The following is a 140472-nucleotide window of genomic DNA, read 5'->3' on the forward strand; positions in this document are numbered from 1 at the left end:
GGGGTGGCTCATGCCTGTAATCCTAGCACTTTGGGGAGGCAGAGGCGGGAAGATTGCTTGAGTTCAGGAGTTCCAGACCAGCCTGGATAACATGGCAAAACCCCATTTCTTCCAAAATATACAAAAATTAGTGGGCCCAGGAGATGGAGATTACAGTGAGCTGAGATCTCACCTGGCACTATGGCCCGAGTGACAGCTAGACTGTTTATTTATTTTTTTAATTTATATTATTTATTTATTTATTGAGACAGAGTCTCACTCTATCGCCCAGGCTGAAGTGCAGTGGTGTGATCTCAGCTCACTGCAGCCTCCACCTCCCGGGTTCACAAGATTATTCTGCCTCAGACAACTGAGTAGCTAAGATTACAAGTGCCTGCCACCATGCCCAGCTAATTTTTGTAGTTTTAGTAGAAACGGGGGGGGGGGGTTCTCCATTTTGGCCAGGCGGGTCTTGAACTCTTGACCTCAGGTGATTCACCCTCCTCGGTTCCCAAAGTGCTGGGATTACAGGCGTGAGCCACTGCCACTGTGCCCAGCCCAGACCCTGTTAGAAAAAAAAATAAAAATTAGTCGGGCGTGGTGGCAGGTGCCTGTAATCCCAGCTACTCAGGCTGAGGCAGGAGAATCACTTAAACCCAGGAGGTGTGGTTGCAGTCAGCCGAGATCGCGCCATTGCACTCCACCTGGGCAACAAGAGTGAAACTATGTCTCAAAAAAAAAAAAAAAAAAAAAAAAGAAGGAAATGTATATGAAGTAGCTTTTTAGTTTTTTTTTTTTTTTTTTTTTTTTTTTTTTGGTAGAAATAAGGTCACCACATTGCCCAAGCTAGTCTTGAACTTCCTGCCTCAGCCTTCCCAAGTTCTGGGATTACATGTGTGAGCCACTGCACCCAGTACCTTTTCTATGTTTTGATATGTATAGATATCCAAATACCTACCTTTGTACCATCACAAAGAAGATGAAGGTAAAAACAACAGAACAAATACTTAGCATTGTGTTGCAATTGCCTGCAGTATTCAGATGGTTACACGCTGTGCAGGGACCCTGTTAGGGACCAGGCCACACAGCAGGAGGTGAGTGATGGGTGAGTATTACCTACCGCCTGAGCTCTGCCTCCTGTCAGATCAGCAACAGCATTAGATTCTCATAGCAGCTCAAACCCTATTGTGAACTATGCATGTGAGGGATTTAGGTTCCCCGTTCCTTATAAGAATCTAACTAATGCCTGATGATCCGAGGTGGAACAGTTTCATCCCAAAACCATCCACCCTCCTTACGTCCATGGAAAAACTGTCTTCCATCAGACAGGTCCCTGGTGCCAAAAAGGTTGGTGACTGCTGGGCTACACCACATAGCCTACATGTACACATGTAGCCTTCCTATATGTGTAGTAGCCATACCATGTAGGTTTTTTTTTTTTTTTTTTTTTTTTTTTTCTTTTTAGATGGAGTCTCACTCTGTTGCCCAGGCTGGAGTGCAATGGCAGGATCTCGACTCACTGCAACCTCCACCTCCCAGGTTCAAGTGATTCTCCTGCTTCAGCCTCCTAAGTAGCTGGGATTACAGGAGTGTACCACCATGCCCGGCTAATTTTTTTATTTTTAGTAGAGACTGGGTTTCACCATGTTCGCCAGGCTGGTCTCAAACCCATGACCTCATGATCCACCCGCCTTGGCCTCCCAAAGTGCTGGGAGTGAACCACCATGCCCAGACCCATCTAGGTTTATCTAAGTTCACCTGTCTAGGTCAGTTTGCATTGCTATAAAGGAATACCTGAATCTGAGTAATTTATAAAGAGGTTCATTTGGCTCACAGTTCTGCAGACTGTACCAGAAGCATGACACTAGCATTTGTTTCTGGGAGGGCCTCGGAAAGTTTCCAATCATAGTTGAAGGGGAAGGGGAAGGGGAGCAGGCATTCCATGGTGAGACAGGAAGGAAGCCAGACGGAGAGAGGACAGCGGTGCCGTGCTCTTTTAAACAATCAGGAATCTCATGAACTAATAGAGAGGGAGAACTCACTCTACCGTGGAAATGTCACTAAGGCATTTATGAGGGATCTGCCCTCATGATCAAAAAGACCTCCCACTAGGTCCCATATCCAACATTGTAGATCACCTGTCTGCCTTCCTTCCTTCCTTCGTTTTGTCTACCTTTTTTTTTTTTGAGGCAGAGTTTCACTCTTGTTACCCAGGTTGGAGTGCAATGGCACGATCTCGGCTCACCGCAACCTCCACCCCCTGGGTTGAAGTGATTCTCCTGCCTCAGCCTCCCAAGTAGCTGAGATTACAGTCATGCACCACCACACCCAGTTCATTTTTTTTTTTTTTTTTTTTTTTTTTTTTTTTGAGACGGAGTCTCGCTGCGTCGCCCAGGCTGGAGTGCAGTGGCACGATCTCGGCTCACTGCAAGCTCCGCCTCCCGGGTTCACGCCATTCTCCTGCCTCAGCCTCCCGAGTAGCTGGGACTACAGGCGCCCGCCACCACGCCCAGCTAGTTTTTTGTATTTTTAGTAGAGACGGGGTTTCACCGTGTTAGCCAGGATGGTCTCGATCTCCTGACCTCGTGATCCACCCGCCTCGGCCTCCCAAAGTGCTGGGATTACAGGCTTGAGCCACCGCGCCCGGCCCATTTTGTATTTTTTCTAGTAGAGACGGGGTTTCTCCATGTTGGTCAGGCTAGTCCTGAACTCCCGACCTCAGGTGATCCGCCTGCCTCGGCCTCCCAAAGTGCTGGGATTACAGGCATGAGCCACCGTGCCTGGCCCGCCTGCCCTCCCTCCCTCCCTTCCTTGTTCTCTTTCCTTCCTTCCTTCCTTCCTTCCTTCCTTCCTTCCTTCCTTCCTCCCTCCCTCCCTCTCTTCTTTCTCTTTCTTTCTTCTTTCTGTTTTATTCTTTTTCTCTTTTTCTTTTTTCTTTCTTTTTTCTTTCTGTTTTATTCTTTTTCTCTTTTTCTTTTTTCTTTCTTTCCATTACTTTTTTGTTTTTTTTTATTTTTATTTCTTTCTTTTCTTCTTTCTCTTTCTTTTGTTTCTTTCCTGCTTCTTCTTTCTTTCTTTTCCCTTTTTTTTTTTTTTTTTTTGAGACAGTCTTGCTCTGTCGCCTAGGCTGGAGTGCAGTGGCACGATCTCGGCTCACTGCAGCCTCGGCCTTCCGGGTTCAAGCGATTCTCCTGCCTCAGCCTCCTGAGTAGCTGGGATTACAGGCATGAGCCGCTGCGCCCGGCCTTTTTTTTTTTTTTTTTTTTTTAAATGAGTCTTGCTCTGTCACCCAGGCTAAAGTGCAGTGACCGACCTTGGCTTACTGCAAGCTCTGCCTCCTGAGTTCACGCCATTCTCCTGCCTCAGCCTCTGGAGTAGCTGGAACTACAGGCACCCACCAACACGCCCAGCTAGTTTTTTGTATTTTTAGTAGAGACGGGGTTTCACTGTGTCAGCCAGGATGGTCTCGATCTCCTGACCTTGTAATCTCCCCGCCTCGGCCTCCCAAAGTGCTGGGATTACAGGCGTGAGCCACCACGCCTAGCCTCTTTCCTCTTTTTTTTTTTTTTTTTTTTTTTTTTTTTAGAGACAGTCTCACTCTGTCGCCCAGGCTGGAGTGCAGTGGCACAAACGTGGCTCACTGCAGCCCCAACCGCCTGGGCTCAAGGAGGATCACATTTCAACATGAGATTTGGAGGGGACAAACATCCAAACTATATCAAACTCCATGACATTCATACAATGACAAGATTGCCTAAGGAGACATTTCTCAACATGTCCCTGTCATTATGTGACCCAATGACTGTAATTCTTGTAAAGTTGGGTGCAGTAACTGTTCAGTACGACTGTTTTTCTTTAGGACATTGTTTCTGTACTGGAAGGAAAGGAATTGGAGTGAAGCACAAGTGACTTCAGCCTTTTTTTTTTTTTTTTTGAGACAGAGTTTCGTTCTTGTTGCCCAGGCTGGAGTGCAATAGTATGACCTTGGCTCATCACAACCTCCGTCTCCTGGGTTCAAGTGATTCTCCTGCCTCAGCCTCCCCCGAATAGCTGGGATTACAGGCATATGCCACCACAGCCGGCTAATTTTCTATTTTTAGTAGAGACGGGATTTCTCCATGTTGGTCAGGCTGGTCTTGAACTCCCAACCTCAGGTGATCTGCCTGCCTCAGCCTCCCAAAGTGCTGGCATTACAGGCGTGAGCCTCCACACCCGGCCGTGACTTTGACTTTAATCACAATGTGTTATTTATTCATTTATCTTACAGACTGGGTCTCACTCTTTCACCCAGGTTGGAGTGCAGTGGTGCAATCATAGCTCACTGAAGACTCAAACTCCTGGGCTCGAGCAATCCTCCTGCCTCAGCCTCCCGAGTAGCTGGGAGTACAGGTATCAGCCACCATGCTTGGCTAATTTTTATTTTATTTTATTTTACTTTTTTGTAGAGATGAGGTCTCACTATGTTTATTTTATTTTATTTTATTTTATTTTTGAGACGGAGTCTCGCTCTGTCGCCCAGGCTGGAGTGCAGTGGCCGGATCTCAGCTCACTGCAAGCTCCGCCTCCGGGGTTCGCGCCATTCTCCTGCCTCAGCCTCCCGAGTAGCTGGGACTACAGGCGCCCGCCACTTCGCCCGGCTAGTTTTTTGTATTTTTTAGTAGAGATGGGGTTTCACCGTGTTAGCCAGGATGGTCTTGATCTCCTGACCTCGTGATCCGCCCGTCTCGGCCTCCCAAAGTGCTGGGATTACAGGCTTGAGCCACTGCGCCCAGCCGAGGTCTCACTATGTTGCCTAGGCTGGTCTTGAATTCCTGGCCTTAAGTGATCCTCCGGCCACAGCCTCCCAAGTGGGTGACATTACAGGGGCATGCCACTTTGCCAGAACTGCTTCTGCTCCTGCCCAGGCAACCTCCTCAAATAGACTCTATCACCATAGATTAATTTTTTCCCTTCTTGATTTTTTTTTTTTTTTTTTTTTTTTGAGATGGAGTCTTGCAAGCAAGACTCTTTTGTCCAGGCTGGAGTGCAGTGGGGAGTGGGGAGACCTCATTTCACTGTAACTTCCGCCTCCCAGGATCAAGTGATTCTCCTGCCTCAGCCTTCCCAGTAGCTGGGACTGCTGGCATCCACCACCACACCCAGCTGATTTTTGTATTTTTAGTAGAGACAGGGTTTCGCCATGTTGGCTAGTCTGGTCTCCAGCTCCTGACTCAGGTGATCCGCCTGCCTTGGCCTCTCAAAGTGCCATGATTAAAGACATGAACCACTGAGCCCAGCACGTATCAATAGTTTTTCTTCTTTTCTTTTCTTTTCTTTTTTTTTTTTTTGAGACGGAGTCTCACTCTGTTGCCCAGGCTGGAGTGCAGTGGCCGGATCTCAGCTCACTGCAAGCTCCGCCTCCCGGGTTTACGCCATTCTCCTGGCTCAGCCTCCCAAGTAGCTGGGACTACAGGCGTCCGCCACCTCGCCTGGCTAGTTTTTTGTATTTTTTTTTTTTTTAGTAGAGACAGGGTTTCACCGTGTTAGCCAGGATGGTCTCGATCTCCTGACCTCGTGATCCGCCCGTCTCGGCCTCCCAAAGTGCTGGGATTACAGGCTTGAGCCACCATGCCGGCCTTTTCTTTTCTTTTCTTTGAGACAGGGTCTCACTGTTCTTCAAGCTGAGTGCAGTAGGTGAGATCATGGCTCACTGCAGCCTCAGCCTTCCAGGCTCAAGTGATCCTCCTACCTCGGCCCTCTGAGTAGCTGTGACTACAGGCATGCACCACTATGCCTGGCTAATTTTTATTTATTTATTTTATTTTATTTTATTTTATTTTATTTTATTTTGAGACAGAGTCTCTCCCTGCTGTCCAGGCTGGAGCGCAGTGGCATGATCTCAGCTCACTACAACCTCCAACTCCCGGGTTCACGCCATTCTCCTGCCTCAGCCTCCCGAGTACCTGGGATTACAGGCATACACCACCATGCCCAGCTAATTTTTGTTTTTTGCAGAAACAGGGTTTCGCCATCTTGGCCAGAGTGGTCTAGAACTCCTGACCTCAGGTGATCCACCTGCCTCGGCCTCCCAAAGTCGTGGGATTACAGGCGTGAGCCACTGCGCCCGGCCAGTCTTTTGCTTTTTAGGCATTCAGATAAGCAAGCTTAAAATTTTTTTTATATATTTCAGGCCGGGCGCAGCAGCTCACACCTGTAATCCCAGCACTTTGAGAGGCCAAGGCAGGCGGATCACCTGAGGTCAGGAGTTTGAGACCAGCCTGACCAATGTGGCGAAAACCTGTCTTACTAAAAATGCAAAAAAAAAAAAAAAAAAAAAAAAAAAAAAAAAAAAAAAAAAAAAAAAAAAAAAAAAAAAAAAAATAGCCGCACATGGTGGCAGGCGCCTGTAATCCCAGCTACTCGGGAGGCTGAGGCAGGAGAATTGCATGAACCCGGGAGGCGGAGGTTGCAGTTAGCAGAGATGGTGCCACCATACTCCAGCCTGGGTGACAGAGTGAGATTCCATCTCAAAATAAATAAATAAATAAAGAATAAAAATAAAATTTTTATATCTTTCCATGTGCAGGAAAGAGCAAAAAAATAATAATTTTTAAAAAAATATCTTGGCTGGGCACGGTGGCTCAAGCCTGTAATCCCAGCACTTTGGGAGGCCGAGGCGGGTGGATCACGAGGTCAGGAGATCGAGACTATCCTGGCTAACATGGTGAAACCCCGTCTCTACTAAAAATACAAAAAACTAGCCGGGCGTGGTGGCGGGCGCCTGTAGTCTCAGCTACTTGGGAGGCTGAGGCCGGAGAATGGCGTGAACCCGGGAGGCGGAGCTTGCAGTGAGCCGAGATCACGCCACTGCACTCCAGCCTGGGAGACACAGCGAGACTCCGTCTCAAAAAAAAAAAAAACAAAACAAAACAAAAAAAATATCTTAAACGATTCTGAAGTGAATCAAGCCGATATGAAATATGTTAACATTTGTTAATCTTGGATTGTGGGTGTAAGTTAGGAGGCTCTGATCTGTTCTGCATTTAACATTTGTTTTTATTTTGTTGAAGAAGAAAACAGAAGCTCCTCCTGTCTGCATGGATGGTAGGTGAGCTGGGGATGTTTTCCTGTTTTCTCAGACCTCTCAACTGGACTTAACTGGGTTTGACAGTCTCTTCTATTTATTTATTTACTTTTGAGATGGAGTCTTGCTCTGTAGCCCAGCCTAGAGCGCGATGGCGCGCTTTCGGCTCGCTGCAACCTCTGCCCCCCAGGTTCAAGCAATTCTCCTGCCTCAGCCTCTCGAGTAGCTGAGATTACAGGTGCCTGCCACCATGCCTGGTTAATTTTTATATTTTTAGTAGAGACAGGACACATTGGCCAGGCTGGTCTCGAACTCCTGACCTCAAGTTATCTACCCTCCTCAGCCTCCCAAAGTGGTGGGATTACAGGCGTGAGCCATCGTGCCCAGCCTGACAGTCTCTTCTATTACTCAATACAGACGATCCATGATACTCCAAAATTGCCTCCACCTGCTTTGCTGGGGCATTTTTTTCTCTCCTTAGGGACTGGTTTTCCCCAGGTTTCCAAGTTGCCTGGCCTTGGTCTCTCTCTCCACCTTTGCACGGTGCATTCCAACAGTGGGAGATGGCCTGGGCTTGGATCCCTGCCAGCTGTGTGACCTTGGGCCTCAGATTAATGTGCTCTGAGCTTTACTTCACACACCTGGCCACGAATATGCTAATGCCCTCATGTCATCCGCTTCACTTAAGGATTAAATCTGTTTTTAATTTTAATATTATTTTATTTTATTTTATTTTTATTTTTATTTTTTGACATGGAGTCTCGCTCTGTCCCCCAGGCTGGAGTGCAGTGGTGTGATCTCAGCTCACTGCAAGCTCCGCCTCCCGGGTTCACGCCATTCTCCTGCCTCAGCCTCCTGAGTAGCTGGGACTACAGGCGCCCGCCACCTGCCCGGCTGATTTTTTGTACTTTTAGTAGAGACGGAGTTTCACCGTGGTCTTGATCTCCTGACCTTGTGATCCGCCCGCCTCGGCCTCCCAAAGTGCTGGGATTACAGGCGTGAGCCACCGCACCCGGCCTATTATTTTATTTTTGTATGTGTGAGACAGAGTCTCCTTCTGTTGCCCAGAAGCAGTGGCACAATCACAGCTCACTGTGGTCTTGAGCTCCTGGGCTCAAATAATCCATCCACCTCACCCTCCACCTCATCCTACTGAGTAGCTGGAACTACAGGTGTGCAACACCACACCTAGTTAATTTTTTCTTTTTCTTTCCTTTTTATTATTACTATTTTTTGAGATGGAGTTTTGCTCTTGTTGCCCAGGCTGGAGTGCAATGGCATGATCTCAGCTCACCTCAACCTCCACCTCCCGGGTTCAAGCGATTCTCCTGCCTCAGCCTCCTCCTGAGTAGCTGGGATTACAGGCATGCGCCACCATGCCCAACTAATTTTGTATTTTTAGTAGGGGTTTCTCCATGTTGATCAGATTGGTCTTGAACTCCCGACCTCAGGTGATCCACCTGCCTCGGCCTCCCAAAGTGCTGGGATTACAGGCACGAGTCACTGTGCCTGGCTTTTCATCTTTGAAACTGAGTCTCGCTCTGCCGCCCAGGGTGGAATGTAGTGGCGTGATCTTGGCTCACTGCAACCTCCACCTCCCAGGTTCAAGCGACTTTCCTGGCCCAGCTTCCAGAGTAGCTGGGATTACAGGCATGTGCCACCATGCCTGGCTAATTTTTTTTTTTTTTTTTTTGAGATGGGGTCTCACTCTGTTGCTTAGGCTGGAGTGCAAGGGTGCAATCTCGGCTCAGGGTAACCTCTGCCTACTGGGTTCAAGTGATTATCCTGCGTCAGCCTCCCGAGTAGCTGGGATTACAGGTGCCCGCCACCATGCCCAGCTAATTTTCTGTAGTTTTAGTAGAGACGGGGTTTCACTACATTGGCCATGCTGGTCTCTAACTCCTGACCTCAGGTGATCTGCCCACCTCGGCCTCTCAAAGTGCTGGGATTACAGGCATAAGTCACCGCGCTGGCCTTTGGTAGGAAAATTTAAGAGGGTGGCAAAAACTTAAGATACACAAAATGTTTGTACAATTTTTTTATCTTTTTATTTTTTATTTTTTGAGATAGGGTCTTGCTATGTTGCCCAAGGTGGTCTGGAATTCCTGGTCTCAAGCGATCTTTCTGCTTCAGCTTCCTGAGTAGCCCCAAATAGCCAATAGTTATTGTTGTTTTTTGTTTTGAGACGGAGTCTTGGCTCTGTCACCCAGGCAGGAGTGCAATGGCACAATCTCGGCTCACTGCAACCTCCACCTCCCGGGTTCAAGCATTTCTCCTGCCTCAGCCTCCCGAGTAGCTGGGATTACAGGTATGTGCCACCACGCCCGGCTACTTTTGCATTTTTAGTACAGACAGGGTTTCTCCATGTTGGTTAGGCTGGTCTCAAACTCCTGATCTCAAGTGAACCACCCTCCTTGGTCTCCCAAAGTCCTGGGATTATAGGCGGGAGCCATAGTACCTGGCTGATCCTTTTTTTTTTTTTTTTTTTTTTTTTTTTGAGACGGAGTCTTGCTCTGTCACCCAGGCTGGAGTGCAGTGGCTGGATCTCAGCTCACTGCAAGCTCCGCCTCCTGGGTTTACGCCATTCTCCTGCCTCAGCCTCCCGAGTAGCTGGGACTACAGGCGCCCGCCACCGGGCCCGGCTAGTTTTTTGTATTTTTAGTAGAGACGGGGTTTCACCGTGTTAGCCAGGATGGTCTCGATCTCCGGACCTCGTGATCCGCCCGCCTCGGCCTCCCAAAGTGCTGGGATTACAGGCTTGAGCCACCGCGCCCGGCCGTGATCCTTTCTTTACTTGGCATTTTCTTTTTTTTTTTTTTTGAGACAGAGTGTTGCTCTGTCACCCAGGCTGGAGTGCAGTGGCGCGATCTCGGCTCACTGCAAGCTCCGCCTCCCGGGTTCATGCCATTCTCAGCTTCCCAAGTAGCTGGGACTACAGGCGCCCGCCACCACGCCCGGCTAATTTTTGTGTTTTTAGTAGAGATGGGGTTTCACCATGTTGGCCAGGGTGGTCTTAAACTCCTGACCTCAGGTAATCCATCCACTTTGGCCCCCACAAAGTGCTGCAATTACAGGTGTCAGCCACCACGCTCGGCCTGCAAAACCCTACCTTCACAAAGTTTTTAAAAATTAGCTGGGCATGATAGGTAACAGAGTCACACCCTGAAGAAGGAAAGAGGAAAGTGGAGGGAGAGAGGCAGGAAGATAGGAAAATAAATCTGCCAGGGTCTAATGAAGCTCAGTGACGATGCCACCATGCTACTCCTAGGATCTAATGAAGCTCAGTGACAATGCCACCATGCTACTCCTAGGTATTTAAAAGAAATGAAAATTTATCTTCCCCAAAATACTCTTACAAGTTTATTAACAGTGGCCAAAGACCAGAAACAATCAATTAGCCAAGAACAGGTGGGTGAAACTATATTGGCTACATTACAGTATAGCCACACAATGAAATACCACTCAGCAATGAAAACGAGCTGTTGATATCCCCACAACACAGACAACTCTCAAAAACACTTTGTTGGGGCCAGGCAGAATGGCTGATGTAATCCTAGCACTTTGGGAGGCTGAGATGGGCAGATCACATGAGGCCAGGAGTTCGAGACCAGCCTGGCCAACATGGTGAAATCCCGTCTCTACTAAAAATATGAAAATTAGCCAGGTGTGGTGGCAGGCGCCTGCAGTCCCAGCTACTCAGGAGGCTGACGCAGGAGAATTGTTTGAACCCGAGAGGCGGAGGTTGCGGTAAGCACAGATCACGCCACTGCACTCCAGCCTGGGTGACAGAGCCAGACTCCGTCTCAAAAGAAAAAAAAAAAGTTTTGTTGAGCAAAAGTCAGACACAAAAGACAACCTATTGCATGCTTCTACTTATGTTAAATTCAAGGAGACAAAACTATCATGGAGTGATAGAAATCCAAATACTGCAAAATGTTCTCTCCACTCGAATCATTCCAAGATCCCTATTCTTTTTCAGAGCCTCCACTGTGGAGGACCCCAGGCCGCAGATTGATAGCAACTGGGATAGTTCCGGTTTCAGCGCCCAGCGCAGAAGCCACGCTTCGAAAGGGTGGGGCACACGCCAAAGGGCAACCATCTGGTCTTCAGTTATCAGTACTAAACATGGCGGCTCCCACCGAGCACCACACCCAGATCACGAGACCACGCGCTGCCGGCCCCAGTCTGTCGGCTCACTGGGGCGCGCCTACTTTTAGATTGACCAATGAACGCGAGGCGTAGGGCACGCCCTCTTTCTTCCCGTCTCCGCCAATAATCTCCCGCTCCCTTCCACAGGACCCAATCACTGCTTCAGCCTCTCTTGAATGAAAAGGCAGCGGTCCAGTGAGCAGCGCAGCAGCCCGACGCAAGAGGCAGGAAGCGCGGCAGCTCGTGTCTGAGCGCCCGGCGGAAAACCGAAGTCAGAAGGCTCTCTTAGCAGCACGCGGAGAAGAACGGGGAGCTAGGTGAGCGGCGGATCCCGGGCGCGGGGCAGCGGTGTGGGGACGTCTGACCTGAGAGCGAGAGGACTAGGGGAGACGTTGGGAGCTAAGGGGAGGAGGAGAAAGGGTCGCGAGACGAGGGGGGGCGGGGCGGTTGGTGTGTCAGAGCGCTGTGTGTTGGCCGTTGCGGACCGGGGCGCATGCGCTAGGGGTGGGCCGGCCGTTGGCGCGCGGGGCTCGGGGCCCGCTTCTGGGAGGGGCTGTCATGGCCGACGGCACTCCGAGTCCCACTTGGAGTCCGTCAGTCCGTCCGAATAGACCCCACGGCGGCCTGGGGCCATTTGGAGAGGGACGAGGGGGTGACGCCGGGGTCTGGGGCCTGGGTGGGAGAAGTCGGAGCTTCCAGTTTTCAGGGGTTTCTTTGGGTCCAAGGGACTTGACCCTTTTCCCAGTTTACTTTCTTCTTGGTCTACTTTTTACGGGATTCGGGGTTCTGAGATTTGGGGCACATAAGACTTTCTTTTGGAAGGCCGGGCGCGGTGGCTCTTGTAATCTCAGCACTTTGGGAGAGACCAAGGAGGGCAGATCCCTTGAGGTCAGGAGTTCGAGGCGAGCCTGGCCAACACGGTGAAACTCCGTCTCTACTTAAAAAAAAAAAAAAAAAAAAAAAAACAAAAAACCGAGCGTGGTGGCGGGCGCCTGTAGTCCTAGCTACGCGGGAGGCTGAGGCACGAGAATCGCTTGAACCCGGGAGGCAGAGGTTACAGTGAGCCGAGATGGCGACACTGCGCTCCAGCCTGGGTGACAGAGCGAGATTCTGCCTCAAAAAAAGAAAAAAAGACTTTGTTTTGGAAATAGGAGTCCCCAGGTGGGAATAAACTCCGGGGTGGAAAGCCTGCCAGGGGACACTTGAGGGTAAATGGGTATACGTGGCGTGTCTGGGTTGTGAGTTCCCTGCTGTCACCTTTCAAGTTCATCCGCTTCTAGCGCCTCGGCGGTCGTGGCCACCCACTTTGGGCGGGGAAAACCCCGCCGGATCCTGTTTTGAGTTTTCGATGCTGCCCAGCCCGGTTTCTCGAAAGTTTTGTGTGTTAACGGATTCAGATTGCCCCAATTTATGTTTCTCTGTCTCTCTCTCTCTCTTTTTTTTTTTTTTTTGAGACAGTCTCGCTCTGTCGCCCAGGCTGGAGTGCAGTGGCACTATCTCCGCTCACTGCAACCTCTGTCTCCTGGGTTCAAGCAAGCACATCCGGCTAATTTTTGTTTTTGTAGTAAAGACGGGGTTTCACCATATTGGCCAGGCTTGTCTCTTAATTCCTGACCTCAAGTGATACGCCCGCTTCGCCTCCCAAAGTGCTGGGATTACAAGTGTGAGCCACCACGCCCGGCCCCAATTTCTTTTTTTATGTTTATTTTTCTTGAGAAAGGGTCTCCCTCTGTCACCCAGGCTGGAATGCCGTGGCGCCATCACTGGCAGCCTCGATCTCCTGGCTCAAGCGATCCTCCCCGGCACAGCCTTCCAAGTAGCTGGGACTACAGGCCCATGCCACCAGACCCAGCTAATTTTTTTAAAAAATTGTTTTTGTATAGACGAGGTCTCAACTTATTGTCCAGGTTGGTCTCGAACTCCTGGGCTTAAGCCATCCGCCCACCCTGGCTTCTCAAAGTGCTGGGATTACAGAAGTGAGCACCATGCCCGGCCTGCCGCAAATTTCTTTCCCCACCAGCAAAACAACTTTGCTTTATTTCCTTAAAATACAGCATCTCTTGGCCACCTAGATGTGGAGCCCGGAATAGACTGTGGCTCTTCTCTACCCATGGATTGCTCAGGGGATGTTCCTGTCTTGTGGCATGTCCCACCCTTTCTTTCCTTACCTCATGCCCCTACCCTGGTTACTTCTCTTTCATTTGGTGACTGGTTTTCCCTGCTGCTGGTCTTAACCTCTCCCTTCATCTGTGGAGTAAATTACAGTACTCTTGGGCAGATCCTGATTGAGTGACTCAGCTCCAACCTAATTAGCAATTCCCTATTGCTTAGCAAGTACACATGCCCAGGCTGGGCGTGGTGGGTGGCTCATGCCTGTAATCCCAGCACTTTGGGAGGCAGAGGCAGGAGGTTTGCTTGAGTCCAGGAGTTCACGACCAGCCTGGGAAACATGGTGAAACCCTGTCTCTACTAAAAATACAAAAATTAGCCAGGCGTGGTGGCATGCACCTGTAGTCCCAGCTACACAGGAAGCTGAGGTGGGAGACTCACTGGGTGGGTCTGGGAGGTCGAAGCTCCAGTGAGCTATGATTGCACCACTGCACTCCACCCTGGGTGACAGAGCGAGACCCTGTCTCAAAAAAAAAAGGAAAAAAAAGAAAAAACATGCCCTGTGGCCGACCAGCTCTTCCAGCTTTCTCTTCTGCCCCGATGCCAGCCAGCTAGTCCTACTCTCCATACCCCAAAAGGCTCTGGTGCTTTTTGGACTGACCTTTCTTGGCTCATGTTTTCCCTGCTGCCTGGGAAGTGACCCCTTCAGATTGCCTGTTTGAAGGGTCAGATAAAGAAACCTGCTCAGCTCTGCCTGAACGCCTTTATTCCAGTTCCATTTATTCAGCCTATGCTATGGAGTGCTCATTAGCTATTCTCACAGGGCAGGGCTGACTGGAAGCGGTGCTGTTTTATTTGGGGCTGTAAGGAAATGCCTTTCTGGAGCAAAGGAGGCCCAAAAGAAGTGGGGGATTTGTGACTCAGACAGCAGGAACAGCAAGTGCAAAGGTGCTGAGGTGTGTTTGAGACACAGTAGCAAGGCCGGTGAGTGAGGGGCAATGGGGGAGATGAGGTCTGAGTATAGAGGAGTCAGATCAGGAGGGGCCTGGTAGGCTGGCTGTGTGGAAACTTGAGTTTTCTGAGCAGAGCAGTGATGTACTCAGGCTTTTTTTTTTTTAATTTTTTTTAAAATTTTTTGAGATAGCCTTGCTCTGTCGCCCAGGCCGGAGGGCAGTGGTGTGATCTTGGCTCACTGCAACCTCTACCTCCTAGGTTCAAGTGATTCTCCTGCCTCAGCCTCCCGGGTAGCTGGAATTACAGGTGCCCGCCACCACACCTGGCAAATTTTTGTTATTTTTAGTAGAGACGGGGTTTCACCATGTTGGTCAGGCTGGTCCTGGACTCCTGACCTTAGGTGATCCACCCGCCTCGGCCTCCCAAAGTGCTGGGATTACAAGCGTGAGCCACTGGGCCTGGCCGTGACTTAGTTTGATAGGATCTTTCTGGCTGCTCTGGGGAGGGGCTGGGGGATGGCAACAGGGAAACCAGGGAGGAGGCTGTTGGCTTAATTCAGCCAAGAGATGATGGCCTCTGCATGTCCAGCTGACAGTGGTTAAGCAAAATGTAGTATATTGATGAGAAGGAACATTAGGTGACCATGGAAAGAAATGAGGCCGGGTGTGGTGGCTCACACCTGTAATCCCAGCACTTTGGAAGGCCAAGGGGGGTGGATCGCCTGAGCCCAGAAGTTGGAGATCAGCCTGGGCAACATGGTGAAACCCCATCTCTGTTACAAATACAAAAATTAGTGGTGGTGGGTGCCTGTAGCTTCTGCTACTAGGGAGGCTGAGGTGGAAAGATCGCTTGATTGAGCCTAGGAGGCAGAGGTTGAAGTGAGCTTTGATTGGGCCGCTGTACTCCAGTCTGGGCAACAGAGCAAGACCTTGTCTCAAAGAGGGGGAAAAAAAAAGGGAGTGCTGATGATGTGCTGGAGCACATTGTGCTGAGTGAAGAAGCCAGACACAGAATGTCACAAATTGTAAGATTTCATTTATGTGAAATATCCACAACAACAAGCAAATCCATAGAAACAGAAAGCAGATTAGTGGTTGCCCGGGGCTGGGGTGGGGTATTTAGGGTATGGATGGGTAAAGGGTACAGGAGCTTTTATTTCAAGGTGATGAAGTATTCTAAAATTGCACGTGTGGTAGTGGTTGCACATGTTGGTTCTACACTAAAAACCACTGAATTGTCTGCTTTAAGTGGTGAGTTGTATAGCGTGTAAATATCTCTGTGAAGTTTTTTTTTTTTTTAGGCTGGAGTGAGGTGGCATGATTTTGGCTCATCACAACCTCCGCCTCCCGGGTTTAAGCGATTCTTCTGCAGCAGCTTCCCGAGTAGCTGGGATTATAGGCGCCTGCCACCACACCTGACTAAATTTTTGTATTTTTAGTAGAGATGGGGTTTCACCATGTTGGTCAGGCTGGTCTGGAACTCCTGACTTCAGGTGACCCGCCTGCCTTGGTCTCTCAAAGTGTTGAGATTACAGGCGTGAGCCCCCGCGCCTGGCCTGTAAAGCTGTTCTAATTAAAAATAATAATAACAAGGCCAGGCGCAGTGGGCGGATCACGAGGTCAGGAGTTCGAGACCAGCCTGACCAACATGGTGAAACCCTGTCTCTACTGAAAATACAAAAATTATCTGAGCGTGGTGGCAAGCACCTGTAATCCCAGCTACTCAGGAGGCTGAGGCAGGAGAATCTCTTGAACCCTGGAGGCGGAGGTTGCAGTGAGCCGAGGTGCCACTGCGCTGCAGCCTGGGTGACAGAGCAAGATTCCGTCTCAATAATAATAAAAAACAGGTGATAGCACATTGGGGCCAGCATGGTAGCATAGGTGAGAACTGGCCAGAGGGCCTTGATGGGATTCACTGCCTCATGGACAGGGATGTTGAGAGAGAAAAAACAGCCATTGAGAGAATGGAATTGCTGTTTCTGGGCTGGGATTGAGTGACAGTGGGGCCAGAAGTGGCTTAGGATCCTCAGCATCCAGCCTCAGGAAGAATTGTATCAGCTGCAGCCCTCTGCTCCACCCCCCACTGGAGTCTGGGGTAGGGGAGGAGGATGAAAGACAATTGTCCTCATGTTTGGGTCCCTTGCACCCAGCAGGCACTTGGTATGCATTAGATTAATAAAGCAAAGAGGTAGGCAGACTTTGTATTAATTCCATTTTCCATCTTCTCAGCTTTATTTTTATTGGCCCAGGCCCAATAGGAGGCCTTTCATGAGAGCACTTAATTATTCCCCTGTGCAGACCACAGAGAGCGGGAGAAGCTGGGGCTGGGCAGATACTGCTTGCTCTCTTGCAAACTTAGTTCCCGCCAGCATCCTGGCAGCCCTACCCCTGGGGTCTTTGGGCTCCTGCCCCATGAAAGCCCAGTGGGTTCCTTGCGGAGTGATAGGGAGGGGGCTTCTCTGGGCTAGGTAGCCCGAGGAGGTTCACTGGAGCTGAGGCTTGCGTGTGGAGAAGAAGGCATTTGTGCAGAGACCTGGGGGCCGAGCATTGCTGGTGGTGACAACCGGGTTCAAAGGCTTGGGGCAGGAGTTCCAGGGGTCTGAGCAGCTGAACAAGGCTGGGGGTGGTGTGGGATGAGGTGGGCAGGGGTCAAACCAAGGGGATTGCCTGACCTGTGGTGAGAGTTGGGATTTTAACTCTGCAAGCCATGGGAAGCCCTTGGAGGTGGAGGGTGTTCTGTCTGTGGGTGTGGCAAGTGGGGCATGGGGGAGAGAGAGGGTGGCTTGGGGGTGCGGAGGTGAAGACAGGGCGAAGCTACGAGATGCAGCCCAGGTGGAGCTGACAGGCTGGCTTATGGAAGGAGGTGGTAGAGAATGCCGTTTGAATGAAGCTTCATCATCCTTCTGTGCCCACTCGCGGGACCCTGCCTCTCTCTCTTCTCAGCATCATGGCAGAACAGGATGTGGAAAATGATCTTTTGGATTACGATGAAGAGGAAGAGCCCCAGGCTCCTCAAGAGAGCACACCGGCTCCCCCTAAGAAAGACATCAAGGGATCCTACGTTTCCATCCACAGCTCTGGCTTCCGGGACTTTCTGCTGAAGCCGGAGCTCCTGCGGGCCATCGTGGACTGTGGCTTTGAGCATCCGTCTGAGGGTACGCCTTCTGGGTGTCATCCTCTTGCCCAGGTCCTCACCAAGACAAGACCAGCCCTGCCCGCCCAGAGCGGTGCTGCCTCCAGTGTGCCGTGGGTGAGGGAGGGGCCTGCCCGCCCCTTGGATCAGTTGTGCCCAGCAGGGCCTATGGCTGCTCTCAGCACCGGGGTGCTCTGCTTTGACCAGGCAGATACCCTAGCCCTGCAGGTGTCTGTGGCCTTGTCCGGACTTGGCCTTTTCTGATTGCCCTCACTGTGGGCCCCCTGGTCAACTGGTGAGCAGCCTGCACGGGGGTGTGTCCAGGTTCTCGTCTCTCACGCTCTGCTTCTCCTGCAGTCCAGCACGAGTGCATTCCCCAGGCCATCCTGGGCATGGACGTCCTGTGCCAAGCCAAGTCTGGGATGGGCAAGACAGCGGTCTTCGTGCTGGCCACCCTACAGCAGATTGAGCCTGTTAACGGACAGGTGGGTGGGCTCCTCCCTTCCCAGCCCCACCCTACCTGTGGCGGCCGAAGTAGAGGGGCTGGATGAGGTGGCTCACACCTGTTAGCCCATCGCTTTGGGAAACCAAGGCTGGAGGATTGCTTGAGGCCAGGAAGTCGAGGCTGCAGTGTGCTATGATCCTACCACTGCACTCCAGCCTGGGTGACAGAGGGAGACTTAATCTCAAAATATAGAGTAATCAGTTATTACAAAAATCAGAAATTGCCAATAAGCCAAAATAACTGGAAAGTGCCTACAGTTTGCCCCTTGCCCCAGAGGTATTGCTGCTGTTTTGCTGTGCCACCTACCTAGAGAGTGTCCATCTATGAAGGTCGGGTTGCCCCGAATACAGCTGTCACTGCTGTCCTTGCTGTTAGGCCCTGGCTGTCTTCTCCCTTTATCTTGTGTGCCACTATCTTGGGGAGACACTTCAGTGAATTCTGGTGTCTTGCTCCTGAGTCAGGTCGGGTGCACATCTTTGGGCCTCATATTGGCGCCCGTGCGCTTGTTATCTCAGAGCACATCCTGATGGATGAAGGTGCCGTGGAGAGCTGTGGTGTGGTCCAGTGTCTGGTGGCATGGGTGGGAAGACCGGGGCTGGGGCCGCCTGAGTGCCGAGATTCAGGAAATCCTTAAAGAGCTGGGTCCCACGTCACCTGGGCAGGCCAGGTCTAACCATTATGCGGGCCATTTTCTGTTTCTCGTTGCGGGTCCTGGTGTTGGGAGACAAGTTTCAGTAGCTGTGGGAGGGTATAGGGAATGAGGGTTGGAGAAGGGCCGTGAGTAGGGGGAGGCATTTGGACCGGGTCTTCAAATGGCCTATGATGTTGGGTGCAGTATGTTGGGGGGACTGGGTTGGGTGGACTCTGGTGGGGGAGGGGTTTAGGATACTGCCTGAGGGCCCTTTTCTCGTGCGACTTCCCAGGTGACGGTCCTGGTCATGTGCCACACGAGGGAGCTGGCCTTCCAGATCAGCAAGGAGTATGAGCGCTTCTCCAAGTACATGCCCAGCGTCAAGGTGAGCCCCTCAGGTTGGACTTGGTCAGGCGCCGCTTGGTTTCTGCAGCTTTGTTAGCCTCGGCTCTGGCCCAGCCAGCATTTACCAAGCTTGGCAGGGGCAGCTGCCTTTGAGGTTTGCGGTGGTTTTTGCTCCTTAAAAGCCTGATGAATTATGCATGGCTCCCAGGGGCCTGTGCAGGTCCCAGCCTGGGGCTTTCTTTGAGTGGAGCCCCGGGAGGCTCTCAGGCCTGCCTTGGTCCCCTGAGGCCTCCTGTTCACAGGTGCTGGGGTTGGGTATTAGGTGCCCTCAGGGGCTGCTGGGGCCGAGCTGGTTGGGGCCTTGGGCCAGGTATCAGCATGGAGCAGCTTCCTCCTCCTCCCCATAGGTGTCTGTGTTCTTCGGGGGTCTCTCCATCAAGAAGGATGAAGAAGTGTTGAAGAAGAACTGTCCCCATGTCGTGGTGGGGACCCCGGGCCGCATCCTGGCGCTCGTGCGGAACAGGAGCTTCAGCCTAAAGAATGTGAAGCACTTTGTGCTGGACGAGTGTGACAAGATGCTGGAGCAGCTGGGTGAGTCATCTGCCCTTGCAGCCTCAGCTGGAGAGTCAGTGACTAGGCGGGCCCCATAGCAGGCGGAAGACTCTTGAGTGGGTCACATGGGTGGCTGGCAGGCGGGGCTCCTGTGGTGATCTTAGGGAAAGCTCTGCTGCTGGCAGAGGGACGTGCTGTTTCTGAGCCCGAGCCGAATGGGACCACGGGACCCAAATAAGCCCCCGTCCCTCCTGGACGTAAAGGCACGCGCACATACCTCTAGGAGTGTGAGACTTCTGCCACCTGTTGGGTTGGTTCTAGGCCCCACCTGCCCTCAGGGAGCCTCGACAGGGCCGGTGGGAGATGGGCTTGTGTCCTGGGAGGCAGCTGCAGCTCTCACCCCAGCGGCTGTCTCTGCCTCAGGCTCCCCTCCCTGAAGCGTGTCTCGAGGCGCACGGGCACGGCTGCTCCGCGCCAGCGCGTAAGTGGATTGCAGCTCCTCCCGCGCCTGCGCTCGCTGGCCACCCCCCAGCCCCTCAGGCACCAGGACTGGCCACTCCCGCGGCTCACTCTGCCCTCGTCACGGTGCCACTGGCTCCCTGGCACAGGTTGGGAGGGGTCTGGGTCTGGTCTGGGGTGGGGGTCCTGCATGGCAGACGCTCATGCCCACGCATGTCTTGCCCTCCCCACCCAGACATGCGGCGGGATGTGCAGGAGATCTTCCGCCTGACACCACACGAGAAGCAGTGCATGATGTTCAGCGCCACCCTGAGCAAGGACATCCGGCCTGTGTGCAGGAAGTTCATGCAGGATGTGAGTAAGGCGAGAGTGGCAGCTTCGGCCTTCCCCAGGGGCCTGGAGCCTGGGGCCCCAGGACACCCGCACAGCCCACATGCCTCGGAGGATGCTGGGATGCTGGGAGCCGGCGGAGCCTCCTTTCCTCCCCTCGGTCTTGTCAAACTGGGAGTCAAGCTTGGTCCACACCTGAGCCGGGCCAGAGCTTACATCCAGGTTTTGAGCGATGTTTACTGAGGTCTGGTGCAGGAGGCCCTCTGGGAAGCGTCGCACAAAGGAGTCGCCCACTGGAAGGTTCTGGGCAGGCGAGATGCCCAGAGGTGATCCCTGCCCGCCCCTCCCACCTCCCTTCCCACACAGCCCATGGAGGTGTTTGTGGACGACGAGACCAAGCTCACGCTGCACGGCCTGCAGCAGTACTACGTCAAACTCAAAGACAGTGAGAAGAACCGCAAGCTCTTTGATCTCCTGGACGTGCTGGAGTTTAACCAGGTGACACTTCCATCAGCCCGTCCTGGGGCTCTGGACCATCGGGAGGTCGCTGGGCCGCCGGACTGTGTGTCCCTGACCGCCACTCCTTCCTTCAGGTGATAATCTTCGTCAAGTCAGTGCAGCGCTGCATGGCCCTGGCCCAGCTCCTCGTGGAGCAGAACTTCCCGGCCATCGCCATCCACCGGGGCATGGCCCAGGAGGAGCGGTGAGTGCGAGCCACCCGCCAAGGCTGCAGGGAGCGCCACCCAGGAGCCCAGTGTCTGACGGCCTCCACTTGTTTCTCCTGCACCCCAGCCTGTCACGCTATCAGCAGTTCAAGGATTTCCAGCGGCGGATCCTGGTGGCCACCAATCTGTTTGGCCGGGGGATGGACATCGAGCGAGTCAACATCGTCTTTAACTATGACATGCCTGAGGACTCGGACACTTACTTGCACCGGGTGAGCGGCCTCACGGGCATGTCGCTTTCCCCTGGCGGTGGGGTGGGGCCCCAACCCTGCTTTTCCTCAAGTCCTGAGGTGTTATCTGTGGCCTGACCCTGATCCTGTCTGCCTGCAGGTGGCCCGGGCGGGTCGCTTTGGCACCAAAGGCCTAGCCATCACTTTTGTGTCTGACGAGAATGATGCCAAAATCCTCAATGACGTCCAGGACCGGTTTGAAGTTAATGTGGCAGAACTTCCAGAGGAAATTGACATATCCACATACAGTAAGTGCCTTGGGCAGGGCAGGGGGCTGAGGCAGAGGGTTCCTACCCCGGCCCTTCGGTTCACCGCTTCTTGTGTCTTACAGTTGAGCAGAGCCGGTAACCACCACGTGCCCCGCCAGTCCAGAGCCGCCCACCCGGAGCTGCCCACCTGGAGCCGCCCGCATGCAGCTTCACCTCCCCTTTCCAGGTGCCACTGTTGAGAAGCTAGAAATTGTGTGAGAATAAACTTGTTATTACGGAAACCTGGCTCCCACACCATCTGTTTCTTAGTCATCTCGGCCTTTGACGGACACCCTGGGCCTGGCGTCTGAATCACCACCAGCAGGCAAGGCCATCTTCTGTATGCATGTGTTTAATTTTAAGTGTCAACATTGAAAAGTTTGAACAGATAAAAACACATTACACAACATCCACAACCTTTACAACAGTGAGAACCTCCTGCCTGGGCAGGCAGGGCAGGCCTCTGTACCGTGAGCCTCAGGCAGTGGCCCCAAGGGGCTCTGCCATGGGGCCTCTGACATCAGTCTTCGCTTAAGAAGGAAGCTGAGCCCCAGCACCTAGTCTTTTCAGTTCTGCAGCAGACGTGAGAGGAAAAGTCCAGGCCGGGACGAGCCCTCAGTCTGTCCTGAGTACTAGCCCCAGGTGCCAAGGCAACATGCTGCAGCCCTGGGCCAGCCCCTGTACTTGCCCTGGGTCACAAGGTGGAGGAGAGAGGCAGCCAGCAGTAGGACCAGTGGCTCCGGCTCCACCCCACTGGGTGTCCTGGGCTTTGATGCCAGACTATAGCTGCCACTCCCTCCTGGTGGCACACACGGGGCTTAGGGAGGGAGGGTGGAGGGAGCAGAGCGGTGGACGAAGGGAAGATGGATGGTCTTCGTGTACAAAGCTGCTGCGGCCACAGGAGCTGCTGGACCGTCCAGAACCATGTGCTTTCATATGCCAGACTCTGACGCCCGGAGGGCCTGGAGAGGAGAGCCCAGTGAGACCTGAGCCCTGCCAGCCCTGGTGCCTTCCTGCCCACACACCCGCCCCAGGCGCAGCCCCTTACCCGGGTCTGATTGTGGCCAGTGCCAGACGTGGTAGAGGTGAATTCTGAGTACTTGCTCCCGCTGGCAACTAGGCAGGCCCACTTCCGGTATTCCTCCCGAACCTGCCGGCCCAGATACCCAGTCAGGGCAGGAGCAGGCCCTGGGACCGTGCGTGCTCCTCCCCATGCTCTGCCTTTAAGCCCCACCTTGGTGTTTTTGTGTGTGTGTGTTTTTTTTTTTTTTTTTTGAGATCGGGTCCCCCTGTCGCCCGGGCTAGAGTGCAGTGGCACTATCATAGTTTATTGCAACCTTGAACTCTTGGGCCCAGGTGATCCTCTTGTCCCAGCCTCCTGAGAAGCTGAGGTTATGGGTATTCACCACCATACCCGGCTATCTTTTTTTTTGAGATGAGTCTCACTGTCCCCCAGGCTGGAGTGCAATGGTGCCATCTTGGCCCACTGCAACTGCCGCCTCCCAGTTCAAGTGATTCTCCTGCCTGAGCCTCCCAAGTAGCTGGGACTACAGGCATGTGCCACTGTGCCCGGCTAATTTTTGTATTTTTAGTAGAGATGGGGTTTCACCACATTAGCCAAGGCTGGTCTTAAACTCCTGACCTCAGATGATCTGCTCACCTCGGCCTCCCAAAGTGTTGGGATTACCGGCGTGAGCCACCTCGTCTGGCCTCACCCTGGCTATCTTTGAATTTTTTGGTAAAGACAGCGTCTGGTTATGTTGCCCAGGCTGGTCTCGAACTTCTGGACTCAAGCAATCCTCCCCCCTCAGCCTCCCAAGTAGGTGGGAGGATGACAGGTGTGTGCCACCGTGCCCAGGCCCCCACCTTCTTGTTGAGCAGGCAGTGCAGCAGGTAGAGGAAGGCGCCCTGCAGGCAGTTGAGGATGGTGAACACATAGGTCAGCACCAAGCTCCGATCATCGAAGATGAACAGGCCAAAGACCCAGGTGCAGCCCAACAGGAAGAGCTGCGCGATGGCCGTGATGGTCAGCGCCCTGCGGGGAGGGGGGTTGCAGTGTGGGCCCCCACATCACCTCCAGCTTCATGCCCCTCACCCCGGCCCCGCCTCCAAGTCCTCCCAGCCCCTCCTCTCACCTCGCCTTCTTTAATTTCTTCATGTCTGGATTGATTTCAGAAAACTTCTGAGTGAGCTTCCAGACGGTAGTCACGAAAATGACAGCATTGCACTGGGCGGGGGAGCAGATTGTGGGTTAGAGGTCGAGAGCGATAGTCCAGGCGGGCCTGGGCCCATGGCGCTTGGGCTTTGATGGAGGGGGAGTGGAACTTACCAAAATGATAAAGGTCACAGGCCCCAGGAAGCTCCAGAGGAAACCCTGCTCAAAGTCCAGCCAGCAGCTGTGAGGTAAGGGAGGGGTCCCATCAGTGTCCCAGGAAGCCAGAAGCGGAACCGAGGGCAGCTGGACATCGTGCGTGGCACTGCTTGTGAGCCCCGGGCCTAGCACCCCGCCCTCCCCCTGCCCCACCTCCTTGCACTCACTATCTGGGGCGGCCGTAGCCCTTGCTGTAGACGGCAGCCGAGACGCCCACGATGAGCAGGGGCACGCCATAGCCGATCAGGCAGAGCCAGCGCGTACTCAGGCCCTGGCCCTGGAACACGCGCACCACAAGAAAGTAGAGCTCCAGGCCCTCGAGGCTCATCCAGCAGAAGGCGGCCAGGAAGCAGTAGTGCAGCAGCCCGGCCACCAGGCGGCAGCGCAGCCCCACCTGCGGGGCGGGGACGGAGGGGCGGGGCGACGTCAGCGCGGGGCGGGGCATGCGGCGCCAGGGCCCGAGAGTGGGCGGGACCACAGCCGAAGGGTGGGCGGGTCTGGAGCCGGGCCAGGCTCCCCTCCAGGGCCCATCCCCAACAACGCTCAGAAGCGAGCGGGGACTCGGGACATGGCCAGGCGGCTCCAAGGCCAGCGCCCTTTAAAGAGACAACCCGACCCCCCGGTGGGCGGGGCCAGATCCCGGGCAGGGGCGGGGCCTCATGCCTCCAGGGCCCGCCTACCCGACCGAGCCCCGGGAGTGGGCGGGGCTAACCCCTCCCAGGTCTCCCTGACCCCAGAGCTCAGGTGGGAGCCGGGCGGGACCTCACCTGGCCGCCTTCGTTCTCAATGCCGGCCAGGAAGATGGTGGAGCCCACGAAGAGGCAGATGCAGAGGTGCAGGTGTATGGTGGTGCGCGAGCCCTGGATGGGCCGCACCAGCAGGAAGGTGAGGATGCACAGCAGCAGGCAGAAGAGTGACAGCGCCAGTCCCACCCTGGTGATCAGGGACAGCTTCCAGTCCTAGGAGTGGCACCGGGTGCTCAGGGTTCCTTCAGGGCCTGAGGCCTTTCTGCCCTCTTTGTGGTCCCTTTTCCGCCAACACTCTGACGGACCCACCTCTCTGACCTCCTCCCTTGTCCCTCCTAGATCTGGCCACACTTACCAGCTGGCAGGGGAGTCTACGGATTTCACATTTTTGTGCTTGCTGGGCCTATGGCCTGGACCACAGGCGCTCCCTTTCTCTGCCTAATTGCAGTTTTCGACAAGGCCCAGCTTAACTATGGATTCTACTGAAGTCACATACAGAAAGTGGTGCTCCAGGCTGAGTGCAGTGGCTTACGCCTGTAATCCTAGCACTTTGAGAGGCTGAGGTGGGCGGATCACCTGAAGTCAGGAGTTCGAGACCAGCCTGCCCAACATGGTGAAACCCCGCCTCTACTAAAAATACAAAAATTAGCTGGGCATGGTGGCGTGCACCTGTAATCCCAGCTACTTGAGAGGCTGAGGCAGGAGAATCGCTTGAACACGGGAGGCAGAGGTTGCAGTGAGCCAAGATCACACCACTGCACTCCAGCCTGGGCGACAGAGCAAGACTCTGTCTCAAAAAAAAAATAAAAATAAAAATAAAAATTTTAAAAGGCCGGCATGGTGGCTCACACCTGTAATCACAGCACTTAGGGAGGCCAAGGCGGGTGGATCACCTGAGGTCAGGAGTTCAAGACTAGCCCGGGCAACATGGTGAAACCCTGTCTCTATTAAAAATACAAACATTACTCAGGCATGGTGGTGCACGCCTGTAATCTCAGCTACTCAGGAGGCTAAGGCAGGAGAATCCCTTGAACCTCACTAGCTGAGATTGCGTCACTGCACTCCAGCCTGGACGACAGAATGAGACTCCGTCTGAAATAAAAAAGGCAAGTGGTGCTCCCTTGGAATGCTCTACACGGGGAGCTTTTACTTGACATCTCACAATTGGTACAGGATGGACAGGCAGAGGAGCTACTGGCTGCACCCGATGTATAGTTTCTGGGTTGTAGAGAAGAGGCCAAAGGAAGAGGATGCGAGGGGTGTGATGTGGGGACACCTGGGCTGTGCAACCATGCAGACATATCTGAGCAACCAGCAGGGCTCCATGGAGAACTAGCTGCCTGTCTGGTTGCTGCTGGACCTTGTTACCTGTGGGCGCTTGAGGATGGCCCCAGCTGCTCACCTCCAGGTCATAATGAGCCATGAGGATCGCAAAGCTGCTCAGGTGGCTGCATTGGCAGGTGGTGCTACCGTTCTTGCTGCCCAGCACCCGGCAGCCCTCGGTGGCCCAGTGCCCTCCCCTGTTGCTGTCACTCTTCCAGAAGGCACAGATCAGCTCCTGCCGTGGCCCAGGCATCACGTCCTGTGGGCAGATGGGGGTGGTCAGAGAGGTTGGCCTGGAGCTCACTCTTAGGTCCTGGGCTTGCGCTGAGCCCAAGAGGGCTGCTTGTTTACTAGATGAGTATTGACTGAGCGCCTACTGAATGTAACAGTTTGGAGACACAGCAGTGAACGCCGCAGACACAAGCACCTACCCTTGTGAGGTTGACATAAGAGTGGGAGAGGAGGCCGGGCACAGTGGCTCATGCCTGTAATCCCAGCACTTTGGGAGGCCGAAGCGGGCAGATCACCTGAGGTCAGGAGTTTGAGACCAGCCTGGCCAACATGGCAAAACCCCATCTCTTACTAAAAAATACAAAAATTAGCTGCGCGTGGTGGCAAGCACCTGTAATCCCAGCTACTTGGGAGTCCCAGGCAGGAGAATCGCTTGAACCTGGGAGGTAGAGTTTGCGGTGAGCTGAGATTGAGCAACTGCACTCCAGCCTGGGTGGCAAGAGTGAAACTCCATTTCAAAAAAAAAAAAAAAAAAAAGTGGGAGAGGCAGATTATGTCATAAACCTAATGAATAAGTAACATACATAGTACATTAGAAGGTGGCCAGGCGTGGTGGCTCTCGCCTGTAAGTAATTCCAGCACTTTGGAAGGCCAAGGTGAGAGGATTGCTTGAGGCCAGGAGTTTGAGACCAGCTTTGGCAACATAGCAAGACCTCCATCTCCATTAAAAAAAAAATGTTTTGGCCGGGCGCGGTGGCTCAAGCCTGTAATCCCAGCACTTTGGGAGGCCGAGACGGGCGGATCACGAGGTCAGGAGATCGAGACCATCCTGGCTAACACAATGAAACCCCATCTCTACTAAAAATACAAAAAAATTAGCCGGGCGAGGTGGCGGGCGCCTGTAGTCCCAGCTACTCGGGAGGCTGAGGCAGGAGAATGGCGTAAACCCGGGAGGCGGAGCTTGCAGTGAGCCGAGATAGCGCCACTGCACTCCAGCCTGGGCGACAGAGCGAGACTCTGTCTCAAAAAAAAAAAAAAAAAAAAAAAAAAAAAAAAATGTTTTTTTTAATTAACTGGGCGTAGTGGAGCACACTTAGAGTCCCAGCTACTTAGGAGGCTGAGGCGGGAGGATCACTGGAACCCAGGAATTCTAGACCATCCTGGGAAACATAGTGAGATCCCTGTCTCTATCAAAAATAAAAAAGTTAACTGGGAGTGGTGGTACATGCCTGTAGCCTCAGCTACTCAAAACTCTGAGGCCAGAGGAATGGATGGGTCCAGGAGTTCGAGGTTGCAGTGAGCTATAATCGCGCCACTGCACTCCAGCCTGGGCCACAGAGTGAGACCCTCCTGTCTAAAAATATAGATAAGTAAGAAAAGAAAGGCCGGGCGCGGTGGCTCAAGCCTGTAATCCCAGCACTTTGGGAGGCCGAGACGGGTGGATCACGAGGTCAGGAGATCGAGACCATCCTGGCTAACACGGTGAAACCCCGTCTCTACTAAGAAATACAAAAAACTAGCCAGGCGAGGTGGCGGGCGCCTGTAGTCCCAGCTACTTGGGAGGCTGAGGCCGGAGAATGGCGTGAACCCGGGAGGCAGAGCTTGCATTGAGCTGAGATCCGGCCACTGCACTCCAGCCTGGGCTACAGAGCGAGACTCTGTGTCACCAAAAAAAAAAAAAAAGAAAACGGAGTCACATGGAGAAAGAGCTTTACAGGGAGGGGCCCAGCACATGCAAAGACCCTGGGTTATCTTTGAGGAAGGAGCAGAGTGAGCAGAGACCTTGGCAGGAGGATCTCTTCCCTCCTTCCCAGCGGAGGACTCAAGGTGGGAGAAGGCGAACAGGATGGGGAAGTTGAGTTCCTTGGTGTTGTTGTGGCTCAGAAAGACGGAGTTGACGGCCGACAGGCGTCTGAGTCGGACACCGCGGATGTTGCTTTCATAGATCTCCTCCAGCTCAGCTTGCTTCTTGGAATGCAGGTTCAAGGAGGCATTGGCCAGCAATGTCGTCATGTTCTGGATGGAGAGGATGCCCGCCACGGCGGGGCCTGGGGAACAGACACGCTTGCTGCCTACTCCTATTGTCCTCCTCCCATGCTGTATCCTCCCTCCCAAGATGGCCCAACTCAGGCTCAGCCAGCCCACCACGATGACGCCAGGAGCCCCTCCCGATGAGTCAGTTTCTAGCTGTTCCTTTATTTATTTATTTTTGAGACGGAGTTTCGCTCTTTCGCCCAGGCTGGAGTGCAGTGACGCAATCTCAGCTCACTGCAACCTCCACTCCCCAGGTTCAAGCGATTCTTCTGCCTCAGCCTCCCGAGTAGCTGGGATGAAAGGCGCCTGCCACCACACCCAGCTAATTTTTGTATTTTTAGTAGAGACGGGGTTTCACCATTTTGGCCAGGCTGGTCTCGGACTCCTGACCTCGGGTGATCCACCTGCCTCAGCCTCCCAAAGTGCTAGGACTACAGGCATGAGCCACTGCGCCTGGCTTTTTTTTTTTTTTTTTTTTTTTTTAAGACAGGGTCTCACTATGTCGCCCAGGCTGGAGTGCTTTGGCGTGATCATAGCTCATAGCAGCCTTAACTTCCCGGGCTCAACTGATCCTCTCACTTCAGCCTCCCGAGTAATTGGTACTACAGGCACAGGCCACCACACCCAGCTAATTTTTGTAATTTTTGTAGAGACCAGGTTTCACCATGTTGCCCAGGCTGGTCTTGAACTTCTGAGCTCAAGCGATCTACCCACTTCTGCCTCCCAAAATGCTGGGATTGCAGGCATGCCCGGTCAGTTGTTCCATATTCTGAACCTCACCCTGGCCCCATCCCAGCTCCTCCATCTCTTTCCCACGGGCTCCCGTTCCAGACGGCCACTGCTACCTGGGTCCTTGGCTCCAGCTGCCACAGCCCAATTCAGCTTCATGCGTGCATTGCTCTGACCCATAGTGACGTTCTTGTCCCCCTGCTTCTGGATCATCAGGGTCAGCTCTGAGGGGAGAGGGGCAGTAGTGATTAGGGACCCCGGGTACCAGGTGGGGCCCAGGGTTAGGGCAGGGCAGGCCAAGGTCTCACCTGTGTTCGAAGGGGAAAGGTAGGTGAAGGGGCCTTCAGGCAGGGTCTTGGCCAGGATCCTCAGGATGTCTTCAAGGTTTGAGAGCAGCTGGGTGGCTATGAGGTGCCGGACAGATGGGGCCAGGGCCTCTATGTCCCCAGGAGCTTCCATCAGTTCGTCTACCAATTTGATGAGGTTCTACGGGGTGGCGGGTGACAGAATCGCTGGAGCATGGGACCACAGGGGTTGCCTGAAGGACCTGGATCTCACCTCCCCCCCGCCCACCAGGGGACACCCTGGAGACCCACAGGCACAAGGGAATCACTGAGATCATGCAGTAACCAGAAAACAAGTGGCGGATTGAGTATATGCCTCCATGTATGTATGAATCACAGTGCTTAACACTGGTTGGGCACAGCCTGCCTGCCAGGCTCTGTATTGATTTTCTGTTCTTTTTTTTTCTTTTTCTGAGACAAGGTCTCGGTCTGTCTCCCAGGCTGGAGTGCAGTGGCATAATCATAGCTCACTGCAACCTCTGCCTCCCAGACTCAAGTGATCCTCCCACTTCAACTTTCTGAGTAGCTGGGACTACAGAAGCGTGCCACCACACCCGGCTAGTTTTTGTAATTTTTTTTTTTTTTTTTTTTTTGGAGATGGAGTTTCACTCCTGTCGCCCAGGCTGGAGTGTAATGGCGCGATCTTGGACCACTGCAACCTCCGCCTCCTGGGTTCAAGCAATTCTCCTGCCTCAGCCTCCTGAGTAGCTGGGATTACAAGTGTCCACTACCATGCCCAGCTAATTTTTAAATTTTTAATAGAGATGGGGTTTCACCATGTTGGCCAGGGTGGTCTCGAACTCCTGAACTCCTGACCCACCTCTGCCTCCCAAAGTGCTGGAAGTACAGGCATGAGCCACTGCGCCCGGCAATTTTTGTACTGTTTTGTAGAGATGGATTTCACAATGTTGCCCAGGCTGGTCTTGAACTCCTGGGGTCAAGAGATCTGCCCACCTTGGCCTCCCAAAGTGTTGGAATTACAGGCGTGAGCCACCGCACTCAACCTTTTATTTTATTTTTGAAGACGGGCTCTTGCTGTGTCACCCAGGCTGGAGTGCAGTGGGGCAATCCTAGCTCACTGGAGGCTCCCACTCCTGGGCTCAAGGAATCCTCCTGCCTCCCCAGTAGCTGGGATTACAGGTGGCCACCACCATCCCCGGCAGGCTCTGTTCTAACTCTGTCCGGCACTTTTAATGCATCTGAACCTGCTCTGAAGTGTAAAATACACAACAGATTTCAAAGACTTATTCTAAGAAAAAGAATACAAAATATCTCAGGGTTTAAAAAAAATAATTCCCGGCCAGGCTTGGTGGCTCACGCCTGTAATCCCAGCACTTTGGGAGGCCAAGGCGGGTGGATCACCTGAGCTCGGGAGTTCAAGACCGACCTGACCAACATGGAGAAACCCCGTCTCTCCTAAAAATACAAAATTAGCCGGGCATGGTAGTGCATGCCTGTAATTCCAGCTATTCAGGAGGCTGAGGCAGGAGACTTGCTTGAATCGGGAGGCGGAGGTTTCGGTGAGGCGAGATCATGCCATTGCACTCCAGCCTGGGCAACAAGAGCGAAACTCTGTCTCAAAACAAAACAAAGCAAAACAAAAACAATAACTTTGATCGGGCGCGGTGGCTCACACCTGTAATCCCAGCACTTGGGGAGGCTGAGGCGGGCAGATCACGAGGTCAGGAGATCGATACCATCCTGGCTAACATGGTGAAACCCCGTCTCTACTAAAAATACAAAAAAGTAGCAAGGCATGGTGGGCGGCGCCTGTAGTCCCAGCTACTTGGAAGGCTGAGGCAGGAGAATGGCATGAACCTTGGAGGCGGAGCTTGCAGTGAGCCGAGATGGTGCCACTGCACTCCAGCCTGGGCAACAGAGCGAAACTCCGTCTCAAAAACAAAACAAAACAAAACAAAACAAAAAATCATTCCATGTTAAAGTGGTTAATACATTGGATCTATTGGGTTAAATGTAATCTTAACTTTATTTATTTATTTATCTGAGACTGAGTCTCACTCTGTCTCCCAGGTTGGAGTGCAGTGGCACAATCTTGGCTCATTTCAACCTCCGACTCCCGGGTTCAAGTGATTCTCCTGCCTCAGTCGCCCTAGTAGCTGGGACTACAGGTCCCTGCCACCATGCCCGGCTAATTTTTTTGTTATTTTAGAAATGAGGTTTCACCATGTTGACCAGGCTGGTCTTGAACTCCTGACCTCAGGTGATCTGCCCACCTCAGCCTCCCAAAGTGCTGGGATTACAGACTTGAGCCACCATGCTTGGCCTGCAATCTTAACTTTAATTTAACTTTATTTTTACTTTATAAAGTGTAGTTATTGGACAACAGGCACAGTGGTGCACACCTGTACTTCCAGTACTTTCAGAGGCTGAGGTGGGAGGATCACTTGAATCCAGGAATTCAAGAACAGCTTGGGCAACATAGCAAGACCCTCATCTCTACAAAAAATAAAAAAATTAGGCACAGTGTCTCACACCTGTAGCCTCAGCTCTTAATACTTGGGAGACTGAGGCAGGAGGATCGCTTGAGCCCAGGAGGTTGAGAATGGAGTGAGCTGTCATTGTGCCACTGCACTCCAGCCTGGGTGACAAAGCAAGACCGTATCTCTAAAACTAACTAAATAAATAATCTAGCCACTGGAAAAGTTAAAATTATGTTAAGTGGCTCACATCATTTTTCTACGGTGCTAAACACATATGGGAAAACTTTTTTTTTTTTTTTTTTAAGACAAAGTCTTACTCTCGTTGCCCTGACTGGAGTGCAGTGGCGCAATCTCGGCTCACTGCAACTTCCGCCTCCCAGGTTTAAGCGAATCTCTTGCCTCAGCCTCCTGAGTAGCTGGGATTACAGGTACACACCACCACGCCCAGCTAATTTTTGTATTTTTGGTAGAGATGGGGTTTCGCCATGTTGGCCAGGCTGGTCTTTTTTTTTTTTTTTTTTTTTTTTTTTTGTTGAGACAGAGTCTCGCTTTGTCGCCCAGGCTGGGGTGCAGTGGCCAGATCTCAGCTCACTGCAAGCTCCGCCTCCCGGGTTTACGCCATTCTCCTGCCTCAGCCTCCCGAGTAGCTGGGACTACAGGTGCCCGCCACCTCGCCCGGCTAGTTTTTTGTATTTTTTAGTAGAGACGGGGTTTCACCGTGTTAGCCAGGATGGTCTTGATCTCCTGACCTCGTGATCCGCCCGTCTCGGCCTCCCAAAGTGCTGGGATTACAGGCTTGAGCCACCGCGCCCGGCCGGCCAGGCTGGTCTTAAACTCTTGACCTTTGGTGATCCGCCTGCCTCAGCCTCCCAAAGTGCTGGGATTACAGGCGGGAGCCACGGTGCTTGGCCAGGAAAGCCTTTCTATAAGGCTGATCATGTGTCAGGCACAGTTCTCTGAGTCTTACCACTATTAGTTTATTTACCCTTCACACTGACTATATGAAGGAGGCATTATTTTAATGCCTGTGTTGTAGATGAGGCCACGCACAGTGGCTCACGCCTGTGATCCCAGCACATTGGGAGGCCGAAGCAGAAGGATCACTTAAGCCCAGGGGTTCGAGACCAGCCTGGGCAACATATTAAGACCCCCATCTATAAATATATTAAATAAATAAATAATAAATAAATAAATTAGCCAGGCATGGTGGTGCGTGCCTTTGGTCCCAGCTACTTGGGAGGCTGAGGTGGGAGGGTCACTTGAGCCAGGGAGATTGAGGCTGCAGTGAGCCATGATCGTGTCACAGCCCTCCAGAATGGGCAACAGAGCCAGACCTTGTCTCCAAAAAAAAAACCACACACAAACAAAAACAAAAAAAACCCACCACAACCCCAAAAACAGATGAGGAAACCGAGGCCCAAAGAGGGCGGCTCACTTGCCTGAGATCACATAGCAAGAAGTGGCGCCGGGCGCGGTGGCTCAAGCCTGTAATCCCAGCACTTTGGGAGGCCGAGACGGGCGGATCACGAGGTCAGGAGATCGAGACCATCCTGGCTAACACGGTGAAACCCCGTCTCTACTAAAAATACAAAAAACTAGCCGGGCGAGGTGGCGGGCGCCTGTAGTCCCAGCTACTCGGGAGGCTGAGGCAGGAGAATGGCGTAAACCCAGGAGGCGGAGCTTGCAGTGAGCTGAGATCCGGCCACTGCACTCCAGCCTGGGCAACAGAGCGAGACTCCGCCTCCAAAAAAAAAAAAAAAGAAGTGGCAATGGGGGGATTTGAACTCCTGTGGCCCATCTCCAGGTTCTTAAGTGCTGCAGTCTGTTGCCATTATACCTGGTGTATGTGTGTGTGCGTGCGTCTTCACGTGTCCGAGTGTACATATGTTTGTGTACATACTGTATGTGGTATGTGTATCTTATGCGCATGTACATCTCTGACTAGAGGCCCCTGCTTGGGTTGGGCACTCTCTCTGGCCACATGGAAGCCTCCCCCAGCTGATTCTACACTGTCCTAGGGTCCCCCAGCATCCTGCCCTTACCTGGATGGTGACGTTGGCTGAGCTTGTCTTGAAGTCTCTGTCCAGGTCCTGGACTTTGTTGAAGAATTGGGAAAGCGTCTGCAGAGAGAGGAGATGTGGGGGTCAGAGAGCCTGGACGGTGGGTGGGAAGCTTAGGACAAGGAGACAGATGCGGTGCTGTGTGGATGGAGTTCCTGCCACCTCGTCCCTGCAGGGGCCACTCACCTGGCTGTGGACTCCAGGGGGCGGGGTCCAGGTGGGGAAATTCATCTCTGCAGGGAACAAGACAAGCGGCTCATTAGGCGGGAGAGTGTCTGTGTGTGTTGGGGGTTGGGGAGCTTCTAGGGTCAGGTCATACCTTTACAGACAGTGTCCTTTTGGTTATTCGGGATTCCGTGTTTGGGCTCCCAGCCTGGGCGGCAGCGGCAGGTGTACGAACCCACGGTGTTGAAGCAGACGGTGGAATTGTCACACTGATGCAGACCGGAGCTGCACTCGTCCACATCTGAGGACAGGAAGAAGGGAGTCAGGCCCTGTCCGAGCTCAGAGAAGGTCCTGTCTCCTGTCTGTGCCCCCAGCTCGTTCTTCCTGGCATTAGTGCCCCCCTTGGAGTGGCGGACGCTGGGTTATGGAAGCGTGGAGAGGCCTGGGCACAGCAGGTGTGCCCCGTGCAGATGTGCAGGTTACAAATATGGTGAAACGTCTTCCTCCCAGTGAGTCATCAGCTGTTGCCTGGGGTCCCCCTGAGCCTCCCCCCTCAGTACCCCAGCTCCTTCCCGGGGAGCCCTGCTCTTTTCTCATCTAGCCTCAGAAGAACGAGCGCCTGGCACAGCCGGGCGCCTCCAGCGTTCGTTCCGCTTGGTTCGTGGGGTGCCGTTGAACATGTGGTTAGATGTTTGTGGGTCTCTGGGAACGTGGGATCTGAGCTCTCGACCTTCACAGATGGTATTGTTTGGGCCATTGGGGGACCCCGGAATCGGTTGCCAGCCCGGGCGGCAGCGGCACTGATAGCTGCCCACGTTGTTGAGGCAGTGGGTGGAGCTGTGGCATGGGTTTTGTCCGGAGGTGCATTCATTCACATCTGAGGACAAAGCCAGAGGGTCAAACCCTGTCCCTGACCAGCCCAGGCCTGCCCTCCACTCACTGCACCCACTTCCCTGTCTTTTCATTGCCCCGGACTGAAGACCATTATTGCACGTGTCGCCACCTGGTGACCTTCAGCTTCACCTTCAAAGCATCTTATGATGGTCTTCCTACCAGAAGGGCACAGCAGGGACCATGGTCCCCAGTTTATAGGAGGTGAAAGCAAAAGGGAAACTGAGTCATGGGAGCCGGACTTCCATGACTAAAAACTAAAACCTCTCATCTGCTCCCTCCCTGGTCATGGTGGAGGTTCCCCTTCTCAGAACTGGAAGTGACACCTTCTTCCACTCACACGTGACAGACGAGGAAGGGGTGAGGTCTGGGGGCCCACAAGGGCACTCCAAGCCCCAGAGGCCCTGCTGCCTCCCTGCTGTGGCGGGACCTTCCTGGGAGGTGAATCCTTAGGCAGGGGCTTAGCAGGTCCTTGACCTTGTGGGAACCTGCGGATCTTCTCCCTTCTCCTCGGCTGCTTTGCAGGACCTGCCTCGGCTCCATCCCCAGCTCCCGTCCAGCCTCACAGCGTCTTCCCGGGGCCTCTACCTGTGCAGAGCTTCGGGTCCTCAGGTTTGAACTTGAAGCCAGGCAGACACTGGCAGGTGAAGCTGCCGAGGGTGTTGACACAGGTGCCGTAGCTTTTACAGAGCCTTGGGTTCTGCTGACATTCGTCCACGTCTGCAAGAGGAAGGAGAGGGTGAAGGATGCCCGTAGCTGTGAGCAGCTTTCAGGGCTGAGGGTCCGCCACGTTTCCCGGCACGGAAGCATCTGGAAGGCACCACTGTCTCCTCCCTTTTCCAATCCACACAGAGGCATCCTATGGTGAGGGTGGTGGCCCAGGCCCTCTGTTGTCCAGATGTGGCCGGAAGCAGCCAAGTCCTCCCTTCTGCTCTGCCTTTCTGGGCAGCTCCAAGCTGGTGTGTCCCAGCCATCTGTGTCCCAGCCTGTGGATTCCGGGCAAAGGCCAGGGTGGGGTCTTCCTGAGAACCAAATGCAAGGGACATGCTGTGCGCCTGGGCAGGACGTGTCTTGGCTCTCAATGGTGGCCCTGGGCCTGACTCCCCCAGGATGGCAGCTCGCTGGCCAAATTCTCAGAATCCTGGTGGCCCTGGCAGGACGGCGCTGTCCCATCCACACTAGCTCTGAGAGCCCAGCTTCATGGACATGGGCCAAGGCCCCTCCCTGAGCCAGGGCCCCCGTGATGCAGTGCAATGGCAGGGGTGGGGTGAACGAGCGATGGTGCGGGACAGGCTAGGGCTGCCTGGACAGTGGGCACCAGGCTGGGGTGGACAGTGGGGGCTGATGTCCAGCCAAGCAGCCCCGAGTCTACAAAGATGCTTTTTTCTGACCCCCAGGAAGGGATCTATGGGTAGGGAAATAGCAGGATGTGGTGAGAATCCATATCTGAGCAGAGCTGGCCGTGAGCGGGGGCTTGTGGCTGGAGAGGGCACCGGTGCCGATGGGTGAGGGGTGGCAGATGTATCTGTCCTCTCATCCCTTGTCATTCCACCAGGGATGGAGACCTGTGGGCCCTGCTGAATGGGGTTCAAGCTTCCATCTCTGTCCCCAAGTGCTCCAGACCAGGACTGGGCTCGGGAGAGGATCAGGCCTGGGGCGATGGTCCCCAGTGACACTCTCTCTTGCCATCTAGTCCAGGCTGGAGCCGCTTCCTTCATCCAATCCTCTGAGTGCCTGTTTTTTTTTTTTTTTTTTTTTTTTTTTTTTTGAGGCAGCGTCTCTCTCTGTCGCCCAGGCTGGAGTGCAGTGATGTGATCTCAGCTCACTACAACCTCCGCCTCGCGAGTTCAAGCAATTCCCCTGCCTCTGCCTCCCGAGTAGCTGGGATTACAGGTGCGCACCACTGCGCCCAGCTAATTTTTCTATTTTTAGTAGAGATAGGGTTGCACCATGTTGGTCAGGCTGCTCTCGAACTGCTGACCTCAAGTGATCCTTCCACCTTAGCCTCCCAAAGTGCTGGGATTCCAGGCATGAGTCACAGCGCCTGGCCCTCTGAATCCATTTGTGGGGTTCATGTCACCCTGACCACCCCTGGCCACAGCATCCTCCCAAGCTTTGGTCACTGGAGATGCATTTAGGCCCAGGAATTATCAGAGTGGGTGAGGGTGGAGCCTTGAATGGGGAAATGGATGAGGGCTAAATGGCCAGGAAGACGGTCAGGAGGCATCTTCTCCAAGCAAGGTTGTTGGCTGAGATTCCCTCCTCCTGAGATTCTGGACAGGGTTTTGGGGTTCATTATGGTAGGAGTGGGTGTCAGAGGGGTTCCAGGTGTGGCTGAGCTCATGTGAGCCCCAGTGGCAGCAAGTCTTATCCTGGTAGTCCCTGGCGATGGCGGAAAGGATGGATACTGTACTGGAATGCGCCACCACACGCCATGTCATGAGTCCATGAAATATCCTGAGTGCCAGCCCCCTTTTGTTTTATGCAAATAAGATGCCAGATGGGCAGGGGGATGTTCTGAGCTTCCGACGTGGCCCCCTGTGGAGGCTCCTGAGTCTCAGGGTTGGGACAAAGATGGGTGATCAGGTGTCTAGGATGGCCCTGAGACGCCTGGAGACAGTGGGGTGAGGAGTGGATGGAGCCGGATGTCAGAGGCCCCATGGGCTGTGACATTGGGTGCATGTGTCCTCAGGTGTAATAGTGAAGCCTGGAGTGCTGAGGTTAAAGGGAGGGGCCCAGGCCCCTCTGAGCTTCTCACCTCTGGTGATAGGTCCTGCTCCAAACCAGCAGGCTGCTGTCTCTATCACCTGCCTTGATGTCCATGGAGGTCCCTCTATCACCTCAGCCCTGCTGTCCACGTCTCTGCCCAGCTGCCTGACTGAGTCACCTTCTCTCAGCCCAGGCCTGTTTCTAACACAGCAGCACACCTCCTCCATAACCACAACCACCATCCCATGCAGAGGGCTCATAGCAGCGGGTGGGCAGCACCCCTAGCCGGGGCAACCTGGGAGGAAACCATGATCGCCAAGTACAGTTGTGCAGGTTGCTCACTGCACAAAAATATTGGGCCAGTGAGATGAGCAGGGGCTGAAAACCAGTCCACTCTTTGTTTGTCAAATGTGTCCACTGGGAGAGGGGGATCTTTTTCCAATTCATAGGAAGACTCTTTCCTCTGGCCAAGTCACATGCATGTGGGGCAACACCAAGTCCACTTGCAAGGGCCCCTGGGGACTAGCAGTGTGGTGGACAGAAGTCTCTTGCTGGGCTCCATGCAGGTTCATGTCCCAGGTACATGCATCTCTGTCTTGTCCCCCACCTTACCTCCCTCTTCGTCCCTCTGCACTCTGCCTGAATGCAGAGCAGGAGAGGTGGAGCTGGGAAGCTGGGATCTGGGCTGCGGGCCCTTTCTTCTCTCTGCAGTCTGAGTCTCATCACCTCCCACCTCCGCGCCACTCCTCTTCCTGATCTTGGTACCCTGCACTAACTCCCTCTCTTTGAATGAGTCGCTCTCAGCTGCCCACTGCTGGCTCCCATCTGCCCCTGTGGATCCTGGAAGCCCCTCCCTGCCCAAACAGCTTCCCTGAAAAAGAGGCAAAGCCTGGAGTTCCAGTTTCTCCTGGCCTGAGCTATGGCCTCAAGCAAGACCATAGCAAAAGCTGTGGCCTCTGTGCAGGGTTAGAGCTTTGCAGCTGCTCTCTGATCTCACACGCTACAGTACCCATCCTGGGGGTGCATCAGATCAGAATTACGATAAAATCCCCAATAGCCGTTGCTGATAGAGCACATTCTGCAAGCCAGGAGCTTTTAAGTGCTTTTTTTTTTTTTTTTCTTTTCAGACGGAGTCTCACTCTGTTGCCCAGGCTGGAGTGCAGTGGCAAAATATCAGCTCACTGCAACCTCCGCTCCTGGGTTCACGCCATTCTCTTGACTCAGCCTCCCGAGTAGCTGGGACTACAGGCGCCCGCTACCACACCCGGCTAATGTTTTGTATTTTTAGTAGAAACGGCGTTTCACTGTGTTAGCCAGGATGGTCTCAATCTCCTGACCTCGTGATCCACCCGCCTCGGCCTCTCAAAGTGCTGGGATTACAGGCTTGAGCCACCACGCCCAGTCTTCTTTTTTTTTGAAATGGAGTTTCGTTCTGTCACCTAAGCTGGAGTGCAGTGCTGTGACCTCCGCTCACTGCAACCTCTGCTTCTCAGGATCAAGCGACTCTCATGCCTTAGCCTCCTGAGTAGCTGGGACTACAGGCGCAGGCCACTATGCCTGGCTAATTAATTTTTTTTTTTTTTTTTTTGGTATTTTTTGTAAAGATAGGATTTCACCTGCTTGCCCATGCTGGTCTGGAACCCCTGGGCTCAAACAATCTACCTGCCTTGGTCTCCCCTTTAATAGGGGTGGGATCTTGTTATGTTGCTATGGGCTGGTCTTGAACTCCTGGCCTCAAGAGATCCTTCCGCCTCAGCCTCCCAAAGCACTGGAATTACAAGCATGATGTTATCACATCTCACATGTGGACAGAAGTTTCTGAATAAGTATTCTGGCCAATGTCATACACTTGGTTTTCAGGATTTGTCCCAGGCAGCTGGTCCCAGAGTCAGCCCTTAATCCTCACATCGCTCTGCCTCTCTGGGGTGGTGGGGTAGGTACATGCACACCTGTCCCATCTCACTGACCCTATAACCAAGGCCCTGCTCTCTGGATGCTGCCAGAATGGCTGTGGTGACCCCAAATCTCACGGATGGAGAGTCAGAGGACGTGGGGTGGTTCTTACCTTGACACGTGTTCTCGCTCTCATTCTTGAATGTTTTTGCCCCAGAAACAAGCTCATACCCCGGGTTGCACACGCAGTCGTAGCTCCCCTCTGTGTTCCTGCAGTCCGAGGATTTTCCGCAAGACACTTTTGACGGGGGCACACACTCATTGATGTCTGGAACACAACAGGACAGGGAGTCACCTCCCAAAGATGTGAGTTCCGTCAGGGCAGAGACCCCCATCCTGATTCCCCAACATGGGGCCTGCTGCTTAGTATCTTTTGGAAAGAATCCTAAGTTGCACTGCACAGGCTGTGCTGCAGCTGGAGCAAGCCATTCCTGAAGACCACACTTGATCTCAGTTCTCTGGCTGGCATCCTAGATTTGGACACAGTGAACAGAGCTGAGGTGGGGGATGAACAGGAAGCTCCACATCCCCATCCCCAGTCTTTTTGTAGAAATTTAAACCCCATGGCGGCCGGGTGCAGTGGCTCACGCCTATAATCTCAGCACTTTGGGAGGCTGACGTGGGTGGATCCCCTGAGGTCAGGAGTTCGAGACCAGCCTGGCCAACATGGCAAAACTCTGTCTCTACTAAAAATATAAAATTAGCCAGGCGTGGTGGTGCATGCCTGTAATCCCAACTACTCAGGAGGCTGAGCCAGGAGAATCGCTTGAACCTAGGAGGTGGAGGTTGCAGTGAGCCAAGATCGGGTCACTGCACTCCAGCCTGGGAGACAGAGTGAGACTCTGTCTCAAAAAAAAAAAAAAAAAAGGCAGAAAAAACTCATAGCCAGAATGTACCCCTCCCCAGTCTTAAGGGTAAACTGAGGCACAGACTCCAGATTCCTGAGCACCCAGCTTCTCTCTCCCTGGGAAGCCATGCCTATTCACTTCTTACTTCTCCTCCTTCATATTTTTCCCTTATTTTCCCCTTCATTCCTCCCTCCCTCCCTTTCTTTCCCTCCCTCCCTCCCTCTCTTTCCCTCCCTCCCTCCCTCTCTCTCTTTTTCTTTTCTTTCTCTTTTTTTTTTTTTTTTTTGAGACAGAGTTTCGTTCTTGTTGCCCAGGCTAGAGCACAATAGCGCGATCTTGGCTCACCGCAACTTCTGCCTCCCGGGTTCAAGCGACTCTCCTGCCTCAGCCCCCGAAGCAGTTGGGATTACAAGCATGAGCCCATGTGCCACCATGCCTGGCTAATTTTGTATTTTTAGTAGAGACGAGGTTTCTCCATGTTGGTCAGGCTGGTCTCAAACTCCCGACCTTCCCAACCTCAGGTGATCCACCCACCTTGGCCTCCCAAAGTACTGGGATTATAGGCATGAGCCACCCCGCCGGGCCTATCTCCCTCCCTCCCTTCCTTCCTTCCTTCCTGCCTGCCTGCCTGCCTCCTTTCCTCTCCCTTCCCCTCCCCGTACCCCTCCCCCTTCCCCTCTCCCTCTTCCTCATCCTCTCCCTCTCCTTCCCCTTTCCTTTCCCTAAGACAGGATCTCACTCTGTTGCCCAGGCTAGAGTGCAGTGGTGCAATCATAGCTCACTGTAGCCTCAAACCCTTGGGCTCAAACAATCCTCCCGCCTTAGTCTTCTAAGTAGCTGGGACTCCAGATGTGTGCCACCATGCCCGGTTATTTTGTGTATTTTTCGTATAGACAAGGTCTCGCCATGTTGCCCAGGCTGGTCTCAAACTCCTGACCTCAAAAAATCTGCCCACCTCAGCCTCCCAAAGTGCTGGGATTACAGGTGTGAGCCACCACGCCTGCCCTCGTTGTCTTTTCTCTGTCCATGATGATAGTCTGGAAAGTGATGCTGTGGCCCCTAACAACAACCTCTGTCCCCCACTGGCACTGGGCAAAGCCTCATAATCTCAGATGTACCCTGCACTGCCCTCAAGCCTCTGTACCGTCACAAATCTCCGTGGGGGAGGTGAAGATCTCAGATGAAGAGCTGAACCCTGGATTGCAGCGGCAGGCGGTGGCGTTGACACACGAGGAGTTCTCAGGGCACCACCGGGCACAGTCTGCAAGAGCAGGGAGCACGGTCAGAAGGTGAGGGGCAAGGGGACACACAAAAAGGGGGCACTGAGGGAGATGGGGCAGGGCGCTGAGTTTCCCGTGCACGAGGCCTCTCTTTCCCTGGGCTGAAGGGGGCTGGGCGGGGGTCCAGGGCCCTCCCCAGACTCTGGCTGTGGACTGTGCTTTCTGCTTCCCAGCAGACTCACCCCTGGAGTCCTGGGTTTCAGCTCCCAGCAGAGTCAGCCAGACACAGAATGCTGCAACAGAGAAAGGAAAGGGGGTCAGAGGGAATCCCAAGGTGGGAAAGGAGGCGTAAGGGGGATGCATTTTGGGGGAGGAGGATGCTGACCCCTCTCAGTCTGAGATCCTGCCTGTCGTTCAAACAGAGTGGGCAGATGTCACATCCCACTTGGATGCTCAAAGCCAAAGAGTCTGTCACCCTGTCCCCATAGGGGCTGTGTTTTTGTTTTTGTTTTTGACACAGGGTCTCACTTGGTCACCCAGGCTGGAGTGCAGTGGTGCAATCATAGCTCACTGCAGCCTCCAATTCCTAGGCTCAAGCAATCCTCCTGCCTCAGCCTCCCAAGTAGCTGGGACCACAAGTGTGCACTAAAAAAATTTTTTTTTTAAGACAGAATCTTGCTCTGTTGCCCAGGCTGAAGTGCAATAGTGTGATCTTGGCTCATTGCAATCTCTACCTCCTGGGTTCAAGTGATTCTCCTGCCTCAGCCTCCCAAGTAGCTGGGATTACAGGTGCCCGCCACCACACCCGGCCAACTTTTTGTATTTTTAATAGTGACAGGGTTTCACCATATTGGCCAGGCTGGTCTCGAACTCCTGACCTCAGGTGATCTGCCTGCCTCAGCCTCTCAAAGTGCTGGGATTACAGGCATGAGCCACATTTCCTGACTCAAAAATTTTAAAATAATTTATCATGCCAGGTCAAAAAATTAAAAATACTTTTTTTTTTTTTTTTTTTTGAGACAGAGTCTCACTGTCGCCCAGGCTGGAGTGCAGTGGCATGACCTCGGCTCACTGCAAGCTCCGCCTCCTGGGTTCACGCCATTCTCCTGCCTCAGCCTCCCAAGTAGCTGGGACTACAGGCGCCCGCCACCAGGCCTGGCTAAGTTTTTGTATTTTTAGTAGAGACGGGGTTTCACCATGTTAGCCAGGATGGTCTCGATCTCCTGACCTCGTGATCCGCCCACCCCGGCCTCCCAAAGTGCTGGGATTAGAGGCGTGAGCCACCGCTCCCGGCCAAAATATTTTTAAAATTATTTTTAGGCCAGGTGCGGTGGCTCCTGTAATCCCAGCACTTGGGAGGCCGGGGCGGGCGGATCACGAGGTCAGGAGATCGAGACCATCCTGGCTAACACGGTGAAGCCCCGTCTCTACTAAAAATAGAAAAAACTAGCCAGGCGTGGTGGCGGGCGCCTGTAGTCCCAGCTACTCGGGAGGCTGAGGCAGGAGAATGGCATGAACCCGGGAGGCGGAGCTTGCAGTGAGCCGGATCGCACTACTGCACTCCAGCCTGGGTGATAGAGCAAGACTCCATCTCAAAAAAAAAAAAAAAAAAAAAAAAAAAATTATTTTACAGACAGAGTCTTGCTCTGTTGCCCAGGCTGATCTTGAACTCCTGGCTTCAAGCAATCCTCCTGCCTCAGCCTCCCGAGCTCGGCTTGGGGGTGGAGTTTCAGGAACTGAGGAGCAGGGAAGGGCCATAAGCCTGGAGGGGGTCTCAGCTCCAGCTGTCGCTCTTCTGACCTGGGGTGTGTGGGGAGTGGCTAAGAAAACAGTTCAAATCCCAGACAGTGGGCCTCTCTGCCTCAGTTTCCCTCTGTAGAACAGGGATGATGATGACGCCCACTCCCCAGTGTAGTATGTGTGGGAATGAACCACATGACTGCTGTCTGGTGTGCCTGAGCATTTACTGCCATCTTCATTTCTTCTTCTTCTTCTTCTTCTTTTTTTGAGACAGAGTCTCTCTCTGTCTCCCAGGCTGGAGTGCGATGGCACAATCCTGGCTCACTGCAACCTCCACCTCCTGGGTTCAAGCAATTCTTCTGCCTCAGCCTCCAGAGTATCTGCGATTACAGGCACCCGCCACCAAGCCTGGCTAATTTTTTTGTATTTTTGTAGAGATGGTGTTTCACCATGTTGGCCAAGCTGGTCTTGAACTCCTGGCCTCAACTGATCCTCCTGCCTTGGCCTCTGAAAATGCTGGGATTACAGGTGTGAGCCACCGCGTCCGGCCTGCCATCTTCATTTCTTTTTTCTTTTTTTTTTGAGACAGAATCTTGCTCTGTTGCCCAGGCTGGAGTGCAGTGGCGGGAACTAGGCTCACTGCAAGCTCCGCCTCCCGGGTTCACACCATTCTCCTGTCTCAGCCTCCCGAGGAGCTGGGACTACAGGTGCCCGCCACCACGCCCGGCTAATTTTTTTGTATTTTCAGTACAGACGGGGTTTCACCGTGTTAGCCAGGATGGTCTCAATCTCCTGGCCTCGTGATCTGCTGGCCTCAGCCTCCCAAAGTGCTGGGATTATAGGCATGAGTCACCGCACCCGGCCTCTTTTTTTTTTTTTTTTTTTTAAGAAGGAGTCTCCTTCTGTCGCCCAGGCTGGAGTGCAGTGGCACGATCTCGGCTCACTGAAAGCTCCACCTTCCGGGTTCACGCCATTCTCCTGCCTCAGCCTCCGGAGTAGCTGGGACTCCTGGCGTCCGCCACCACGCCTGGCTCACTTTTTGTATTTTCAGTAGAGACAGGATTTCACCATGTTAACCAGGATGGTCTCGATCTCCTGACCTCGTAATCTGCCTGCCTCGGCCTCTCAAAGTGCTGGCATAAGCCACCACGCCCGGCCTGCCATCTTCATTTCTTTAGGTAAAAATGAAGACGTGGTTGGGCACGGTAGCTCAGGCCTGTAATCCCAGCACTTTGGGAGGCTGAGGCAGGCGGATCACTTGAGGTTGAGAGTTCAAGATTAGCCTGCCCAATATGGTGAAACCCCCTCTCTACTAAAAATACAAAAAATTAGCTGGGTGTGGTGGCAAGTGCCTGTTATCCCAGCTACTTGGAAGACCGAGGCATGAGAATCACTTGAACCCGGGAGGGAGAGGTTGCAGTGAGCTGACATCATGCCACTGCACTCAAGCCTGTATGACAGAGCAAGACTCTGTCTCAGAAAAAAAAAAAAAAAAAATGACGGTGTTGGATCCCCCAGGCTCTAAGATGCTCTGGACCTCCACGCTTCCTCCAGGGACACAGGTACATACACACCACACCCACAACCGCCACCAGCCCTGGCGGTCTGTCCTGGGACCCAGTGGTGATATTTCACACCCTGGGCGCCCCTCCCACAGGAAGACACTGTGGCCGCCTGTTGGGGTGCACATGGAGTGGCGGTTCCCAGCGCTCAGGGGGTTCCCCCTCCCAAGCCATGTCCTGGGGGACCCTCCTCAGATCACCAGGGGATTCAGAGATGGGGACCTAGGGATCTCCTTGCTGTTCACCAGAGAGAGAGAGTCCAAGAAGCAGGGGTGGAGAGAAAATAGAGATTAGAGAGAGAGAGAGACAGGAAGAGAGACAGACAGAGGGAGAGAGAGAGAAACAGACAGAGAAACAGAGAGAAAGAGTCAGAAAGAAAGAGAGACACAGAAAGAGAGAGAGAGAGAGAGAGAGGGCCGTGCATGGTGGTTCACGCCTGTAATCCCAGCACCTTGGGAGGCCGAGGTGGATGGATCACCTGAGGTCAGGAGTGTGAGACCAGCCTGGCCAACAGAGATACTGAAACCCCATCTCTACTAAAAATACAAAAAATTAGCCGGGCGTGGTGGCGCGCACCTGTAATCCCAGCTACTGGGGAGGTGGAGGCAGGAGAATCGCTTGAACACAGAAGGCAGAGGTTGCAGTGAGCTGAGATCCTGCCAGTGCACGCCAGCCTGGGCAACAGAGCGAGACTCTCAACAAAAAAAGAAAAAAGAAAAGAAAAAAGAGAGAGAGACAGAGAGACAGAGAGGAGAAAGGAGACAGAGCTGGAGAAAGAGAGAGAGGGAGACAGAGAGGAGAAAGGAGACAGCTAGAGAAAGAGAAGACAGAGAAGGAGGCAGAGACACGGAGAGATGGAGAGAGAGACACGGAGAGATGGAGAGAGACAGAAATTACATGGCGAAAGAGAGAGGTGGAGAAACAAGGGGCCCATAGAAAGCAGGAGAGGAAACAGGAGGAAATGGGACAGAGAGAACAGAGGGCCAGAGAGAGAAACAGCGAGGAAGAGAGAAAACCATGAGAAAGGAGGGTGGATGGAAACAGAAGGGGAAGGGCAGGGGAAGGGAGGGCGTTGGGATCTGAGCAGCAGGTGGGGCCTGGGGCGGGCTGGGAGGGGACGTCCAGTCCCTGCCGATCTGGGAATCCTGGGGACCCCAATAATCCGGGAGACCTGAAGGGGGGTGTCGGGCAGAGGGATGGGGACCAGGACAACGGCTGGGCGTGAGTCACTTCCTGGGCCTAAGGGAAGGAATGACTCACCACTCATTTGCCCCAATTCAACCCTGGAGGAGCTCCCAGGGGAATTTTAGGGTCTGTTGTTGTGAGCACAGCTTCAGAGGGCGGGTATTTGGGGTGCAGATTGGAGGTCCCCTGACCACTCAGCCCCTGTGTTCAAATTTCATACCCCTTAGGTGGGTGGAAGGCAGAGACCCCCACTCCCACCTCCACACTCCTTCCAGCTGGGTTAAACCCCGCTGCCCAAGCCCACGCTCCCTGCTTCTGTCAGGATTCTCCTCTTCCTCCTCTCTGGCCACAGGGCTTGGCTAGTTCCTCCCTCGGCCAGAACCCAGTTCCTCTTTGCAGAACAGACCACAAAATGACCTCCCCTGGCAGGACAGGATCTAGGCAGATTCATCTCCAACTCCCAAAGCCCCAGGTAACTCCTTTAAAGCTCAAAACCGCTCTAGGAGGCAGGGGCTGTGTTGATGCCCATTCTACAGATAGAGAAACTGAGGCTTAGAGCCCAGAAAAGGATGAGGAAGAATCCAATGAACAGAAGAGGCTGGGGAAGGAGGAATTGAGAGATTGAGGTTCCCAGGGCCCTGGGAAGGGTTCCTTTGTGCCCCATCCCCTCTGCATGGGCTGGGTTCTCTACTCCCACCGTGAGGCTACAGGGCCTGGCTGCCTCCATCTGGGGCCTTGGAAGTTGCCCAAACAGAAGCTGGGAGAGAAGCTGCTGTTCTGGTTTGAGTTTCATCTGGTTTGCATTCTCTGGGCTGAGCCCTAAGCAGTCAGTTTCCTGCATAAAGACCCTGGGGTGGGGGGCGGGGCAGTCACTCCTTCTTTAGGCTTCCTCCTAAGGACCCCCAGACAATTCCCCAGACCTACTAGCGTCTTACCAGAATTTAATAATCATCATAATTTATTATTTATTCATTTATTTTGAGATATGGTCTCACAGTCGCCCAGTCTGGAGTGTAGTGGCGTGATCTCGGCTCACTGCAACCTCCACCTCCCAGGTTCAAGTGACTCTCCTGCCTCAGCCTCCCGACTGGCTGGGATTATAGGTGCCTGCCACCATGCCCAGGTAATTTTTGTATTTTTAGTAAAGACAGAGTTTCACCATGTTGGCCAGGCTGGTCTCGAACTCCTGACCTCTGGTGATCTGCTGGCCTGGGCCTCCCAAAGTGTTGGGATTACAGGTGTGAGCCACTGCACCTGGCCTTATTATTTATTTATTTTTTTTGAGATAGGATCTTGCTCTGTCACCCAGGCTGAAATGCAGTGGTGCAAACATAGCTCACTGCAGCCTCAACCTCCTGGGCTCAAGGGGTCTGGGTCCTCCCACCTCAGCCTCCTGAGCCACTAGGGCTCACTAGGACAGGCACATGCCACCAAGCCTGACTAATTAAAAAACATTTTTTTTGGCTGGGCATGGTGGCTCATGCCTGTACTCCCAGCACTTTGGGAGGCCGAGGTGGGTGCATCACCTGAGGTCAGGAGTTTGAGACCAGCCTGGCCAACATGGTGAAACCCCGTCTCTACTAAAAATACATAACAATACAAAAACAACAACAACAACAAAAAACAACAACTAGCCAGGCATGGTGGCAGGTGCCTATAATCCCAGCTACTCGGGGTAGGGGCACGAGGCAGGAGAATCGCTCAAACCCAGGAGGCGGAGGTTGCAGTGAGCGGAGATTGCACCATTGCACTCCAGCCTGAGCGACAAGAGCAAGACTTTGTCTCAAAAAAAAAAAAAAAAAAAAAAATTTTTTTTTGGTAGAGACAACATCTCAATATGTTGCCCAGGCTGGTCTCCAACCCCTGGGCTCAAGAGATCCACCTACCTCGGCCTCTCAAAGTGCTGGGATTGCAGGCATGAGCCACCGTGCCCAGCCAACACTTTTAAAATGCTGTTTACCTAATTCTTACTGTGAACCAGGAATAGTTTGTGTCCTAACTCACTCAACCCTTAAAACAATCTAAGATGGAGACGGGTTGTGCTCCATTTTATAGATGAGAAAAGTGAGGCGCAGAGGCTCTGTGACTTGGCCCTGGTGACACAGACAACCAGGGCGTGGAACCACTGGGAAGCCAGGTCTTAGCAGCTGCCCCCACCAGGTGTGCCCCCAAGAACCCCAACGTGGGCTCTTGTCTCTCGCTTTCGAGCCCAGGGCGGGGTGCTGAGCTGACACCTGCCATCTGGGGCTGGCCCAGGGAAGCTGTGTCCCTGTGGTCCGGGAAGTTCTAGGTTTTGCCCCAAATGTCATTTCTTCACTCTCTTTGTTGCTCTGTTGCTTAGGCAACAAGTTACCCTGATAACCGTTACAGTCACCTTGGGTGGGGCGGGAAAGGGAGTCCCCGGGAAGTCACAACAAAAATCAAATTCAAACCCACAGCCAGCCAAAGTTCCTTTGATCCACAGCTGAGCCCCAGCCAGGTCTGCGGGGAGCAAGAACTGGGGACTCTGGTGCTGCCCCTGCTGCTGAGACTGCGAGGGACAAATTGGGGGTCCCCCGCAGTGGAGAAGTCCTGGCCTCTAGCTTCCCCACCCCCGCCCATGTCCGTCTATGCGTTACATTAAGCACGGCGGCGGCTCTCAGGGTCCCAGCACTCACTTTTTGCCCCTTTCCTTCCCCCGTGCCTCAGTTTCCCCTCTTAGGGAGCAGATGCCAAATTGGCTCCAGTAGAAAGCTTGAGGATACCTCCGGCAGAGTAGCAGGCTCCAAGAACACCCTGGAGTTCCTCCCGGGGTGTGGGGGTGTCCAAGCACAACCAGCTGCCTGCTTGACAATGTGGCTCCCTCCATCGCAGGCCCCACAGCCACCAGCGGCGCCTCCCGTTTCTCAGACGCAGCCAAAGGTACCGCTGGAGCTTCCTCGCCCCTCCCAGCGGGGCCCCGAAGTACTTACCGAGAAAGACGCGGCCTCCCATGGTTCGAGCTGCCGGCAGGAGCGGCAGGGGAAAGAGTGAGTGGGGCAGGTCTGCCCTGTCTCCCCAGGCTGGGCAGCTCTGCGGGCTGCCCCGTCTCAGGCTGGGCAGCTGTGCGGACTGTCCCGAGGCCAGGACTTTATGAAGGAGGTGGGGACTGACAGCCGCTGGCCCAGGGCCCTCCCCGGAACTGGCGGTGCAGCTGGAAACCAGCAGGAAAGTGCAATAAAAACACAGACCCAGGGGCGCTGCAAACACACACACACACACACAGACACACACACACACACACACACACACACACACACACACACGCGTGCACTCCCTCAGCAAGAATGAAGTGCAACCTGCTTTCAAAACCCTCTGCTGGAGTTTCCACCATGTGGCTCTGACGAACCCTCTGGCCTCCGTGTTCGGGCTGGCTGCTCTGGAGGGGAAGGTGTGGCACCGGGTTGGGCGGCAGGCCCCAAGCCTGGGGCCATTTGGCTCTTCCCTGGGCAGGCGCAAAGGAGCCTTGTCAGAAATAGCTCTGGGTGCCCACGCTGGTGGGGCTCGCCCTGTGCCCAGAGCTTTGGCATGTCAGAGTTGGCAGAGCCAGTGTCTCAGCTGGCAGAACCTTCCCCTGCCATTTTCCAGATGAGAAAACAGGCCAGGTGCAGAGGCTCACACCTGTGATCCCAGCACTCTGGGAGTCCGAGGCAGGAGGATCACTTGAGCTCAGGAGTTTGAGACCAGCCTGGGCAACATGGCGAAACTCTGTTTCTACAAAAAAAAAAAAAAATTATTCAGGCTGGTGGCAGACATCTGTGGTCCCAGCTACTACTACTCAGGAGGCTGTGGCAGGGAGGATCACCCAAGCTGGGGAGTTTGAGCTATGATGGTGCCACTGCAATCCAGGTTGGGTGATAGAGTGAGATCCTGTGTCAAAAACAAAAAGACAGAAAGAAAGAAAACTGAGGCATTACAGTGTCCACACAGGAGACCAGGAAGGAAGAAGGGGCCCCCTTCCGATGCCAGGCAGGTGCCAAGAAGAGAAGCTTCACTGCACGGAGCAGACCCCCCCCGGATCTTTCTGGTCTTTCTAAGTCAGTTTCCCCCTGTGGGAAACTTATATTTCAGAGGCCCCTGGGCACTTCGTTAATCAACAGAGAATCATGTGATAGGAGGGTTCTTTCCTTTTTGGATAAATCACATGATTAGCTTGTCTCTTGAGCTACCTAATAATTTTTTAAAATGTTATTTTTTGGCTGGGTGCGGTGGCTCATGCCCGTAATCCCAGCACTTTGGGAGGCTGAGGTGGGCGGATCACCTGAGGTCAGGAGTTCGAGACCAGCCTGACCAACATGGAGAGACCCCGTCTCTATTAAAAAAATACAAAAAAAAAAACTAGCCGGGCGAGGTGGCGGGCGCCTGTAGTCCCAGCTACTCGGGAGGCTGAGGCAGGAGAATGGCGTAGACCCGGGAGGCGGAGCTTGCAGTGAGCTGAGATCCGGCCACTGCACTCCAGCCTGGGCGACAGAGCGAGACTCCGTCTCCAAAAAAAAAAAAAAAAAATACAAAATTAGCCGGGTGTAGTGGCGCATGCCTGTAATCCCAGCTACTCGGGAGGCTGAGGCAGGAGGATTGATAGAACCTAGGAGGCGGAGGTTGTGGTGAGCTGAAATTGTGCCCTTGCACTCCAGCCTGGGCAACAAGAGCGAAAATGTCTAAAAACAAACAAACGCTATATATTTTTAAAGAGATCTTACTCTGTCACCCAGGCTGGAGTGCAGTGGGACTATCACAGCTCACTGCAGCCTCAAACTCCAGGGCTCAAAGGATCCTCCTGCCTCAGCCTCCTGAGGAGCTGGGACTACAGCTATGCGCCATCATGCCTGACTAGTTTTTTTCTTAAGTTTTTTTTTTTTTTTTTTTTTTTAGATGAGGTCTCGCTATGCTGCCAAGAAAATGCTATTATTTACAGAGCACTTAGTCTGCACCAGGCCTGGTCATAAGTTTTGTTGTTGTTTTTTAAAATCTATTTTAACTCATTTACTCCTCAAAACATCTGCAATGATGTCATTCCCATTTGACAGAGGAGGAAACTGAGGCACAAATGACTGACCCAGCTGAGAAGATCCACAGGCGGGCAGCGCAGCCCTGGAGTCCCTGCGATGCGCCCAGGAGAGAGTCTCTATGGGCGCTAACATGTCTTTGCACCTCCGTGGCCCTGAGGCTTAGCAGGCGTCTGTGTCCAGCCAGAATTCAAGGACTCGGTTTTCTGTTCCTTATATTCATATTTATTTTTAGGTTTCCCTACTATTTGGGGCAATGAGGAGGGATTTTCAATGAGGATGCCGAAATCAAGTCTCCTTGTTACACGAATAAATTCAAGATGCAGAAGTGATGAATGCTAAGGAAAATATAGTTCAATTGTTCAAAGGGGGAGATTGCAGCAACGGGGGAAAAAAAAAGTCACTAATGACTGAAGTCAGAGTACTATTGTCCTGGGAGTAACCAAACATCCCCAGTCCTAGAATTTACCCCTTCCTGTCCCGGACTCCTGTGGGGGTGGCCACGGGCTGTCGGGGAGGGGAATGAACATCAGCAGAAGCTGGAAGGAGAGAGGCCAGACCAGCTCTGGAGGGATTTTGCCTTTTTTTACTCAGAAAGCCAGAAACTCCAGCTAGAACCCCAGGGCTCAACGTCCCTTCTCTGCAGATCAGACGGGGAGGTCAGACAGCTGGCGTCTGCAGAATCTCAGGGAGGCAGGAGGCGCTTCCCGATGCCGGGGGTTGTCCCTACACCCCTTCATAGAGATCATCGACATTATTTTATTTTATTTTATTTTATTGTACTTTATGTTAGACACAGAGTCTGCTGTTGCCCAGGCTGGAGTGCAATGGCACAATCATAGCTCACTCCAGCCTCAAACTGCTGGGCTCCAGCGATCCTCCCACCTCAGCCTCCCGAGTAGCTGGGATTACAGTTGAGCATGACCAGGTCCTCATTTTTAAGTTTTTATTTATTTTTATTATTATTATTTTTTGAAACAGAGTCTCGCTCTGTAGCCCAGGCTGGAGTGCAGTGGCACGATCTTGGCTCACTGCAGCCTCCGCCTTCCAGCTTCAAGCGATTCTCCTGTCTCAGCCTCCCAAGTAGCTGGGGTTACAGGCATGTACCACCATGCCTGGATAGTTTTTTGTATTTTTAGTAGAGACGGAGTTTCATCATGTTGGCCAGGCTGGTCTCGAACTCCTGACCTCAAATGATCCACGCGCCTCAGCCTCCCAAAGCACTGGGATTACAGGCGTGAGTCACCATGCCCCGAGGCTTTCTTGAGTCTCTCCCGTACTTCTCACCATCTCTCTTCTTCCCTTGCAACCATCTGCCCTCGAGCCGCATTAGGCTCTCAGCCCCCTGAGTGACTTTTGTCTTGTTCTCTGCAGAGCACGAGCACAGAGCCTGTACTGAGCGGAGCCCCATATGGTAAACCATGCAAATTAGTACTCCTGCCCCTCCACTGCCGCCCAGCTAAGGGAAGCCTCCTTCAGCCTTGCTGATCCGGTCCCTGCCGGAGTGTCTGCCTATGTTTCTCCACTTTCTCTTTGTCCTGAAGTCTCAGTCCGGCTGACTTATTTTGCAGCTTCTGGACAACCTCATAACTTTTGTTCTGCAATGATGGGGGATGGGAACATGGTCCTCATCTGTCAAAAGGGGAACTGGCACCTGGGGGTTTTGGGCCACTGGCCCCAGGTTGCTCAGCTCAGAAGTAACCCAAGATTACCCGTAATCCCAGCTGCTTGGGCGGGCGAGGCAGGAGAATTGCTTGAGCCCAGGAGACATAGATTGCAGTGAGCTGAGATCGTGAGATTGCGCCACTGCACTCCAGCCCGGGCAACAGAGCAAGACTCCATCTAAAAAAAAAAAGTAACCCAAGATTATCCAACCAATAATAATAATATAATAATAATTATATAATATAATTATAATAATTATATTAGTATAATTTTTTTTTGAGACGGAGTTTCGCTTTTGTTGCCCAGGCTGGAGTCCAATGGCGCAATCTTGGCTCACCGCAACCTCCACCTCCCGGGTTCAAGCAATTCTTCTGCCTCAGCCTCCTGAGTAAGCTGGGATTACAGGCGCCTGCCACCGTATTGGGCTAATTTTTTTTTTTTTTTTTGTATTTTTAGTAGAGATGGGATTTCTCCATGTTGATCAGGCTGGTCTCGAACTCCCGACCTCAGGTGATCCGACTGCCTCGGCCTCCCAAATTGTTGGGATTACAGGCGTGAGCCACCGTGCTCGGCCTAATTTATTATTATTATTTTAGAGACAGGGCCCCTGTTGCCCAGGCTGGAACGCAGTGGCACAATTACGGCTTGAGGCAGCCTGCACCTCCTGGGCTCATGCCACCCTCCTGCCTCAGCCTCCCAAGTAGCTGGGACTACAGGCACATGCCGCCATGCCTGGCTAACTTTTTTTACTTTTTTTTTTGAGACGGGATTTCGCTCTTGTTGCCTAGGCTGGAGTGCAGTGCTCCATCTTGGCTCACTGCAACCTCCGCCTCCCGGGTTCAAGCGATTCTCCTGCCACAGCCTCCTGGGTAAGCTAGGATTACAGGTGCCTGCCACCGCACCAGGCTAATTTTTTTGTATTTTTAGTAGAGATGGGGTTTCACCATATTGGCCAGGCTGGTCTCAAACTCCTGACCTCAGGTGATGCAGCCTCCTCAGCCTCCCAAAGTGCTGGGATTACAGGCGTGAGCCACTACACCTGGAGCTCCCTTTTGGGTTGTGTGGTCTCAGGTAGGTGATGTGGCCTCTCTGGGCCTCAGTCTCCCCATCTGTGAAATGGTCAGAACTTCTCCAGGTGCCTGTGAGGACCATACTGGAGGGAACGAATTGCAGAAGTGCAGCTGAGTGTGGACCCTCAGTAAACAACAGGAGGGGTGGTTAGGATGATCTCCAAGCGGGGTGAACTCTTTGCTGTCCTCTGCAATGGGGAGGGAGACCAAGAGACCCCCAACGCCCCACTCCCCAGCTTCTTATGCCGCCAGCTCATGCCCAGCACCCGCACAAGCCTGGGCTGAGGCGGGGGGTCAGATGGGGTCTCCGGGTGGAGGGGGGCATAACAGGATGCCCCCTGGCTGGGAGACAATGGCAGAGGAAGGGGCCGGGCAGCCCCCACGCGGATGAGCCCCGCAGCTGGCTCCAGGAGGGCGGCGCAGCTATTGTGAGACCAGACGGCTGTCCCTGTGCCAGGAAGCCCCAGAGAACAGGGGAGAGGGTGGGAAGCCCGCTGGCCAACCCTGGTCCCCGACCCGGGGCAGGTCCCACTATGGTCTCTTTGTCTCCTCCAGCAGGCTGAACACCTGGGTTCCCTGGAGCCTGGCCCGTCAGTGTGCACCTGGCTCGGGGGGCCCTGACTGCAGACCCCATCTGACCCCACTGACATCTCCCTAACTCCTTGCTCCCTACCCATCCCAGCCTGACCTGGGGATTTTGGAGGCTGCACTGATCTGGGCTGTATTTATAGTTCCCTGGTGTTGCTGAGCCAGCTTCTAAATATAGAAGTCCAGCTATTTGGGGCCTCGGCCCTGGAGCAGAGCGGGGAGGAGCCAGTCCTGCACATGTGTGCCTCCCCTTGCCGCCGCCCTGCCATCCCAGAGACCACCCAGGCCTCTCAGTCTCCTGAGGTCCGGGCTGCAGGGGTCTCCGGTGCTGAAGGGAAGTCCAGGAGGAGCCCAAACATAATGAGGGCAGAAGCGAGAGGCTGCGATGGCTCAGAGGGACAAGGCAGCCAGGCCCCGTGCTCCGGGGCTGACGGGGAGTTCATGTGTTTGCACCTTGGGGTCTTAGCACCTGGTTCCTCTTCTTCCTCTTCGCCCCATGACCCGCTGCGGGAAGAAAGGGGGGTTGATCTGTCAGCTCAGTGTTCTCAGCTTCTAGGAAATGAAGCCCTTCAGGAAGCGGCAGAGGCACCCCCAAACCCCAAACAAACTCTAGCGCCTAGTAACCCACTTCCCCTTCCCCATGGGCACTGAGTTCACTGGTTGCCCTGGCAGGGGGCAGGTGACGTGGAGTGGGGGGGGGTGGGGTTATAAATAGACGGTATATAAGCAACTGTGGGGATAGCTGAGCAGAAGTGGCCGAAGCAGAAGTGGGGTCCTCATGGGCAGCTGGGCCCAAAAGTGTCCCCAGTCTTGGCCCCTCCCAGAGATCACCAAGATTTCGGGCAGTAAGGAGGAAGAGAGGGGTGAAATGTTTAAAAGGGCATCATTGGCCGGGCGCCGTGGCTCAAACCTGTAATCCCAGCACTTTGGGAGGCCGAGACGGGTGGATCACAAGGTCAGGAGATCGAGACCATCCTGGCGAACACGGTGAAACCCTGTCTCTACTAAAAAGTACAAAAAAACTAGCCGGGCGAGGTGGCAGGTGCCAGTAGTCCCAGCTACTCGGGAGGCTGAGGCAGGAGAATGGCGTGAACCTGGGAGGCGGAGCTTGCAGTGAGCCGAGATCCGGCCACTGCACTCCAGCCTGGGCGACAGAGCGAGACCCCGTCTCAAAAAAAAAAAAAAAAAAAAAAAAAAAAAGGGCATCATTAATCCTTCAAAGCAATCTATGAACATGATGGTCATTAAGTCATTAATAAAACCCTAGCACTTCCTCAGTGGTAACTTTATAAAGTACTTGGAATATTATACAGCTGTGAAAAAATAACTCCAGGGGTGTGCAATTTTTTGGGGGGGGATGGAGTCTTGCTCTGTTGCCCAAACTAGAGTGCAGTGGCGCCATCTGGGCTCACTGCAACCTCCGCCTCCTGGGTTCAAGCAATTCTCCTGCCTCAACCTCCCTAGAAGCTGGGATTACAGGCATGTGCCACCACGTTCAGCTAATTTTTGTATTTTTAGTAGGGATACGGTTTCACCATGTTGGCCAGGCTGGTCTCAATCTTCTGACCTTCAAGTGATCTGCCCACCTCAGCCTCCCAAAATGCTGGGATTACAGGTACACACCACCATGCCTAGCCACGCCCCTTTCTGAATGAAGTCGGGGGGAAGAAAAGTCTTAAATTGCAGTGTGACAGTTTCCATGGTAGAATCTTGAGCAGAAAAAGTCTCCAAAGTCCCACAGGAAAAAGCCACCTGGTGAAAAAGCTCAGACACAAAGATAATAAAATGGGATTTGGTTTCAGGATACAAACATATGCAAGAAGACTTTGAAAACTAAACAAGGAGGCTGGGCTCCGTGGCTCACTCCTGTAATCCCAGCACTTTGGGAGACTGAGGCGGGCAGATCACCTGAGGTCAGGAGTTCAAGACCAGCCTGGCCAACATGGTGAAACCCGGTCTCTACTAAAAGTACGAAAATCAGCCAGGTGTGGTGGGGGGCGCCTGTAATCCCAGCTACTTAGGAGGCTGAGGTGAGAAAATCACTTGAACCCGGGAGGCAGAGGTTGCAGTGAGCCGAGATTGTACCACTGCGCTCCAGCCTAGATGACAGAGCAAGACTCCATCTCAAAAAAAATAAAAATAGCCGAGTGTGGTGGCTCATGCGTGTAATCCCAGCATTTTGGGAGGCCGAGACGGGCGGATCACGAGGTCAGGAGATTGAGACCATCCTGGCTAACACGGTGAAACCCCATCTCTACTGAAAATACAAAAAAGTAGCCAGGTGTGGTGGTGGGCACCTGTAGTCCCAGCTACTCGGGAGGCTGAGGCAGGAGAATGGCGTGAATGCGGGAGGCGGAGCTTGCAGTGAGCTGAGATCGCGCCACTGCACTCCAGCCTGGGCGACAGAGCGAGACTCCATCTCAAAAATAAAAATAAAAATAAATAAATAAATAAATAAATAAATAAATAAATAAAAATAAACAAGGCTAGGCCAGGCGCAGTGGCTCATGCCTATAATCCCAACTACTTGGGGAGGCCAAGGTGGGAGGATCACTTGAACCCAGGAGTTCGAGACCATCCTGGGCAACATAGTGAGACCCCCATCTCTCCAAAAATACAAAAAAAAATTTGCCAGGCGTGGTGACTTGCACCTGTAGTCCCAGCTACTCAGGAGGCTGAAGTGGGAGGATGGCTTGAGGCCAGGAATTCGAGGCAGCAGTGAGCTGTGATCATGCCACTGCACTCCAGCCTGGGTGACAGAGCAAGACTCTGTCTAAAAAAAAAAAAAAATTAAGTAACTGAGCAAAGGAATAAGGGGCAAAGAATATTTGGAGTGGTGGTAATCAGCAAGATAAACATGGGAGCTGGGGACAAGGTCATGTCTCAGTTCTTGGTGACGAGGGAGGCTTGTGCATGTGCCTTCCTTCCCCTGTATTTTTAAATTTACATGTTTCGCAAAGTAAAATTCTTTTTTTTTTTTTTTTTTGAGACAGAGTCTCGCTCTGTCGCCCAGGCTGGAGTGAGTGGCACGATCTCAGCTCACTGCAAGCTCTGCCTCCCGGGTCCATGCCATTCTCCTGCCTCAGCCTCCCGAGTAGCTGGGACTACAGGCGCCGCGACCTCGCCCAGCTAGTTTTTTTGTATTTTTTAGTAGAGATGGGGTTTCACCGTGTTAGCCAGGATGGTCTCGATCTCCTGACCTCGTGATCTGCCCGTCTCGGCCTCCCAAAGTGCTGGGATTACAGGCGTGAGCCACCGCTCCCGGCCCAAAGTAAAATTCTTTATCCCCACAAATTGTGAACAACACACATAGAAGTTTCCACATGTAAATGTTTCCTAAAATGATGGCTGGTTTTTGTTTTTTTGTTTTTTTTTGAGACAGAGTCTCTCGCTCTGTCAACAGACTGGAGTGCAGTGGCACAATCTCGGCTCACTGCAACCTCCGCCCTCCAGGTTCAAGCCATTCTCCTGCCTCAGCTTTCCAAATAGCTGGGATTACAGGCACGCACCACCATGTCCAGGTAATTTTTTTTGTATTTTTTTTTTTTTTTTTTTTGAGACGGAGTCTCACTGTGTCTCCCAGGCTGGAGTGCAGTGGCGTGATCTCGGCTCACTGCAAGCTCCGCCTCCCGGGTTCACGCCATTCTCCCGCCTCAGCCTCCCAAGTAGCTGAGACTACAGGCGCCCGCCACGACGCCCGGCTAGTTTTTTGTATTTTTAGTAGAGACGGGGTTTCACCATGTTAGCCAGGATAGTCTCGATCTCCTGACCTCGTGATCCACCCGCCTCGGCCTCCCAAAGTGCTGGGATTACAGGCTTGAGCCACCGCGCCCGGCCTTTTTTTTGTATTTTTAGTAGAGACGGGCATGAATCACCGCGGCCAGTCAAAATGATGGCTGTTTAACATAATGTCATGTAACGCAGGTATGTGGTGTTTTGTGGTTATATGCAGATGTGATTTTATCAGAGGCCAAAGCAAAAACAAAGAGAATTCTGAAAAGAGTTTCTATCAAGGAAGATAAAATGGGCCAGGGAGAGTGGCTCATGCCTGCGATCTCAGCACTTTGGGAGGCCGAGGCGGGAGAATCCCTTGAGTCTGGGAGTTCGAGACCAGCCTAGACAACACGGTAAAACCCCATCTCTACCAAAAAAAAAAATGCAAAAATTAGCCAGGAGCGGTGGCGTGTGCCTGTAATTCCAGCTATTCAGGGGCCTGAGGTGGGAGAATCTCCTGAGCCTGGGAGTTTGAGGTTGCAGTGAGCTATGATCTCACCACTGCACTCCAGCCTGGGCCACAGAGTGAGACTCTGTCTCAGTAAATAAGTAAGTAAAATAAAGCTGACCATGGATAGACCGATGGTCCCAAGAATTACATTGTTTCATGGATTCTATAAACCTGAGGCTCTGTACAAATATTTAAAAAAGAATTTTAAAATGTTTAAAGGTTTTAAGGAGAAGCGTTTAGAGAAAGCAAAGGAGAGAGTAGGGTGGGGAGGGGAACAGCTCGGGGGGGAGGGGAACAGCTCGGGGCGAGGGGGCGGGTGGCTGTGGGGGTGGGGAACTGGTGGGAGCCAACAAAAAGCCCCGAGCTAGGAATGCTGTGTGACACTTGGTGGCATTTTTGTCACTTTCTTGCAGCTCTCAGTGTCTTCCCCATTTTGCAAAGGCTTCTGAGCTGGGTGGTGCCGATGTCCCGATAAGGATGGGGTCAGGCTTCTAGGGGGCACTGGGAGGACAGAGGTCTCAGAATCCTTCCCTTGACTTTGGATGGGTGGGGAAGGGCAGGGGAGGAAGGGGGCTTATTTAGGCTGGGTGCCCACCGGGGTCAACCCCTCCTCATGCCTCTGGGCCTCTTCTGTTGTGGGCTTGTGGGTTCCTGAGAAATAGGGCCATGGATGGCACTGCCGGTCCCAGCCAGTCCCGGAAAGAAGCGATGGGAAAGCGTTCGTGAGAATCAGTCCATCCCCAGGGCTCTGTGCCTCGGCTGGAGCTCTCCCTTTCACTTCTTTCCAAGCATAGAAAGCAGTTTGCAGCTCCTCAAAAAGTTACAAAGTAGAGTGACCCTGTGATCCAGCCATTCTGTTCCTGGGTATACACCTGAGCAAACTGAAGGCAGACACTCAAACGGATACTTACGTTTATTTTTATTTTTTGAGACAGAGTCTCACTTTTGTCCAGGCTGGAGTGCAGTGGCGCGAGCTCAGAGCTCATTGCAACCTCCACCTCCTGGGTTCAAGCGATTCTCCTGCCTTAGCCTCCCGAGTAGCTGGGATTACAGGCACCCACCACCATGCCCAGCTAATTTTTGTATTTAGTGGAGACAGGGTTGCACCATGTTGGTCAGACTGGTCTCAAACTACTGACCTCAAATGATCTGCCCGCCTCAGCCTCCCAAAGTGCTGGGATTCCAGGCATGAGCCACTGTGCCTGACCTCAAACAGATACTTGTACACCCATGTTCATAGCAGCAAGGTTCACAATTACCATAAAAAGTGATTTTTAATTCAACCATATAAAGGAATGAGGCTCTGATCCATGCTACAGTGTGGATGAACCTTGAAAACATGATACTGAGTGAGAGAAGCCAGACACAGAAGGTCACATAGGGCACAATTCCATTTATATGAAATGTCCAGAATAGGCAAATTCATAGCCAGAAAGCAGATTGGTAGTTGCCAGGGGCTGGGGAGGAGGAATGAGGAATGACTGGTAATGAGGACGGGGTTTCCTTTTGCGGTGTTGAAAACATTTTGGAACTAGATAGAGGCAATGGTTGCTCAATGCAGTGAATATACTAAATGGTGCTGAGCCATGTACTTTAAAAGGATCTATTTTATGTCATGTCAACCTCATCTCCATAAAAAAAAAAAAAAGAAGCCGGGCGCGGTGGCTCAAGCCTGTAATCCCAGCACTTTGGGAGGCCGAGATGGGCGGATCACGAGGTCAGGAGATCGAGACCATCCTGGCTAACACGGTGAAACCCCGTCTCTACTAAAAAATACAAAAAAAAAACTAGCCGGGCGAGGTGGCGGGCGCCTGTAGTCCCGGCTACTCGGGAGGCTGAGGCAGGAGAATGGCGGGAACCCAGGAGGCGGAGCTTGCACTCCAGCCTGGGCGCGACAGAGCGAGACTCCGTCTCAAAAAAAAAAAAAAAAAAAAAAAAAAAAAAAAAAAAAAAAAAAAAGAAACAGGCCGGGTGCAGTGGCTCATGCCTGTATTCCCAGCACTTTGGGAGACCGAGGCAGGCAGATTGCTTGAGTCCAGCAGTTCGAGACCAGCGTGGGCAACATATCGAGACCTCGTCTCTACAAAAACTCCAAAAATTAGCTGGGCATGGTAGTGTGCACCTGTAGTCTCAGCAACTTGGGAGGTAGAGGTGGAAGGATCGCTTGAGCCTGGGAGGCAGAGGTGGCAGTGAGCCGAAATCACACTGCACTGCAGCCAGGGTGACAGTGAGACTCTGTCTCAAAAAAATAAAATAAAATAAATACATAAATAAAATAGACCAGGCATGGTGGCTTATGCTTGTAATCCCAGCACTTTGGGAGGCTGAGGTAGGTGGATTACTTGAGGTCAGGCGTTCGAGACCAGTCTGGCCAACATGGTGAAACCCTGTCTCTACTAAAAATACAAAAATTAGCCGGGCGTGGTGGTGCATGCCTGTAATCCCAGCTACTCAAGAGGCTGAGGCAGGAGAATTGCTTGAACCTGGGAGGCAGAGAGGTTGCAGTGAGCCGAGACGGCGCAACTGCTCTCCAGCTTTGGCGACAGAGCGAAACCCTGTCTCAAAAAAAAAAAAAAGTCTGAGTTTTTCACAGCTATATCTCTGACACCTCTAAACACTTCAGTCGTCGCTTTTGGTTTTTAATTTCCTTCCTCACTTATTTTTCTTTACTTTTTTATAGAGACGGGTCTCATTGTGTTGCCCAGGCTGGTCTTGGACTCCTGAGCTCTAGCAATCCTACCGCCTCTGCGTCCCAAACTGTTGGGATTACAGACGTGAGCCACTGCACCTAGCCTATTTCTTTCCCTTTTTGTCTCTTTTCAATTTTTTTTTTAAACAAAAAGAGCAGTCTCTTTGATCCAGAGCTTCATGGGAGGGTGAGACTGTGGCTCCCAGGGTCCTGCGAGTGAGCGACTCATTACATTTTACACCTGGGCACCTCCCTCTCCCTACCCTAGTCCCAGCTCTGAGGCTTCAACCAGGCAACAGCAGGAAGCAAATTTAATTTCACCCCCACCCCTACCAATATAGGTCCTTTTGCTGTTGCTTTCTACTTATGGAAATGGCCCTGGTTTCCTTTTGTGGTGGTGGCATAAAAGTTCCTTCCCAAATAAATTTATTTAAGTTTTTTTTTTTTTTTTAAAGGAAAAGCAAGTTGATTGAAGGAAAAATCTGTGGTCCGGGGAGATGTTCCAAATCCTGGAGGTGGAGAGGAATGAATGACGTTTGTGGCTTGCAGATCAACTCCCCGCAGCGGGCGTGACGTCATTGCAGCCAAAATTGTCCTCCACGCACTGCTACGGTGAGTCAGGGGGAGAGGGGCCCCTCTGGGCAGATGGCAAAAGGCATTTTTGAGTGTACAAGGAAGCATTTTTCTGAGAGCATTTCCTGTTGGTACCCTCCTATGTAGGGGCAAAGGTGTCACTGGGGCTTTCTGGAGCCTTTGGTGTGGGCCTTAGTGACAAAGTTCAGTGGCAATCTGGCATTTCCCTAGTGGAGTTGTCACTCCCATGACAGCCTCTCATGCCCCGCTTCTGTCCAGCTGGAGGAGCCAGCTCTGGGCACCCCGAGGGCTTCCTGCCATCCACGAGGTCAGGCGGCCCTGACATTGGCAAGAAGATTGACACCCACGCTTTGTGCTTCCTTTGAAACAGAGTCGTTAAAATTCCAGGCCAGACAAATGGCCAATAGGCCTATGAAAAGATGCTCAAAGTCACCAATCATTAGGGAAATGCAAATCAAAACCACAGGCCAGGTGCGGTGGTTCACACCTGTAATTCCAGCACTTTGGGAGGCTGAGGTAGGAGGATCACTTGAGGCCAGGAGTTTGAGACCAGCCTGGGCAACATAGCAAGACTCCATTTCTATAAATAAATGAATAAACAAATAAAAACCACAGTGAGATAGTACCTAACACCCATTAGGATGCCTACTATCAAAAAACAACAACAACAAAAAAAAACAGAAAATAGGTTAGGAGTGGTGGCTAACAACTGTCATCCCAATGCTTTGGGAGGCCAAGGAGAGAGGATCACTTGGCCCAGGAGTTCAAGAGCAGCCTGGGCAACAAAGGAAGACTTCATTGCTAAAAATATTTAAAAATTAGCTGAGCATGGTGGCCCGCACCTGTAGTCCCAGCTACTTGGGAGGCCAAGGCAAGAGAATTGCTTGATCCCAGAAGGTCAAGGCTGCAGTGAGCTATGATCGTACCATTGCACTCCAGCCTGGGCAACAGAGAGAGACCCTGTCTCTAAAAGCAAAGCAATCCGGGCATGATGGCTCATTCCTGTAATCCCAGCATTTTGAGAGGCCGAGGCAGGAGGATCGCTTGAACTCAGGAATTCGAGACCTGCCTGGGCAACATGACAAAACCCTGTCTCTACAAAAAAATACAAAAAAATTAGGCCAGGTGCGGTGGCTCAAGCCTGTAATCCCAGCACTTTGGGAGGCCAAGACGGGCGGATCATGAGGTCAGGAGATGGAGACTATCCTGGCTAACACGGTGAAACCCCGTCTCTACTAAAAAATACAAAACACTAGCCAGGTGAGGTGGCGGGCGCCTATGGTCCCAACTACTCCGGAGGCTGAGGCAGGAGAATGGCATAAACTCAGGAGGTGGAGCTTGCAGTGAGCTGAGATCCGGCCACTGCACTCCAGCCTGGGCGACAGAGCGAGACTCTGTCTCAAAAAAAAAAAAAAAAAAATTAGCCAGGCATAGCAGTAAATGCCTGTAGTTCCAGCTACTCGGGAGGCTGAGGCAGGAGAACTGCTTGAGCCCAGGAGGTCGAAGCTGCAGTGAACTGTGATCTGTGATTGCACCACTGCACTCCAGCCTGGGCAACAGAGTGAGACCCTGTCAAAAAAAAAAAAAAAAAAAAAAAAAAAAAAAAGCAAAGCAAAACAAAACAAAACCCCTTAAAATTGAAACCGTTGTGGGCTGGTGGTGACAATGTAAAATGGTGCCGCCACTGTGGAAAACAGTATGGAGAGTCCTAAAAAATTTAAACATAGAGGCTAGGCGTGGTGGCTCACACTTGTAATCCCAGCACTTTGAGAGGCTGAGGTGGGTGGATCATTTGAGGTCAGGAGTTCCAGACCAGCCTGGCCAACATGGTGAAACCCCATCTCCACTAAAAATACAAAAATTAGCTGGGCGTGGTGGCGGGTGCCTGTAGTCCCAGCTGTTCGGGAGGCTGAGGCAGGAGAATCACTTGAACCCGGGAGGTGGAGGTTGCAGTGAGTGGAGATCGCGCCACTGCACTCCAGCCTGGGTGACAGAGCCAGACTCCATCTCAAAAAAATAAAAAATAAAAAATAATTAAACATAGAATTGTCATATGATCCATCAATTCTACTTCTGCGTATACACCCGAATTGAAAGCAAGATTCAAAGAAACATCTGTACACCTATGTTCGCAGCAGCATTAGTTACAATAGCCAAAAGTTGAAAGCAACCAGTTTCCATGACAGGTGAATGGGTAAACAAAATGGTCTATCTAGACAGTGGAGTATTACTCAGCCTTAAAGAAGAAGGAAATTCTAGTATATATAACATGAATGCACCTTGAGGTACTAAGTGAAATAAGCCTGCCCCAAAAGAACAAATACCGTATGATCACATTTACAGGAAGTAACTAAACTCATCAGATTCATGGAAACAGAAAGTAGAATTGTGGTTTCCAGGAACTGGAGGGAGGAGGAACAGGGAGTTGTTTTATGGATACACTTTTAGTTTTGAAAGATGAAAAAGTTCTGGAGATGGATGATGGTGTCGGTGGCAACTATGAGAATTTTTTTTTTCTGGTTTTTGTTTTGTTTTGAGACAGGGTCTCACTCTGTTGTCCAGGCTGCAGAGCAGTGGCACAATCTCGACTCACTGCAACCTCCGCCTCCCGGGTTCAAGTGATTCTTGTGCCTCAGCCTCCCAAGTAGCCGGGATTACAGGTGCGCACAACCACTCCTGGGTAATTTCTGTATTTTTAGTAGAGACAGGGTTTTACCATGTTGACCAGGCTGGTCTCAAACTCCTAATCTCAGATGATCTGCCCACCTCGGCCTCCCAAAGTGCTGGGATTACAGGTATGAGCCACTGTGCCTGGCTGAGAATTTTATTTTCTTTTTTTTTTGAGACGGAGTCTCGCTTTGTCACCCAGGCCGGAGTGCAGTGGCTCGATCTTGGCTCACTGCAACCTCCGTCTCCTGGGTTTAAGTGATTTTCCTGTCTCAGCCTCCCGAGTAGCTGGGACTACAGGCGCACACCACCATGCCTGGCCAATTTTTGTATTTCTAGGAGAGACGGAGTTTCACCATATTGGTCAGGCTGGTCTTGAACTCTTGACCTCAAGTAATCTGCCCACCTTGGCCTGCCAAAGTGCTGGGGTTACAGGCATGAACCACCACGCCCGGCCTGAGAATTTTCTTAATGTAACTGAACTGTACACTTAAAATGGTTAAGACAGAACATTTCATGTCATGTGCATTTCACTACAACTTTTATCCAGGCTGAAGGACAGGCACAGTGGCTCACTTTGGCAGACTGAGGCAGGAGGATCGCTTAAGGCCAGGAGTTCGAGACCAGCTAGGGCAACATAGCGAGACTGGCCGCCACCCCTGTCTCTACAAAAAATGTTTAAACATTACCCAGGCCTGATGGCACATGCCTATGGTCTCAGCTACTCAGAAGGCTGAGGCAGGAGGATTGCTTGAGCCCAGGAGGTTGAGGCTGCAGTGAACTATATGGTTATACCACTGTACTTGAGATCTTGTCTCAAAAAAAAAAAAAAAAAATCCAGGGCCAGAGGGCTCAGAGGAGACTGGGGCAGGAATCCCATCCTGTGGGTCCTGGCAGGTGATCCCCATGTCTCCTCCACAGTAGGGGGTGATCAGGCCCTCCAAGAAGTCAATACCAATTATATCCCAAAGCCTCTTACACGTCTCCACCTGGACCTCCCTGTCTACCTCCAGACATCCACCTGCCTCTGGACCTCACCCAGGGACGCTGCTATGATCACTGAGCCATTCACCAATATTCCAGCCCTTTCTCCCTCCAGGTACAAGGTAGGAAGGCATTGCTCCACCCACTTGTGTGGCCACATGACTTGTTCTGACCAATGGCATGTGAGCAGGTTTGACATGTGTCACTTCTGGGCAGAGGCTTGAAGAGCTGCTGCAGAGCATGCTATATGTTATTTTTCTTCTGCCTTGGCAACGGGCAACATGCCAGATGCTGGCTGAGCGAAAAGTGAAACCTCTGATGTTTTAAGCTCTTGAGATTTGGGGCTTAAAGTAGCTAGGACTACAGGTGTGTCCCACCACGCCTGGCTCATTTTTCCCCCGGCTTGTTACTGCAGCAGAACTGAGCCTTTCTTGAGTCCAATGTGGCAGCAGAATCTGTAGATGTCACTCATCCAGTCCTCTCCTGTGCACGATGATGGTCTCATATCATTAAGCTCTAGGGCTGGAATGAGGCAAGGTGGATGCTTGACTTGGGAACAAAATTTCAGGGGGTGTCAAAGAACTCAAGAACTTTGTCCTGAACTCATAAATATTATTTTATTGTGATATTTTGTAAAAGTCAAGATTAATGCAAAACCATGATGAATAAAATAGTAACACACACACACACACACACACACACACACACACACACACACACATCGGCCAGGCGCAGTGGTTCATGCCTGTAATCCCAGCACTTTGGGAAGCCAATGCAGGTGGACTGCTTGAGGCTAGGAGTTCGAGACCAGCCTGGCCAACATGGTGAAACCCTGTCTGTACTAAAAGTACAAAAAATTAGCCAGTTGTGATGCTGCATGCCTGTAATTCCAGCTACTTGGGAGGCTGAGGCACAAGAATCACTTGAACCTGGGAGGCAGAGGTTGGAGTGAGCTGAGATCACACCACTGCACTCTAGCCTGGGCAATAGAGTGAGACTCCATCTCAAAAAAAAAAAGTATACATATATATAAAAATATATATATATATGAATGTGTGTGTGTGTGTGTGTGTGTATATATATATATATATATATATATGAAAGAGACAAGGTCTCACTCTGTCACCCAGGCTGGAGTGCAGTGGCACAATCACAGCTTACTGCAGCCTTGACCTCCTGAGCACAAGCAACCTCCCACCTCAGCCTCCCGAGTAGCTGGAACTACAGGTGTGCACCACCATACCCGGCTAATGCTTTAATTTTTATAGAGATGGGATCTTGCTATGTTGGCCAAACTGGTCTCGACCTCCTGGGCTCATGTGATCCCTCTGTCTCAGCCTCCCAAAGTGCTGAGATTATGGGCATGAGTCACTGCTCCTGGCCTACACTGTCCTAGTCTATTGTTAGAAGCAAGTTATTGGGTCCAGCTCAGGAAATCACACAGCGTGCAGACATCAGGAGGTGGGAATCACGGAGGAGTCTTGGAGCCTGTTTGCCTCACCTTTTCTCCTCAATATTTCTAATTTTTCTTTCTTTTTTTTTTTTTTTTTTTTGAGATGGAGTTTTGCTCTTGTTGCCGACTGGAGTGCAATGGCAGGATCTCGGCTCGCTGCAACCTCTGCCTCCCGGGTCCAGGTGATTCTCCTGTCTCAGCCTCCCGAGTAGCTGGGATTACAGGCGCCCCCTACCACACCTGGCTAATTTTTGTATTTTTAGTAGAGACGGGGCTTCACCATTTTGGTCAGGCTGGTCTCAAACTCCTGACCTCAAATGATCCGCCTGTCTGGGCCTCCCAAAGTGCTGGGGTTACAGGTGTGATTCACCACACCTGGCCCCTTTGCTGATTTTCATCTGTACTTTTCACTGTAATAAACCACAACTGGGAGTAACACCACTTTTCTGAGATCTGTCAATCTCAGCAAATCATTGACCCTGAGGGTGGTCTCAGGGACCCCCCACACAAGCCCCATTTTCCAGCCACCATCTTTTGCAATCTTCATTGCCCTAGTCACCGAATGGCATATTCTTATCCATTTGCTATTTCCTGCCTCTCTCTTCTGGATCAAAGGCTCCGGAAGGTCAAAAACTCATCTGTCTTTCCCATGAGAGGCTGAAGAACAAAATGGTCAGGGGTCAAGTCCTGGCTCTGTCACTTTTTTGTTACTGCTGAGTCCCAGGCTGGAGTGCAGCAGTGCAGTCACAGCTCACTGCAGCCTTGAACTCCTGGGCTCAATCAGTCCTCCCACCTCAGCCTCCCTTGTAGCTGGAACTACAGGCACATGCCACCACACCCAGCTAATTTTTATTTGTTGCCCAGGCTGGAGTGCAGTGGCGCAATCTCAGCTCACTGCAATCTCCACCTCCCAGGTTCAAGCGATTCTCCTGCCTTAGCCTCCTCAGTAGCCGGGATTACAGGCACCTGCCACTACGCCCAGCTAATTGTTTGTATTTTCAGTAGAGACGCGCTTTCGCCTTGTTGACCAGGCTGGTCTTGAACTCCTGACCTCAAGTGATCCGTCCGTCTCAGCCTCCCAGAGTGCTGAAATTACCGGCGTGAGCCACCGCGCCCGGCCTGAAGGTTAACTTTTAAGTGTGTTGGTTAATTTATCTCCTCAGTAGCTAGAGCAGGGTCCAGGTGGCCAGGATTTAGTTAAAAGCAGTTGATTAAGGAGACTCCTCTCGGGACTTTGCGATGGAGAGGCAGGAGGGTCCACGAGCAGGGGTGGGGAAGAGGAGAGGGCACAGAGGCCAGCGGATGAGAGAGACACCAGCGAGCTTGGGATGCCTGCCCGAGGCTCTGGCCACGCCCATTCCCTGCCTGTCCCGCTAAGGTGAGCGGGTCCCTCTGTGATCTCCCGGGCAGGAGGCCTACAGGAGCTGCAGAGCTGAGTAGACAGGGAACGCGCCGGGGAGGCCAAGTCCCACGGGTCTGGGCTTCCAGGAGGAAACGTGTGGGAGGTTGCGGCGGGAGGCGTGGGGGCTGGTGGGGCGGGCAGGGCAGCTGGAGCCGGGGCTGTGGTCGGGCGCCGGCCAAGCCCCAAAGAAAGCGTGTGTTGGGCAGCGTCGGGTCTGGCCTCGCCTGGGAGGATGCTTCCCTGCTGCTGGGGCGCCCTGGAGATGCCGACTTTGCTCTGCACCCCCGGGAGGAATGTGACCCCCTCCCCACACAGAGCCTGGAGATTTTTCCACATAAGGCTTCGGGGGTGCTCATGCCGCATGAGTTCAGGACAAAGGAATCAAAAGCACATGGAGTGGATTCCCTAGGGAGGAGAAATTCTGGAAATAAGACCAAGAGGAGGACAAAGGGGCCCGGGGGCGGGGTGGGGGGTGGGGCGGGGATTGGGAGGCGGCGGGAGAAGGTGCCTGGCTCTGAGTGGCCTTAGACTGAGGACACATCTCCGCTGGGGATGAGGGCCACTGTGGCCCCGGACCGCCAGGGCAACTCCCTGGACCTCTCTGAGCCTTGTTTCCTTTCTATTGGCCCAGATGCTCGGGGCAAAATACTTGGGGTCCTCCATGTCTCTGTCTCTGTTTTCTTTCTTCTCTCTCTCTGTTTCCTTCCTTTTTTTTTTTTTTTTTTTTTTTTTTGAGACGGAGTCTCACTCTGTAGCCCAGGCTGGAGTGCAGTGGCCGGATCTCAGCTCACTGCAAGCTCCGCCTCCCGGGTTCACGCCATTCTCCGGCCTCAGCCTCCCAAGTAGCTGGGACTACAGGCGCCCGCCACCTCGCCCGGCTAGTTTTTTGTATTTTTAGTAGAGACGGGGTTTCACCGTGTTAGCCAGGATGGTCTCGATTTCCTGACCTCGTGATCCGCCCGTCTCGGCCTCCCAAAGTGCTGGGATTACAGGCTTGAGCCACCGTGCCCGGCCTCCTTCCTTCTTTCTTGTCTTTCTTTCTTCTTTCTCTATCTCTCCTTCCTTCCTTCCTTCCTTCCTTTCTCTTTCTTTTCTTTCTTTCTTTGCCATCCTTCTTTCTTTCCTCTCTCTCTCCTTCCTTCCTTTCTTTCTCCTTCCTCCCTTACCTCCCTCCCTCCTTTCTTTCTTCTCCATCCTTCTTTCTTTCTTTCCTCTATCTCTCTCTCTCCTTCTTTTCTTTCTCCTTCTTCCCTTCCCTCCCTCTCTTCCTTTCTTTCTTCCTCTCTTTCTTCTCCTTCTCAGGTCTCACTTTGTTGCCCAGGCTGCTCTTCAACTCCCAGGCTTCAGTGACCCTCCTGCCTCTGCCCCGCAAAGTACTGGGATTACAGGAGCGAACCACCATGCCTGGCCTCTATCTCTGCCCCTGTCCCTTTCTCTCTCTCTCTCTCTCTCTCGTATCAGCAAATCCCAAGGGCTCTGTTTTCAAAATCTATCCAGCATCTACCCACTTTTCACCTCCTCCACGGCCCCTACCTGGTCCGGCCCCATCAACTCCCCCTTGGCCCGGTGCAGGCTCCTCTGCCCTGGTCTCCTGGCTCCTGCCCTTGCTCGCCCCCTCCGTGCTTTTCTGTCAGGGCACGTCCCTCCTCTGCTCAAGGACGCTCCAGGGCTCCCACCTCACCCAGTGCAAAAGCCAAATTCCTCCTTGTGGCCCACAGGGTCCTGCAGGATCTGCTCAGCACTTATCTGCCCTCACCTCCTCCTCTTCCCTTTGCTCATTCCCTTCAGCCATGCCAGCTTCCTTGCCTTTGGGCAAGCTCCTACCTTAGGGGTTTGCAGGGCAGTTCTCTCTCCACTTGTGGCACCACCTCCTCCTCCAGATCCCCGCATGGCTTTCTCTCGCCCCCTTCAGGTCTTTTTTTTTTTTTTGAGACGGAGTCTCACTCTGTCACCCAGGCTGGAGTGCAGTGGCACAATCTCGGCTCACTGCAAACTCCACCTCTCGGTTTCCAGTGATTCTCCTGCCTCAGCCTCCCAAATAGCTGGGATTACAGGCACACACCACCACGCCCAGGTAATTTTTGTATTTTTAGTGGAGACGAGGTTTCACCATGTTGGCCAGGCTGGTCTCGAACTCCTGACCTCAGGTGATCTGCACACCTTGCCTCCCAAAGTGCTGGGATTACAGGTGTGAGCCACCGTGCTTGGCCCAAGTCTTTTATTTGTTTGTTTGCTTTTAAGGAGATGTAGATATTCGTTCTTTATTTCTCTTTTTTTCTTTTTCTTTTGAAACAGGGTCTTGCTCTGTTGCTCAGACTGGGGTGCAGTGGTGCAATCTCGGCTCACTGCAGCCTCAACCTCCTGGGTTCAAGTCATCCTCCTGCCTCAGCCTCCCGAGTAGCTGGGACTACAAGTGCACACCACCACACTTGGCTAATTTTGTTTATTTTATTTTTTGTAGAGATAGAGGTCTTGCTATATTGCCCAGACTGGTCACAAACTCCTGATCTCAAGCAATCTTCCTGCCTCAGCTTCCCAAAGTGCTGAGATTATAGGCCTGAGTCACCGTGCCTGACCACCCTGCTAGATTTCTTTTCTTTTTTTTTTTTTGAGATGGAGTCTCACTCTGTCACCAAACGAGTACAGTGGCGCAATCTTGGCTCACTGCAACCTCTGCCTTCTGGGTTCAAGCAATTCTCCTGCCTCAGCCTCCCAAGTAGCTGGGATTATAGGCATGAGCCACCACACTCAGCTAATTTTTGTATTTTTAGTAGAGATGGGGTTTCACCATGTTGGCCAGGCTGGTTATGAACTCCTGAGCTCAAGTGATCTGTCTGCCTCAGCCTCCCAAAGTGCTGCGATTACAGGCATGAGCACTGTACCCAGCCCACCCTGCTAGATTGTAATTTTTTTTTTTTTTTTTGAGGCAGAGTCTCGCTCTGCCGCCCAGGCTGGAGTGCAGTGGCGCGATCTCAGCTCACCGCAAGCTCCGCTTCCTGGGTTCAAGCGATTCTCCTGCCTCAGCCTCCCAAGTAGCTGGGACTACAGGTGCACGCCATCACGCCAGGCTAATTTTTGTATTTTTAGTAGAGACGGGGTTTCATCATGTTGGCCAGGCTGGTCTCGATTTCCTGACCTCAAGTGATCCACTCACCTCTGCCTCCCAAAGTGCTGGGATTACAGACGTGAGCCACCGCGCCCGGCTAGATTTTAATTCTTGATCTTGCTCCCTGTCTGTCCCCCCGTGAGAATGTCAGCCCCATTATTTTGTCCCCCATATTTTTGTTTTATTTCCTGCTGTGCCTCCAGGGCTCAGAAAAGGGTCAGGCACTGTAGGGACTTGTTGAGTTAATAGATTGGGTGGTGACAAACCCAGAGCTGAATTTTTAGGGGAACATTTTTATAGCCTTATTGAGGGATAACTTATATAGCCTAAACTCGCCCATTACAAACCTACAGTTAGATGACTTTTAGTAAACTCACCTAGTTGTGCAGGTATTACTACAATCCAGCGTTTGAGAACACTTTGATTACCCCCCAAATCCCCACATTCGTAATCCATCCTCACTCCCAGCCTCAGCCCCAGGTAACCACTGATCTGTTTTCTGTCTCTAGAGCTCTGCCCTTTCTAGAAATTTCATATAAATGGAATTGTACAATATGTAACATTTAGGGTCTGGCTTCTTTCACTCAGCATGATGTTTTTGAGGTTTATCCATGTTGCTGCGTTTATGAACAGTTTGTGGCTTTCTATTGCTAACTGGTGTTTCCTTGCATGGGAGGGACCGTAGTTGTTTGTCCATTCATCTGTTGATGGACACTTGAATTTGTCAACATAAAAAGAAAAGGCTGGGCTGGGCGCGGTGGCTCACGCCTGTAATCCCAGCACTTTGGGAGGCTGAGGCAGGCGGATCACAAGGTCAGGAGATGGAGACCGTCCTGGCTAACATGGTGAAACCCTGGCTCTACTAAAAATACAAAAAATTAGCCGGGCGTGGTGGCGGGCGCCTGTAGTCCCAGCTACTCGGGAGGCTGAGGCAGGAGAATGGCATGAACCCAGGAGGCGGAGCTTGCAGTGAGCCGAGATAGCGCCACTGCACTCCAGCCTGGGCGACAGAGCGAGACTCCATCTCAAAAAAAAAAAAAAGGAAAGAAAAAAGAAAAGGAAGAGGCTAAGCATAAAAGATGATTTAAAGTTTTACTTGGGGCCAGGTATGGTGGCTCATGCCTGTAATCCCAGTGCTCTGGGAGGCCGAGGCGGGAGGATAACCTGAGGTCAGAAGTTTGAGACTGGCCAGACCAACATGGAGAAATGCCTTCTCTACTAAAAATACAAAATTAGCCAGGCGTGGTGGCGCATGCCTGTAATCTCAGCTACTCAGGAGGCTGAGGCAGGAGAATCGCTTGAACCCAGGAGGCGGAGGTTGCAGTGAGCAGAGATCATGCCATTGCACTCCAGCCTGGGCAACAAGAGTGAAACTCCCTCTCAAAAAAAGAGTTCATTTGAGGCCAGGCACGGTGGCTCATGCCTGTAATCTCAGCACTTTGGGTGACTGAGGGAGGAGGATCACTTGAGCTCAGGAGTTCGAGACCAGCTTAGGCAACATGGCAAAACTCCATCTCTATAAAAAATCCAAAAAAATTCTCAGCACCTTGGGAGGCTGAGATGGGCGGATCACTTAAGGCCAGGAGTTCGCAACCAGCCTAGCCAACAGGGCAAAACCTAGTCTCTACTAAAAATAAAATTTAAAAAAAAGCTGGGTGTGGTGGCACATGCCTATAATCCCAGCTACTCTGTAGGCTGAGGCAGGAGGATCACTTGAACCCAGGAGGCGGAGGTTACAGTGAGCTGAGATTGTGCTACTGCATTCCAGCTGGGCAACAGAACGAGACTCTGTCTCAAACAAACAAAAAATTAATCGGGCATACTGGCGCATGCCTGTGGTTCCCAGCTACTTGGGAGGCTGAGGTGGAAGGATCACTTGATCCCAGGAATTCAAGGCTACAATGAGCTATGATTGCACCATCGCACTCCAGCCTGTGCGACAGAAATAGGCCCTGTCTCAAAAAAAAGAAACCCCAAAACCTAACTTAGCCAGGTGTGGTGGTGTCCACCTGTAGTCCTAGTGACTTGGGAGGCTAAGATGGGAGGATTGCTTGACCCAGGAGGTGGAGGCTGCAGTGAGCTATGATTGCGCCACTGCACTCCAGCCTGGGTGACAGAGTGAGACTCCATCTCAAAAATAAAAAATAAATCTTAGCTCTTCTAATAGATGTATGAAGTGGTATCTCCTTGCGGTTTTAATTTGCATTTCTGTAACAACTAATGATGTTGAGTGTCTTTTCATATGCATATTTGCCATCTAAATGTCCTCTTTGGTGAAGCATCTGTTCAAATCTTTTGCCCATTTTTAAACTGGGATTTTTTTTCCTTCTTATTGTTGAGTTCCGTATATATTCTTATATAAAGAGTTTTTATTTTAAGAGTTCTTTATATATTCTGGATACACATTCTTTCAGAAAAATGATTTGAAAATATTTCCTCCTAGTTGGCGGCTTGTCTTTTTATTTTCTTTATGTCTTTTGAAGAGCAAAAGTTTTCATTTTGATGAAGTCCAATTCGTTCATTATTTTTTTCTTTTATGGATTGTGGTTTTGGTGACATAGGTAAGAAACCTTTGCCTAAGCCATGGTCTCAAAGATTTCTTTTTCTGTTTTTACTCCTGAGATGGAGTCTTGCTCTGTTGCCCAGACTGGAGTGCAATGGTGTAATCTCGGCTCATTGCAACCTCTGCCTCCCTGGTTCAACTGATTCTCAGGTCTCAGCCTCCCGAGTAGCTGGGATCACAGGCATGAGCCACCACGCCTGGCTACTTTTAAAATATTTTTAGTAGAGACTGGGTTTTGCCATGTTGGCCAGGCTCGTCTCAAACTCTGGACCTCAGGTGATCCCCCCATCTGAGTCTCTCAAAGTGCTGGGATTACAGGCATGACCCACCGCGCCTGGCCTCATTTAGTTACTTTTTGTGTATAATTATGAGGTAATCATACACAAAAAGGTCTAAGTTTTTTTTTTTTTTTTTTTGAGATGGAGTCTCGCTCTTGTTGCCCAGGCTGGAGTGCAATGGCACGCAACCTTGGCTCACTGCAACCTCTGCCTCCTGGGTTCAAGTGATTCTCCCTCAGCCTCCCGAGTAGCTGGGATTATAGGTACCTGCCACCATGCCCGGCTAATTTTTTTTTTTTTTTTTTTTTTTTTTTTGAGATGGAGTCTTGCTCCCATCACGCAGGGTGGAGTGCAGTGGCTCAATCTTGGCTCACTGCAACCTTCGCCTCCCATGTTCAAGTGATTCTCCTTCCTCAGCCTTCCAAGTAGCTGGGATTACAGGCATGCGCCATCAAGCCTGGCTAATTTTTGTATTTTTAGTAGAGACAGGGTTTCGCCGTGTTGGCCAGGCTGGTCTTGAACTCCTGACCTCAGGTGATCTACCCGCCTCAGTCTCCCAAAGTGCTAGGATTACAGGCGTGAACCACCATGCCCGGCCTAATTTTTTGTATTTTTAGTAGAGATGGCGTTTCACCATGTTGGCCAGGTGGTCTCGAACTCCTGACCTCAGGTGATCCACCCACCTCAGCCTCGCAAAGTGCTGGGTTTATAGGCATAAGCCACCGTGCCTGGCCGGGTCTAAGTTCTTTAATTATTATTATTTTTTTTACATGTGTATATCCTATTCTTGGGAAAATTTAAAAGGGATTATTTCTGTTTCTGGTAACGCGAGTATTCAACATGTGCTCCCCTGCCTGTAATTCTCCCACTAGGGTCAGGGCAGGGCTGGAGAAGCGAAAACCGTAACTAGAAGAGACTTCCCAAACAGGATGTTGCCCAACCCTGGCCGGGCTGATATTCAGCCTCCAGGGTCCTTATCGGCAGTGCAATCACAGCTGTGACCGAACCAAGCCATCCACAGCCTGACGCCCCCACACCCTTGACTTTCTCCCTTTAGCTTCGGGCTTGAGCAGGGCTTTGATACTCAAAATAGAGAAAGGAGACAGCAAGACCCCTGTGACTTCTCAGAGGGGGCACCCCCTTCCCTGATGCCTTCACATGTCCTGCCTCTCCAGGACCCGGCTTCCCTCCTGGCCACCCCACCACCTCCCCAGCCACACCCCATTTCCACCCATCTAGAGAGGGCGAAACACAACACTCCTGGGACATGGTGGGGGTGGGGGCTCCCTGACTCCTGGGACGGGGAACTCTGGGGTGGCCTGTCCTCCCAGCTCCTCGCCCCACTGGTGCCTCTCCCCATGCGTCGTGGGAAAAGGCAACAGAACCAACCGCAGGGAGATATAAAGTCTCTTCCTGTATCTGTGACAGCTGTTTTGTTGGTGTGGCCATCTATTCTTCCTGTAAACACCTGAATCTGTTCAGACCAAGCTCTTCCTCTTCCCCAGAACCTTCTATGACTCCCACCTCCCCCAGTACAATCCAGTCTTCCCCAAGGCCCACAAGGCTTAGCTGTGTGATTTGCCCTGTCACCTCCAGCTCTCTTCCCCTCATTCACTTGGCTCCAGCCACACCAGCTTCCTCACTGTTACTCAAATAAATATGCCAGGCCCAGTCCAGCCTCAGGGCCTTTGCATGCGCTGTTCCCTCTGCCTGGAAAACCTTTCCCCAAGATTTTTTGTTTTGTTCTGTTTTTTTGATTTTTTTGAGACAGAGTCTTGCTCTGTCGCCCAGGCTGGAGTGCAGTGGCACAACCTCAGCTCACCACAGTCTCCGCCTCCTGGGTTGAAGCCATTCTCCTGCCTCAGCCTCCCGAGAAGCTGGGACTACAAGTGTGCATCACCACGCCCGGCTAATTTTTGTATTTTTAGTAGAGACGAGGTTTCACCATGTTGGCCAGGCTGGTCTCGAACTCCTGACCTCAACTGATCTGCCTGCCTCGGCCTCCCAAAGTGCTGGGATTACAGGTATGAGCCACTGTGCCTGGCTCCTCTCACTCTTTCATCTGCCCCACATATTTGCTCAGAGGTCACCTCCTCAGTGAGGCCTTCCCTGACGACCCCCGTATTTGAAATTTTAGCTTCCTTCCCCCAGTCCTTTTTAACCTTTCCCCTCTGTTTTATTTTTCTCTATAGCACATCACCTTCGAATATTTTAATTCATGAATTTACATAGAGTGTCAGTCACACGAGGGCAGGGGTTTTGCTGTCTTCTTCACCGCTGTATCCTCAGCCCCTAAAACAGGGCCAGGCACACCACAGGTGCTCAATTAATGTTTCTTGGCCAGGTGCAGTGGCTCAGGCCTGTAATCCCAGCACTTTGGGAGGCCAAGGCAGGTGGATCACCTGAGGTCAGGAGTTCGAGACCATCCTGGCCAACATGGTGAAACCCCTTCCCTACTAAAAATACAAAAATTACCCGGGTGTGTTGGTGCATGCCTGTAGTCCCAGCTACTCGGGAGGCTGAGGCAAGAGAATTGCGTGAACCTGGGAGACAGAGGTTGCAGTGAGCTGAGATTGTACCAGTGCACTCCAGCCTGGGCGACAGAGCAAGGCTCTGTCTCAGAAAAATAAAAACAAATAAATAAATGGTTTTTTTTTTTTTGAGACGGAGTCTCGCTCTGTCGCCCAGGCTGGAGTGCAGTGGCGCCATCTCTGCTCACTGCAAGCTCCGCCTCCCGGGTTCACGCCATTCTCCTGCCTCAGCCTCCTGAGTAGCTGGGACTACAGGCGCCGCCACCACGCCCGGCTAATTTTTTGTGTTTTCGGTAGAGACGGGGTTTCACCGAGTTAGCCAGGATGGTCTCGATCTCCTGACCTCGTGATCCGCCCACCTCGGCCTCCCAAAGTGCTGGGATTACAAGCGTGAGCCACTACACCAGGCCAATAAATGCTTTTTGAATAAATTGTCACTTTAGCTTTCATTCTTTGTCCACTGACGTCTGTAGGGCCAGCCCCACCCCCATTAACAGGAGTGGCTCATGAACTCAGGCTGTCCTTTCTAGCCACTGTGATTGGTTCCTAAATGACATGTGACCCCAGACTGTCCAATCAGAGGGAGCCTGGGAATTATTATTTTCTTTTTTTGAAGCAGGGCTTCACTTTGTCCCCGAGGTGTGAGTGCAGTGGCATGATCGTGTTCCCGGCCTCAGTTCCCAGGCTTGAGTGATCCTCCTTCCTTATTTTTTATTTATTATTATTTTTTTGAGATGGAGTTTCACTCTGTGAGGCTGCCAGTGGAGTCCAGGTCGGAGTCCAGTGGTGTATTCTTGGCTCACTGCAACCTCTGCCTCTTGAATTCAAGCGATTCTCCTGCCTTAGCCTCCCGAGTAGCTGGGACTACAGGCGCCCACCACCACGCCCCGCTAATTTTTTTTATTTTTTCAGTAGAGACGGGGTTTCACCATGTTAACCAGGATGGTCTCAATCTCCTGACCTCGTAATCCGCCCACCTCGGCCTCCCAAAGTGCTGGGATTATAGGCGTGAGCCACCACGCCCGGCCATTTTTAAAAATTTTTAATAGAGATGAGGTCTCACTATGTCGGCCGGGCTGGTCTCAAACTCCTGGGCTCAAGTGAGCCTCCTGCCTTGGACTCCCAAAGTGCTGGGATTACAGGCATGAGCCACGGCATGCGGCCAGATTACTTTGTTTGAGCTCGTGAATCCAGCTGTCCCTGAAGCCAACATATCTTTTTTTTTTTTTTTTTTTTTTAGACGGAGTCTCGCTGTGTCACCCAGGCTGGAGTGCAGTGGCCGGATCTCAGCTCACTGCAAGCTCTGCCTCCCGGGTTTTTACGCCATTCTCCTGCCTCAGCCTCCCGAGTAGCCGGGACTACAGGCGCCCGCCACCTCGCCCGGCTAGTTTTTTGTATTTTTTAGTAGAGACGGGGTTTCACCGTGTTAGCCAGGATGGTCTCGAACTCCTGACCTTGTGATCCGCCCGTCTCGGCCTCCCAAAGTGCTGGGATTACAGGCTTGAGCCACCGCGCCCGGCCAAAGCCAACATATCTTAAACTTTTCAGTGATACAAACCAATAAAGTATCATTATTTTTCCTTTAAGCCAGTTTGGGTTTGGATTTTTTACTTGCAAGTAGAATAATCCTCCCCAATTGACCACTTCTCCCTCCCTCCCTTGCTCACTCGCTTCCTTCTTCTCTCCCTCCCTCCTTCCTTCTTTCTCTCTTTTTTTTTTTTTTTTTTTTCAGGGCCGAGTCTCTCTGTCTCTCTGTCATCCAGGCTGGAGTGCAGTGGCATGATCTTGGCTCACTGCAACCTCTGCCTCCCCGGTTCAAGCAATTCTCCTGCCTCAGCCTCCCGAGTAGCTGGGATTACAGGCACCCACCACCACGCCTGGCTGATTTTTGTATTTTTAGTAGAGACGGAGTTTCGCCATGTTGGCCAGGCTGGTTTCAAACTCCTAACCTCAAGTGATCGGCCCACCTTAGCCTCCAAAAATGCTGAGATTACAGGCGTGAGCCACCGCGCCTGGCCTCTATCTCTAATTTAATGTCTACTCTATCTTGGCGGAGTCACCATCTCCTCCAACACAGCTGAGTCAAAACCGTATTTCACCTTTCTGCCAAACAGCTCTCCACCCATCACTCCCTCCCCCGCCTTCCCTGCCAACCCCTCCCCCACTCTGTGTGGGGGACTCTGCCCAATGTGGGAATGAATTATGGCTCCCCCACTAGAGGGCTGTGTGCCCTTGCTAAGTGACTTCACCTCTCTGGGCCTCACTTTCCCCATCTGTAAAAGGAGGTTATAGCAGTATACCCATTGTTCCCAAGTCTGCCTCCTCTCCAACCTCACCCTTTTTTTTTTTTTTTTTTTTTTTTTGAGACAGAGTCTCGTTCTGTCACCCAGGCTGGGGTGCAGTGGTGCGATCTTTGCTCACTGCAATCTCCACCTCCGGGGTTCATGCGATTCTTGTGCCTCAGCCTCCTGATTAGCTGGGACTACAGGCGCCTGCCACCTCGCCCAGCTAATTTCTTTTTCGTTTTGGAGTCCAGTGGCATAATCTAGGCTCACTGCAACCTCTGCCTCCCAGGTTCAAGCGATTCTCCTGCCTCAGCCTCCTGAGTAGCTGGGACTACAAGTGTATGCCACCATGCCCAGCTAATTTTTGTATTTTTAGTAGAGACAGGGTTTTACCACATTGGTCAGGATGGTCTAACTCCTGACCTCCTGATCCACCTACCTCGGCCTCCCACAGTACTAGGATTACAGGCGTGAGCCACTGCACCCAGCCTCTCATTTTCGTGTTTTTAATAGAGGCGGAGTTTCACCATGTTGCCCGGGCTGGTCTTGAACTCCTGACGTCAAGTGATCTGCCCGCCTCGGCCTCCCAAAGTGCTGGGATTACAGGCGTGAGCCACCATGTCAGTCCTCTAACCCCTTCTGACTGACCCATCACTTGAGCCTTGCTCACTTGCCATGCTCTGGCCTCTGTCCTCCTGTCCTAAAGCTTTGCCTAGAATCCCCCAAGTCCACTCCTTGGCCAGTAGAAGAAGGTCTTAACTCACCAGAACCCCATGGCCACCACAGTCAGGTCTGAAACTCCAAGGGGGCTGTTGTCATCACCCCCATTTCACAGATGAGGAAACTGGGCCCTTGTTTAGACCCAGCCAGGATCTCAACAAGGCAATTTACATAAGAGAGGTACAAGTGTGGCCAGGGGCAGTGGCTCATGCCTGTAATCCCAGCACTTTGGGAGGCAGAGGCAGAAGGATCTCTTGAGGCCAGAAGTTTGAGACCAGCCTGGGTAACATAACAAGACCCCATTGCTACAAAAAACTGTTTTTAAATTATCCGATGTGGTGGTGCATGCCTGTAGTCCCAGCTACTTGGGAGGATCGCCTGAGGCCAGGAGTTCAAGGCTCTAGTGAGCTATAAGCACACCACTGCACTCCAGCCTGGGCAACAGAGTGACACCCTGTCTCTAAAAACAGAGAGCGAGGGCCGGGCACGGTGGCTCAAGCCTGTAATCCCAGCACTTTGGGAGGCCGAGACGGGCGGATCACGAGGTCAGGAGATCGAGACCATCCTGGCTAACATGGTGAAACCCCGTCTCTACTAAGAAATACAAAAAACTAGCCAGGCGTGGTGGCAGCGCCTGTAGTCCCAGCTACTCGGGAGGCTGAGGCAGGAGAATGGCATAAACTCGGGAGGCAGAGCTTGCAGTGAGCTGAGATCCGGCCACTGCACTCCAGCCTGGGCGACAGAGCCAGACTCCGTCTAAAAAAAAAAAAAAGTGTGATAAGCTGGAGAATTCCCAGGAAGGAGTGGTTCAGGGGTCAGGGAATGCTCCCTGGAGGAGGTGACATTTCAGGACAAAAGCTTCTCAGACACAGCATCATCAGGGGGAAAGTAAGCCAGGCAGGGGGAACTCCAGGCTCTGAGTTGGGAACCAGTGCGGTTTGTTCAAAGCCCATCAAGGCAGTTAGGAGGAAGGCAGGGAGATGAGGGCTGGGAAGTGGGCGGGCCCTAATGCTTACATTACTACAAACCCAGGCAGAGGAGCAACAAGCTGGATGAGCAGCAGATGAGTGATGTCTCCTCAGTGACCACCAGGATTTCCTCTCCAGGGACAGCCTTCATTTCCTGCTCACTCTGCCTGGCGCATCGCAGCCTTGGCCCCATTTAACAGGTGAGGAAACTGAGACTCTAGGCAGCATTCCCATGCCTGGAACCATCAGCTCCAGCTTCCCCAGGCCCTGCTACCCTCTAGGTGGGAGAGAATTCTAGGAGCCCTTGGCCTACCTGGGAGGATGACTTGGGGTCCTGAAGACTTGGCCACCTCTTCCAGGAAGTCTTCCTGTCTTGAGCTGGCCGGGAACCTTTCTCCTCTGAATCCCGCTCTTGCTTGTGGCAGGCCTGGCAAGTGTGTTCTCCGAGGGGAGACTGGTGGTTTCCGATCCTCCAGACCCCCCCAGCCCACCGTGCCCCTCCTTGCAGGAAACTTAGAAAAAGCAAAAGGGAGGGGGCAGTTCTGGAAGGGAAAATATTTTGATTCTCTGAAGGCACAAAGATTGCCTGATTCCCAACCAATTAGGGGTAATTAACCCTTCACAAGGTAGTAATTAAGTCGGTGCCTCTGAAACCTTAATTACAAGCTCCAACAGGCTCTGCCCTCTCCCCAGTAGCCAGGCAGCCCCCAGAACTGAGGCCAGGCTGTGGAGACCGGGTGTACCCCTTCTGCACTAGCGGGGAGTTGGGGACAGGGCTCTGCTCCCCTCCTGGGGCTGAGCGAGACCCACAGCCTCTCTCGTGGCCACCCCCAGGCAGGGATCCCAAGAGCAATGTTCGAGAAACCAGATCTCTTCCCTGCATAGTCCCTTTTGGGGTTGTCAGGGCACACGGGGAGACTTTGCTTTTGAGGGTATGAAGGCAAAGGGGGCAGGCTCGGCTGGGGTTCATGTGTGGGGCTGGTAACAACCATTTTTTTTTTTTTTTTTTTTGAGACGGAGTTTCGCTCTTGTCGCCCAAGCTGGAGTGCAGTGGTGTAATGTCGGCTCACTGCAACCTCCACCTCCCAGGTTCAAGTGATTCTCCTGCCTCTGCCTCCCGATTAGCTGGGATTGCAAGCGCCCACCATTACGCCCAGCTAATTTTGTTTTTTGTATTTTTAGTAGAGCTGGGGCTTCATCATGTTGGCCAGGCTGGTCTCGAACTCCTGACCTCAAGGGATCTGCCCCCCTCGGACTCCCAAAGTGTTGGGATTACAGGTGTGAGCTACCGCGCCCAGCGCAAGCATTGGTCTTGAAAGGCACATTGTATGGTTCCCTGTGTCTCCCAGGGAGATGGGCAGGGGGTAAGAAGGGGACTTTGCAAGCAGAGCCGACCACGTGCACGTTGACTGCATAATTGGGGTCAATATGGTCAGAGGCAAAGTCCTAGAAGAGTGGCGGGGTAGGCAGGGGGACAGGGCATGGGCCAGGGCTTCTTTCTGTGGGCGACACCACAAGGAGGGTGCCGCTGGTAGCGTCGGAGGGCTTTCAGCTCAGTGTGAGCCGCCTTCTTCTTCTCCCCTCGGGCTTTTAGGAGGTGACTCCTCAGGGAGAGTGAGAGGTCAGATTTGTCTCCAAAATAGGCCTTGACATCGCAGCCCACCTGTTTCTCCATCTCCCGGCTCTGGCTACCGTGACCTCCTTTCCCACTGTCCAATACCCAAGCTCCTTTCTGCCATAGGGGCTTTGCGCTGGCTGCACCTTCTGCTGGAAATCCTGGCTCCAGACTCGGCATGGCTGAGGCTTTATTCTTCTCAAGCCTCAGGACAAGCGTCACTTCCTCAGAGCCCACTCCACCCACTCTACCCACAGTGGGTGCTTCAGTGACATCCCTGTATATATACTTTCTCCTTCAGAACACTTACTGCCATCAGCAATGACCTTGCAGCCCATTGTCCTCTTCCTCCTCTCTCTTCTCTCTTCCCTTGGACTGTAAGCTTCAGAAGGGCATGGAAGTTTATCTGTTTTGTTTCCTTTTTTTTTTTTTTCTTTTTCAGATGGAGTCTTGCTCTGTCGCCCAGGCTGGAGTGCAGTGGCATGATCTCTGCTCACTGCAACCTCCGTCTCCTGGATTCAAGCAATTCTCCTGCCTCAGCCTCCTGAGTAGCTGGGATTACAGGCGCCCACCACCATGCCTGGCTAATTTTTGTAGTTTTAGTAGAAAGGGGGGGTTTCACCATGTTGGCCATGCTGGTATCGAACTGCTGACCTCGTGATCCGCCCACCTTGGCCTCCCAAAGTGCTGGAATTACAGGCGTGAGCCACCGTGCCTGGCCTCTTTTTACTTTTAGAGACAGGGTATTGCTCTGTTGCCCAGGCTGGAGTGCAATGGTGCGATCATGACTCCCTGCAGCCTCCATCTTCTGGGCTCAAATGATCCTCCCACCTCAGACTCCTGAGTGGCTGGGGTTACAGGCCTGAGCCAGCCCTATTCTGTCTTCTGTGTAGGCTACACCTAGAGCAATGATCTAGGTTTGCTCAATACAGAGTAGGTGCTCGATAAACGTTGCATGAATACGTGGACGACGAGTTCTAGCTGGGAAACGGCAGCTGAGAAAAGTGGGTTGTGGAGGAGAATTTAAGAGATGAGAGCTGTTTCCGAAACTCCTGGGGGGCTCCAGGGCCTCCCGGGTTGGGGAGAAAGGAGGGCGACCATCCACTTCCATCCACTTCCCCGGGAGTCGCACGCACCTCCCCTTGGCGGCCCACAGGTGGCGCTCGCTCCCCGCGCTGCAGCGGCGGGAAGCGGAGGTGGAAAACCCGGAGCTTTAGCCCCCTCACCTGTCTGGCTACTGAGGTCAGTTCCTGGCCTGGATTTGGACGCCAAGCCCTGGGATCCTGCTTGGGGTCCTACGTCCTTCTAGAGGGGCTTTTTGTTCAGATGAGGGGGATCTGAGAAGAGTAGGGGTGGTGGGCTGCAGGGTCCGGGCAGCTGAGGGCTCCCTCCGTCTGTCCACGCATGCTCTGATTCCCCCATTCCCAAAACTAGTTCAGCAGCTCCGTGCCTGGGGGAGGGGTGAACACACTTACCCTGTTCGTGTTCTGCCTTAACTTTATATAGGTTAAAGCTGTGCGCAGGGTTTGGTGTCAGTGGGTCCTGGGTGCACGTTTGTAGAACAGCGAATGGGTGAATCCCCATTTTTCAGATGGGGAAACTGAGGCTCAGGGAGGCGATGCGGCTTACCCAGGTTCATAGAGCCAGAAAATGGCAAGGCTGGGATTGGAGACACCAGGCCTGTGTGAGTCCAGAGCAGCCCATTTTGTTTGTTTGTTTGAGACAGGGTTTTGCTGTCACCCAGGCTGGAGTGCAGTGGCAAGATCTTGGCTCACTGCAACCTCCGCCTCCTGGGTTCAAGCGATCACCTGCCTTAGACTCCTGAGTAGCTGGGATTACAGGCACACGCCACCATGCCCAGCTCATTTTTTGTATTTTTAGTAGAGACAGCGTTTCACCACGTTGACCAGGCTAGTCTTGAACTCCTGACCTCAAGTGATCTGCCCACCTCAGCTTCCCAAAGTGCTGGGATTACAGGCGTGAGCCACCATGCTTGGCCAAGAGTCAGCTAATGTTTAAAAAACAATGTATGTTTAAAAAACATTGTATTTGGCCCGGCGTGGTGGCTCATGCCTATAACCCCAGCACTTTGGGACGCTGAGGTGGGTGAATTACTGAAGGTCAAAATTTCAAGTCCAGCCTGACCAACATGGCGAAACCCCATCTCTACTAAAAATACAAAATTAGCTGGGCATGGTGGCGTGTACCTGTAATCCCAGTTACTCAGGAGGCTGAGGCAGGAGAATCGTTTGAACCTTGGAGGCAGAGGTTGCAGTGAGCAGAGATCGCGCCATTGCATTCCAGTCTGGGCAGAAAGAGTGAAACTTCGTCTAAAACAAACAAACAACAACAACAAAAATTGTATTTTATTTATTGTAGAGATGAGAAGTCTTGCCATGTTGCCCGGGCTGGTCTCCAACTCTTGGGCTTAAGAGATCCTCCTGCTTCGGGCTCCCTCAGTGCTGAGATTTCAGGTGAGCACTACCTCGCCCACCCTAAAAACATTTTTCAGTGGATTTTCTAGTTACCCAAAGTGATACAGGATTTCTTCTGGGAAGCTAAAGTCCTTTCTGTCCCTCCTTATCTCAACTCCGAGATGATGGTGGGGAGGGTCTCTTTTCATCCTGCCCTCTTTGCCTTCAAACACGTGTCTACACATGCCTCAGGGGCCTCTGGGTTTCTTGCTGGGTCATAAACTTCTCCTGTCTGGGCTGGGCACAGTGGCTCACGCCTGTAATCCCAGCACATTGGGAGGCCGAGATGGGAGGATCACTTAAGGTCAGGAGTTCGAGAACAGCCTGGCCAACATGGTGTGACCCTGTCTCTACTAAAAATACAAAAATTAGCTGGGTGTGGTGGCACACGCCTATAGCTACTTGGGAGGCTGAGGCATAAGAATCATTTGAACCCAGGTGGCAGAGGTTGCAGTGAGCTGAGATGGTGCCACTGCCCTCCAGCCTGGGCAACAGAGCGAGACTCCGTCTCAAAAACAAAAACAAAAAAACAACAACAAAAAACTGCCCCCATCTGGGCCTCAGTTGTCTCGTCTGTAAAATGGGTTTAATGGTCATTGAAGCACTTTCCAGAGTGTCTGTGAGTTAGCTGCACAAAAAGCTGGTCTGGGCAGGGTGGAATTGGGGGTCTCCTCTGGTGGTCTGTACATCTTGGTAGGAAAACACACCAGGAGTGGATGATCCTGTTTCCCTAGTTCGAACGCTTGGTGCACAGTGGGTGTGTGTGGCCTAATGCTGCCGGTGCACCCACTGTGTATCTGCATTTGAATAATGTGTGTGCACTCAGCTGTTTCCACGTGGGGCCCAGTGGCTTCCCGTAGACCAGGGCTTCTGAACCTCAGCACTCTTGACATTTGGGGCCACATCATTTTTTGCTCTGGGGGACTGTTCTGTGCCTTGTAGGATTTTTTTTTTTTGCAGGGGAGATGAAGTCTTGCTATGTTGCCCAGGCTGGCCTTGGACTCCTGGCCTCAACTGATCCTCCTGCCTTGACTTCCTGAAGTGCTGGGATCACAGGCTTTAGTCACCTTGCCCAGTCCCTTGTAGGACATTGAGCGTCCCTGAACTGGACCCACTAAATGTCAGGAGTACCCCTGCCCCCAATTTTTTTTTTTTTTTTTTTTTTTTTTTTGAGATGGAGTCTCACTCTGTCACCCAGGCTGGAGTGAGGTGGAATGATCTTGGCTCACTGCAACCTCTGCCTCCCAGGTTCAAGTGATTCCCCCACCTCAGCCCCTCCAGTAGCTGGGATTACAGGCACTCACCACCACACCTGGTTAATTTTTGTATTTTTGGTAGAGACGGGATTTTCCCCATGTTGGCCACGCTAGTCTCAAACTCCTCACCTCAAGTGATCCGCCCACTTTGGTCTCCCAAAGTGCTGGGATTACAAGTGTGAGTCACTGTGTCTGGCCCCCTGCCCCAGTTTTACAGCCGGAAATACCTTCAGACATTGCCAAATGTCTCCTGGGGGACGGAGTCACCCTCATTGAGATCCATAGCTGTATATACTTCTGGGAGGTACACATACAGGTCAGAAACAGACCCTGATACAGGGTTGGAGGGCAAGTGGTTTATTTGGGAAATGAACACTGGAAACCTGGGGAGGGGAGAAGAGAGATGACAAGGGATATCAGACAGGTTGTCACTGTGGAAAACTGAAGCCTGACCCCTCCAGGGATCTCTGGGAGACTGTGGATTAGGCATCTGCTGGGGAGGGAGCTGGGGTATTTATCCACCAACTCATTCCATCTCTGGCTCAGGGCTACTCCCAGGGACGTTAATTTCCCCCACTTCTGTCTCCTGTTCCAGTACACTGACGTGATCAGGTCCCAGATGTGGCCAGGGTCCAGCAGGACATCTCTGCAGCGGTTTCTCTTCCTTTTGGGGCGGCTCTTCCTGGGGGTCTCTTTGGGCTGTGCGAGCCGGGCTGTGCGAGCCCACCCGGATGTCTGCAGCCGGCTGTGTGTATATTTGGTGTGCCAGTGTGTGTTTATCTGCCATGCATGTGTTTGCGTCTGTATTTATCTGGCACAAGTGTGCTTGTCTTTGTTTTCCCTTCTGCTCCATCTCCACGAATGTGGGGGAAACTTCTGTTTTTAATCAGGGCCTAGGGAACTGTCTTACTGCCACATTAGCAACTGTGTTATTAATGAGGCCGATCAGAAGTGATTTTTCATACTTGCCCCGAGGTCTAAGTCAAGGCACCATGCCTGAAGTCCTCCCAGAGGGTAGCCTCAAAGCCCCGCCGGCTTCTTGTATGCCCAAGAGGGAAACTGAGGCACAGTGAGGGAAAGGGAGTTAACACCTATTGGAAACTGATTACCTGCAAAGCATTTCACATGCACAAATGCTTAATGAGTTCTTATGCCTACTACATATAAGGAAAGAAATTCATGTTCTCATTTACTGATGAGGAAGCTGAGGCTGGGGTAAGGTCCAGAGCTCTTGTGGAAGCTGATGGCTCTGGGGTCTCCAACACCCATTTCTTTGTTCCTTTCAAATGGCAACCATTCTTGTGTGGGGAGGGGATGGAGCAGGGTATCACTCTGCTGCCCAGACTGGAGTGCAGTGGCACAGTCTCAGCTCACTGCAACCTCTGCCTCCTGTCTCCTGGGTTCAAGAGATTCTCTTGCCTCAGCCTCCCAAGTAGCTGGGATTAGAGGTGCGTGCCACCATGCCTGGCTAATTTTTATATTTTTGGTAGACACAAGGTTTCACCATGTTGACCAGGCTGGTCTCTGTCACACACGTCCATGTGAAGACAGTCCACCAAACAGGATTTGTGTGAGCAATAAAGCTTTTTAATCACCTGGGTGCAGGCGGGCTGAGTCCGAAAAGAGAGTCAGCAAAGCGTGGCGGGATTATCATTAGTTCGTATAGGTTTGGGATAGGTGGTGGAGTTAGGAGCAATTTTTTTTTTTCCTGGAGTATAGTGGTGCGATCTCGGCTCACTGCAAGCTCCACCTCCCAGGTTCACGCCATTCTCCTGCCTCTGCCTCCTGAGTAGCTGGGACTACAGGCGCCTGCCACCACGCCTGGTTAATTTTTTGTTAATTTTTAGTAGAGACAGGGTTTCACAGTGTTAGCCAGGATGGTCTCCATCTCCTGACCTCGTGATCCACCCGCCTCGGCCTCCCAAAGTGCTGGAATTACAGGCGTGAGCCACGGCGCCTGGCCAGGAGCAATCTTTTTGCAGGGAGGGGGTGGATTGTACAAAGTACATTCTCAAGGTGGGCAGGGAGAATATTACAATGTACCTTCTCAAGGGTGGGGAGGGTGTATGGTACAAAGTACATTCATAAGGGCGGGGGAGTATCACAAAGTACATTATCACAAGGGTGGGGAGGGTGTATTGTCACAAAGACATTGATCAGTTAGGGTTGGGCCAGAACAAATCACAATGGTGGAATGTCATCAGTTAAGGCAGGAACTGGCTATTTTCACTTCTTTTGTGGATCTTCAGTTGCTTCAGGCCATCTGGATGTCTACGTGCAGGTCACAGGGGATATGATGGCTTAGCTAGGGCTCAGAGGCCTGACAAGTCTCGAACTCCTGACCTCAAGTGATCCGCCTGCCTTGGCCTCCCAAAGTGCTGGGATTATAGGCATGAACCACTGTGCCTGGCCTCAGATGGCAACCATTCTTAAAGCTCTCCAGGACTGTTGGTGCTCAGCAGTGCCTCAGTTTCCCCTTCTGGTCACCATGAGTCCTTCCCAGCTGGCTCTGGGCAAACCAGCCCTCGGGCGTCTGAAGAGTCCCTGCTGCTTGGCAGGGTGCTGGGATTCTTGTACTTTCCTCCTGTGGATGCTCCAGGCCCAGGGGCCTGGCTGGCTCTGTGAACACAGATATTAATTAGCATTCATTAATAACCCCTGTGCGGTGAGAGTGGCTCTGGTGGATCCTTGGGCTCTGAAATACCTAGAAGCTGACTCAGGTCCCCAGAGCATGGCAGTTGCTGCCTGGGCCAAGAGCAGGGCCTATGTGTAGTCCCATCTGAAATGTCTTTTTTCTTTTTTTTTGAGATGGGGGTCTCATGTTGCCCAGGCCGGTCTCGAACTCCTGACCTTGTGATCTGCCCACCTCAGCCTCTCAAAGTGCTGGGATTGCAGGTGTGAGCCACCACGCCTGGCCTACCTGGAAGGTCTTAACCAGTCAGGGCTTCTCCCTTGCTCAGTCCTGGGGGAATAGGCTGCAGTCCCTGTTTCTCCCTGTGGTTATAGAACATTTGTGCTGAAAGAGACCCTCATTCCACCGCCCAGGAGATGGAGCCCGTGGTCCCCCAGAGGGTCCCATGGTCAGTTCCCGAGGCTCAAGTCCCTGCTCTGGCATCCACCTGACCTCAGGCAAGTTGCTTACTCGCTCCTTGCCTCCGTTTCCTCATCTATAACATGAAGGTATTTTCTGCCTTGCAAGGTTGTTGGAATACATAAATGACCCTCTGTGTTTCATGTCACATACACGTAAGGGCTCAGCAGCCACTGAGACCAGCTCTGCCTCTTACCAGCTGTGTGATCTGCTCACAGACAATCCATGTACCTGGGTATCAGTTTTCTGTCTGTAAATTGGGGCTGTCGACCAGGCGCGGTGGCTCATGCCTGTAATCTCAGCACTTTGGGAGGCCAAGGCAGGCTGATCACCAGAAGTCAGGAGTTGGAGACCAGCCTGGCCAACATGGCGAAACCCCGTCTCTATTAAAAATACAAAAATTAGCCAGGTGTGGTGGCACTTGCCTGTAGTCTCAGCTACTCAGGAGGCTGAGGCAAGAGAATCGCTTGAACCCGGGAGGCAGAAGTTGCAGTGAGCTGAGATTGCGCCACTTCACTCCAGCCTGGGTGACAAAGTGAGACTGTGTCTTGAAAAAAAAAAAAAAAAAAAAAAAAAAGGAAAAAAGATATGTTGATTCTGGTGCGGTGGCTCATGCCTGTTTCCAGGCTATAATTTGAATTTCGAGAGGCTGAGGCAGGAGGATTGCTTGAGGCCAGGGGTTTGAGGTTGGTCTGGGCAACATAGCAAGACCCTATCTCTATTAAAAACAAACAGACAAAAAACAAAAAACAGAAGGCTGAGTGTAGTGGCTCATGCCTGTAATCCCAGCATTTTGGGAGGCTGAGGTGGGTAGATTGCTTGAGATCGGGAGTTTGAGACCAGCCTAGGTAACATGGTGAAACCCCATCTCTACCAAAAATACAAAAATTAGCCGGGCGTGGTGGCGTGCAGGAGGCTAAGGCACAAGAATTACTTGAACCTAGGAGGCAGAGGTTGCAGTGAGTGGAGATCATGCCACTGCACTCCAGCCTGGGCAACAGAGCGAGACCGTCTCAAAAAAAAAAAAAATATTGGCCAGGCGCAGTGGCTCAAGCCTGTAATCCCAGCACTTTGGGAGGCCGAGGCGGGCGGATCACGAGGTCAGGAGATTGAGACCATGGTGAAACCCCGTCTCTACCAAAAATACAAAAAATTAGTCAGGCGTGGTGGCGGGTGCCTGTAGTCCCAGCTACTCAGAAGGCTGAGGCAGGAGAATGGCGGGAACCCGGGAGGCGGAGCTTTCAGTGAGCCGAGATTGTGCCACTGCACTCCAGCCTGGGCGACAGAGCGACTCTTGTCTCAAAAAATATATATATATGTTGAAGTCCTGACCCTCAGTTCTCCTGAATGAATTATTTAGAAACAGGGTCTTTGCAGATATAATCAGTTAAGTTAATGTGAGGTCACATTGGATTAGGGTGGACCCTAAATCCAATATGACTGGTGTCTTTATTTATTTATTTATTTAATTTTTTTTTAGACAGTGTCTTGCCCTGTTGCCCAGGCTGGAGTGCAGTGGTGCAATCATAGCTCACTGCAGCCTCAACCTCCAGGGCTCAGGGGATCCTCCCACCTTAGTCTCCCAAGTAGCTAAGATTACAGGTGAGAACCACCATGCTTGGCTAATTTTGTATATTTTTTTGTAGAGACAGGGTTTTGCTATATTGCCCAGGCTGGTCTTGAACCCTTGGGCTCAAGCAACCCTCCCACTTTGGCCTCCAAAAGTGCTGGGATTACATGCGTGAACTACTGTACCTGGCTGCACTTCACTTTTTTTTTTTTTTTTTTTTTTTTTTTTTTTTTTGAGACAGAGTCTCACACTGTCACCTCGCCCAGGCTGGAGTGCAGTGGTGCAATCTTTGCTCACTGCAACCTCTGCCTCCTGGGTTCAAGCGATTCTCCTGTCTCAGCCTCCTAAGTAGCTGGGACTACAAGCACATACCACCAAGCCCAGCTAATTTTTGTATTTTTAGTAGAGATGGGGTTTCACCATGTTGGCCAGGCTGGCCTCGAACTCGTGACTTCAAGTGATCCACCTACCTCAGCCTCCCAAAGTGCTGGGATTACAGACATGAGCCACTGCACACGGCCTGCACTTCACATTTTAATGCACTCTGCCAAGCTGCTCCCCAAAAGTGCTATGCAGGTTACACTCCCTTCCAAATGGAACCTTTCTAAGAATTTATTTCAAATATAGGTCATAGCTGCCCAGCGATGCTGCCTTCTGGTCATAATAGTGGTTTTGTCCAGAGTGAGAGAGGCGCAGAGGCTTTCTTTATTTTGTTTTATTTTATTTTTTAAGAGATGGGGTCTCTGTCAGCCAGGCTGGAGTACAGTGGTGCGATCATAGCTCACTGTAGCCTCAAACTCCTGGGCTCAAGTGATCCTCCCACCTCAGCCTCCCAAACAGCTGGGCCTACAGGCATGCACTACCATGCTCAGCTAATTTTTTTTGTTAAGAGATGGGATCTCACTATGATACCCAGGCTGGTCTTTTTTTTGACGTGGAGTCTCGCTTTGTTGCCCAGACTGGAATGCAGTGACATGATCCCGGCTCACTGCAGCCTCTGCTTCCTGGGTTCAAGTGATTCTCCTGCCTCAGCTTCCCAACTAGCTGGGAATACAGGCATGAGCCACCATGCCCAGCTAATTTTTGTATTTTTAGTAGAGATGGGGTTTCATCATGTTGGCCAGGCTGGTCTTGAACTCCTGGCCTCAAATGATCCTCCTGCCTCTGCCTCGCAAAGCACTGGATTACCGGCATGAGCCACCATGCCTGGCCTTGCAGAGGCTTTCTTAACCTGTTCCTTGTGTGTTGAGTCCCTCTCTGAGATGTGGTTTGCCTGAACTCCAAAGGGCCTGGGAGATCTAGGATATGGTTGATCTGAGAGATGATCTCAGTAAACATGGGTAGGCGAGAAGGGGAGTGAGGAAGGGAAGGGCAGGTAGCCAATGAAGGGTGTTTATGAGCCAGTTTCCACTGTGGGCAATTCAATTGTGCTGGAGAATGCTGAAACCAAATAGAACACACTCCGAGGGTTCCCACCTAGGGGCGAGGGAGCTGGGATATTTATCCACCCATTCCCATCAGCCATTGCTCAAGGACTGCTCCAGGAGAGTGTTTCTTCTCCAGAACTTTCCACCCACTCAGCAACCAGAGCCACTTCTCGGGAGCTGGTTCTTAGAAGCTGTGGGGTTAGCGTGCCCAGGAGTGCTTGGGGGACATGAGTGGGTGTTGACATTCTGGGGAGGGGGAGACAGAGGATAAAAAGAACGAATAAAGCATAGACCATGTTCAAAGCGGGGCTGGCGCAGTGGCTCACATCTGTAATCCCAGCACTTTGGGAGGCCGAGGCAGGTGGATCACTTGGGATCAGGAGTTTGAGACCAGCCTGGCTAACCTGGTGAAACCCCCTCTTTACTAAAAAAAAATATATAAAAATTAGCCAGGTGGTGGTGTGTGCCTGTAATCCTAGCTACTCAGGAGGCTGAGGTGGGAGAATCAGTTGAACCCGAGAGGCAGAGGTTGCAGTGAGCCGAGATCATGCCCCTGCACCCCAGCCAGGGCGACAGAGTAAGACTCTGTCTCAACAAAACAAAACAAAACAACAAAAAGGGGTTAGTATTGGGGGAAAAAAAGAAAATTAGACCAGGCCAAGATAAGGTGAAGAGGCTGTGGAGGAAGGTTCCTAGCATCCAGCTTGGCACCCAGGAGGCAACAATAAATGTTCTGTTGCTTTTCTCTGGTCCATGGGGTGAAGCGGGGAGAGAGAGAGAGAGAGAGAGAGAGAATGCCCTGGTGTAGTGGGAGCCTGGGCGGGGGAGGAGGAAAGTGGGGAGGGAGCCAGTGTTAATGATGCTGAAAAGTAATCGGCCCTTCTCTCTGGGAGGCGGTGGAACTCTAATTAGAATGAAAATGTAGTTTAATGAGGATGAAAACGGTAATTGTGCCAGGCAGTGCAGTTCAGAAGTGTGGCTTTCTCTTGGGGCACCTTGCCGGGCTCTGAGGCTCTGGGCATGGGTGAGAAGGACTCAGAGCTGGGAAGGCAAGGGATGATCAGTGCCTCAGTTTCCCCCAAAGGGTCCTCCTGCTGGCATGGGGTAAAGAGCCTGTGCAGAGCCCCGCCTGCCCCTGGGGCTGGTTCCAGGTGCCCAGAGCCACGTTTTTCCATCCCACACTTTATTCCTAATAATAGTACAACCATCCGTGGAACCATATCAGTGATGCCGTTTATTGAGTACCTACTATGTGCCAGGTAACATTCTAACCCCTTCACAGATGCTAACTCAGATAATCCTTAAAATTATCCTCATTTTACAGATGAGAACACTGAGGCACAGATAAACCACAGACCCTGGTAGGGATATTTTAAGGAGTGGGTGAGGGCCGGGTGTGGTGGCTCACACCTGTAATCCCAGCACTTTGGGAGGCCGAGGCAGATGGATCACTTGAGGTCAGGAGTTAGAGACCAGCATGGCAAAACCCCATCTCTACTAAAAATAGAAAAATTAGCCGGATGTAGTGGTGCATGCTTGTAATCCCAGCTACTCAGGAGGCTGAAGCAGGAGAATCGCTTGAACTCAGGAGGCGGAGGTTGCAGTGAGCTGAGATTGTGCCACTGCATTCCAGCCTGGATGACAGAGAAGGACTCCATCTCAAAAAAAAAAAAAAAAAGTGGGTGAGGAGAAAGGTGGAATATGGTAGCCAGGTGCCTCCTTCTTTCTTTATTTTCTTTTTCTTTCTTTCTTTTTTTTTTTTTTTTTTTTTTTTTTGAGACAGAGTCTTGCTCTGTTGCCTAGGCTGCAGTGCAGTGGTGTGATCTTGGCTCACTGCAACCTTTGCCTGCTGAGTTCAAGCGATTCTCGTGCCTCAGCTTCCTGAGTAGCTGGGATTACAGGCATACACCACCACATCCGGCTGATTTTTGTGTTTTTAGTAGAGATGGGGTTTTGCCACATTGGTCAGGCTGGTCTCGAACTCCTGGCCTAAAGTGATTTGCCTGCCTCGGCCTCCCAAAGTGCTGGGATTACAGGAGTGAGTCACTGCTCCTGGCCATCCTTCTTTCTTTAACCAGGTGGGTGCTGGGGGCATGAAGGAATCGCCAGCCATCGAGGCCAGGGGATCTTCTCCCTCCTCCTCCCCCTGGCCCAGGTTCCTCACTGTTTCTGCACTTCACTTCTCTGTAAAGCTCTAATCACGCCTCTCCACTCGAAGGTGGGCGTGGCTAAATGAGAAGGTGTGGTTTATGTACAGTGGGCATGGTTTGACACACAGTGGGCGTGGCTTGAAGCGCATTCTGCGTGGCCGAATTTACCAACCCATCTTAACTTGGAGGAATCAGAAACTGGAGCCATAGCAGTGAACTACAGGACCCAGACACAAAGCCGTGGCTTCTGGCTCCAGGGCCTGAGCTTTCTTGTCATGGAAAGCTGAAGGGTACTTCAAGTGTTCTGGGTAAGACTGAGGTTCATAAGACCTCAAAGTCTCTGCTTTTGTTTCTCGAGGAACCACCAATAAAATGCAACCTACAATGAGGCCTAGACAGAAAAGCAATGTTCATTGAGGCCAGCTGGGCAATAAAAGGAGATCTAGCTGGACTTCCTCAAGGGACTCTCTGATCAGAGGAGATTGCCAGCCTGGGCAGCATAGTGAGACCCCATCTCTATAAAAATAATTTTAAAAAAATTATCTGGGCATGGTGGCATGCACCTTTAGTCCCAGCTACTCAGGAGGCTGAGGCAGGAGGATGGCTTGAGCCCAGGAGGTTGAGACTGCAGTGATTGCAGTGAGCTATGATGGTACCACTGTATTCCAGCCTGGGCAACAGAGTAATGCTCTGTCTCAAGAAAGAAAAGGAAAATAAAAGATCAGGGGAGATTAGATTGTTTGCCATGTATATGGCAGACAAATCATTAAGAGCCTTAATATACAAAAAGCATACATGAATCAATAATAAAAAAAAGACAAACATCCCAAATGTGAAATTGGCACAGGTCTTGAATAGGGGGTTCACAAAGGAATGAGAGAGCTTAACAAATCTCTGTAAAGATGCTCAATCTGACCTTTCAGCTGAAGAATCACTTTTGCTTGTCAAGCTTATGAGTGTGTGTGAAGTTTTGGGACTGCACACTTGAGCGCGGTCATGGTAGTTTAAATTGACACAACTTTTTTTTGAGACAGGGTCTCACTATGTCACCCATGCTGGAGTGCAGTGGCACAGTCATGGCTCACTGCAGCCTCAACCTCCTAAGCTTAAGGAATCCTCCCACCTCAGCCTGCCAAATAGCTGACTACAGGTACACGTCACCACACCCAGCTAATTTTTAAAAAACTTTTTGTAGAGATGGGGTCTCACAACTTGCCCAGGCTGGTCTCAAACTCCTGAGCTCAAGTGATCCTCCCTCCTCAGCCACCCAAAGTGCTAGGATTACAGATGTGAGCCACCATGTCCGGCCACAATACAACTTTTTTGGGAGGGCGTTCTAGATATTAGTATTAAACTTTTAAGTGTGTGGATTCTCTGACCCAGCAAATCCACCTCTAGGAACTTATGTCAGGGAGATAATCAGTCAAATAGGCAGAGAACTATAAAGAATAGGCCAGGAGCGGTGGCTCACGCCTGTAATCCCAGCACTTTGGGAGGCTGAGGCAGGCGGATCACCTGAGGTCAGGAGTTCGAGACCAGCCTGGCCAACATGGTGAAACCCCATCTCTACTAAAAATAGAAAAATTAGCCAGGCATGGTGGCGGGCACCTGTAATCCCAGCTACTCGGGAGGCTGAGGCAGGAGAATTTCTTGTACCTGGGAGGCAGAGGTTGCAGTGAGCCGAGATTACACTCCAGCCTGGGGGACAAGAGCGAGACTTCGTCTCAAAAAAAGAAAAGAAAAGAAAAGAATAACGCAGGGTGGTTAAGAGCTCTGGAATCAGACAGCCAGGGTTCGAATTCTGGCTTCACCACCTTCAAGCTGTGTGACCTGAGTCATATGGTTTATTAAGATTCCCAGATTTTCTCATCGGTAAAATAGGCCTCTCATGAGGACTCCATGAGGCAAAGTGTGTGAAATGCTTAGCCTTCTGCTAGGCACATAGAGGGTGCTTGCTGTTATCATCATGAAGAAAAGCATTAAAAGAGGCTGGAGGCCAGGCGCGGTGGCTCACACCTGTAATCCCAGCACTTTGGAGGCCGAAGCAGGCGGATCACGAGGTCAGGAGATCGAGACCATCCTGGCTAACATGGTGAAACCCCGTCTCTACTAAAAATACAAAAAATTAGCCAGGCGTGGTGGCGGGCACCTGTAGTCCCAGCTACTCAGGAGGCTGAGGCAGGAGAATGGCGTGAACCCGGGAGGCGGAGCTTGCAGTGAGCCGAGATCGCACCACTGCACTCCAGCCTGGGTGACAGAGCGAGACTCTGCCTCAAAAAAAAAAAAAAAGAGGCTGGAAACAATTGAGGTACCTGGGCTCTGGGGATTTTTTGTAGAGATGGGGTTTATTGGCTACATGAAAGTGGGCTGGGCATGGTGGCTCATGCCTGTAATCCCAGCACTTTGGGAGGCCCAGGTGGGAGGATCGCCTGAGCCCAGGAGTTCAAGACCAGCCTGGGCAACGTAGCCAGATCTCAACTCTACAAAAACTAAAAAAAATTAGCCAGGCATGGTAGCACACGTCAGTACTCCCAGCTACTTGGGAGGCTGAGGGGGGAGGATTGCTTGAGCCCAAGGAAGTGGAGGCTGCAGTGAGCTGGGTATTGCACCACTGCACTCCAACCTGGGTGACAGAATAAGACCCTGTCTCAACAAAGAAAAGAAAATTAAAAGCTGGGCATGATGGCTCACACCTGTAATCTCAGCACTTTGGGAGGCTGAGGTGGGCAGATCACTTGAGGTCACAAGTTCCAGACCAGCCTGGCTAACATGGTGAAACCCTGTCTCTACTAAAAATACAAAAATTAGCTGGGTGTGTTGGTGGATGCCTATAATCCCAGCTACTTGGGAGGCTGAGGCAGGAGAATCGCTTGAACCCAGGAGGTGAAAGTTGCAGTGAGCCGAGATCTCGCCACTGCCCTCCAGCCTGGGTGATAAGGTGGCTCAGTCTCACAAAAAAAAAAAAAAGAAAATTCAAGTGCTAAAACTTACATTCATTGACACAGCGTGACCTCTGGGATATATTAATTGAAAAAAAAGAAAACCAATTTCAAACATCATAACCACATCTTTCAAGTACTTTGATCGTGAATCAAAGAATTAATTTTTTACATTGCAATGTAGGTCTTCTACCCAGGTTTGGAACTAAAAACAAAGTTTCAGGAAGTCATAGTAATATGTCTACTGTGCAGTGGGTTCTGATATTTTCTAGTCTCTTTTGTTCCATTTTAAAAGGCTGGTCATTTTCGCAATTACAGTATTTTTCTCTTTAAGGTTCTGGTTAATGTAACCCAGACTCCCAGTAACAAGGATGTCTAGATAGTGACTAAGGAAAGGATGAAGGAAGACAGGGAAAGGGTATTTCCAATCCACTAGGCTTGATTTTTTTTTTTTAATTTTTTAGACAGAGTTTTGCTCTTGTATCCTAGGCTGGAGTGCAATGGTACAATCTTGGTTTGCTGCAAGCTCTGCCTCCTGGGTTCAAGTGATTCTCCTGCCTCGGCCTCCCAAGTAGCTGGGATTACAGGCATGCGCCACCACGCCTGGCTAATTTTTTTCTATTTTTAGTAGAGATGGGATTTCACCATGTCAGTCAGGCTGGTCTTGAACTCCTGACCTCAGGTGATTCACCGGCCTCAGCCTTCCAAAGTGCTGGGATTACAGGTGTGAGCCACCGGGCCCGGCCTTCTAGCTTGATTTTATTTCCATTAGCGGTTGTAGTGTATATGTGTGCATCTGTCATCCCAGAACTTTGGGAGGCCAAGGCAGGCAGATCGCATAAGCCCAGGAATTTGAGACCAGCCTGGGCAACATGGCGAAACCCCATCTCTACCAAAAATACAAAAATTAGCCAGGTGTGGTGGCATGCATCTGTAGTCCCAGCTACTGGGGAGGCTGAGGTGGGAGGATCACTTGACCCCAGAAGGTTGAGGCTGCAGTGAACCATGATCAGGTGCCACTGCACTCCAGCCTGGGCAACAAAGACAGACCCTGTCTCAAAAAAAAAAAAAAAAGTGTATATGTATGAACTCATGTGTATGTGTGTGTGTGTGTACGTTTGTGTGTGTGTTTTTGAGACACAGTCTTGCTCTGTTGCTCAGGCTGGAGTGCAGTGGTGAGATCTCAGTTACTGCAACCTCTGCCTCCCAGGATTCTCCTTCCTTCAGATCTCGACTGCAAGCTTCTCATTCTTCCTCAGCCTCCCGAGTAGCTGGGACTTTGACGGGGTAGGTCGACTATGTGATCCGCCCGCCTCACCCAAAGTGCTGGGATTACAGGCGTGAAGCCCTTCCTCAGCCTTTTGAGTAGGTGGGACTATAGGCGCACCACCAAGCCCAGCTTTTTTTTTTTTTTTTTTTTTTTTTTTTTTTTGAGACGGAGTCTCACGCTGCTGCCCAGGCTGGAGTGCAGTGGCGCGATCTCGGCTCACTGCAAGCTCCGCCTCCTGGGTTCACGCCATTCTCCTGCCTCAGCCTCCTGAGTAGCTGGGACTACAGGCGCCCACCACCGTGCCCGGCTAATTTTTTGTATTTTTAGTAGAGACGGGGTTTCACTGTGGTCTCGATCTCCTGACCTTGTGATCCGCCCGCCTGGGCCTCCCAAAGTGCTGGGATTACAGGCTTGAGCCACCGCGCCCGGCCGACTTTTTTTTTTTTTTTTTTTAAGTAGAGGCGGTGTTTCACCATGTTGGCCAGGGTGGTTTCGAACTCTGACCTCAGGTGATCCACCAGCCTCCGCCTCCTAAAGTGTTGGGATTACAGGCGTGAGCCACCACGCCCAGCCAGTGCGTGTGTCTTTGTGTGTCTTTGCATATTGTGTGTATGACCAGGCTGAGACCCGTGAGGGATTTGCTTCAGGCTGGCTTTGAGTATATCACTTTTTTGTGTGCGTAGCAACAGGGTCACACTTTGCCACCTAGGCTGGTCTCGAACTCCTTGCTTCAAGCAATCCTCCCACCTCGGCCTCCCGAAGTGCTGGGATGACTGGTGTGAGCCACCATGCTCGAGCCTTGGGTGCATAATTTAAGAGGGTATCAAAAAACTTAGTCATTGAGATAAATATTTTAATGCAATATAATTTTAAAAATTAAACCTGGGTGCAATGGTTCACACCTGTAATCCCAGCTCTCTGGGGGACTGAGGCGGATGGGTCACCTGAGGTCAGGAGTTTGAGACCAGGCTGGCCAACGTGGTAAAACTTTGTCTCTACTAAAAATACAAAAATTAGACAGACGTGGTGGCATGCGCCTGTAATTTCAGCTACTAGGGAGGCTGAGGCATGAGAAGCGCTTGAACCCAGGAGGCAGAGGTTGCAGTGAGCCGAGATTGTGCTGCTGCACTCCAGCCTGGGTGACAGATGGAGACCCTTTCTCAAAAAAAAAAAAAAAAAAAAAAAAAAGAATGGTTCTTTTGCAGCAACATGGATAGAGCTGAAGGCCATTATCTTAAGTGAAACTAACCAGACACAGAAAGTCAAACACTGCATGTTATCACTCCTAAGTGGGTGCTGAAATCTAAGCACACATAGACAAGGAGAATGAAAAGATGGACAATAGAGACTCAGAAGGGTGAGGGGATGGATGATGAGAAAATTCTTTTTTTTTTTTCCCAAGACGGAGTCTTGCTCGTCGCCCAGGCTGGAGTGCAGTGGCGTGATCTAAGCTCATTGCAACCTCCACCTCCCAGGTTCAAGCAATTCTCCTGCCTCAGCCTCCCGAGTAGCTGGGATTACAGGCGCCCACCACCACACCCGGGTAATGTGTGTGTGTTTAGTAGAGACGGGGTTTCATCATGTTGGCCGGGATTCCTGACCTCGTGATCTGCCCGCTTTGGCCTCCCAAAGTGCTGGGATTACAGGCGTGAGCCACGGCGCCCAGCCTCTTTTCTTTTTCTTTTTCTTTTTCTTTTTTTTTTAATATAGTGATGGGGTCTTACCATGTTGCCCAGGCTGTTCTCAAGCTCCTGGGCTCAAGCGATCCTCTTGTCTTGCCCTCCGAAAGTGCTGGGATTGCAGGCCTGAGCCACTGCGCCTGGCCCTGGTAACTCTTGAATGGGGTAAAAGTGGGCACAGACAGGCCCCACGATGGTCCAGCCTCCAAAGCGCAGTCACCTGGGTCTTCCCCTCCAGCCAGCCTCCGGGACAAGGGGAATCTCAGTGGCTGAGACTTCTGGGGATGGAGAAGGAGGGGCATCCGGGGAGGGAGAGCAGAGCCCGGCGTGCGGCAGGGGAGGAGGCTCCGCCCAACTCGAGTCCCCTCCCGGGGGCTGGGCTGGCGGGAAGGGCCCGGGCTGCCGGGCAGGCAGAAACGGAGCCTGGGAGTCTGCTATCGACCGCCTGGGCCGCGGTAGGGAAGCTTTTAGATCTGCCCGCTCGTCCCGGAGGGGGGCAAGGGCGAGGCTCCCACTTCCCTACAGAGGGGAGGCCCGGGGTTTCCTGTCACCCCCACATACCCCCCACCAGCAAGGCTTGCAGGCTAGCCTCCGAACTCCAAAATCCGGTCGCTGGAAATGGAATTACTTTTCCTGGAACTTTATTGAGGGTTAATTTACATGCGGTGAAGTCCCATGCCTGCACGTATTATTTGCATGCACGACCCCCTGCCCCCACCCCATCAAAGTAAGGAACAGTTCCATTCAGACGGCCCAGAAATCAATCTTCCTTCATCCATTCCCCACCCACAAACACTCCACTGATTTCTTTTTCTTTTCCTTTTTTTTTTTTTTTTTCAGACGGAGTCTCGCTCTGTCACTCAGGCTGGAGTGCAGTGGTGCAATCTCGGCTCACTGCAAGCTCCACCTCCCGGGTTCACGCCATTCTCCTGCCTCAGCCTCCCGAGTAGCTGGGACTACAGGCGCCCGCCACCACGCCCGGCTAATTTTGTGTATATGTGTGTTATTTAGTAGAGACGAGGTTTCGCCGTGTTAGCCAGGATGGTCTCAGTCTCCTGACCTTGTGATCTGCCCATCTCAGCCTCCCAAAGTGCTGGGATTGCAGGAGTGAGCCACTGCACCCAGCCTCTTTTCTTTTCTTTTTAGAGACAGAGTCTTGCTCTGTTGCCCAGGCTGGAGTGCAGTGGTGCAACCATAGCTCACCACAGCCTCTACCTCCTAGGCTCAAGCAATTCTCCTGTCTCAGCCTCTGAGTAGCTGGAACTACAGGCCCTCACCACCAAGCCCAGGTAATTTTTGTATTTTTTCTAAAGACAGACAGGGTCTTGCTGTTACCTAGGCTGGTGTTGAATTCCTGGCCTCAAGCGATCCTCCTGTCTCAGCGTCCCAAAGTGCTGAGATTACAGGTGTGAGCCATGGGGTCAGGCCCACTCTCCTGAATTCTTTTTTTGTGTGTGACAGAGTTTCACTCTGTTACCCAGGCTGGAGTGCAGTGGCACGATCTCAGCTCACTGCACCCTCCACCTCCCAGGGTCAAGCAATTCTCGTGTCTCAGCCTCCCAAGTAGCTGAAATTACAGGCACACGCCACCATACCCGGCTAATTTTTGTATTTTTTTGTAGAAATGGGGTTTTAACTTGTTGGCCAGGCTGGTCTTGAAGTCCTGGCCTCAAGTGATCTGCCCACCTCGGCCTCCCAAAGTGCTGGGATTATAGGTGTGAGTCACTGCACCTGGCTACTATTCTGATTTCTATCACCCTAGATTAGTTGAGCCTTTTGCAAACTTTCAGATAAATAAAATCACACGGCGTGGTCTCTCTTCCACTCAGCATCGTGCATTCTGAGATTTATCAACATTGTGTGAATCAGTAGTTTGTTCCTTTTTGTTGCTAAGAATTACTCCATCCTAGCCGGGCACAGTGGCTCAAGCCTGTAATCCCAACACTTTGGGAGGCCGAGGTGGGCAGATCACGAGGTCAGGACGGGCAGATCACGAGGTCAGGAGATCAAGAACATCCTGGCTAACACAGTGAAACCCCATCTCTACTAAAAATACAAAAAATTAGCCGGGTGTGGTGGCGGGTGCCTGTAGTCCCAGCTACTCGGGAGGCTGTGGCAGGAGAATGGCGTGACCCCGGGAGGCGGAGCTTGTAGTGAGCCGAGATCGCGCCACTGCACTCCAACCTGGGTGACAGAGCGAGACTCTGCCTCAAAAAAAAAAAAATTACTCCATCCTATGGATGGGCCTTAATTTGTATTCTCCTGTCTGGAGATATTTTGATTGTTTCCAGTTTTTCAGCAATAATTGAACAAATTTGCTCTGAACATTTGCCAACAAGTCTTTATATGGACATATTCTTTCATTTCTCTTGAGTAAATATATAGCAATGGAATTGCTAGGATGAATGGTAAGTCTAACTTTATTTTTTTTAATTAATTATTTTGTCTATTTTTTGAGATGGAGTCTCGCTCTGTCAACCAGGCTGGAGTGCAGTGGCGTGATCTTGGCTCACTGCAACCCCCACCTCCCTGGTTCAAGCGATTCCCCTACCTCAGCCTGGTGAGTAGCTGGGATTACAGGTGCACACCACCACACCTGGCTAATTTTTTTGTATTTTTAGTAGAGACAAGGTTTTACCATGTTGGCCAGACTGGTCTCAAACTCCTGACCTCAGGCAATCTGCCCGCCTCAGCCTCCCAAAGTAACTTTATTTTAAAAACTGTTTTCCGGCTAGGCGCGGTGGCTCACGCCTGTAATCCCAGCACTTTGGGAGGCTGAGGTGGGCGGATCATGAGGTCGGGAGATCGAGACCATCCTGGCCAACATGGTGAAACCCCGTCTCTACTAAAAATACAAAAAATTAGCCGGGCGTGGTGGCGGACGCCTGTAGTCCCAGCTTCTCAGGAGGCTGAGGCAGGAGAATGGCATGAACCCGGGAGGCATTTAGTGAGCTTGCAGTGAGCGGAGATCGTGCCACTGCACTGCAGTGTGGCGACGGAGCAAGATTCCGTCTCAAAAATAAATAAATAAATAAATAAATAATAAAAATAAAAACTGTTTTCCAAAGTGGTTGTGCCATTTCACACGCAAACCAGCAGCAGATGAACAAGTGATTCTCCTGCCTCAGTCTCCTGAGTAGTTGGGATTACAGACACGCGCCACCAAGCCCGGCTAATTTTTTTGTATTTTTAGTAGAGACGGGGTTTCACCATCTTGGCCAGGATGGTCTCGATCTTTTGACCTCGTGATCTACCCGCTTTGGCCTCCCAAAGTGCTGGGATTATAGGCGTCTCTCTCTGTCACCCAGGCTGGAGTGCAGTAGTGGTGATCTCGGTTCAGTACAACCTCTGACTCCCAGGTTGACATGATTCTGCTGCCTCAGCCTCCCAAGTAGCTGGGATTACATCCGGCTGATTTTCCTATTTTTATTAGAGACAGGATTTCATCATGTTGGCCAGGCTGGTCTTGAACTCCTGACCTCAAGCTATCTGCCCGCCTTGCCTCTCAAAGTGCCAGGATTATAGATATGAGTCACTGTGCCTGGACTGCTGGATTTAATTTAAATATACACCTACCATGCTCTCCTGTCTCCCTGGGGTGTGGGGCTCCATCACAAGCTTCTGGTTTTGCAGCCAGACTTTGCAACTTGGGGTCCTAGTTGTCCTCCTCTCATTTGAGTTGAACTGTCTGCATAGGATTCCTTCCCCTCCCTGCCCCCCTCAAATTGCCGTGCTTTCACATCTTCCCAGGATCTCAGGAATTTTTTCAAGGACAGGAAATCCTCCTCCTGACCAAATATAGAACCAGAAAGCAGTCACCCATGTCTGCTCAGCCTGGACTTGGAGAGGTGGAGAGCTGGGCTGGTGCACCACCCACTGGGGCTTTCTTACTCCTTATGCAGCTGCCTCTGGACAACCTTGATGGTCAGGGGCTTGGGAACCCATGTCATGTGGGTGGGGGATGATCTTCAGCTCTGGAACACTGTCCTGCATTAATTACACCTTTGGGGGACTTCTGACAGCTCTTCCCAAACACCCCATCCATACATGTACTAGACACTGTGTGCAGCCCAGCAGACCCGCACTCCAGCCCTCCTGTCCTTGATCTACAAGCTAATGAGGAGATCCAGCCCCTATTCACGAAAGGTCTGTGAGTCTATATGTACCTGGGGAGCTTGCAGGCTGGCTGTGTGCTGAATGTTTTTCATTTGTCCCATTATGGACTAAACTGTGCCCCTCCAAATTAAAATGTTGAAGTCCTAACCCCCAATGTGCCTGTATTTGGACATAGGGCCTTTAAAGAGGTAATGAAAGTTACGTGGGATCATCAGGGTGAGGCCTTAATCCAATAAAACTGGTGTCCTTATAAGAAAAGGAAGAGATGCCAGAGATCTGTCTCTTCAAGCACACAGAGGAAAGGCCATGTGAGGACATAGCAAGAAGGTGGCCGTCTGCAAGCCAAGAAGAGAGTCCTCACCAGGAACCAACTCTGCTGACACCTTGCTGTTGGACTTCCAGCCTCTATAAGTGTGAGAAGGAAATTTCTGTTGTTTAAGCCACTCAGTCTATGGTATTTTCTTTGTTGTTGCCATTTTTGAGACAAAGTCTCACTCTGTTGCCCAGACTGGAGTGCAGTGACATGATCTTGGCTCACTACAACCTCCACCTCCTGGGTTCAAGCAATTCTCCTGCCTCAGCCTCCCAAGTAGCTGGGATTACAGGTGCCCACCACCATACCTGGCTAATTTTTGTATTTTTAGCAGAGACAGGGTTTCACCATGTTGGCCAGGCTGGTCTCAAACTCCTGACCTCAAGTGATCCACCTGCCTCGGCCTCCTAAAGTGTTGGGATTACAGGTGTGAGCTACTGCGCCTGGCCCATTTATGGTATTTTCTTATGGCAGCCTGTGATGTTTATTCTGTGTTATCAACTTAACTAAGGGATACCCAGAGACCTGGTGAAACATGATTTCTGCATGTGTCTGTGAGGCTGTTTCTGGAAGAAATTTGTGTTTGTTTTAGTAGACTGAGGAGAGAAGATCCACCCTCCCTAATGTAGGTGGGCATCATCCTATCCATTGAGGACATGGCTAGAACCGAAAGGCAGAGGAAGGTTAAATTCATTCTCTCTGCTCCAGCTGGGACATCCCTTTTCTCCTGTCCTCAGACACTGGCGATCTTGGTTCTCAGGCCTTTGGTCTCAGACCCGGGACTTACCCCATCTGCTCTCCTGGTATGCAGGCCTTTGAGTTTGGACTGGAATCACACCACCAGCTTTCTTGGGTCTCCAGCTTGCAGATGGCAGATTGTGGGACTTCTCAGCCTCCATAATTACATGAGTCAATCTCTCATAATAGATCTCCTTCTCTGTGTCTATATATATCCTATTGGTTCTGTTTCTCTGGTGAGCCTTGACTAATACACAGTCCAAGCTGACGAAGACGTGCCCCTTGCATCAGTTCAGGTCCTCTGAGAAGCTGATGCTGAGATGGAGTTGAAAGTACAAGAGATTCATGGGGGGAGACACCTGTGAGTGACAGAGGGACAGTGGGGCAGGAGCTGATGGGGAGAGCCTCAGACAGTGATGGAAGTCTGAAATGTTTGCAGGTAGAGGGGGAAGAAGGAGAACTGAGTGGTGTATCTTTGGATACAGGCCACCCTTCATCTTCCTCCACCCTGTTCCATGCCTAGGAGGCTGATATGTAAGAACCCATTGCCAGGCGTGGTGCCTCACACCTGTAATCCCAACACTTTGAGCGGCTGAGGCAGGTGGATCACCTGAGGTCAGGAGTTCGAGACCAGCCTGGCTGACATGGAGAAACCCCAGCTCTACTAAAAATACAAAAATTAGGCCAGGCGCGGTGGCTCACACCTGTAATCCCAGCACTTTGGGAGTCCGAGGCGGGTGGATCACGAGGTCAGGAGATTGAGATCATCCTGGCTAACACAGTGAAACCTCATCTCTACTAAAAATAAAAAAAAAAAAAAAAAAAAAAAAAAATTAGCCAGGCGTGGTGGTGGGCGCCTGTAGTCCCAGCTACTTGGGAGGCTGAGGCAGGAGAATGGCGTGAACCCGGGAGGCGGAGCTTGCCGTGAGCCAAGATAGTGCTACTGCACCCAGCCTGGGTGACAGAGCGAGAGTCTGTCTCAAAAAAAAAAAAAAAAAAAAAAACAACACACACACACACACACACACACACACACAAATTAGCCGGGTGCTGGATGCGGTGGCTCTCACCTCTAATCCCAGCACTTTGGGAGGCTGAGGCAAGTGGATCACAAAGTCAGGAAATCGAGACCATCCTGGCTAACATGGTGAAACCCCGTGTCCACTAAATACACAAAAAATTAGCCGGACGTGGTGGCAGGCACCTGTAGTCCCAGTTTCTCGGGGCAGGAGAATGGCGTGAACCCGGGAGGCAGAGCTTGCAGTGAGCCGAGATCGTGCCACTGCACTCCAGCCTGGGCGACAGAGCGAGACTCCATCTCAAAAAAGCAAAAACAAACAAACAAAATTAGCCGGACATGGTGGCGGGCGCCTTGTAATCCCGGTTATTCGGGAAGCTGAGGCAGGAGAATCGCTTGAACCCGGGGGGCAGAGGTTGCAGTGAGCTGAGATCACACCACTTCACTCCAACCTAGGTGACAGACTAAAACTCTGTCTCAAACAAACAAACAAACAAATAACAAAAACCCGAAAATTAGCCAGGCGTGGTGGCAGGCGCCTGTAATCCCAGCTACTCAGGAGGCTGAGGCAGGCGAATGGCGTGAACCTGGGAGGCGGAGGTTGCAGTGAGCTGAGATCATGCCACCGCATTCAAGCCTGGGTGACAGAGCAAGACTCCGTCTCAAAAACACAAACACAAACAAAACAAAAGAAACCAAATTAGCCAGGCGTGGTGTCGGGCGCCTTGTAATCCCAGTTACTCGGGAGGCTGAGGCAGGAGAATCGTTTGAACCCAGGGGGCAGAGGTTGCAGTGAGCTGAGGTCGCACCACTGCCCTCCAACCTAGGTGACAGAGTAAAACGCCGTCTCAAACAAACAAACAAACAAACAACAACAACAAAAACCCGAAAATTAGCCAGGCGTGGTGGCCCATGCCTGTAATCCCAGCTACTCAGGAGGCTGAGGCAGGAGAATCGCTTGAACCCGGGAGGTGGAGGTTGCAGTGAGCTGAGATCTCACCATTGCACTCCAGCCTGGGCGACAGAGTGAGACCTTGTCTAAAAACAAAAAACAAACAAACAAAAAAAACATTAATAGCTCCCTGTCCTCTGGCTTCAGTTAGGTTCAGCCAATAGAAAGCCCCAGAAGAAGCTTAGAAGGCAGAGGAGAGAGGTGGTGGGCATTGACTCTCCCCGTCCCTCCCTGTGTGGTTGCCTGCATCCATGCAGTCTGGAGACATTTGTGGTTGTTGCAACTTGGGATCCTGCTAAACATCCACCAATGCGCAGGACAGGACTCCCTAACAAAGAATGGTCCAGCCCAAAATGTCAGTAGTGCTCAGGTCAAGAAACTCCAGCCTGGGCAACATAGCAAGACCCTGTCTCTACAAAAAAAAATAATAAAAAAAAACTTAGCCAGGCGCGGTGGCGTGCACCTGCAGTCCTAGCTACTCCAGAGGCTAAAGTGGGAAGATGGCATGAGCCCAGGAGTTTGGGGCTGCAGTGAGCTGTGATTGCACAATTGCACTCCAGCCTGGGTGATAGAGCAAGACAAAGAAAGAGAGAGAGAAGGAGAGGAGGGGAGGGGCGAAGGAAGGAGAGAGGAATGGTCAGGTTTGGTGACTCACAATTGTAATCCTAGCCCTCTGGGATGCCAAGGCAAGTGGATTGCCTGAGGTCAGGAGTTCAAGACCAGCCTGGCTAACATAGTGAAACCCCGTCTCTGCTAAAAATACAAAAATTAACCAGGTGTAGTAGTACATGCCTGTAATCCCAGTTACTCGGGAGGCTGAGGCAGAAGAATCACTTGAACCCGGGAGGCAGAGGTTGCAGTGAGCTGAGATCATTCCACTACATTTCAGCTTGGGTGACAGAGTGAGTCTCTTTAAAAAAAAAAAGAGAGAGAGAGAAAGAGAGAAAGGAAAAGAGAGGAAAGAAGTCCCTGCTCTAGAGGTACAGGAACAAAATACTCCCTCCCTGAAGCCTCACAACACTGTATTAGAGGCAGGCGCTAATATATACCCATTTCACAGAAGGGAAAACTGAGGCTCCAGGAGGGAAAGTGACAGGGCCAAGCTCAGACAACCGAGCTGGGTGCTCATATTGCTCTTGAGCACACAAGACTTAGTGTTTGATAGATCAGTAGGGTGACTACAGTAAACAGTAGTCCATTATACATTTCAAAATAGCTAGGAGAGACCGGATGTGGTGGCTCATGCCTATAATCCCAGCACTTTGGGAGGCCCAGGCAGGCAGATCACCTGAGGTCATGAGTTCAAGACCAGCCTGGCCAACATGGTGAAACCCTGTCTCTACTAAAAATACAAAAATTAGCTGGGCGTGGTGGTGCTTGCCTGTAATCCCAACTACTCTGGAGGCTGATGCAGGAGAATGGCTTGAACCTGGGAGGTGGAGGTTGCAGTGAGCTGAGATCGTGCCATTGCACTCCAGCCTGGGCAGCAAGAGCAAAGTTGTCTCAAAAAAAAAAAAAAAAAAAAAAAAAAAAAAAAGGCTAGGAAATCTATTTTGAATAGTCCTAGCATAAAGAAAAGATAAACCTCTAAGATGATGGATACTGCAATTACCCTGATTTGATCTCTACACATGATATGAATGTACCAAAATATCACATGTACCCTGAAAATATGTACCTCTATTATGAATCAGTTTTAAAAATCCCTAAAAGCGGCCGGGTGCAGTGGCTCATGCCTGTAATCCTAGCACTTTGGGAGGCCGAGACGGGCGGATCACGAGGTCAGGAGCTCAAGATCATCCTGGCTAACACGGTGAAACCCCGTCTCTACTAAAAAATACAAAAAAAAAAGTAGCCGGGTGTGGTGGTGGGCGCCTATAGTCCCAGCTACTCGGGAGGCTGAGGCAGGAGAATGGCGTAAACCCGGGAGGCAGAGCTTGCAGTGAGCTGAGATCCGGCCACTGCGCTCCAGCCTGGGCGACAGAGCGAGACTTCATCTCAAAAAAAAAAAAAAAAAAAAAAAAAAAAAAAAAATTAAAAGATTAGCGGGGTGTGGTGGTGCACGCTTGTAGTCCCAGCTACTGGGGAGGCTGAGGCAGGAGGATGGATTGAGACCAGGAGTTGGAGGCTGCAGTGAGCTATGATTGCACCACTGCACTCCAGCCTAGGCAGCAGAGTGAAATCCTGTCTCTAAAATCGAAGAAATAAAGAAAACAGCCAGGCACGGTGGCTCACACCTGTAATCCCAGCACTTTGGGAGGCCGAGGCCGGTGGATCACCTGAGGTTGGGGGTTCAAGACCAGCCTGACCAACATGGAGAAACCCCCGACTCTACTAAAAATACAAAATTAGCCGGGTGTGGTGGTGGGCACCTGTAATCCCAGCTACTCAGGAGGCTGAGGCAGGAGAATCGCTTGAACCTGGGAGGCAAAGGTTGAGGTGAGCCAAGATTGCGCCATGGCACTTCAGCCTGGGGAGCAAGAGTGAAACTCCATCTCAAAAATAAATAAATAAATATTAAATAAAATGAAAGAAAACAACAGCAGGGAGAGGGTAGGGGGAAAAGCAAGAGACAGGGGCTGCCATTTCAGACTGAGGGGCAGGGAAAGCCCCTCTCCGCCCATTGCGCAGACCCCAGTATCTTCCTGCCCCCATCCTGCCCGCTTCCTGCCCCCATTCACTACATTACTGCATGTCCCGATCTTGTTTTTCATCCCTTCCTTCCCCTCCTATCCCCCTGAGTCCTTCCAGAAGCTCTTGCTCAGTTGCTCCGGGGTCTGTCCTGCTCTCTGGAATTTTTGTCATGCAGAAATTTCTCAGCCCGGAGCTCATTCCTGCCCACTTAACTCATCTTTCACCTGAAATTGGCTTTGCTGCCTGCTCCGGGAGCATCTATGCTGCTGTCGGAACGATGCACATGGGTAGTGACTTGAAGGTCACCCTGTCCTTTCGGGAGCCCCGTGGTCACTGCCTGCTCTCCATCCACCCCACCGCAACACCACGGCCACTGAGGGGCCTCCTTAGGCTGCTGCCTGCTCAGCGGGGCACCCCCAACCCCAACCAGGCTTATCCACCCCGAAGGAAGGTGGGCTCTAGCTGAATCCAAATGGGTGGGGAGGGTACCCAATACACATCCTGTGGTCCAGCCTGCATTGCTCTCCCTCAGTTTCCTCATCTGCTCATCCCAGCATCTCCCAGGGGAGCCCCTGGGGAAGAATTTCCAAACATACAAGAATGAGGCAGAGGCCGGGTGCAGTGGCTCACACCTGTAATCCCAGCGCTTTGGGAGGCCGAGGCAGGCAGATCACCTGAGGTCAGGAGTTCAAGACCAGCCTGGCCAACATGGTGAAACCCTGATTTCACTAAAAATACAAAAATTACCCAGGTGTGGTGGCGCACGCCTGTAATCCCAGCTACTCGGGAGGCTGAGGCAGCTACTTGGGATGCTTGAACCCAGGGGGCAGAGGTTGCAATGAGTGGAGATTGTGCCAGTGCACTCCAGCCTGGATGACACAGTGAGACTCTGTCTCAAAAAAAAAAAAAAAAAAAACAACAGGCAGGACTCCTCCTCATACCACAGCCCAAATAGGTCTAGGAGACCAGGAAATTCTAGATCTTTCTCAGATCAACACCCTAGTCAACCTGGGCCCATGAACATTGGACGATTCCTTCCATTCTCCCAGTGACTGGGAACCCACTCGCCCATATATGTATACCTATACATATAGATATTTTTTTCCCCCAGAGACAGGGTCTTGCTCTGTCACCCAGGCTGGAGTGCAGAGGCACAGTCATAGCTCACTACAGCCTCAAACTCCTGGGTTCGAGCCATCCTCCTCCCTCAGCCTCCAGAATAGCTGGGACTACAGGCACACGCTACCATGACAGGCTAATTAAAAAAATTTTTTTTTTGTAGAGATAGGGTCTTGCTATCTTTCCCAGGCTAATCGCCAACTTCTGGCCTCAAGCGATCCTCCCACCTCAGCCTCCCAAAGTGCTGGGATCATAGGTATGAGCCACTGTGCCTGCCACCCCCCTTCCCCAAATCTTACAGACACCCAGCTACCTTTGCAGGGGGGCCCCCTCCCCTGCTGTGACTTTGCCCCCCCCACACCCACCCCAGCCAATCCTCATCCACCTAGACTCCCACCGTCAAAACCAGCAGGCATGGCTCCTGTTTATAGATTGGTGTCAGGGGGTGGGGGAGAGGTTGGAAGTTTTAAAAGCTCATTAAGGCCTGAATTCTTTTTATAGATGGAGTTTTCTGCGTCTTTTACTCCACCCCACCTCCAACCCTTCCCGCGTTCTGAACGCCGTATTTATTTGAGTTAGAAAAATAATGAGGTCCCTGAGGTCGTACACAACACATCGGCTCTCTAATCAAAGTATGACTGTGGAATTAAAAATATATAGGAAGCTGTGTTTGCGCGCGTGCCGCCGGCCGTGGACGCGGAACACGCTCACCCGTCACCACCCAGACCCCACCAGACGGGCTCCGGGGCAGAGACATAATTAGCTCTTTTCCAGCAAAGTCTCTGGGTGGAGAATGGGATTGAATTGCCCATGGTCCTCGCCAGTGGGGACTCGGGGATGGAGTGCCGTCCGCTAGAGCAGAACTTAAGTGCTGGATCCCACCAGACGAAGATGTGGTTATGGGCGGGGCCTCAGGGAACAGGGGTCCCAGGTGTAGAGGCAAGGTTAGGTGCAGGGGACAAGAAGACTATCAAAGAGGAAGTCCCCTGGGGTGCACCCAGCCCAAGAGGCCCAGACTCCACGGTTTTTGGCTTTTAATTTTATTTATTTATTTATTTATTTATTTATTTATTTTATTTTATTTTTTTTTTTTTGAGACGGAGTCGCCCAGGCTGGAGTGCAGTTGCCGGATCTCGGCTCACTGCAAGCTCCGCCTCCCGGGTTCACGCCATTCTCCTGCCTCAGCCTCCGGAGTAGCTGGGACTACAGGCGCCCGCCACCACGCCCCGCTAGTTTTTTGTATTTTTTAGTAGAGACAAGGTTTCACCGTGTTAGCCAGGATGGTCTCGATCTCCTGACCTCGTGATCCGCACGTCTCAGCCTCCCAAAGGGCTAGGATTACAGGCTTGAGCCACCGCGCCCGGCCTATTTATTTATTTATTTATTTATTTATTTATTTATTGAGACAGAGTCTTGCTCTTGTCACCCAGGCTGGAGTGCAGTGGCTCAATCTCGGCTCACTGCAACCTCCACCTCCCAGGTTCAAGCAATTCTCCTGCTTCAGCCTCCGGGGTAGCTGAGAATACAGGCGCCCGCCACCACACACACCACCATGCCTGGCTAATTTTTGTACTTTTAGTAGAGACAGGTTTTCACCATGTTGGCCAGGCTGGTCTCGAACACCTGACCTCAGGCGATCCACTCGCCTCGGCCTCCCAAAGTGCTGGGATTACAGGCGTGAGCCACTGCACCTGGCAAATTGAATTTAATTTATTTTGGGACAGAGTCTCACTCTGTCACCCAGGCTGGAGTGCAGTGGCTCGATCTTAGCTCATTGTAGGTTGCAATTCCTGAGTTTAAACAATCTTCCCGCTTCAGCCTCCCAAGTAGGTGGGACTACGGTTATGCCAACATGCCCAGCTGGTTTTCTTTTTTATTGTTATTTTTACTTTATTTTGTTTTTAGAGATGGAGTCTCACTCTGTCGCCCAGTTGGAGTGCAGTGGTGCAATCTTGGCTCACTGCAACCTCTATCTCCTGGGTTCAAGCAATTTTTTTTTTTTTTTTTTGAGACAGAATTTCCCTCATGTTGCCCAGGCTGGAGTGCAATGGTGTGATCTCGGCTCACTGCAACCTCAGCCTCCCAGGTTCAAGCAATTCTCCTGCCTCAGCCTCCCAAGTAGCTGGGATTACAGGCATGCGCCTCCATGCCCAACTAGGTTTGTATTTTTGGTAGAGACGGGGTTTCACCATGTTGGTCAGGCTGTTCTCGAACTCCTGACCTCAGGTAATCCACCCACCTCGGTCTCTCCTGAAGTGCTGGGATTACAGGTGTGAGCCATTATGCCTGGCCAGGTTCAAGCAATTCTCCTGCCTCAGCCTCCTGAGTAACTGGGATTACAGGTGTGCACCACCACGCCCAGCTAATTTTTGTATTTTTAGTAAAGACAGTGTTTTACCATGTTGGCCAGGCTGGTCTCAAACTCCTGACCCCAAATGATCCGCCCACCTCACCCTACCAAAGTGTTGGGATTACAGGTGTGAGTCACTGCGCTTGGCCCAATTTAATTTTTTAAATTTTGTGTAGCGATGGGGTCTTGCAATGTTGCCCAGACTTGTCTTGAACTCCCAGGCTCCAGCAAATCCTCCTGCCTCGGCTTCCCAAAGTGTTGAGATTGCAGTTATGAGCCACTGGGCTCAGCTCTTTCTTCCCCCTATATATGCCTTATTGGGGCTTCTCTCTCTCACACATGCACACCCATGCACACACATATTTTTATTTATCTATGTATTTATTTATTTATTTATTTTTGAGACAGAGTCTCACTCTGTCGTCTAGGCTGGAGTGCAATGGCGCAATCTCAGCTCACTGCAAGCTCTGCCTCCCGGGTTCATGCCATTCTCCTGCCTCAGCCTCCAGAGTAGCTGGGATTACAGGCACCTGCAGCAATGACCGGCTAATTTTTTGTATTTTTAGTACAGATGGGGTTTTACCGGATTAGTCAGTCTCCTGACCTTGTGATCCACCTGCCTTGGCCTCCCAAAGTGCTGGGATTACAGGCGTGAGCCACCGCGCACGGCCAACACACCCATACTTTTGTTTATGTCTGACTCTCCACTGGACATCAGCACCATGTAGGCGGGGATTTCTATCTTGGGTGCTGTGGTGCCCCCAATGGCATGGACAGAGTGGGACACACAGAAACTGCTGGATCTGATATGCAAGATGAGTTGATTGTGGTGGTTCACACCTGTAATCCCAGCACTTTGGGAGGCCGAGGTAGGTGGATCATTTGAGGTCAGGAGTTCAAGACCAGCCTGGCCATCATGGCGAAACCCTATCTCTACTAAAAATACAAAAATTACGGTGGCTCACGCCTGTAATCCCAGCACTTTGGGAAGCCGAGTCAGGCAGATCCTGAGGTCAGGAGATCGAGAGCATCCTGGCCAACATGGTGAAACCCCGCCTCTACTAAAAATACAAAAATTAGCTTGGCATGGCAGCATGTGCCTGTAATCCTAGCTACTTGGGAGGCTGAGGCAGGAGAATCGCTTGAACCTGGGAGGCGGAGGTTGCATTGAGCTGAGATCGTGCCACTGCACTCCAGCCTGGCAACAGAGTGAGACTCCATCTTAAAAAAAAAAAAAAAAAATAGGCCTGGCACGGTGGCTCATGTGTGTAATCCCAGCACTTTGGAAGGCTGAGGCAGGCAGATTACCTGAGATCAGGAGTTGGAGACCAGCCTGACCAATATGGTGAAACCCCATTTCTACTAAAAATACAAAAATTAGCTGGGTGTGGTGGCGCATGCCTGTGGTCCCAGCTACCGGGGAGGCTGAGGCAGGAGAATCACTTGAACCCGGGAGGCGGAGGTTGCAGTGAGCCAAGGTAGTGTCACTGTATTGCAGCCTGGGTGACAGAATGAGACTCTGTCTCAAAATAACAACAACAACAACAATAATAATAAATAACATGCAAGATGAATCAATGAACAAAAAGCAAAGAATCTCAGGCACCCTCATCACTCCAGGCCTGGAGCCATTCCTTTGCCCGGGAGGATTTTCCTGCTTCTCCTCACCCCAGAGACCCAGGGGGTGCTGGCGTTGAGGGGTTCTGGTTTTCAAAGGGCGATCCTCTCTCTGAATGGGGCTAGTCATGAAGCAGAAGGATTCGGGGCATCTTCAGGCCCCTGCTCCCCTCCCACTCGGCCTCCCGTTCTGCGCTCCCCTCCTGCTCAGGCTGCAGCAGCAGCAGTAGGTGACATTTACAGAGTCTTCGGGGCAGCTTTGGGAGGGGCGAAGGCAGAGGAGGCCGCGGCTATTTGCAGAATGTGTGTGTGTACACATGTGTGTGAGATTGTGAGACTATATGTGAGTGTGAGTGCCTATAGGTGTGAGCATGTGGTTGTGTGTTCCTATGTGAATGTGTGAGTCTGCATTTGTGCAACAATGTGTGTGACGTGGAGGGTATGAGACTGTGAGGATGGATGGATGCGAGGCTGTGGGGCTGTGTGCGAGGGTGGGTGGGAGTGTGCGAGGCTGTGGGGCTGTGTGTGAGGATGGGTGCGAGCGTATGGGGTGTGAATGTGAAAATGTGTGAGTGTGTGAGACCGTGTATGAGCATTGCATGTGACTGTGTGTGACAGAGCATGAGTGTGAGTGTTGAGTGTGAGTGTATGTCCTGGGGACAGGGCCCCCTGTTTGCTGAGAATGCATGCGTGCTCCAGGCCTCGCTGCTGTTCTCTTCCATCCCGCCCCTCCTGCCCTAAGTTCTCTCCTTTCACACTTCACACCAGAGTTACTTCTCTCCCCTCCTGCCTTTTTTTTTTTTTTGAGACAGAGTCTTGCTCTGTCACCCAGGCAGCGGCACCATCTCGGCTCACTGCAACCTCCACCTCCCGGTTTCAAGCAATTCTCTTGCCTCAGCCTCCTGAGCAGCTGGGATTACAGGTGCCTGCCACCACGCCTGGCTAATTTTTGTATTTTTAGTAGAGATGGGGTTTCACCATGTTGGCCAGGCTGGTCTTGATCTCCTGACCTCGGGTGATCCGCCCACCTTGGCCTCCCCAAGTGCTGGGGTTACAGGTGTGAGTCACCATGTCCAGCCCCCTCGTGAATTCTTATTCCCTTTGTTGGCCCCATTCCTGTCTCTCTCCCTAGCCAGGGCCAGGAGGCTGAGGGAGAGGAAGTCCTGAGCAGCCTCGGGACACCTCTGTGGGCCCAAAGGAGGTCACTGGGATCCCCTCGCGCAAGCCAGGCCACCGGGCCAGGGATCCGCAGGAGAACTTGGGCCCAGTGCTGGGGGCTCAGAGGCTGAGGCTGTTCCCACCAGCAGATCCTCCCCCCTCCTCTATCCACAGACATTCAGTAGAGGGGGAACTGGGAGAGAGGTTCTGGCTGGTGCAGCCAGGGACCGGACGGGAGAACCCTCTAACCCTCTGCACTGGCGGTTCCCAAGCCTGGCTGCACCTGAGAGTCACCTTGGGGAGCTTTAAAATGTTTCTGACAGGGCGCAGTGGCTCATGCCTGTAATCCCAGCACTTTGGGAGGCTGAGGTGGGCAGATCACCTGAGGTTGGGAGTTCAAGACCAGCCTGGACAACATGCTGAAACCCCGTCTCTATTAAAAATACAAAAATTAGCCAGGCATGTGGTGGGCGCCTGTAATCCCAGCTACTCGGGAGGCTGAGGAAGGAGAATAGCTTGAACCGGGAGGAGGAGGTTGCAGTGAGCTGAGATCGTGCCATTGAGCAAGACTCTGTCTCAAAAAAATAAGTAAAAAGGCCGGGGGCGGTGGCTCATGCCTGTAATCCCAGCATTTTGGGAGGCCGAGACGGGCGGATCACAAGGTCAGGAGATCGAGACCATCCTGGCTAACGTGGTGAAACCCCGTCTCTACTAAAAGTATAAAAATTTAGCTGGGCATGGTGGCGGGTGCCTGTAGTCCCAGCTACTCGGGAGGCTGAGGCAGGAGAATGGCGTGAACCCGGGAGGTGGAGCTTGCACCGAGATCCGGCCACTGCACTCCAGCCTGGGCGACAAGAGCAAGACTCCGTCTCAAAAAAAAAAAAAAAGAAAATATTCCGTGAAAGGTGTGCTGTCAATATCCACAGCCGAATCTACTGGAACCCTGTCAGGGCAGGGCTGGAGTTTACAGCCACGCTCCAAGGAGAGACCTGAAGACCCAAGAGTTTACAAAACAGTAAGGAACCCAACCTCAGAGGGTCACCTTCATAGTATACAAGGCCAGTGATTCACATACCAGCTTGCACACAGTCCTAAATACAGACTCCCCACCCCTATGGTGACCTCCCTATATCCCCATAATTCCAACTCCTATTTCTAATCACATCGTACTCCTGTCCCCCGCTCCAGCCTCTCTAAATTCTTTCCTGCCCTCTACAGCCAAGATGATCCTATTAACTTTTTTTTTTTTTTTTTTAATTTTAGAGACAGAGTCTTGTTCTGTCACCCAGGCTGGAGTGCAGTGAGGCAATCATAGCTGGAGTGCAGTGGTGCGATCATAGCTCACTGTAGCCTCGACCTCCTGGGCTCAAGTGATCCTCCTGCCTCAGTCTCCTGAATAACTGGGACCACAGGTACATGCCACCACACACCACACCCGGCTAATTATTTTTATTTTTTGTAGAAATGGGATCTTGCTATGTTGCCCAGGCTGGTCTCAAACTCCTGGGCTCAAGGGATCCTCCTCCTTCAGCTTCCGAAAGTGCTAGGATTACAGGTGTGAGCCACCACACCCAGCCTCAAAAATAATTTAAATATGGCTGGGTGCCGTGGCTCATGCCTATAATCCCAGCACTTTGGGAGGCCAAGGCGGGCAGATCACCTGAGTTTGGGAGTTCAAGACCAGCCTGGCCAACATGGTGAAACCCCGTCTCTACTAAAAATACAAAAATGAGCTGGGCTTGTTGGCGGGTGCCTGTAATCCCACCTACTCAGGAGGCTGAGGCAGGAGAATCATTTGAACCCGGGAGGCGGAGGTTGCAGTGAGCCAAGATCACGCCATTGCACTCCAGCCTGGGCAACAAAGTGAGACTCCATCTCAAAAAAAAAAAAAAATTAAATACACAAAGAATTCTTTGAAGGGTCTCCCTCCTCAAAAGGACATCAACTGGCCCACTTTGCAGACAGAAAACCATAATTATCAGAGTCAGATGTATCTTTCCATGTCTTAAGGAAATATAGGCAAATATGAATATATTTTCCTATCTTTCTGCCTTCTTTTTAGAGAAGGGGTAGCAGATTCTACATTATATTCTGCACAGAGTTTTGTTTTGTTTTTTTTTCTGAGACAGGGTCTTGCTGTGTCCCCCAGGCTGGGGTGCAGTGGCATGATTACATACAGTTCATTGCAGCGTTAACCTCCCCTGCTCAAGCAATCCTCCCATCTCAGCCTCCTGAGTATCTGGGACCACAGCTGCATGCCACCATGCCTGGCTGATTTTATTATTTTTTGTAGAGATGGGGTCTCACTCTATTGCCCAGGCTGGCCTCCAGCCCCTGGGCTTCAGTGATCCTCCCACTTTAACCTCCAAAGTTCTGGGATTACAGGCATGAGCCACCATGCCCAGTTGAGCAATCTTTTCAAAGAACAAATTGATCATGTTCATATCCATTGTTCAGTATTCTAACTTAAGCCTTGATCCAGGCGTTTTGGGTAGGGCAGTTCTTCAGGATGTGGAACTGGTTGTCACAGTGCAAGGTATTATGTGCTCCTGTCCCCATCTCCAAATGCCATAATCACCCCAGGCATTGTGAAAATCCCCAACTTCAGTACAGTCCCTCATTGAGAACCACCATAGCTCCTGACAGCCTCTCTCTGGCCTCACCTCTCTTCCTCCCCTACTCTGGTCATGTTAGCCTCCTTGCTGTTCCTTGAACACCCCAGGCACACTCTGACCTCAGGACCTTTGCACAAGCTGTTCCCTCTGCCTGAAGTTCTCTTCCTCAGACAGCTCATTTCTTTCTGATTTTTGCTCAAATGCAACCACATGAGGGAGGATTCACTGACCACACTTTTTTTTTTTTTTTGAATCAGAGTCTTGGTCTGTCACTCAGGCTGGAATGCAGTGGCATGATCTCACCTCACTGCAATCTCTGCCTCCTGGGTCCAAGTGATTCTTCTGCCTCTGCCTCCCGAGTAGCTGGGACTACAGGCATGAGCCACCATGCCTGGCTAATTTTTGTATTTTTACTAGAGACAGGTTTCACCATGTTGGCCAGGCTGGTTTTGAACTCCTGGCCTCAAGTGATCTGCCCACCTCCCAAAGTGCTGGGATTACAGGCGTGAGCAACTGTGCCTGGCCTGACCACACATTTAAATAAACTCTTCCTCACCCATCATTGTCTGCTGGTGTTTTAACAACTTACCCTGAAACTTAGCAGCTTAAAACAGCAAATGTTTATTATCTGACAGTTTCTGAAAGCTAGGAACCTGAAAGTGGCTTAGCTGATGGTTCTGGCTCAGGGGCTCTCTGGAGGTTGCAATTAGGGTGTTGGTGGGAACTGCAGTTATCTGAAGGCTGGACTGGGGCTGGAGGATCCTTTTCCAAGATGGCTTCCTCACATGGCTGTTGGCAGGAGATCTCAGTTCCCCGCCACGTGGGCTTCTCCAAAGGGCTGCTTGAGCTTCCTAACAACATGGTAGCTTCCTCCTGACATACTTTTTGTTTTGATTTGAATTCCTTCCTTTTAAAAATCATATGTATTGATCGTGTATCACATGATGTTTTGAAGTATGTATACAGTGTGCAATGGCTAGTTTGAGTTCATGAACATATCCACTACTTTACGCACTTACCTTTTTGTGGTGTGAACACTTGAAATCTACTCTCTTGGCGATTTTGGACATATTTTAAAACCACTGCACGCTGCTTTATTTTTCTTCTCCTCTTAGAGAGCCACATAAAATCAGGCATATATCACTGGCTTATTTTTCTGAGACAGAGTCTCACTCTCTCGCCCAGGCTGGAGTGCAGTGATGTGATCATAGCTGGCTGCAGCCTTGAACTCCTGGGCTCAGGTAATCCTCCCACCTCAGCCTCCCCAGTAGCTGGGACCACAGGTGAGCACCACTAAACCTGGCTTTTTTTTTTTTTTTTTTTTGGTAGATACAGGCTCTCATTATATTGCCCAAGCTGGTCTCAAACTCCTGGGCTCAAATGATCCTCCTGCCTCGACCTCCCAAAGTGTCTTTGGTTTTATTATTTATGGTTTCTGTCCTCTGCTACTAGAATGTAAGATATCCAAGAGCAGAAACTGAGTCTTCTTTGTTCCCTAGCATAGAGTAGATGCCTAATAACTAGGTCTTAGTCTGGGTTCCTCAGGAGCAGAAACCAAGGCAAGGATTCAAGGGCAAATAGTTTATCTAGGAGATGACCCCAGGAAACACCAGTAGGAGGGTAGGGAAGCGGGACAAGGAAGGGAAGGTAGCTGGTGGTAGTGGGTGTGATACCAAATAGGCTACCACTGTGGGGAACGGAAACTCGCGCCTGGTGGGGACCTCTGGGAGGCAGCATAGGACCCCTCTGAGAGGCGAGAGAGGTGGCCATGTGTCCACAAATTCCCATCAGTTTGAGAGATGCTCCAGGGAAGGCCAATTCTTCCCCTGGTATTTCCAGCCTGCCATGCTCCATACGGAGTCCCCTTCAACAGCTTCAGAGAAAGCCCTCAGGCCAGGAACTGCTGCAGATTGCGCCTGGGTGTCGGCAAGAGTCTGTTGAAATGGTGAGGCCGGAGGGATATGAATTGGGCATCCACAGCTTCTGCTCAAAACTATTAGCTGAATAATTTAATACATTTCTTTTTTTTTTTTTTTTTTTTTTTTTTTGAGACGGGGTCTCGCTCTGTCGCCCAGGCTGGAGTGCAGTGGCGCTATCTCAGCTCACTGCAAGCTCCGCCTCCCGGGTTCACGCCATTCTGCCTCAGCCTCCCGAGTAGCTGGGACCATAGGCGCCCGCCACCACGCCCAGCTAATTTTTTGTATTTTTAGTAGAGACGGAATTTCACCGTGTTAGCCAGGATGGTCTCGATCTCCTGACCTCGTGATCCGCCCGCCTCGGCCTCCCAAAGTGCTGGGGTTATAGGCGTGAGCCACAATGCCCACCCTGAATGCAAGTTTTTAATATCTCCTTATAGCCCGAAGGACAAAACCCAGACTTCTGAGCTGGCACATAAAACCATTGTGACACAGCTTTATGTCCTGATGCTACAGAATCTCTTTATTAGAGCATAAAAACACACAACAAAATGTGCGTATCATAAGCACACAACTCGAAGAATTTTCATGAAACAGACACTCCTGTGTGACCAGCACCAGATCAAGAATGGAACATTCCCAGCTTCCAGAGACCTCCTGTGTTCCCTTACAGCCACCACCTCCTTCCCCAGGGATAACCATGATCCCAATTTCTGTCACCATGGAATAGTTATGTCTGTTCTGGAACTTCATATGAATGGAATCATTCGCTATGTCCTCCTCTCTATTTGCTTCTTTTCTCCAATATTAACTTTGAGAGATTCATTCATGTTGTTGGTTCATAGCAATGGTTTGCTCTTTTTCATTGCTGCATAGTATTCCATTAATCTGTTAATTTGATTCTTTTTTTAAGAGATGGGATCTCGGCCAGGCACAGAGGCTCACACCTGTAATCCCAGCACTTTGGGAGGCCAAGGCGGGCGGATCACAAGATCAGGAGATCGAGACCATCCTGGCTAACACGGTGAAACCCTGTCTCTACTAAAAAATACAAAAAAATTAGCTGAGCATGGTGGCTTGGGAGGCTGAGGCAGAAGAATGGTGTGAATCCGGGAGGCGGAGCTTGCAGTGAGCCGAGATCGTGCCACTGCACTCCAGCCTGGGGGACAGAGCGAGAGTCAGTCTCAAAAAAAAAGAGAGATGGGGTCTCACTACATTGTCCGGGCTGGTCCCAAACCCTGGGCTCACGCGGTCTTCCCATCTTGGCCTCCCAAGTGCTGGGATTGCAGCCATGAGCCACCACACCCAGCCCACACTATTCTTTAAAACAAAACAAAACAAAACAAAAATGTTTTGAGACAAGGTTAGGTCTCTCCCAGTTGCCCAGGCTGCAGTGCAGTGATGCAATCACAGCTCACTTCGGCCTCGATCTCTTGGGCTTTAGTGATCCTCCCACCTTAGCCTTTCAAGTAGCCAGGACTACAGGCACTCGCCACCGTGCTCGGCTAATTTTTAAAACTTTTTTGTAGAGATGGGGTCCTCACTATATTGCCCAGGCTGATCTCAAACTCTTGGGCTTAAGTAAGTGATTCCCCCACCTCGGCCTCCCAAGTTGCTAGGATTATAGGCATAAGCCACTGTGCCCAGCCAAAAACTTAAAAAAAAAAAAATTATCCCTCTTGGGAACATTCTATTCTTATGGGCATTTTGGGGAGTTTCTTGTTTGGAGTTATTTTCCCAAGAGTGGAGCTACTGTGTCATGGAGGAGATGAGTATTTAGCTTTAGGAAATGGTATGACATCATTTTCCAAAGTGGTTTTTATCATTCACCCTTCCACTGCCCGTGTGCGGGATTCTGAGGGTACAGCTGCTTTCTTAAAGTGCAAACCATCACATCAAAGCCTTTGTGGCTCCTTGTGGCTCCTTTTATTTTTTATTTCTTGAGCCGGAGTTTCACTCTTGTTGCCCAGGCTGGAGTGCAATGGCACGATCTCAGCTCACTGCAACCTCTGCCTCCCGGGTTCAAGCAATTCTCCTGTCTCAGCCTCTAGAGTAGCTGGGATTATGGGCGACCACCACCATGCTCGGCTAATTTTTGTGTTTTTAGTGGAGATGGGGTTTCACCATGTGGGCCAGGCTGGTCTCGAACTCCTGACCTCAAGTGATTCACCCTCCTCAGCCTCCCAAAGTGCTGGGATTGCAGGAGTGAGCCACCATGCCCAGCCTGGGGAGCACTGTTCTGAAGCGTACCTAGGATGCGTTTAATCAGGCAATGGTAAGACATGCAGACACGGAAATGAGTGTCATGAAGGAAGAAGGTAAAAGTCACAGATCCCTAGAAACAGGAGGTACAGCACACCACTTGGGGCCATGTGGGCAAGCCCTGGAGAGAAGAAGGGGAGAGGGAAGGGCATGGTCTAGAACCTTTATTGGGGTTTTTTATGGGAAGGAACAGGCAAGGCAGGGTAGGTACACTGAGTAAGCTTAAGATTTGATGGTTTGAGGCTGGATGCGGTGGCTCACACCTGTAATCCCAGCACTTTAGGAGGCCGAGGCAGATGGATCTCTTGAGGTCAGGAGTTCGAGACCAGCCTGACTGACATGGTGAAACCTCATCTCTACTAAAAATACAAAAATTAGCCAGGCATAGTGGTGTGTGCCTGTAATCCCAGCTACTTGGGAGGCTGAGGCAGGAGAATCACTTGAACCCAGGAGGTGGAGTTGAAGTGAGTTGAGATCATGCCATGGTACTCCAGCCTGGGCAACAGAACAAGACTCTGTCTCAAAAAATGATTAAAAAGAAATGAAGATTTGGCCGGGCGTAGTGGCTCACGCCTGTAATCCCAGCACTTTAGGAGGCCAAGGCAGGTAAATCACCTGAGGTCAGGAGATCCAGACCAGCCTAGCCAATATGATGAAACCCCATCTCTACTAAAAATACAAAAAATTAGCTGGGCATGGTGTCAGGCACCTGTAATCCCAACTACTTGGGAGGCTGAGGCAGGAGAATCGCTTGGAGGTTGTGGTGAGCCGAGATCACACCATTGCACTCCAGCCTGGGCAACAAGAGCGAAACTCCGTCTCAAAAAAAAAAAAAGATTTGATGGTTCAAATAATTTTGGCAGTCTCTGAGTTATAGGGGTGATCCCTAGTTGTCCATACCTGACCCTGGAGTGATTTAGGGCAGGAGGAATATTGTCTCGGTGTGTGGGAGTTTGATAAAGGAGATAGTTGGGGGTTGGTCTCTGGATTGCTTGGTTTGTATATTCAACGTATGTTCACAGCTGTGTTGTTTGCTATCTCTAGGAATTAGCTAGCCCTGGGAGGGACAGTCTCTCCAGGATCAGTAAGCCTCTAAATGTCAAAGCATCATAAAATTCAGAAAATAAAAAAACGTAATGAATACAAACAGCGGCCTGACACTGTGGCTCATGCCTGTAATTCCAACACTTTGGGAGGCTGAGGTGGGAGAATTGTGAGACAAGCCTGGGCAACATATTTTCCCATGGGGGTTGCAGATGGGCTAGTTTAAATAAAACTAGTTTAAAGAAAAGGGAACTTATTTATATAGCTCTAGTGTTGGCCATTAGGTTTCACTGTGGTTAGCAGTTGTGGGATGTGTTATGTTTTGGGTTAGTAAGATGAGGAACAAGTGAATGACATCACAAACAACCACACAGAAAGGGAAAGTTAGTGGGTTTTTTTTTTTTTTTTTGAGATGGAGTTTCGCTCTTGTTGTCCAGGCTGGAGTGCAATGGCACCATCTTGGCTCTCTGCAACTTACACCTCCCAGGTTCAAGTGATTCTCCTGCCTGAGCCTCCCGAGCAGCTGGGATTACAGGCACCCGCCACCACACCTGGCTAATTTTTTTTGTATTTTTTAGTAGAGACGGGGTTTCACCATGTTGACCAGGCTGGTCTCGAACTCCTGACTTCAGGTGATCCTCCCGCCTCGGCCTCCCAAAGTGCTGGGATTCCAGGCATGAGCCACCGCGCCCAGCCAAAAAGGGGAAGTTTTCGTTGTTGTCATTTGGTTGTTTGGTTTTGTTTGTTTGTTTAGCCCTAGCAGACCAAGACTGAGTGATTCCAGGAATCACTGCTAGGGGAGAAGAAAAAATGAGACAGGAACGTGAAAACAGTCCACGCAAGGTATAAATAAGTAGTTACTCCTGAGAGCCGCTGGGTCCCAATCCCACTGGGGCTTGCTGTGAAGACTGTGTGACACATGCATCTTGGAGACATCCCACCCAAGTGGAGAGGGAGCTGAGGTTTGTTTTGTTTTGTTTGTTTAGTTTGAGACAGAATCTCACTCTGTTACCCAGGCTGGAGTGCAGTGGCGTGATCTCAGCTCACTGCAACCTCTGCCTCCTGGGCTCAAGCCATTCTCCTGCCTCAGCCTCTCGAGTAGTTCGGATTACAGGTGGCTACCACCATATCCTGCTAATTTTTGTATTTTTAGTAGAGACAGGGTTTCACCATGTTGGCCAGGCTGGTCTCGAACTCCTGACCTCAAGTAATCCACCCACCTCGGCCTCCCAAAGTTGGGAGTTTACAGGCATGAGCCACTGCACCCGGTGGAAGCTGAGGTATTTGAGAGTTACCATCCATCCTACACTGAGGGCCGCGCCCTGGGCACTTCTGACCTGTCCCATGTATGGGCCAGGAGAAAGCCCCCAGGCAGAGAGGTGTAGGTAGCACATGCTGTTAGTACACACTAGCCCAGGGCTCAGCAACCTCTTTCTGTAAAGGACCAGATAGTAAGTATTTTCAGCTTTGCAGGCCAGACATTCTCTGCTGCAACTACCAATTTTCGTTGACTTACAATGGAACTATGTTCTAATAAACCCACTGTAAACTGAAAACATCACTGAAGTGGGAGGGTCACTTGTGCCCAGGAGTTTATCAGCCTGGGCAACATAGTGAGACCCCATTTCTACCAAAAAAATTTTTAAAATAGCCAGGTATGGTGACACACACCTGTAGTCCCAGCTACTTGGGAGGCTGAGGTAGAAGGATCGCTTTAGCTGGGAGTTCAAGGCTGCAGTGAGCTGTGATGGAACTACTGCACTCCAGCTTTGGGTGACAGAGCAAAATTCTGTTTCAAAAGGAAGAAAAGAGAAGGGGAGGGGAGGGGAGGGGAAGGGAGGGGAGGGGAAGAAAGGGGAGGGAAGGGAGGGGAGGGAAGGGAAAAGGCAAAGGAAAGCAAAAAGGAGAAACGAAAGAGTCACAAGTTGAAAATACATGGAATACACCTAACCTAGTGAACATCACAGCTTAGCCTAACTTACCTTAAACATGCTCAGAACACTTCACATTAGCCTACAGTTGGGCAAAATCATCAAACACAAAGCCTGTTTTAAAATAAAGTGTCGAACATCTCACATAATTCTTTTTTTTTTTTTTTTTTTTTTTTTTTTTTTGAGACGGAGTCTCGCTGTATCTCCCAGGCTGGAGTGCAGTGGCCGGATCTCAGCTCACTGCAAGCTCCGCCTCCCGGGTTCACGCCATTCTCCCGCCTCAGCCTCCCGAGTAGCTGAGACTACAGGCGCCCGCCACCACGCCCGGCTAGTTTTTTGTATTTTTTAGTAGAGACGGGGTTTCACCATGTTAGCCAGGATAGTCTCGATCTCCTGACCTCGTGATCCACCCGCCTCGGCCTCCCAAAGTGCTGGGATTACAGGCTTGAGCCACCGCGCCCGGCCTCACATAATTCTTTGAATACTATACTGAACGTGAAAAACACAACGTATGGGTACTTGAAGTAGGGTTTCTACCAAATGTGTATCACTTTCACACCATTGTAAAGTTGAAACATTGTAAGTTAAACCATCTTTAAGTTGGGACCATCTGTATTTCGTTCTGTCCTTGAGTGAAAGCTGCCCCAAATGACATGCAAACAGATGAGCACAGTTGTGTGCCAGTAAAACTTTATTTACAAAAACAGGTGGTAGGCCTTCCTTAAGCCAATTACGAGGGAGGAAATGGAACATTAGATGGATTTGGATCAATCAGGGCTGACCCTCTGAAGCACGTGACCACTCAGGATGGAAATAGATTTGTCCTGCTGCATCTTCCTAGCCCGTTCTCTCAGGGCAGCTGTCCTCAGCGATGAGGTCTGCACAGCCTCACAGCAGGTCCCAGTCCCAGTAAACTCTGTCCCAAGAAATGCACTTGACTCTGGGGTTTGGTTTGGCTTTTTTTTTTTCCCCCTCCATGGACTGCTGATGGCTGGAACAGGAGCTTGGCACCTTCACCCTGACCCAGACACAAGCCTATCTGTCCCACTGAAATCGAGCTGGCCAGAGACTACAACTGTTTTGGTTCCCAAGACATAGAAAAGCCAGAAGAGGTCGGGAACAGTGGCTCACGCCTGTCAGCACTTTGGGAGGCCGAGGTGGGCAGATTACCTAAGGTCAGGAGTTCGAGATCAACCTGGCCAATGTGGTGAAACCCCACTTCTACTAAAAATGCAAAAATTAGCTGGGTGTGGTGACGCCCCTGTAGTCCCAGCAACTCGGGAGGCTGAGGCAGGAGAATCGCTTGAATCCAGGAGGCAGAGGTTGCAGTGAGCCAATATTGCACCACTGCACTCCAGCCTGGGCGACAAGAGCTAAACTCCATCTCAAACAACAACAACAACAAACAAACAAACAAAAAACAAGCCAGACGAGATGGGGAGGAACTGGAGTGGGATCTCCCATTCCATTAACCCAGATCTGGGGCTTCCAGGTGGAACATTCCAAACGTATCATTTTTTATTTTCTCTCTCCCTCTCTCTTAAGGCACATCTTCCAATACTCTGCAGTCATTAAGCAGAATGGGGCAGCTCTGGATATGCTAATTTGGGGAAGGTGTCCACGGTATATAATTAACTGGAAAAAACTATCATGGAACCGTATGCCTGCAATGATCCCTATTTGTGAAAGTAAAAGGAGGATATTCGGATAGACTCTGGTGTGCAAATAGAAAATGCCAGGGTGGATACACCGGGCAGCTCTTAGCAGAGCTATATTAGGGGGAAGGGAGGAGCTGAGAGGGAGACTCCATTCAATATGCTCCCCCTTCGATAGCTTTTGAATTCCTTGCATTTTATCATGAGCATGCATTGCTTTTCTAAGAAAAGAAATTCACAAGGTGCAGTGGCTCATGTCTATAATCCCAGCACTTTGGGAGGATGAGGTGGGAGGATCACTTGAGGCCAGGAGGTGGAGGTCGCAGTGCGCTATGATTGCACCACTGCGCTCCAGCATGGGTGACAGACGGAGACCCTGTCTAATTAAAAAAAAAAAAAAAATTAGACAATGAAGGCCAGGCACAACCCACCACTTTAGGAGGCCAAGGCGGGCAGATCACCTGAGGTCAGGAGTTCGAGACCAGCCTGGCCAACATGGTGAAGCCCTGTCTCTACTAAAAGTACAAAACTTAGTTGGGCATGGTGGCGTGCGCCTATAATCCCAGCTACTTGGGAGGCTGAGGCAGGAGAATTGCTTGAACCCAGGAGGCGGAGGTTGCAGTGAGCCCAGATCGCGCCATTGCACTCCAGCCTGGGTGACACAGCGAAACTCCGTCTCCAAAAAAAAAAAAAAAAAAAAAAAAAAAACGAAGAAAAGAAAATGAGACCTTGTCTCTAAAAAATAAATTAAGTCTCTCTCTGTCTCTCTGTGTGTTTCTCTAGCGCCTGTGGATTCTGTTTCTCTGGAGAACCCTGACTAACACAGCAGAACTTTACAAATTGTCTCTCTAGTCTGTAGCTACCCATTTTATAGATGAGAAAACTGAGGCCCAGGGAGGGGAATGGCTGCTCAGAGCCTCTGGAGTCCAGGACACTTTCTGTTCCAATCCCACAGCCTCCCACTTCTGTTTCCCATTGGAAGGAGCAAAAAGGGTTTAAACAGCAGAGAGGGGAGGGAGGATCTGGAATTGGCTCCTCCCCTGGCTGGCTGGGTGGCCCGGAACATCCACTCACCCACTCGCCCCCTGGGTACCAGGCCCTGGGTTCAGTACCACAGAATCACTAGTGAGAAAGTGACTTCCTTTACTGCACTACCAATCCCGCTAATCCCTCACAAAAAGCAAGCCTCAGGCCGGGCGTGGTGGCTCACACCTGTAATGCCAGCACTTTGAGAGGCTGAGGCAGGGGGATCACCTGAGGTCAGGAGTTCAAGACCAGTTTGGCCAACATGGTGAAACCCCCTCTACTAAAAATGCAAAAATTAGCAAGGCGTGGTGGCACACGCCTGTGATCCCAGCTACTCAGGAGGCTGAGGCAGGAAAATTGCTTGAATCTAGAAGGCGAAGGTTGCATGGAGAACACAGTATTTCACTCCAGCCTGAGCGACACAGTGAGACTCTGTCACACACACACACAAAAGAAGCAATTATCAGAGAGGTGCTAGCTAGCAGGATTTTCATGCCCTTCCAATGCTTCTCAATCCAATTTTTTATTTTTTATTTTTTTTTATTTTTTACTTTTTTTAGCGAAAAGAGTTGGTTCCAGTCTTACAATCTCGACAAAGTATAACGGACGGGGAATGTGACCTTGTGATCCGCCCACCTCTGACATGCTTTGCCCTTTTCATGACATGCTTTGCCCTTTCATTATTTTTATTTTTCATTTATTTTTTTTTTGAGACAAAGTCTCGGCTCTGTCACCCAGGCTGGAGTGCAGTGACACAATCTCAACTCACTACAACCTCTGTCTCTTAGGCTCAGGTGATCCTCCCACCTCAGCCTCTTAAGTAGCTGGGACTACAGGTACACGCCACCATGCCCAGCTAATTTTTGTAGAGATGGGGTTTTGCTATGTTGCCCTGGCTGGGCTTGAACTCCTGAGCTCAAGCGAGTCTCCACCCTCAGCCTCCCAGAGTGCTGGGATTACAGGCATGGGCCACTGCACCAAACCTCATTTTGTCTATTTTATACTTGTTTGTGGCCGCTCGTGGTGGTTTTTCATTCATGGCCATGAGAGAACATTCCTTTCGTGAGTGAGTTGGGTTAAGTTTAAAACCGAGTTAGTCCATTTTAGAAATACAGTAAAATCGCTTGTGTGTAGCCTGCGGCCCTGAAGAGTTTGCACCCAGCCACATTGGCCACAGTGGCCGACTTACACAGCTACATTCTGGAAGTTCTTCAGCAACAGGGCACCCTGCAACTCATTCTTCAGACACCTGCTCCCTTTTCTTTTATTATTATTCTCTCTTTCTCTTTCTTTTTCTTTCCTTCTCTCTCTCTCTTGTCTTCCTTTCCTTTCTTTCCTTCTTTCCTTTCCCTCCCCTTCCCCTCCCCTTCCTTTCCCTCCCTCTCCCCTCCCCTCCCCTTCCTTTCCTTTCCCTCCTCCTCCCCTCCCCTCCCCTCGGCTTCCTTTCCTTTCCCTTTGCCTTTCTTTTTCTTTTCCTTTTTTTTTTTTTTTTTTTTTTTTTTTGAGGAGTCTCACTCTGTCGCCCAGGCTGGAGTGCAATGGCGCGATGTTGGCTCACTGCAACCTCCGCCTCTGGGGTTCATGCTATTCTATTCTCCTGCCTCAGCCTCCCAAGTAGCTGGGACTACAGGCGCCTGCCACCACACCCGGCTAGCTTTTTTTTTGTATTTTTTAGTAGAGACGGGGTTTCACTGTGTTAGCCAGGATGGTCTTGATCTCCTGATCTCGTGATCCGCCCGCCTCGGCCTCCCAGAGCGCTGGGATTACAGGCATGAGCCACCGCGTCTGGCCCCCTTTGTTTTTCTTGATGGAGTCTTGCTCTGTTGCCCAGGCTGGAGTGCAGTGGCTCGATCTCAGCTCACTGCAACCTCCACCTCCTGGGTTCACGCCATTCTCCTGCCTCAGCCTCCTGAGTAGCTGGGACTACAGGTATGTGCCACCATGCCTGGCTAATTTTTTTTTGTATTTTTAGTAGAGATGGGGTTTCACCATGTTAGCCAGGCTGGTCTCAAACTTCTGACCTCAGGTGATCCACCCGGCTCGGCCACCCAAAGTGCTGGGATTTCAGCTGTGAGCCACTGCGCCCGGCCCCTTTTTACGTTTTTTAGAGATGAGATCTCTCTCTGTTGCCCAGACAGGAGTGCACTCATGCAATTTTAGCTCACTGCAGCCTCAAACTCCTGGGCTCAAGTGATCCTCCCACCTCAGCCTCCTAAGTAGTTGGGACTACAGTTGCACGACACCACACGCGACTAATTTTTTAAATTATTTTTTGTAGAGATGGGGTCTCATTCTGTCGCCCACACTTGGAGTGCAGTGGTGCGATCTCAGCTCACCACAACCTCCACCTCCCAGATTCAACCAATTCTCCCGCCTCAGCCTCCCGAGTAGCTGGAATTACAGGCGCACACTACCACGTCCAGCTAATTTTTTATTTTTGTATTTTTAGTAAAGACGGGGTTTCACCATGATGGCCAGGCTGGTCTCCAACTCCTGACCTTGTGATCCACCCACCAAGGCCTCCCAAAGTGCTGGGATTATAGGCGTGAGCCACCGTGCCCAGCTGGCTTCTTGCATTTTTACCAGGCACATCCGTCTGGTCTGCCTGCTGTGTGCTTGCCAAGGTGATGTGGTTGGGAAGATGGATGGAAAGTGATGAAACCAGAAGACGCTTGGGCAGCCTCAAGCCCAGACCTATTTGCTCTAGTTTTATTTTTAGAGATGGGGTCTCACTCTGTCACCCAAGCTGTAGTGCAGTGGCATGATCATGGCTCACTGCAGCTTTGACCTGCTGGGCTCAAGTGATCCTCCTACCTCAGCCTCCTGAGTAGCTGGGACACAGGTGTGTGCCACCACACCCAGCTAATTTTTTTCTTCTTCTTTTTTGTAGAGATAGGGTCTCACTATGTTTCCCAGGTTGGGGTCTCAAACTCCTGGCCTCAAGTGCTCCTCCTGATGCAGGAATAAGCAAGCTCCCCAAATTGGGACTTAGCCTGGGTGGATGACTCATGCCTGTAGTCCCAGCACCTTGGGATGCGAGGTGGGTGGATCATTTGGACCCAGGAGTTGGAGACCAGCCTAGGCAACATCGCGAGATCCCGTCTCTACAAAAATTACAAAAATTAGGCAGGTAGGCCGGGCGCGGTGGCTCAAGCCTGTAATCCCAGCACTTTGGGAGGCCGAGACGGGCGGATCACGAGGTCAGGAGATCGAGACCATCCTGGTTAACACGGTGAAACCCCGTCTCTACTAAAAAATACAAAAAATTAGCCGGGCGCGGTGGTGGGCGCCTGTAGTCCCAGCTACTCGGGAGGCTGAGGCAGGAGAATGGCGTGAACCCGGGAGGCGGAGCTTGCAGTGAGCTGAGATCCGGCCACTGCACTCCAGCCCGGGCGACAGAGCGAGACTCTGTCTCAAAAAAAAAAAAAAAAAAAAAAAAAATTAGGCAGGTGTAGAGGCACAGCCCTGTACTCCCAGCTACTCAGGAGGTTGAAATAGGAGGCTCACCTGAGTCCTGGAGGTTGAGGCTGCAGTGAGCCGAGACTGCACCCCTGTACTCCAGCCTGGGTGCCAAAGATCCCTCCTCAAAAAAAAAAAAAAAAAAAAAAAAAAAAAAAAAAAAAAATGCCAGGTGCAGTGGCTCACGCCTGAAAGCCCAGAACTTCAGGAGGCCGTGGTGGGTGGATCATCTGAGGTCAGGAGTTCGAGACCAGCCTGGCCAACATGGCAATACCTTGGCAGTTATCTGGGCTTGGTGGCATGCGCCTGTAATCCCAGCTACTCTGGGAGACTGAGGCAGGAGAATTGCTTGAACCCAGGAGGCAGAGGTTGCAGTGAGCAGAGATCGAACCACTGCCCTCCAGCAGCCTGGGCTACAGAGCAAGACTCAGTCTGAAGAAAAAAAAAATAGAAAGAAAGAAGAAAATTAGGGCTTAGCCCCAGAGGGTTCTTAGATTTACCCAGAAAAGAATTCAAGGGCAAGCTGGTGGTGTTAAACAGAAAATTTAGTGAAGAATCAGGGCTACCCAAAAGGTAGTGTGCCCAGAGTAGCAGCTCAGAGGCGCTGCTGAATTCACTCATATTTATACCCATTTTTAATTATATGCAAATTAAGGGGCAGTTTATGTAGAAATTTCTAGGATGAGGGTGGTAAATTCCAGGTTGTTGGGTAGTTGCCAAGGAAAGCCAGGTGTTGCCATGGTAATGGTAAACTGACATGGCACGCTCGTAGGCGTGTCTTATGGGGAGGTGCTACACACGCTCGCGCGGGCGCACACGCACACACCTCCTTTAGCTAGATCTTTGTTTGTTTGTTTTTGTTTCGCTCTTGTCTCCCAGGCTGGAGTGCAATGGCCTGATCTTGGCTCACTGCAACCTCTGCTTCCCGGGTTCAAGCGATTCTCCTGCCTCAGCCTCTGGAGTAGTGGATTAGAGGCACCTGCCACCACACCCGGCTCATCTTTGTATTATTAGCAGAGATGGGGTTTCACCATGTTGGCCAGGCTGGTCTCAAACTCCTGACCTCAGGTGATCCACCTGCCTTGGCCTCTCAAAGTGCTGGGATTACAAGAATGAGCCACTGCACCTGGCCATTAATTTGGTCCGGGGTCTGAACTTCACCTCCAGAGTCCTTTCCAGCCTCCTACCTCACTCCCACCTCGGCCTTCCGAGTAGCTGGGACAACGGGCTTATGCCACCATTACCCAGCTAATTGAAAACAATTTTTTGGCCGGGCGCGATGGCTCACGCCTGTAATCTCAGCACTTTGGGAGGCCGAGACTGGCGGATCACGAGGTCAGGAGATCGAGACCAACCTGGCTAACACGGTGAAACCCTGTCTCTACTAAAATACAAAAAAATTAGCCGGGCGTGGTGGCGGGCACCTGCAGTCCCAGCTACTCGGGAGGCTGAGGCAGAACGGGGTGAACCCGGGAGGCGGAGCTTGCAGTGAGCCAAGATCGCGCCACTGCACTCCAGTCTGGGCGACAGAGTGAGACTCCGTCTCAAAAAAACAAAAACAAAAAAATTTTTTTTTTCTTTGTAAATATGGGGTCTCCCCATGTTTCCCAGACTCCAAACCTATTTCCTTTTTTTTTTTTTTTTTTTTTTTTTTGAGTCAGAGTCTTGCTCTGTCTCCCAGGCTGGAGTGCACTGGCGCCATCTCCTCTCACTACAAGCTCCACCTCCCTGGTTCATGCCATTCTCCTGCTTCAGCCTCCCGAGTAGCTGGGACTACAGGCGTCTGCCGCCACGCCCGGCTGATTTTTTTAAAATATATTTTTAGTAGAGATGGGGTTTCACCTGTTAGCCAGGATGGTCTCCATCTCCTGACCTCATGATCTGCCTGCCTCGGCCTCCCAAAGTGCTGGGATTACAGGCATGAGCCACCGCGCCCGGCCTCCAAACCTATTTCCTAACCTTCATCATTACCTGCTTTTGTGGGATGTGAATGGAAGTGAGGTGTGCTATATTCAGGCTTCTAACACCTCCCACCTGCACCTTCTAATTCTTCCTTTGCATCTGCTTGTTGGACAAAGAGGGTTGGTTTTGTGGGGCCTCTGAGTCACTGGAAGAAGGTGAAGCCACAATATAGCAGGAGCCTGGTTCCCAGGTGCAGCAGTATGATATGAGTGAGAAAGAAGCCTTTAGTGCATTAAGCCACTGGGATCTACAGGTTGCTCTTTACAGCAGCTGGTGTGTCCTTATTCTAATACACTGTTTGTCTTTTGTTTTGTCTTTGGATTTTTTTTTTTTTTTGAGACGGAGTCTTGCTCTGTCGTCCAGGCTGGACTGCAGTGGCTGGATCTCAGCTTACTGCAAGCTCCGCCTCCCGGGTTTACGCCATTCTCCTGCCTCAGCCTCCCGAGTAGCTGGGACTACAGGCGCCCGCCACTACGCCCGGCTAATTTTTTTGTATTTTTTAGTAGAGACAGGGTTTCACCGTGTTAGCCAGGATGGTCTCGATCTCCTGACCTCGTGATCCGCCTGCCTCGGCCTCCCAAAGTGCTGGGATTACAGGCTTGAGACATCGCGCCCGGCCTGTCTTTGGATTTTCTTAGGGACAGAGTCTTGCTCTGTCCCTCAGGCTGCAGTGCAGATCCTCTCGCCTCAGCCTCTGGAGTAGCTGGGACTACAGATGTAGGGGTGCAGATCCTCTTGCCTCGGCCTCCAGAATAGCTGGGACTACAGACGTGGGGACGCCACCATGCTCAGCTAATTTGTTATATGTTTATGTAGTGATGGGGTCTTGCTATGTTGCCCAGACTGGTCTTAAACTCCTGGGCTTAAGCGATCCTCCCATCTCAGCCTCCCAAGTGACTGGGACTGCAGGCGCATGCCACCATGCCCAGCTAATTTTTAATATTTTTTCTGTAGAGATGGAGTCTTGCTATATTGCCCAGGCTGGTCTTGAACTCCTGGGCTCAAGCAATCCTCCCATCTCAGCCTCCCAAAATGCTGGGATTACAGGTGCGAGCCACCATGCCTAACCAGTTGCTTAGTTCCCAATTTTATAAGATTGCTAGGCCAGGCGCGGTGGCTCAAGCCTGTAATCCCAGCACTTTGGGAGGCCGAGACGGGCGGATCACGAGGTCAGGAGATCGAGACCATCCTGGCTAACACGGTGAAACCTCGTCTCTACTAAAAATACAAAAAACTAGCCGGGCGAGGTGGCGGGCGCCTGTAGTCCCAGCTACTCAGGAGGCTGAGGCAGGAGAATGGCGCAAACCCGGGAGGCGGAGCTTGCAGTGAGCTGAGATCCGGCCACTGCACTCCAGCCCGGGCTACAGAGCAAGACTCCGTCTCAAAAAAAAAAAAAAAAGATTGCTAGCGCCAATCTTTATTTATTTATTTATTTAGACGGAGTCACACTCTGTTGCTCAGGCTGGAGTGCAGTGGCACGATCCCAGCTCACTGCAACCTTCGCCTCCTGGGTTCAAGCGATTCTCCTGCCTCTGCCTCCCGAGTAGCTGGGATTACAGGCACACGCCACCATGCTTGGCTAATTTTTTTTTTTTTTTTTGTATTTTTAGTACAGACAGGGTTTCACCACGTTGGCCAGGTTGATCTTGAACTCCTGACCTCAAATGATCCACCCACGTCGGCCCCCCAAAGCCCCAATCTTTAAATGAGGAAATTGAGGTGCAGAGAGGGTCGGCCACTCACCCAATGGGAAAAACTATAATTCTAACCCAGACCATTTGCCTTCAAAACCTACCCTGACCACCACGGTAACCTGCCATAAGGTGCAGCTCAGAGGAAAGAACCTTCTCTCTGGGCCTTGACGTCTCTCCACCTACAATGGATTTCCTGTTCTTGTGTGGGGAGGGAGGTGCAACACCAGCCGGCAGCTTTGAGCCTGGCCTCGTCCTCCCTGTATATTAAGGCGTGCTCACATGTGGCTGTAGCTCCACCTCTTCCTCCAAGATGGAGCCCACCCAGAGATGCTGTGTGCAAAAGGCTTGACTCACAGCCGGCGCATAATAAACCCTCAATAAATATTTGAAATTATTATTATCGATGGTGTCAGGGTGCTGGCTGAAAGGCAGCATAGCTCAGCAGTCAAGCCAGATGGGCTGGGTTCAAATCCCATCTCTACCATGTAATTCCTGTGTGACCTTGGGTAAGTTACTCAACCTCTCTGTTCCCCCAGCTATAAAATGGGGGAAATGACACTATCTATTTTATAGAGCTATTGCAAGGATTAGCATCGAAAATGCCTCAACCATGCCTGCCACTGATGTCAGGTTTTATTATTGATGTAACACTTTCCCCTATTCAGAGTTTCATCTCCTAGGTCCCTGGGCATGGCAACAGCTGGCTTTCAGATCAGGGCCTCCCTGGGAGGTTTTAGTCTCAGCACAAGTCCCCTGCCTTCCCCCTCTCTGGCTCCCAGCAGTCCCATCCTTCCCCCACTCTTGGCCCCGGTTCCAGCACCGTCTCCTCCCCTCTCCTTTGCCCCTCAGCCCCAGGGTGACCAGAGCCTCTGCCTCGTGGGACAGCTTTCTAGTACTTTCCCCCTTTTAAGAGATTGACTGCAATTTCTATAATAACATCACATTAGCCAGAAATTAATGTCCTCATTAAGATAGCAATTAGGCACATTAGCGTGGCAATAAAAGAGAAGCTTATGAAATAATTGCTGGTTCCAAAATGCCTTTAATTTAGTATTTTATATTGTGCCATGTTATTAATTTTTTTCCCTCGGCAGAAGATAATAAGAGAAACGTTTGAATTGTGCAGAGGTTTAAAATAAAAAAAAATTTTTTTAAAGAAGGAAAGCAATGTTGATACCTGTAGACAGACGATCTGTCTTCTCCCCAAAACCCCACTGGTCCTGAGTCCATGGGATGTCAGAAGTGGGACAGCGTTGATGGGTAGGGGGCCAGGCCATGTCCTGGGACTTTTGGCCAGGCTTGGCATCCAGCAGAGATTGGAGTGGAGCAGCCTTTGATCCTAGGAGCAGGAGAAACGGTGCCATGTTTCTTTGCCCTAAACAACAAATACCTGTTTGTTTGGGTTTTTTGCCCCAGTAGGCTCCATCTCCTGAATTCAAATTCTTTCAGCAAATGTTTCCTTGGTACCCTGTGGCTTTGCCTCTGCCGTTGAGGGGTTTCCAGATTGTTGGAGACGACAGATGTATAAATGGGAAAATGCCATGACAAACTGGGAATGCAGTATTTTGCAACTTGTAATGAAATCATGGCTCTAGGCCGGGCACCGCGGCTCACGCCTGTAATCCCAGAACTTTGGGAGGGCAAGGTGGGAGGATCGCTTGAGGCCAGGAGTTCGAGATTAGCCTGGGCAACATAGTGAGACCCCCGTCTCTTTAAAAAAAAAAAAAAAAAAGAAAGAAAGAAATAATGATCTAGGACACGATTAGCCGAGGATAGTAAAATCATCAGGGGAAAGGTGGATGAGGAATGGTTTTGTGTGGCCGAGCACAGTGGCTCACACCTGTAATTCCAGCACGTTGGGAGGCTCAGGCAGGCGGATCACCCGAGGCCAAGAGTTCGAGACTAGCCTGGTCAACATGGTGAAACCCCGTCTCTACTAAAAATACAAAAATTAGCCCACTGGCCAGGCGCGGTGGCTCAAGCCTGTAATCCCAGCACTTTGGGAGGCCGAGACGGGCAGATCACAAGGTCAGGAGATCGAGACCATCCTGGCTAACACGGTGAAACCCCGTCTCTACTAAAAAATACAAAAAACTAGCTGGGCAAGGTGGCGGGTGCCTGTAGTCCCAGCCACACGGGAGGCTGAGGCAGGAGAATGGCGTAAACCCGGGAGGCGGAGCTTGCAGTGAGCTGAGATCCGGCCACTGCACTCCATCCCGGGCGACTGAGCAAGACTCCGTCTCAAAAAAAAAAAAAAAAATACAAAACTTAGCAGGGCATACATGCCTGTAATCCCAGCTACTCCGGAGGCTGAGGCAGGAGAATTGCTTGAGCCTGGAAGGCAGAGGTTGCAGGAGCCGAGATCGTGCCACTGCAATCCAGCCTGGGCAACAAAGCGAGACTCCGTCTCAAAAAAAAAAAAAAAAAAAAAAAAGGAAAAATGGGGAATTTCATTGGAAGGCCATGCCAAAAAACAAACAAACAAAAAACAAATAAAGGAAACATGGGGAAGGATTCCTCAGGAAGTTAGAGTTGACAATCAATTTCAGGGCCCCTGGAATTTGAGTCTAGCTCCTTCGTGGGCAGGGGCATGTTCTGACCAAGGCACACCTGTGCCTGCCAGGCTCCTTGTCAGTTACCTGTTGCCAGTTAAGCTGTCTAACAAAGGCCAGGCACAGTGGCTCATGCCTGTAAATCCCAGCACTTTGAGAGGCCAGGCAGGTGGATCACTTGAGGCCACGAGTTCGAGACCAACCTGGTCAACGTGGCGAAACCCTGTCTGTACTAAAAATACAAAAATTAGTCAGTCGTGGTGGTGCGTGCCTGTAGTCCCAGCTACTCGGGAGGCTGAGGCAGAAGAATCGCTTGAACCCGGGAGGCAGAGGTTGCAGTGAGCCAAGATTGCAACACTGCATTCCAGCCTGGGCTACGATGTGAGACTGGAGCCTAAAAAAAAAAAAAAAAAAAAAAAGCTGCCTAAGAACTCTCAAATCCAGCAGCTTAGGACAATCAGCGTTAATTTTGGCTTCACAGGCTGCAGGGCAGTTTTTCTGCTCTTGTCGATGGGTCCAAGAGGCACACTTTATTTATTCAGGCTGGGTCTTTTCGTATATTTGGGGCCGGGCTGGCTGTAGGCTGGTCTAGGACTGCTTGACTGGGATAACAGGATTCTTCCCTCATCCTCCAGCAGGCTAGCTGGGGCTTGGTCACCTGACAGGGCCAGGGTTTCCAGACATTGAGCGGAAACATGCACCACCTCTTCAAGCCTAGACTGGGAAGTGACTTCACTTCTGCTGCAATCCATTGATTGGCCAAAGGAGATCACGAGACCAACCCAGATTCAAGGGGTGTGGATAGGCTCCACCTCCCAGTGGGAGGAGCTACCTAGGCAAAGAGTACAGATGGTGGGCGGTAGAATTGGGTCTATGAAGCAAACTTGACTAGCCCCATGATTCCTTTAGGGCTTTTGATAATCATTCTCTGCCCCTCCCTGGGTACCCCAAGGCATTCTGTGGTCCTCGACCCTAGCTTTTGCCCCTGTAGAAGTTCCTTCTGCCCAGGTTTGCTCTCTCTCTCTAAGCTCCTACAGGAGCTGTGGCTTGGGTTGTTCAAGACCCCAAATTCCCGACTGGACTTCCCATCTTCAGTTCTGCATTGGGGTGTGACCAGGACTGAAGTCATTGGCTCTCCTGATAGCAAACAGAGAGTTGGTGTCAATAAGGCAGAGGAGAGGTTAGTTTGTAGTGTGCTATGGAGTAAGGGAGCAATGGAAATCGGGAGCTTAGTTTGAACTCATTCAACGTCCCTTTGTGCAGTGTCCAACCTGCCCAACCGCACCAGCTCACCCTGATTGAGGGACCAAAGAGTGGAGAAAAGGAAGGGGAGAGGGATTTCACTGAGAGCTGGAGCCTTAGCCCTCGGGCCAGACGAAGTGACCCAACAGAGTGACCCAGAAGGAAGCTGTGGTCCAACCACCCAGATGGGTAACCCTGACGGGGCAACCTGCCCTCTTGTTGATCAAGGCTGGACCAAGTGGTGTGGGGAAGGGGTGGAGGACTAAGAGAGGGGGCAAAGAGGAGGGTAGGAAGGTCCTGGCCTAAACGACCCAGTTAGTTTCCCCATCACCCCCTACCCCCATCCTGTATCCCAGGGAAGTAAAGTGCAGCTGGGTTCTTGGTTGCCACAGCGACTGACAAAAAGAAAAAAAAAAAAAAACTTGGGGGGAGGAAAACACCCCGGGGGCACGAAGAAGCGATTTGCTCTCAGGCCCGGGAGTCAGCACCGGAATCAGAACGTCCTAAGGAAGAAAGAAAACTGAGCGAGCCGGGCTTGGGTAGGGGGCAAACCTTCCCAAGGCCCCCTGCCATCCATCCTAAGGGAGAGAGTGTAGGGGCGACCCCAGCTCTGTGTGGGAGGTGCCAACTCTAAGCCCCCACTCCGGAGGCTGCCCCTCCCAACCGAAGTCTTTAGCATCCAAGGTCTGCGGGGGCGGGGCCGGGCGGGGCGGGGCCGGGGCTTCCCTATGGATTGCTTTTTTTTTTTTTTTTTAATTTCCAATTCCGCCTTGGGACGAGGCCCTGGCTGGGGAAATCGCATCAGGCCTGACACCCATCCCATTTCCCCCTAAACCCAGGACGAGATCCAACC

The 140472-nt window shown here is 51.4% G+C and overlaps 2 protein-coding genes and 1 long non-coding RNA gene across 8 annotated transcripts; 1 reads left to right on the forward strand and 2 right to left on the reverse strand.

Moving 5' to 3' along the window:
* The first annotated feature begins 11379 nt into the window (after positions 1–11379).
* On the forward strand, positions 11380–21653 carry DDX39A (DExD-box helicase 39A). Its single transcript, XM_050769943.1, has 11 exons — positions 11380–11508; positions 17197–17408; positions 17744–17871; positions 18815–18907; positions 19275–19458; positions 20114–20232; positions 20575–20706; positions 20802–20911; positions 21001–21145; positions 21264–21411; positions 21495–21653. The coding sequence occupies exons 2-11, from the start codon at positions 17201–17203 to the stop codon at positions 21509–21511; spliced, it is 1284 nt and encodes a 427-aa protein (XP_050625900.1). The 5' UTR covers positions 11380–11508; positions 17197–17200; the 3' UTR covers positions 21512–21653.
* A 94-nt stretch (positions 21654–21747) lies between these two features.
* ADGRE5 (adhesion G protein-coupled receptor E5) lies at positions 21748–49371 on the reverse strand. Of its 6 annotated transcripts, none has more exons than XM_050769922.1 (20): positions 48915–49371; positions 41719–41769; positions 41401–41517; positions 39521–39676; positions 35335–35466; positions 34586–34732; positions 34010–34156; positions 33877–33923; positions 33673–33750; positions 29154–29331; positions 28962–29069; positions 27865–28130; positions 25931–26110; positions 24550–24741; positions 23950–24176; positions 23741–23807; positions 23547–23638; positions 23278–23446; positions 22460–22561; positions 21748–22373 (listed from the first exon to the last, which is right to left on the reverse strand). In XM_050769922.1, the coding sequence occupies exons 1-20, from the start codon at positions 48934–48936 to the stop codon at positions 22344–22346; spliced, it is 2508 nt and encodes an 835-aa protein (XP_050625879.1). In that variant the 5' UTR covers positions 48937–49371; the 3' UTR covers positions 21748–22343. The 6 variants fall into 6 exon arrangements, with proteins under 6 accessions (XP_050625879.1, XP_050625878.1, XP_050625881.1 ...); XM_050769921.1 differs by having other exon boundaries at positions 28959–29069; XM_050769924.1 differs by lacking the exon at positions 34586–34732.
* A 38730-nt stretch (positions 49372–88101) lies between these two features.
* Positions 88102–100497, reverse strand: LOC126942452 (uncharacterized). Its single transcript, XR_007721572.1, has 2 exons — positions 100292–100497; positions 88102–88739 (listed from the first exon to the last, which is right to left on the reverse strand). It is a non-coding gene; the product is annotated as an uncharacterized LOC126942452 (long non-coding RNA).
* Between the last annotated feature and the right edge of the window lie 39975 nt (positions 100498–140472).

The sequence above is a fragment of the Macaca thibetana genome, chromosome 19 (assembly GCF_024542745.1).
Source record: "Macaca thibetana thibetana isolate TM-01 chromosome 19, ASM2454274v1, whole genome shotgun sequence".
Taxonomy (NCBI): Eukaryota; Metazoa; Chordata; class Mammalia; order Primates; family Cercopithecidae; genus Macaca; species Macaca thibetana.

What these genes read in the sequence shown, in the direction of transcription:
- DDX39A (XM_050769943.1), top strand. Translation starts at nt 17,201, where the DNA reads ATGGCAGAACAGGATGTGGAAAATGATCTTTTGGATTACGATGAAGAG. An exon ending in AGTACATGCCCAGCGTCAAG is followed by an intron (nt 18,908 to 19,274) that starts GTGAGCCCCTCA and finishes TCCTCCCCATAG; the next exon opens with GTGTCTGTGTTCTTCGGGGG. An exon ending in CAAGATGCTGGAGCAGCTGG is followed by an intron (nt 19,459 to 20,113) that starts GTGAGTCATCTG and finishes CTCCCCACCCAG; the next exon opens with ACATGCGGCGGGATGTGCAG.
- ADGRE5 (XM_050769921.1), bottom strand. Translation starts at nt 48,936, where the DNA reads ATGGGAGGCCGCGTCTTTCTCG. An exon ending in GGACCCGAAGCTCTGCACAG is followed by an intron (nt 34,733 to 35,334) that starts GTAGAGGCCCCG and finishes CTTTGTCCTCAG; the next exon opens with ATGTGAATGAATGCACCTCC. An exon ending in ACTGCCTGCTCAACAAGAAG is followed by an intron (nt 22,562 to 23,277) that starts GTGGGGGCCTGG and finishes CTGGGCCGGCAG; the next exon opens with GTTCGGGAGGAATACCGGAA.